Source organism: Amphiura filiformis, chromosome 4 (genome assembly GCF_039555335.1).
Source record: "Amphiura filiformis chromosome 4, Afil_fr2py, whole genome shotgun sequence".
Classification (NCBI taxonomy): domain Eukaryota; kingdom Metazoa; phylum Echinodermata; class Ophiuroidea; order Amphilepidida; family Amphiuridae; genus Amphiura; species Amphiura filiformis.
Window position 1 is genome coordinate 65432271 of NC_092631.1, and position 144179 is coordinate 65576449.

A 144179-nucleotide genomic window follows, 5' to 3' on the forward strand; every position below is an offset into this window, starting at 1 on the left:
GTCCAATTACCACTTAGTCCAATTACCACTTGGTCCAATTGCCAGTTGGTCCAAAACTCATGTAGCGTAATTCTTTTATGTAAGTTACAGCTTTTGATTAAACTGAAAGAAAACATAACTTTACATGTATGTGTCTTCATAATATTTGCATGAATCTCATCTTAATGCTACATTTAAAGGGACTAGTCAAGATATATGCCAGGGGTTGAACAAAAACCAAACCATCATTTTATATGTTTTAATTTCATATCAACAAGTGCGGTAAAAAGTGAACATTGAAATATAATGATCAGTAATAATAGACATCACAAAATGTTTTAAAGTTTAGCCTGCAGAAAACAAATGCATCACCTGTTAGCTCCCCAAAAATATACTTGATTGTTGTCATCTGACTGATAATAAACGTAAGAAACAAACAAACACACAAACAACAACAAAACATTACTTTGCAAAAGTTTACCGACCCTAAATTTACAATTCTGATTTCTTTCTTTATTCCTCAACCTCGAAATTATGTTTTACTAGTGCACATTTATTTGTTACCATTTTGGATCAATTCTGGGTAAGCTTGCAATATAAAGGACCAACACTTACAAAAAGGGGGAAAATAAAAAAGTATAACAAGGTTATTGACAAACCATGCCTGTCACAGAGCGGTGTTAGGGGTTAGAGTTCAAGGTAAGGGCTGGGTTAGAGTTAGAGGTTAGAGGTTAGGGTTACAGTTAAGGTTAGACTTAGGGTTAGATTCAGTGGTTAGGGTTAGAGTCCTGGATTAGGGTTAGGGCAAGAGTTAGGGTAAGGGTTAGAGTTTGGAATTAGTGTTATAGGAGGTAGGGTTAGATTTAGGGGTCAGGGATTATGGTTAGAATTAAGGTCAGTGAATTAAAAGATAATTGGACCAAGTGGTAAACTATGTGGGGTTTGGACTAACAGGCAATTGGACCAAGTGGTAATTGGACTAAGTGGGTTTTGGACCAAGTGTTAATTGGACCAAGTGGCAATTGGACCAAGTGGCAATCGGACCAAGTGGTAATGGACTAAGTGGTAATTGGACAAGTGGCAATTGGACTAAGTGGCAATTGGACCAAGTGGTAATTGGACCAAGTGGTAATGGACCAACTGGGTTTTGGACCAACAGGCAATTGGACTAACAGGGAATTGGACCAAGTAGAAATGGACTAAGTACTAATGGACTAACTGGCAATGGATCAAATGGGTTTGGACCAAGTGGCGACATCCCTGAATTTAGTACATAACGTATTCACAACTTGGAATCAGACAAATTGGAGTTATAGGCTTATACATTTGGCCACTGAACGAAGGAGATATTGTGGATTACGCCACAAGTGCCCAGTCATCCCGAAAGAGGATTTATTTTGTTTGTGGTGATTATGTTGTAAGATAAGACCCCCGATTGCCTAGTCCTGGGTTGACTGGATGAATTTGTAGCTCGAAGGTGACACTTGATGTTACTTGGTATATACCCGTGAGTTTCTTTGTAGATGGTCGTCAAGCGTAATTTAGTCCTACGGTCCTGAAGAGGTTCCCACTCTAAATCAGCAAGGATTTTAGTGATACTGGACTCCCTGCTGTAATCACCAACAGTAAACCTGGCAGCTCTTTTTTGGATTCTTTCTACCTTATCCCCATCTGATTTGTGCTGTGGATCCCAGATCCAGGAGCCTCAAGCTTGGGTCTTATCAGGGACTTGTTGGCAATAGACTTAGTGATGTTGTTGCAGTAGTATATATTTCTCTTCAGCAAGCCCAGCATTTTATAGCCTTTGTAACATTTTGATTGATGTGAGTAGACCATTTCAAATTATTGCTAAGTTCAACACCGAGGTACGGGTGATGTTTCACCTCCTCAAGGATATGGTGACCCATCTTGTAATTCTTGGTAACTGGATTCCTCTTGTGAGTGACTCTCATACTGAAGCACTTGGAAGAACTAAAAGACATCTGCCAGTCTCTCTCCCACTTGACTAAAGCATCAAGGTCTTCAGTTTCTCGGAATCCTCGGTGCATTGTATTCTATTGTAGAGAATACAATCGTCCGCAACAAGTCTGACCTTTGAGTGGAATTTAGACGGCAAATCATTAATATGCCAAAAACAGTAGGGGTCCCAAGAGTGTACCTTGGAGAACCCCCGACGTAACACTAGCTCTGGTGGACGAAACTCCTTCCAAAACCACCTGTTGGTGACGACAAGTAAGGAAGGACTCAAGCCACTTCAATGTGTTGTTCCTGATTCCCATATGAAGACCTGAGCGCAAGAAGACCGTAAGTCCACTTGGCCCCTCAACATGTATACACTAAAGTTGCGTATAGTTTCGTATAGTTTGGTAATGTTTTATACATGTTCAGGGGTCAAAACAAATCTTTCGCAACCTTTCATGATGTTTTCACCCTGGAACATGTATTAAACATTATAAAACCCTAAGAAACTATACGTAACTTTAGTGTATACATGTTGAGGGGCCAAGTGGACTTACGGCCTTCTTGCGCTCAGGTCTTCATATGGTGAAGCTTCATCAAGAGTCGTGGTGTGTACGGCTTTTGAAGCACCGAGCTCTATAATCGGTGATCTCTCCAACTACACAGTCTGGGAGTCCATTTCAAAGGTGGACCGCACATGGACAAAAGGTCTGCCGGAAGAGAAGGTTCTCGAGACTGGCTCAATGAGTACATTGTTACGAGTCAGAAAGACCAAAACATTTTTTCCCAGTTCTCACATGAATGCACAACAACACACTGTTTGTATAAGTTAACAAAATGTGAAAGGAACTCACCGCTTAAGTTGGTTTTTGCGGAAAATCAATTTTAAACGTCTTATTTTCTCAAAAATGGAGTCATTTTCATTGTCCTCATAATATTAGCTTGCCAATGATATGATGTTGTCCGAACAATATATAATTATGACCTTTAAAGGGCAGGTCTATTGCAAAAACAACATCATATCATTGGCAAGCTAATATTATGAGGACAATGAAAATGACTCCTTTTTTGAGAAAATAAGACGTTTAAAATTGATATTCCGCAAAAAAACCAACTTAAGGGGGTACTACACCCCTGCCCAAATTTGTGCCTATTTTTGCAGTTTTCTTTAAAATTTTAGCGCATTGGGGACAAGTAAGATATGTATATTATAGGGGCAAGGACTACAACTACTGCACTGGAAATTTTATTTCAGCACAGACAACAGTTGTGGAGTTACAGTCAAAAATGAGGGAAACCCAATATTTGATCAATAAATCAATAACTACTAACTTTGAGTTGCTGAAATTTCAGTACAGTAGTTGTAGTCCTTGCCCCTATAATATACATATCTTATATTTGTCACCAATGTGCTATAATTTTTGAGAAAAATGCAAAAATATGCAAAAAATTGACCAGGGGTGTTGTACCCCCTTAAGCAGTGAGTTCCTTCGAACGAGACAGATTTAGCCTAGAAACAAGGTGACGTCATGAAATGAGATGTGCCCGCTTTGAGAAAAGGGACTATAAACGCTCTCAATGGACAGAACGTATACTGTTAATTTACTGTTACCAAATTAAGTATTACACATTTAATGGTTTTTAAACATATGGATAAAATCAGCCGCTTCTTTTTTATATAATTAGTAAATTGTGATATTACAATATTCATATGTATATCATTAATATCATGGAGAAATATTAGGCCTAAAAAATAAATACATAATTTGATCTGAGACTAGCATATAAACCCACATAAAGTCCACAAACTCATGTATCTGATTTCCCTGTATATTGCAATAGTTTCAGTCGGATGAAATAGTACAAAGCAAACGCATATTAACAATACTGTGTGAGCTTTGTTTCCGAAATGAGAACAATAGTCTGCATATTGTTATGCAGCATTGTTATGGTAAATGATAGTACAACTCATTGTTGTTAATGTCAAACTTGTCACTGTTGTTGTTCACAAAAAAAACCTCCAAATTAAGTATTACACATTTAATGGTTTTTAAACATATGGATAAAATCAGCCGCTTCTTTTTTATATAATTATTAGTAAATTGTGATATTACAATATTCATATGTATATCATTAATATCATGGAGAAATATTAGGCCTAAAAAATAAATACATAATTTGATCTGAGACTAGCATATAAACCCACATAAAGTCCACAAACTCATGTATCTGATTTCCCTGTATATTGCAATAGTTTCAGTCGGATGAAATAGTACAAAGCAAACGAATATTAACAATACTGTGTGAGCTTTGTTTCCGAAATTAGAACAATAGTCTGCATATTGTTATGCAGCATTGTTATGGTAAATGATAGTACAACTCATTGTTGTTAATGTCAAACTTGTCAAAGTGATTGTGAATGTATGATGAGAGCATGATATAGTGTCCGCTTCATTTACCTACGTCATCAGCCAAACCGGGGGAGAACACGTACGCTTCAAGCGGGGGAAGAACACGTACGAGGCTGAACTTTACCACACAATTTCTCCTTTTTCAGGAGAAATACGCATTAAAAAAATGTAATAATTATTCTCTTCGAATAGAGATAAACTTGTTTTTGCAATAGACCTGCCCTTTAAGGCAAGTTTGTTTGAGTGAAAATTGGTACAGAAAAAGGCATAGAAAAAAGTAGGTAAATGTATAAGAAGTCAGCATCCGAAAGTCTGCGTGGCACATCCCCGAACAAATTTTTGAAGACCCCCCCGGATTTAAAACTTGAGCTCAACTCCAAGCCGGAACTCCAAGTTTGATCTCTACCACTTTCATGATCGTGACATGGCAAAGACCATTCAGAAAGCATGTTTCTCATCCTCTCTGGACTAAAACCAAAATAGTTCAGCCTCAAGTCGTGGAGTCGCAGACAATTGCAAGCCTAGGGCCTACTGACATGTTTATGCCCGGGTCTAATGTGTAGACCTTCATTATTTTATGGTTGGGTAAGCTTTCTGGTTATCGCTATTTCCTTTAAACATGACCTACGAGGCCAACAATTTCCCACATAAAGCTAGCGTGGTTTTACACGGATGTTTTGATGGTTGATCAAACAATGAATCAACACATTTGTGGATAAATTACATATGACGATCATCATCATGATCATGCCAATGGTAGAGGTCAAACTTGGAGTCGTGTAAAAAGTTTTTAGCTAGTTCCATCCCATTTTTCATTTAAGGTGGTACTGCCCCTGTCCGGACGCGAGTGTATTTATTTTATTTAAAGGGGCTGTACAATATCTTTGTGTACACCACCAGGTTAGGAGGTTAATTACGTTTGAAAAGGTTTGAACTTTGAAGAGCTCAAATGTGTTGAGTTGTCACCTTCAGGACTCAGAAGTCTATTTTTAGTTATACATGTATGTTTGGTAAAGTTGGTAATATTGTGTTGTTGATTTTATATTCGGGGTGTCGCTTTTTAGTGGAGTTCAGATATGGTGAGTTGGCATGGTTCGGCCTATCGGAAGAGTTAAGTTTGGTAAAATTGCGGGATCGATGTTTGTACTTGGAACTTTGGAAGTAGGGAGGGTAATTTGGAGATGTTTAAACGTCATGAGTTGTTAACTTCAGGTGTATATTGGAAGAGTTATATGTTTAGTCAAAAAAAGTTGGGATATAGTGTTTTGTTGTTGAAATATGACTTTGTAAATACGCTGGTGCTGCCATCTCAACTACGATATAAATTATTTAATTTTATTCGGCTTTTCAGCCTCAATTAGGACCGTTCACAAACCTTTGTTAGGGGGTGCCTTATGCAAAATGGAGGCCCTTAAAAGTTTTGACCCTCCTGGGAGGCTGAAAACATTGACCACAAATTTTCCCAGGAAAATTGAGTTTCATGCTTTTCTATGGGGTTGAACCATAATTTTCAAAAGGGGCCCTGAAATTTTTGAGATCTGAAAAGGGGGCCCCGAAAAATGTTCCCGATGAAACATTTTTGCATCAGCCCCTCCCCCCTCAAGTGTTTGTGAACGGTGCCTTATATACCACATCAGCACACATATAGGCCTACTCCATTTTCTTATGTGATTTGAGATGGAATGACCCTAAAAAATAGGCTACCATGCCAAACATTTCATTCAATCAATCAAGTCAATAGTCTAAATATGTATCATGTAATTCATGTTTTACATTTTCAAAATTCGACTATATATGGCATAGTCTACCTCACACCCGGCGTACTAAAATATACCGTGTTCACTCCTCGATCTCGTTTGGTTACAATAATTGTAGCGTTGAGGACTATCAAAGCCCCGGGGTGGGTACATCGATAAAAGGGGGTCTTTTGGAGCTGCGAACAAGTAAAATGGGGGCTTTTGGAGATGCAAACAGTCCAAATCAAGGGTCTTTCTTGGCTTTCTGGTTGAAAATCGCCTGAAAACCCCCTTTTAGAGTTGAAATTATCAAAATGAAGGGTCTCTTCGTCAAATATAGGGGGTCTTTCGGAGCTGCGAAATACAAAAGGGGGTCTTTCCGGGGAGCATACCCGTATGGTCATTTGTGTTGAGTGCCCCCCGGATCAAAGCAGACGCAGAAGCAAACTCCCGCAACCTGTATCACCTTAAGAAATAAAGTTATAGAAGGAAGATTTTAGCACACATAGGAACATCGGTAGCCCTCGTAGAGGTCGTTTGCACATCACTTCGACGAAAAAAATGAAAAGTAAGGATTTATATTCTCCTTGACATGTGACATAGAGACCCTGTGCACACATGTGCAAATAAATAAAAGCAGATGTAATCAAATTTGAACTAAGCTGGGGCTCATTGGTAATTATTTCCCCAACGGTATCATTTACCATCAGACCAGAGCGCCCAAGCCTAATCCTCTCGAAGTCTGTTTTCACCATCTGCAATGTTGGAGATATAGGGAATATCTGCCTAAGGATATAGGGCCCCTGTTCAGCGCCCTGGTTTTCCCCTTAACTTTAGAGGTGAAAATTGCGGAATTATAACTCAAGACCGAGGGTGAAAAACCCGAAATACCAAACCAAACGGTTTGGTTGCAATATCGGAAACAACAGGAAAATCAGCGGTATCTTTGTGGCATCAAGACAGCTGAATAAAGGGGCTCGGTTGGTAGCTTTTTAAGGCCACGCGAGTTGCTCGCCTTGAAGATACCAACAATATTGACACGTCGGCAGTTTCTTGAAATAAATCTGGGACGATCTCGGAAAAATCAGACGACAAAATGAAACTCTTGATATTATTACTAGTGGTTGCCTTTACAGCCTACGTAGTTTATGCAAGACCAAAACCAGTTAATATAGATGATGAGGTAAGTTACATCTGTAACAAAGTAGCGTATAGAAAAGAACAAATAATTTGAATTGGGAGTTTTGAAACAAGTTACAAAATTCTCTCCCAGCCGTCCACGTGGTATGTATTCAGGCACCTGTTTTATGGGTTGAGAATATTTCTTGTACTATTACATGGTATTAAATAGTAACATTTGCTGGCAGCAAAGATTTATTAAGTTTAAAAGCATAGTAAATCTGGGTAAACCAGCGCTTTTCATTTGGGTAGAGTCGGTTTAAATAGTTTAGACAGGTTTCAGTCTGATAAAAGTGGGGTCACCGTTCTGCAAAGACGGTTCTGTTATAAATGTCAGCTAAAAATGTGATCGTGGCTTTTGCCTGCAGCATTGATCCATTAGAAACTTAATAATGGTATATTTTGACGAGCTATTTAGCTGGTATAAAAAGTGACTTTTTAATATAATGAACAACTCGTGAAGTTTGCATCAAGTGCATTGTAATGAACTGCCGGTGCAAATGCACTCCTGGAACGGTATCATGAATGATATATGAAACATTTTCTGCAGTCATCATTCGTTGTCATGGTTTTAGCCAGAGTTTTAATATGTCGTGATTTTTAAAAATAAGTTATAAACATTTATTTATACATGATTTACCGTATACCGACAAGTGACTCATTTCGGAATGCGATTATGAATTTTGAAGAAAAAAAAGTTTCCACAGGCTTCGTTGGGATTCGAACCAGTGATTCGAAACTTCCTTCTATTATACGCGTCTAGCGCTAATAGTAATACCGTTCGGCCACGGTGGCAGTTGAGTGGAGGAGTGTAATGATAAATGATAAATCTCATAATGCCATCTTTAGCCTTTTGTTTAATAAAAAAAGACGCGTTTTGTAAAGATAGATTTAATAGCCGTTTTATGCATAAAGAGCACGAACGTTTGGGAAAGGTTTCAAACAAATAAGGCCAAGTAAAATAAAAAACACGTTTCACGTCCGGGTTTTTGAAAAAAAGGAGGAAGAGGGGGCTTTTTATTTTTTATTTTTTATCGCAAAATCGGTGTAAATACCCATAATTTGAGCTGTTTTAGCGGAGGCCTCTTTTTATTTGTTGTTCTGAGAGATAGGCCCCCTCTAACTATCACAAAATCTTATAAAAGTATTTCTTGTATATTAGCAAGGCTATAGAAAGCATCTCTACTTCCTAGACATATTTTTAAAAAAATTAAAACAAAAAAAAAAAAAATAAAAATAAAAATGAAGAAACCTCAAAAAAGGAAGCGGGAGGGGACGTGAAACATGTTTTATTTTTTATTTGGCCTAATAAAGACACTGATGTGATGATGAAATTGCGTAAGTCGGGAAATATCTGCGTCGCAATGTTTTGTTTTGGTTTTAGGAATTTGACCTTAAAATTTACGACTTCATGACATTATCATTCGAAATCAACAAAAGATATTTCAACAGTATATGGCATCATTCTTTCTCTAGAATATTTCATACATGTATGTGAAATAGCTTCAACAATGGTTCGCTGCATAATGATAAAAATAGCCTTGACCTAAAAAAGGGCGAGAGGTACCATATTTACGGATTCAGGCTAAATTTAAAATTGATATAAAACGTTTGTTTTTTGATCGATACAAAAATTAATTTTTGTCATATGTGACCGTACAGCACGAATGAGCCGTAAATGTCCTCAATTGTATTCTGAGTTACAGTGTAAAATGGGCATGAAGGTCATATTCATAGGTACCTCAATTTGGTGCTACGTGTACCTCATTTAATGAGATACACGTAGCACCAAATTGAAATACCTATGAATATGACCTTCATGCCCATTTTACACTGTAACTCAGAATACAATTGAGGACATTACAACTCATTCGTGCTGTACGGTCACATATAAAGAAATTGTGTCTGGCGTGAATTACACTACAGTTTTTATTCTTAGGGCTCTTTGACTTCTTCAAATGATTTTTTTAATGATAGAGTGAATCCCCTGGCCCTCTATAATTACGCACAAAAGATCGAGTCCCCTTAAGAAAGTACTTTACCCTAGAGAAAAGTGATAATCAAACTGTGGTTGGGTTTGTTGGTGTATCAATTCATCTGAATAAACTGGTTATATAATGTAAGGAAGTGTAAAAATTATCGCGCATATCCTGGACAACTTTACCAGTATAAACAATGTATAGGCCTTTTTCGAATTTTCGTCCCATGTTTGGATAATGTCATGTTTTCAGTAAGAGCAATCTTGAACTAGTACGGGGACTGTTTTTTTTTAAAGTACAGCTGCGGAAATTAAAATTGTCATTTAATATGGCTCTGTGGATAAATTCCTGTTTTTGTAAATGTCTAAAAAATTGCCTCCAACATCAATACTCGCGATTTTGTCTACATGGGTCATTGCGTGTCAGATCACAGATGGATCCGTCTGTACCATGATCATGATCATCAGTTATGCCGTGACAGATTTTGTTGAAATCCATGGAAGCAACTTCTACTAAAAAGTGAAATAATTATTGCAAATGTTCACGATTTAAATATTGATCAAGTATTCCTTAAAAAATTGCAGGCCTACACACTACTAATACGGGGTCAAATGCACCGACTAAAAATAAATTGACCCCGTTTCATTGCAACCACTTTTTTAGGGCAAAATTCATAATTTTACACTGGGGTAAAATTCATAATTTTACACTATAGGGTAAAATAATTTTGGGGTAAAATTCATAATTCACCCACCCTCTTCAACGTTTCGGGTGTCGTAGTCGGTCACGTATTAATGCCCCCCTTGCCCTCCCATATTAAAACTCTTCCGCAGTCTGTGGGGAAATAACGGTAAAAATACGAATCCTATGTGCCTATATAGCAAACAGGTCGTGAACCTTTAGGTACATGATGCTATTTTAATGAGAACTAAATCGTTGTAAAATGTATAGAGCCTACATGTACCAGCTGTAAAAGTTTAGAAGCTTACATGTAGAGGGGCTATTGGGAATATATTTCATCATTTATTTATAGAAAATAAGGGGAAAGGTCATAATAGGGTCACAACTTAGGGTCACATTCAGGCACCTTGTCTAGCAGTATTACAATTCGACATTTAAAAGTCCAAACTATTCAAAAGCTCTTCCCAACCGCCTCACTTCACTGGTGAGCCACGCGTCTGGAGGGCGTGGGGAACCCCCAGTACTCAGTAGTACATATCTTTCCATCAGTTTCCCTAAAAACAAAACAAAACAAAACAAATATATATTTTTCCCGGCAATTTTAAGACAATTTCATGATTTTGCCCTCCCCAATTTACCCCGGCAATCCACTGCCCCGATCAAAATTTCTGGTGCCGCCACAGTGCGACGCTTCATCAAAGTTACGAAAATTTGAGAAAATTAATGTCCAGTGATCATATAAAAGATATTTTTTTAAATAACCCTATCTTAATATATTGCAAAAATTTGACATCAGCTAATATTTTATAACAATGAAATCATGAAGCATTCTATCGCAAATTTTGCCTCGCATTCTGAATTGACTAGATAATAATATTGCTGATGAGTTACTTTTTTTCGATTGCGAAACGAAACCATGTTCACAACTTGTCCTCATTTTCTTATTGGCCGCCTGCAATGATTTAAAGACATACCTTGTCTCAAGTTCATAATCAGGAAAAAGTTCAAATATATTACCCAAAATACTCCCTCAGGAGAAGAGGAGAGAGGAAGAACGATCCCACAATTCCTTGCGAATATTTTGCACATTGCTTATTGGAACCACCGTGATTGGAGCATAATCTCACTCTATACAGTGCTCTAGCATCTTATGTTTTGTTTACATGATGGCATAATGTCTATGCAGATTGATGGCATCGTATCGTGATGATGTTCCATAATTAGGCCTATTCGACGAATAATCGACTTTCAACACGAATTCGTTTATGTGCGTCATGTCATAACGAATGTGTTTGTGACGAAAAACATTTTGCCATGATCACGGGCTTACGAATGTTTGTTGACGAACGAAAAGAGTTTCGCCGTCGGATGTTTGCGGGGATGTTTGAGGAGGGAAGTATAGTTGTCATCATCAAACCTTCGTTTATGTTTATGCAGCAGGCCTTTAAAATATAATTGACTTGGAACAGATTGAGTTACAACCAACGTTGAAAGCAGGCCATCATTCGACATCGAACAAAAAGTCTGAATTGGCACAGATGATTAAAACACTGTTTAGTTTATTTGTTTATTTGTCTATTATGAACGTTGCTTGGTGGAATAATTTTTACTACAGTCTATGTTATTTTATAATGTTACGGTCCAATATAAAAGGATCTTCTAAGCTGCTGTCTTGCCAGGCATTGTGGGTATTCTCTTTTCAGATTCATGTGGGTACACCAACCTCCTTGCTGATCTGATATACATAGCATAAAACCAGACCCTGCATAAAACTATGAACCGCAAAAGCCTTGAACTTCGTTATTTATGTATTTCAAATTTATGAATGAAGTTACATTTCAATGCATTTTTTATTCATAATGTCAACCTTAATTTATTAATTCAGACCTGCAACTCCATTAATAAACCAGGGTCCAGGGAATTAAACCAAGCAGCTCAAAACCCACTCCACCAGGCCAACCGAGTAAAACTTAAATTAAAGAGGGCAGCGATGAACTTTAAAACGTTGAACTTAATTAAGTATAGGCCTACTAGTAACTGTAGAGACAATTAAGATAGGTGATCTCCGAAAAGTTTTTCGATAAATAATATTAATTTCTCAAATAGTAAAAATCGCAGTTTAACAGATGAAAGCCATTTTATCGGGGATAACTATTGTATCATTGTGATACATCTGACAACAATAATTATTTGTTGCGGTGTCCCAAGTTCATTTAGGCTCACGCTCTTCTTTAGGCCTACAGATCGCTTGGAATTCCATGTAGGTGTGATTTGTTTTCAAACATTTTACACGAAAACCGAAAGTGTTGGTATAGTGGACTATCGCAATCGCAGGATGGGGTTGTTGTAAGAAGTTGCATTTTTGCCAATGTTCTTGCTATAACTAGAAGAACAGGGTACACCCCGGGGTACACATGGTACGATAATACTTTTAATTTTCCAGCATGTATTTCTGTGTTTTTTCTGTATAGACCTATATATTAGGGGCCTACTGTATTTTCTTTCTGTAGGCTTTATATTTACCCGGTCGGCCCCGATACTCGAGGCAGCATACAGCACAAGTCGCGATGCTTTGGTTGAATGGAGCCTGCAGTATAATGAAATTTCCGGAAAATTTATAGGAAATGGGCATATAAATTGGCCCACTTTGGCTTATATAATGATCTCTCGGTGTGTGTTCGTTTTGTGTTTGTTTGTTTACGGTATGTTTTACTTTGAATTTGATCTTGAATATGGTTGTGTAATGAGCATTGCAATGAAGCTGATATAAATAGGGCCTGGGTATCCCGCCTATATGTTACCCCAAAGGTTAAAAGGCACCCTGTCAAAATCATGCTGTTTAGAAAATTTGTATGAAATGCAATCCCAAATGTAACTTTTGATCTCAACCTGCAGTATATCATTTAATTTTAGAGTGCAGCGAGACATTGGCAAATCTTCCAACAACAAAATGATCTACGTGTAGGCCTATTCTAGTCCCGGTTCCAGTGGTTTTGATACAAAATAATTTGTTGTCTTTATTATAATTGTGGCGGGAGACGAGTCCCGCTCACCTTGCAAATGTCACTACTAGTAATAGTAATAATACAGGGTGTCCCAAAAAAAAGAGGCCCCTCTTTGCGCCCTCTTTTTCTCCTATTTCTGAAAAGTTGATCAAATATATTTTGGTATGTAAAGAAACCTTGAGTCGTTAGCTTAAATAAACCAAAACAATTATATCAATCGGCTCACAACTTTTGAAGATATGCTCTTTTAAAGAAATGTACCCGTTTTCACTCTGTCCACGGAGAAGGTTTCGCTACTTCAAAGATTGAAAAGGAGTACACATACCATGCATGAATATCAAACATTCCTCAATGATAACTTTATAAATAAAATAACTTTATTTATGGAATGGGCTTTAACGGTGGGTTTATGGGCAATGGATTTTGTAAATAGTGTCATTAATTTGTGGGTAAAATAGATGCCGAATGGGACTTCTTTTGCTTTACTTGCAATTACTTATTTTTTCTTGGTTATTTATGCCTTTTTGTTTTATTATGTTTCTTACTTTCTTACTTTGTTGTTTCTTGCTTTCTTTTTTTTATTTACAACATACGGTAAGTCATTTCTTTTTTTAGGATAAAAGGTAGCCCTAAAAGGCTGCTTGGTTTGTCTTTATTCTTCTGAAGTGAGTTTACTGTGCTGCTCTGCCCTCTACCTGGTTGCCTCCTTGGCGAATACAGGTTTCAGCCCTGGTCCTCATTGCATCAATTGCGTTGCGTACCATCACTTACAACAATACAAAAACACTCTTTTATATCATTACACAGGTTTCCTTATACTGAATACGAATACTGCAACTTTTTCAAATCTTGGGTTGTATTGTACGCTGTGACGTCAAGACAATTGCTACAAATGAGGAGTCAAAATGTGCAGAAATAAATTCTGCTTCCAACCCATTTTACAGATTTGTAAAGGACCCCAAATAGGAATATTGACCCGGGTCTTAAGAGGAGTGTCACCCCGGTGAGGAAAATATTTTTTATTACATTCTTCAGTTTTTCCTCTTTCATTTGACATTACTCAGGGGGTCATACCTTCTTGGCATTTCGAGATATGAAAAGGACCCAAAATAGGAATATTGACCCGGATCTTATGAGGAGTGTCACCCCCAGTGATTTCAAATGATTAGGAGAAATCTATTCCAGAGTATGTAAATTAAATGGAACAGCCATTTCAGAGGAAGTATGTCAATTACTAGTAAATGGAACAGCTATTTTGGGGGCCAATATTTCAGAGGGAGTATGTAAATTAAATGGAACAGCCAATGGCCAATGGGTATGTAATTTAACTGGAACAGCCTAATTGATATCAATATCAATATTGACGTCACAGATTCGATTTGTCACATGATCGTCAAACCTGTATCTCTCTTATTCACAATGAAGCTATGCAATTTGATAGATTGCAATTACAATGCAATTTGATTTGGGGAAAGCTATTCCAGAGGGTATGTAAATTAAATGGAACAGCCATTTTCAGAGGGAGTATGTAAATTAAATGGAACAGCTATTTTGGGGCCATTATTTCAGAGGGAGTATGTAAATTAAATGGAACAGCCAAAATGTCAATTATCGATATCAATATTAACGTCACAGATTCGATTTGTCACGTGATCGTCAAACCTGTATTAGAAGGTGTCAGTTCTGCAGCAACAAAAACTATTGCAAAAACAACATCATATCATTGGCAAGCTAATATTATAAGGACAATGAAAATGACTCTTTTTTGTCTCGCCTGAACTTTGTTCAGGATGGGAGTTACTGTCTGTTCAATTAGCTTAGATTCTTGAATTTTTAAGATATTTGAAATAAAAATCCCTTTAAAAGGGAATACCCAGGCCGCACAGAGGTCACATGAAGGCACAACCCCCCCCCCCCCGGACTGCCCCACCTTGGCTCCACATAGCTGCAAAGAGGTAGGCAGTGTATGGCATGCAGTAAGCCTATATAAAACACAGGTCTTCTGATCAGTCAAGAAAGTGGTGATTCAACCAAAGAACTAGTACTCCACAACTGAGCTATGATTGCTGAATGCTGAATAAGTATATAAGAACTACCTGTATGCTACTACTACAAGTACTAGCCATACTGGTAGGCCTACTTGTAGCCCTCTGACTGCAGTCAGAGAACATCAATCCCCATTATGCCAATATGTTTGTATATAAATGCATATGAATGCATGTGGTGTTACTATGCTATATAGAACATTTGGCTCAGAGGTCACAGCTAGGATATCAATTTAAAGTAAATGATTTGGTACATGAAGATCAATCAAAACTAATTATGAACTTGAGACGGCCAGATTTAGTGACCTTCTCTGTCAAATATTGCACAGATTCTCATGTTGAGTATCTGTGATTTTTGTGAGTGAGAATGTTTCACTGGCAAATGCTTAATCAATGCTTAATTATTTTGATAAAAGTAGGCCTATATCAAACAGTCTAAGTGGAATAACTTGCATGATGGGAGCAGGAGGATTTTTTACAATTACTTTAGTGTCCGATTATAATAGCAGACTTTAATAGTAGTAGTTTAATGGTTCCTTCTAATTCAGTCTGTGATGAGAACAACAATGCAATTCAAATCATAGATGTTTAAGAAGTGTGACCTCAGACCAGCCAGCCAGCTAGCCAAGTTCATGAATTAGTGGCCATGGCCATTCACCAGTCAACTTTCATATTGCAACATCATCCCTATATGTCACAAAATAACTTCATAGGCTACAGAACAGCTGTACGAATAATTGTCATGGGGACTTGAATGAGGTTAATATTCCATCCATTCCCTGGGTAAAGTCAAGCACTACTGAATATAGTTTTATGAATTTTGTCATGGGGAGTGAGGTTAGTTTTTAGTAGCCTGCAGATCCATTAGATACTCTGCATTATCCTGTAAAATAATTTTAATGAGGACGAAGCAAATGCATTTGGCTACTTCGTTTCAAAGTAGCCAATTTGGGTTCAAAGGACAAGGTCTAAACTGAATGTAATATCACCAGGCTGAAGCCTGGGTGAAAAAATACAAAATTGCGGTCAAAGTCATCAAAGAAAAGTGTTAGCACAGCCTTAGACCTAACGTGATTTATACTTTTCAAATTCTAAAGTTCAATTTAAAACCCCATTTCTTTTCAATTTTGGTCTTTTCCCGCGATATTTTCAAAACAAGCCGTAGAACGTCGGGTACCATAAACTTTTTTGAATCAATCCATTTAGAGCAATGGGGACGGACGATATGTCACAATGCGCTGAGATAGTATTTATTCGACCATCCGCATCAAGAATTGTTCAGCAAAATAGCTATGTCAGTAGGCCTATTTCAGATTTGTGTTGAAATCCTACTGTTGAAACATTACCTTATTATTTATGAACTACATGTAAGTTTTCTAAAATAGACCCAGCTTATATTAATACATGCCTTGCGTATTTATTTATTTATTTATTTATTTATTTATTTATTTATTTATTTATTTATTTATTTATTTATTTATTTATTTATTTACTTATTTATTTATTTATTTATTTATTTATTTATTTATTTACTTTGCGAATTTATTTTATGAATGGATCTGAGAAGGTGTAGGCATTTAGGCCTATTATAAAACTACACATTTATTTTCAATTAGTTATTTCGTTTTGTTTGTTGAATACAAACTATGAGAAGGACAAAAGAACTTTTGTGCAAGAAAATATTATTCAAAATAATCAGGTTACAGAAAGCAATTTTTGAAAAGTCACTGTATCTGAAAATGTCAAGCGAATGCTGATATTCTTGGGAAGGAATGATGGTATTAAACAAAACTCAATTTACATTGTAAACCAGTTGAAATAAGATGGAAAAAAAATGTTTAGGAAAAAATAATGCTCAGAATAATGGTGTGTGTGTGTCCGTCCGGAGCTGTATCTGAGGAACCGTAAGACCTACGGGGACGCTACTTGGTGGGAGGAAGGATATCCAAGTTTGCTCCGTAACCGTATGTTTTCGGGGAAAATATGCAAATTAACATAGCTAATTTGCATAATTTATGCGAAAATCAGCGTAAATTGATAGCGGAGTTTGTGGACAGACTATCTCGAGATCCGCCGGGCCCATGGTAACGAACCCTGGTGGCAAGAATGATACACACCTGCTGATCACCTGATTAGTTTTTTGGCGAAAAGTATGCGCATTTAGTTTAATTTGCATAATTTATGCGGAACGCTTATATTACAAATATGGTTGGAAATCTGAAGAAATCCGCCTTGTGGAGCTGTATCTGGGGATCCGTAACCGTAAGAACCCTAAGCGCTATGATGATGAAACTTGGTAGGGGGTAGCATGACCAGAGGGTCTCGACCTGATGCGATTTTCAGCGCAAAATATGGTAATGAAGTACCTAATTTGCATAATTTATGCATAATATGCAAAAACCTATTTTCTCGGAGACTAGGGGTCGCACGCACAGTGTCGACACCCAGTGTTATAAATATAAACTTAATACTCCGTTGGTGAGCAACGGGCGATTGGTATTTCACCGAACGCAAGAAAAGGAGACCTTTATCTGATTGGCTAGAAATCGATCACTTGATCGCTCAGTGGTGTAGTACAAACTCAAAATGGAGACATGTATTCAATTCGATTGAAATCGATATTCTATTATTGACGCAGATAAGAAAGTCGATAATGTACATTGTATTATAGATACAGCACCTGGATCTTACACGGGTTCCTTAGTATATAATTCATTTCTCAAACAGTTGAATATATCACAATTTTGACTTTTGATTTCAAAATCTTTACTTATAAAATGCAGTAAAATATATCCACAGCAAACAGCAAGGCCCCGCTAATTAGTGTATTGCTTTTCGAGTTAGTGTATTGGAAATAAAACCTGCGTTTTACCTGACAACAAATCGAATTTTCTATAATGGCAACACCATATGTGGTACTGATTATGCGCAAATCGTAGATTAGAAACTCTGCGGCAGCCTCTGTGGTATCTCATATCATGTAAATGGTATGCTTAGCCCGAGTCGCTCGGCCTATCTCGAACAAAATCGCCATGCGTAGCTTTTGAAAAACGAGAGCATTCGCCGTACTATCACGGCAATTTTTGACACGAAGATATAGGGATGATGACGCTGTGGCACGTTCTTCAAACTTGGTGGGTGGGTGCATCTTGAACCCAGACAGAACAAGGTCCCGAGGTCATCCAGGGGTCATCTGAGGTCAAATTACTAAAAACTGTTGTATGGGCACGAAACCTGGTGGGTGTAGTCAACATTTAGAACCAAATTTTCGGAAGGTCATTTCGGGGTCATCCGAGGTCACCTAGGGGTAATCTGAGGTCAAATTACTAAAACTGTCGTATGGGCATGAAACTTGGTGGATACAGTCAACATTTAGAGCCAAATTTTTGGAAGGTTATTTCGGGGTCATCCAAGGTCACCCAGGGGTCATTTGAGGTCAAATTACTAAAAACTGTCGTATGGGCATGAAACTTGGTGGGTATAGTCAACATTTAGAGTCAAATTTTTGGAAGGTCATTTTGGTGTCATCCGAGGTCACCCAGGGGTCATCTGAGGTCAAATTACTAAAAACTGTCATATGGGCATGAAACTTGGTGGGTACAGTCAACATTTGGAGTCAAATTTTCGGAAAGTCATTTCAGAGTCATCCAAGGTCATCCAGGGGTCATCTGAGGTCAAGTTACAAAAAACTGTCATATGGGCATGAAACTTGGTGGGTACAGTCAACATTTGGAGTCAAATTTTCGGAAAGTCATTTCAGAGTCATCCAAGGTCTGAGGCCAAATTACTAAAACTTGTCATATGGGCATGAAACTAGGTGGGTACAGTCAACATTTAGAGTCACATTTTCGGAAGGTCATTTTGGGGTCATCCGGGGTCAAATTACTAAAAACTGTCGTACGGGCATGAAACTTGGTGGGTACAGTCAACATTTAGAGTAAAATATTTGGAAGGTCATTTTGGTGTCATCCGAGGTCACCCAGGGGTCATCTGAGGTCAAATTACTAAAAACTGTCATATGGGCATGAAACTTAATTGGTGGGTACCCAGATAACATGGCGATATTGGTCCAATGGTGGCCCAATGTATGTTACATAATGGCCCAACATTACACCAATATCATTTGCTCATGGGCCCAAGATTGGTCCAAAATTGGGCTTGGGCCAATGTTGGCCCCAGCTTGGCCCAAACCTTGTCACAGACATTGAACCAACATTGGGCCGGTACCTATTTGTTATTGGCAAACAATTGGCTGCCAATGTTTTAAAAATATGTAATTTTAGTATTGGGCCAATATTATTAGGCCAACTCTGTCTCGTTCGAAGGAACTCACCGCTTAAGTTGGTTTTTGCGGAATATCAATTTTAAACGTCTTATTTTCTCAAAAAAGGAGTCATTTTCATTGTCCTCATAATATTAGCTTGCCAATGATACGATGTTGTTTTTGTAATAGACCTGCCCTTTAACACTCTGAACGCTGGTCACAGCTTCTTTTGTTATGCATAGTCGCGCAAAAAGTCGATCGATACATGGTGAAATCAGCATAATTCAGAAATACACCTTTTTGCTTTGAAATTAATTTTCTCGGTCAAATATAAAGCAATAATTTTTTCCCTTCATAATGTCAGTTAAAAACATAGTGCTTGGATATACATTAAAAAAAATCCTGGTGTTAAAATTAGGCATGAAATTGTGTCTTTTACTGTAAGATTTTTGATTTTTATAGACCTTAATTTCGCCCGCGAGCTTTTTGCGGAATTCATGTTTTAGCGTTTCAAACTAATATAATTCGCTAAAGAAGGATATTTCCCACCTCTGTATGGCACATCGGGTGGGTCTATATATTATAGTTTTGTCAGAATGCCGTTTTGATTTCACCTTTTTCCACTTGCGACTCCCAAAATGTCCAACCAGTGCTTCATTTCTAATATAACCAGCAGAAATAATCGAAATTTTAATTGTGGCTTACAAAATCATCCATCCATGGGTACATTCGCGAGTTGATTTTGACAAAATTGGTAGTCAGAATTGAAAAATAGTGCAATCAAAACCGAAATTCTGACAAAACTATGACATATAGCCCACTATGATGTGCTTTAGAAAGTTGGGAAATATTTTTCGTCAGCGAATTATGTTACTTTGAAAAGCAAAAACGTTAACCCCAGAAAAAGCTCGCGGGGCAAAATGAAGCCTGTGAAAATCGAAAATCTTACACTAGAAGCCTAAATTTCACACCTAAGTTTAACACCAGGGTTTGAAAAAAATATACAGTACCAAGCATTATAGTTTTCTTCTGACTTTTACCGAAGAAATGAAAATTATTGCTTTTCATTTGACCGAGAAAATTAATTATTGCGTGAAAAGGTGTAACTAAAAATTGTGCTTATTTCAACACCGAATTCGATCGTTTCAAGCGTTTGTTACACGATTGTAATGTACTTTAGTCAATAAAGATACTCTGCAAAAATCAAGACTTTAAGGTGCTGTAGTTTTGTCAAAATCCGAAATTTCGAATAAAACGATGGGACCGGCGTTTTATTATTACGATGGAAATATTAGTCAAACACGAATGCACAGTACGTACACGGCGTGCGGGATACACATACACACCCCCGAGGATCGTACCGTATTACAACCGAGGGAGTAACATGCATGGGCGCTAGTAGTAAATTCCAATTTTCTATGCTTTACCTCACTTGTTCGGCTCAAAATTAAAAGGGGACATATCTGACAGTAGGCCTAAAAGCTAACATTTTATGGAAAATAAATACTAATCTATTTTTACAGAAATGTTATAATATGGCTTTAAGTGACTGAGTGGGCCTTGTTGAACAATAGGCATCGACTGACTAGCGTTCAGCCTGTTAACGGCACCGTGCAGGATCGAGTTTATGTGCAAAAATATAGGCCTATAGTCTACATGTACATAATGGTTTATGTAGGTGTGGAAATTGAACCATTGCCAAGGAAGAAATTGATGTTCCAGACTACCAGACCATATTTACCGACTATTTTTTAAATGTTATTTATTAGGCTATTAATTTGTGGAATAATATCAACATTTTGAATTATATGATCTCCATAGATACTGGCAAAGAAATAGGCCATGGGAAATGTAAAAAACTTCATCTAGACACGAGAAAAGTGCAACCACCTGGGGATCTAGATCATACAAATTACAATGCTACAATAAGTACAGTCATCATGGTCTAAGCTGGCATATGCAATAAACAGATATAAAGATCAAAGTGGAAAGATAGAACCTTTATTTTCATTAGCTGTAAATACCGTGATGCGAACAAGCGACACATCCTGTTTACGTCCAGTCTATCAGACGGCCCAAATTTCAAACACGAAACTGCTGTATATCATGTGTTTGTATGTAACACATCCCCACCACACGCGCACCCACCCCGCACCCCACTCACAACATAAGGCTCTACAATAACCACCCAAACGCACCCTTCCAGCCTTCCTGTACTACCCACCCCAACACATAGGCCTAGGCCTACGAGCACCGTTTCACAACACCCATTATTAGGGGCTGTGCAATAATTATGAGCCCTGGGGAGGGTAAAATTGGGGGGCAAGAAATTTTGGCGAGCCGAAAGGGGGGCAAGCAATTTTTGGCCATCCGAGAGGGGGGGCAAGCGATTTTGGCACACATTCGTGGGGCGCCTTTTATATAAAACGCTCTAAAAAGGCTTAGGAAAACAGTACGGAAACGCTTAATATGCAAATTTTCCTGCTCGCTGCGCTCGCAACATATATCTAGACCATTTAAGGTTTGAAAATTGGGATCCCAAAAATTTGGCATGTGTAAAGGGGGGGGGCAAAGATTTATTGGCGGGCCGAGAGGGGGGGGGGGCAAGCGATTTTTGGCAGGCTGAGAGGGGGGCAAGAGATTTATTGCACAGCCCCTTAAGGCAGTTCAAAATATCCATGGTTCACCAGGGTTGGGAAAGACAACCTTAGAGCCATAATTGTATTGTCATCAGCTATATTTGCGTGACTGAATATAACATTCATCCATTTTATTGTATTATGCTCTAATTTCCAGGGGATTGAGGCAATACTCAACCGTGCGCGTAGGCAGACACCACACACTAAAAAAGATCATGACGCCTTGATAAAGAGACTCAACAATGAAGTAAAACAGCTAGGAATTGACTGTAAGTTGAATACTTAAGGGATCTGGAATGAGCGTTTTGAGCGTTTCGACAGTATTTTTTGTGGGACATGAGAGCACATCAGACATATCGAATTGCATTCTGAATACGAAGAATGTCTTTCTGATATCAAATAATTTTCATTTTTGAAATTACGATATAATACAAATTTCATGACAAATTAAAATGCGATATTTTTCACATTTTTAATATATAACAGTCCTCGAAGTAAATTTGATCAATAAATAATGAAAAGCCGACGATCAATTGAAAATTTTGACCTTTCATATTGAAGATAAAAAAAAATGGATTTTTTTTCCCTAAAAGACCTAATTTTTTTTGGTGTTTTGGGAAAAAAAATCAATATCTTCAATGAGGAAGGGTAAAATTTTCAATTGATCGTCGGCTTTTCATCCCACCTACATAACCTTAAAGTATAAATCATTAGATTTCATCAATATTTCGAGTACTGTTAAATATCAAAAATATCAATTTTTAATCATTTGCCATAAAATGTGTATTACATTGCGAATTTCAAAAAAACCAAAATTATTTGATTTCAGAAGGACAATCTTCGTATTCAGAATGCAATTCGATATGTCTGATGTGCTCTAATATCCCACAATAAATACTGTCCAAACGTTCATACCCCACCCCTTAAATGTTCCATTAGAATTTTTTTACAACAATTGCTGTTTGCCTTAATTTGGTGTCATATCTTCTTATATAAGAACGTTGAAGTAGAAGCTGGTGATCAAACTCAGACGAGAAATGAAGCAATACCAGGAATATTTAATGAATTCTTGCAAAAAATAACTAAATTAATTTGTAACCATTATTATAACAACTTCAAACATGCTATTGCACAGGGTGTATCAAAATGATTGGTACCTATCAGCTTTAGTGTCTAATGACGCACGTGTGTCTTCCCAATTCAAAGCTATTCAACATTAGATAAGCTTAAAAAACTACAATTTATAGGTTTATAAGGTGGACGTGATATGCTGCATTTTGATGTGGCAGTCTTGGCCAAACTCATTGGATATTTATATGGGTACCAATCATTTTGATACATCCTGTAATTAATGACCTCATCATTAACATTGAGGTGTCAAAATGCGCAGAAATAAATTCTGCTTCCAACGCATTTTACAGATTTGTAATACAATCGCCCGTTTTTTAATAATGGCCATTATTTAAGGGGGGTTAGTTACTTTTTTTTTAGATGTTTACATACCTTTTCTGAGCTTATCGAGCCTTGCCTTCGTTTACAGTTTGTGAAGGTGATTACACGAAAGGTCTCCAATGTTTTGAGGAAGATGTGTGCGTAGGATGGGAAGAGGTTTGTGATGGTACACAAGTATGTGGGGTCGAAAAGAGAGATGACTGCATAAACAGCACCAAAGGCAATGACGCAGCTCCCAACGCTGCATCAGAACGAGAGAATTGTGATGGCGATGAACATTATCTTTGGTGCCCGTTGAAAACCTACGTCCCAACACGTAAGTCGATATAGTATAGCGTTTGTATTCTTAGTTCAATTTTTGTCCACATACTCGTAAGCAGAAGTGATCAAGTGCCGAGACAAGCACATCAGCAGCAAAATGCAAATAGACACAACGATTATGTACGTAATTGTCTATGGACATTATCAATATGGGGTGAAATACTCGAGAGGCCAGTATAATTATTGGGTGACATGTGACACAAAATATAGGAAATTCTATTTTCAGAGAATAAAATGTAAAACAACATTATTACAGAAACGATGATGCTCTGCAAGCGAATGCATGCACTGTGGTTCGAATAGCCTTTGCAATATCACTTCCATTATAATTTTTGAACTTAGATTATTTACTCGTTTTTTTTTTGTTTTTGGGTTTTTTTTACCAGGATGTGGCGAGGATTTGACCATAGAGGCTGGTGGCGCTACATTTATAAATTATTTATACTACGACAATGGAATGGATTGTTTTTGGACGGTGAAAGCCGCCGAGGGACAAGAAATTGTTGTCAACTTTAGACAATTTGCATCAGAACCGCAGTACGACTCTTTAAGTTTAGGAACGGGTATGAAGGAAGAACCTGAAAATCCTGGACAATATATTATATATAAACATAGCGGAGCAGAAGTCCCGGATCCTGCAGAATTTAAAGTTGAAAGTAATGAGATTTGGGTAAGATTTACATCGGATGACTGGGATAGGAAATCAGGATTTTCATTGGAAGTGACCGATGCATCTGCAAAAGGTGAGGCTATGCAAGAGAAAGATTTACTTTTAAGGAAAAAAAAACAAAAAACAAATAAAACACGTTGTTTGATTGTCCTCATCCAACCGACCCTCTTCTTGAAACTTTGTGAAATTTGGTTTTTGTTTACCTGAACAAAAGAATACCGACTCTAGTTTTGGAAATTCGACAATAAATAAGTGATATGAGGCTTAATAATGATACCTGCGTCTTGACTCTGGAAAACAATCTTTTTTAAAAACCTCATTTTGCATTTTTTAAGCCACCTCGGGAGCCACCTATACAGGATCTCATTTTGCATTTAGGTTTTTATTGCGTTGCAAAGTAGCAAAACTTTCTTTATATATGGCCCAATTCGTGCCTGGAAAAGGGCCCAGGGCCCCAAAAAATGTTGACTCTTTCTGGGACCTTAAATTGTAATGGCAAATATTTTCTGTCAAATATGTGCGCGAAGCGCACATCACGAGCGCGTAGCGCGAAGTCCCCACGGCTGGGGTCCAGGGCCCGCCTTAGGGCCCTGGAAGCCAAAGGTATTTTGATGCTCTCTGGTGCGATCTGGGCCTAGTTTTGGACCATTTTTGGAAATGTTTAGGACTTTAAATTTCAAAACACATTAACACATATAGCATAAAATGACCTGCTATTGATAAAAATTGTGTGAAAATATGTAATGTTGCACCTTTAAATGGGTACCTTTTGTATTATTACAGTATGATATGAGTATAGTATTAGTATCAAAGAATACGAAGATGCTACACCTTAATCACCCATCTTCTTGTCACATTACAATGAAAATAATAAATCATACTACAACAAAACTATTTATCATTTGCATCTGATTTCTTCATGAGTTTCTGCAAAATTCGGCAGCCATGCCAGCCATACCAATGCATACAGGCCCGGTCCCATCGTTGAATATTGTTGAATACGGCCAGTTTGAAAGTTGTTATTTGATGGAATCAAGTTCAGTAATATCCAGAAAATGATAGATAAATAAATGAAATCATTCACTCACCTTGGTATGTGATCAATCATTCGATCCGTGACAATATAATATGACACTGACAGCCAAGGGTAGCGCTAGGTCCAAAAGCTCGGGGGTCCCAAGGGACCCCCGAGCTAACAGAAAATGCAAAAATGGGGGTCCCTAAAGAAATATCGGGGTCCCAATGACTATTCATAATTGTCTAGCCAATTCAATCTATTTGTGTAATACCATACTTTTTTTTTTTTTGGGGGGCAGGGGTTTATTAAATATTATTGTATTTTTTTGTTTTTTCTTTCATTCTTTTTTCTTTCTTTACTTTTCTTTTCTTTTCTTTTCTTTCTTTCTTTTTTTTTCTTTCTTTTTTTCTTTCTTTTTTTTTCTTTCTTTTTTTTTTTTTTTTTTTTTTCTTTTTTTCTTTTTTTTTTTTTTTCTTTTTTTCTTTTTTTTTTTTTTTTTTTTTTTTTCTTTTTTTTTTTTTTTTCTTCTTTTTTTTTTTTTTTTTTTCCTTTTATTTTTTTATTTCAATCAAATTAGTATAATTACCTAATATTTACCGCCCGCCACTGGCTGCCCAATAATACTTTTTATACTGCCCTCTATTTTCTGTAGTTACCAGTAAACATACAATGGCTGCCAGAGATCTCGCCGTATTTTCGCGATATCACAGCTGTTTTGCTGTCAAAATTTTCACTCATAAAGCAGTATTACTGTGCATAATATTAATTATTGAAGTAAATAAGGCCATAATTTGGTATTTCAGGGTTCAGTTGCTTCGAAAATGATGTGCATAATGCAAGTTGAGGAAACTTTTGAGCCTAGTTTTATGAAACCTGGATATAGAAAACAACATGTGGGAATTTTTGTTGCGTACGACGGGACGCAATAACTCACTGCTTTTGCAATATTTATGCGTGAGATTTTGGTGGGTCCGGGGCCTAGCGCGACCCTTGCTGACAGCATGCCTTCCGGCTGTGTTTACGTTTGCTTCGCTTCAGGGCGCACACCACTAAATAATCGCCCCATTGAAATACGTGTGAAAACACCAGTTTTATTTGCTCGTTTTGAGGCCTTTTCGGCACGTTCTGAGAAATTTAAGGATAACCAGTCGATTGCAAATCGATGAAAGTTTAACATATGTTTCAATGTATGGGTAGTCTTCCGTCTCGTGTTCCCGGTAGGAGCCGCTAAACAGCGCCCTCACTGTTTTTGACATGCTCTCATGACTGTAAACCCGTTTCTGCCCATTTTTAATACGCGGACCTATTTTCTCGATAATTATAAAATGCGACTTTTTAGTGATTCAAATTCATGCACAGGCTTTACACTTTTATTTAAGCTATAATTTGCTACTCTTTCTGATTATTAGTCCAAAGAGCAGCCCATTATACCTCAAAAACTTTCTGTATTTTACCGGAACTCAGTAGGGTTGCACAAATGGCGCATTGATTTAGTGGTGTGCTCCCTTCAAGGGTTTCTGATGTTCATAAAATTTAATTCTTTTATCTTTTTCTTGAAATATAAAATGTTTTGAGTAAAACGCTCGAAACAGAATTGCTCTGTGACATTCACTTCAAGAGAAATGCCCTTTCAAAGTTACATGGTGGATTCCGAAAATAGGCAAATTTTCAACATTTTGACCATTCATGCTTACTCTTCTATATTTGCATTAAATTCCAATTCTCTAGATAGTTTTTGACCTTCCATCTGATGAAATTCGGTTTTAAATGAGAGTAAATCACGTTTCACAATTGCATGGGTCTACTGTTAATGATTTATAACAATCACCCCACCCCCCCCGCCCATATAAAACCAAGATTTGGCAGCTTTAAAAGGTACGCACCGATTTGTCACCTTAAGCCTAAATTGCTTAAAATCCAAGAAATCTTGTTTTAACACAATTTGTGGCAATTTCTTGAACTTTGAAGGCCTCTGGCGGAATAATCTTAGCGCGACGTGCATCTAAAATGCATTAAATATATTCACTAACATATAAACTATCTATTTAAATCGAAAAAACGGCAATTTAATCAAAAGCCATTTCAATTTTGGCTGAATCTCTGAAAAGCACGGTTTTACTCCTAGGCCCTTCGAAGGGCGCACACCACTAAATAATCGCCCCATTGAAATACGTGTGAAAACACCAGTTTTATTTGCTCGTTTTGAGGCCTTTTCGGCACGTTCTGAGAAATTTAAGGATAACCAGTCGATTGCAAATCGATGAAAGTTTAACATATGTTTCAATGTATGGGTAGTCTTCCGTCTCGTGTTCCCGGTAGGAGCCGCTAAACAGCGCCCTCACTGTTTTTGACATGCTCTCATGACTGTAAACCCGTTTCTGCCCATTTTTAATACGCGGACCTATTTTCTCGATAATTATAAAATGCGACTTTTTAGTGATTCAAATTCATGCACAGGCTTTACACTTTTATTTAAGCTATAATTTGCTACTCTTTCTGATTATTAGTCCAAAGAGCAGCCCATTATACCTCAAAAACTTTCTGTATTTTACCGGAACTCAGTAGGGTTGCACAAATGGCGCATTGATTTAGTGGTGTGCTCCCTTCAAGGGTTTCTGATGTTCATAAAATTTAATTCTTTTATCTTTTTCTTGAAATATAAAATGTTTTGAGTAAAACGCTCGAAACAGAATTGCTCTGTGACATTCACTTCAAGAGAAATGCCCTTTCAAAGTTACATGGTGGATTCCGAAAATAGGCAAATTTTCAACATTTTGACCATTCATGCTTACTCTTCTATATTTGCATTAAATTCCAATTCTCTAGATAGTTTTTGACCTTCCATCTGATGAAATTCGGTTTTAAATGAGAGTAAATCACGTTTCACAATTGCATGGGTCTACTGTTAATGATTTATAACAATCACCCCCCCGCCCATATAAAACCAAGATTTGGCAGCTTTAAAAGGTACGCACCGATTTGTCACCTTAAGCCTAAATTGCTTAAAATCCAAGAAATCTTGTTTTAACACAATTTGTGGCAATTTCTTGAACTTTGAAGGCCTCTGGGGAATAATCTTAGCGCGACGTGCATCTAAAATGCATTAAATATATTCACTAACATATAAACTATCTATTTAAATCGAAAAACGGCAATTTAATCAAAAGCCATTTCAATTTTGGCTGAATCTCTGAAAAGCACGGTTTTACTCCTAGGCCCTTCGAAGGGTTTCTGATGTTCATAAAATTTAATTCTTTTATCTTTTTCTTGAAATATAAAATGTTTTGAGTAAAACGCTCGAAACAGAATTGCTCTGTGACATTCACTTCAAGAGAAATGCCCTTTCAAAGTTACATGGTGGATTCCGAAAATAGGCAAATTTTCAACATTTTGACCATTCATGCTTACTCTTCTATATTTGCATTAAATTCCAATTCTCTAGATAGTTTTTTGACCTTCCATCTGATGAAATTCGGTTTTAAATGAGAGTAAATCACGTTTCACAATTGCATGGGTCTACTGTTAATGATTTATAACAATCACCCCACCCCCCCGCCCATATAAAACCAAGATTTGGCAGCTTTAAAAGGTACGCACCGATTTGTCACCTTAAGCCTAAATTGCTTAAAATCCAAGAAATCTTGTTTTAACACAATTTGTGGCAATTTCTTGAACTTTGAAGGCCTCTGGGGAATAATCTTAGCGCGACGTGCATCTAAAATGCATTAAATATATTCACTAACATATAAACTATCTATTTAAATCGAAAAAACGGCAATTTAATCAAAAGCCATTTCAATTTTGGCTGAATCTCTGAAAAGCACGGTTTTACTCCTAGGCCCTTCGAAGGGCGCACACCACTAAATAATCGCCCCATTGAAATACGTGTGAAAACACCAGTTTTATTTGCTCGTTTTGAGGCCTTTTCGGCACGTTCTGAGAAATTTAAGGATAACCAGTCGATTGCAAATCGATGAAAGTTTAACATATGTTTCAATGTATGGGTAGTCTTCCGTCCTAGGCCCTTCGAAGGGCGCACACCACTAAATAATCGCCCCATTGAAATACGTGTGAAAACACCAGTTTTATTTGCTCGTTTTGAGGCCTTTTCGGCACGTTCTGAGAAATTTAAGGATAACCAGTCGATTGCAAATCGATGAAAGTTTAACATATGTTTCAATGTATGGGTAGTCTTCCGTCTCGTGTTCCCGGTAGGAGCCGCTAAACAGCGCCCTCACTGTTTTTGACATGCTCTCACGACTGTAAACCCGTTTCTGCCCATTTTTAATACGCGGACCTATTTTCTCGATAATTATAAAATGCGACTTTTTAGTGATTCAAATTCATGCACAGGCTTTACACTTTTATTTAAGCTATAATTTGCTACTCTTTCTGATTATTAGTCCAAAGAGCAGCCCATTATACCTCAAAAACTTTCTGTATTTTACCGGAACTCAGTAGGGTTGCACAAATGGCGCATTGATTTAGTGGTGTGCCCCTTCAAGGGTTTCTGATGTTCATAAAATTTAATTCTTTTATCTTTTTCTTGAAATATAAAATGTTTTGAGTAAAACGCTCGAAACAGAATTGCTCTGTGACATTCACTTCAAGAGAAATGCCCTTTCAAAGTTACATGGTGGATTCCGAAAATAGGCAAATTTTCAACATTTTGACCATTCATGCTTACTCTTCTATATTTGCATTAAATTCCAATTCTCTAGATAGTTTTTGACCTTCCATCTGGTGAAATTCGGTTTTAAATGAGAGTAAATCACGTTTCACAATTGCATGGGTCTACTGTTAATGATTTATAACAATCCCCCCCGCCCATATAAAACCAAGATTTGGCAGCTTTAAAAGGTACGCACCGATTTGTCACCTTAAGCCTAAATTGCTTAAAATCCAAGAAATCTTGTTTTAACACAATTTGTGGCAATTTCTTGAACTTTGAAGGCCTCTGGGGAATAATCTTAGCGCGACGTGCATCTAAAATGCATTAAATATATTCACTAACATATAAACTATCTATTTAAATCGAAAAACGGCAATTTAATCAAAAGCCATTTCAATTTTGGCTGAATCTCTGAAAAGCACGGTTTTACTCCTAGGCCCTTCGAAGGGTTTCTGATGTTCATAAAATTTAATTCTTTTATCTTTTTCTTGAAATATAAAATGTTTTGAGTAAAACGCTCGAAACAGAATTGCTCTGTGACATTCACTTCAAGAGAAATGCCCTTTCAAAGTTACATGGTGGATTCCGAAAATAGGCAAATTTTCAACATTTTGACCATTCATGCTTACTCTTCTATATTTGCATTAAATTCCAATTCTCTAGATAGTTTTTGACCTTCCATCTGATGAAATTCGGTTTTAAATGAGAGTAAATCACGTTTCACAATTGCATGGGTCTACTGTTAATGATTTATAACAATCACCCCCCCCGCCCATATAAAACCAAGATTTGGCAGCTTTAAAAGGTACGCACCGATTTGTCACCTTAAGCCTAAATTGCTTAAAATCCAAGAAATCTTGTTTTAACACAATTTGTGGCAATTTCTTGAACTTTGAAGGCCTCTGGCGGAATAATCTTAGCGCGACGTGCATCTAAAATGCATTAAATATATTCACTAACATATAAACTATCTATTTAAAAAAAAAAACGGCAATTTAATCAAAAGCCATTTCAATTTTGGCTGAATCTCTGAAAAGCACGGTTTTACTCCTAGGCCCTTCAAGGGTTTCTGATGTTCATAAAATTTAATTCTTTTATCTTTTTCTTGAAATATAAAATGTTTTGAGTAAAACGCTCGAAACAGAATTGCTCTGTGACATTCACTTCAAGAGAAATGCCCTTTCAAAGTTACATGGTGGATTCCGAAAATAGGCAAATTTTCAACATTTTGACCATTCATGCTTACTCTTCTATATTTGCATTAAATTCCAATTCTCTAGATAGTTTTTGACCTTCCATCTGATGAAATTCGGTTTTAAATGAGAGTAAATCACGTTTCACAATTGCATGGGTCTACTGTTAATGATTTATAACAATCACCCCCCCGCCCATATAAAACCAAGATTTGGCAGCTTTAAAAGGTACGCACCGATTTGTCACCTTAAGCCTAAATTGCTTAAAATCCAAGAACTCTTGTTTTAACACAATTTGTGGCAATTTCTTGAACTTTGAAGGCCTCTGGGGAATAATCTTAGCGCGACGTGCATCTAAAATGCATTAAATATATTCACTAACATATAAACTATCTATTTAAATCGAAAAAACGGCAATTTAATCAAAAGCCATTTCAATTTTGGCTGAATCTCTGAAAAGCACGGTTTTACTCCTAGGCCCTTCGAAGGGCGCACACCACTAAATAATCGCCCCATTGAAATACGTGTGAAAACACCAGTTTTATTTGCTCGTTTTGAGGCCTTTTCGGCACGTTCTGAGAAATTTAAGGATAACCAGTCGATTGCAAATCGATGAAAGTTTAACATATGTTTCAATGTATGGGTAGTCTTCCGTCTCGTGTTCCCGGTAGGAGCCGCTAAACAGCGCCCTCACTGTTTTTGACATGCTCTCATGACTGTAAACCCGTTTCTGCCCATTTTTAATACGCGGACCTATTTTCTCGATAATTATAAAAATGCGACTTTTTAGTGATTCAAATTCATGCACAGGCTTTACACTTTTATTTAAGCTATAATTTGCTACTCTTTCTGATTATTAGTCCAAAGAGCAGCCCATTATACCTCAAAAACTTTCTGTATTTTACCGGAACTCAGTAGGGTTGCACAAATGGCGCATTGATTTAGTGGTGTGCCCCTTCAAGGGTTTCTGATGTTCATAAAATTTAATTCTTTTATCTTTTTCTTGAAATATAAAATGTTTTGAGTAAAACGCTCGAAACAGAATTGCTCTGTGACATTCACTTCAAGAGAAATGCCCTTTCAAAGTTACATGGTGGATTCCGAAAATAGGCAAATTTTCAACATTTTGACCATTCATGCTTACTCTTCTATATTTGCATTAAATTCCAATTTCTAGATAGTTTTTGACCTTCCATCTGATGAAATTCGGTTTTAAATGAGAGTAAATCACGTTTCACAATTGCATGGGTCTACTGTTAATGATTTATAACAATCACCCCCCGCCCATATAAAACCAAGATTTGGCAGCTTTAAAAGGTACGCACCGATTTGTCACCTTAAGCCTAAATTGCTTAAAATCCAAGAAATCTTGTTTTAACACAATTTGTGGCAATTTCTTGAACTTTGAAGGCCTCTGGGGAATAATCTTAGCGCGACGTGCATCTAAAATGCATTAAATATATTCACTAACATATAAACTATCAATTTAAAAAGAAAAAACGGCAATTTAATCAAAAGCCATTTCAATTTTGGCTGAATCTCTGAAAAGCACGGTTTTACTCCTAGGCCCTTCGAAGGGTTTCTGATGTTCATAAAATTTAATTCTTTTATCTTTTTCTTGAAATATAAAATGTTTTGAGTAAAACGCTCGAAACAGAATTGCTCTGTGACATTCACTTCAAGAGAAATGCCCTTTCAAAGTTACATGGTGGATTCCGAAAATAGGCAAATTTTCAACATTTTGACCATTCATGCTTACTCTTCTATATTTGCATTAAATTCCAATTCTCTAGATAGTTTTTGACCTTCCATCTGATGAAATTCGGTTTTAAATGAGAGTAAATCACGTTTCACAATTGCATGGGTCTACTGTTAATGATTTATAACAATCACCCCACCCCCCCGCCCATATAAAACCAAGATTTGGCAGCTTTAAAAGGTACGCACCGATTTGTCACCTTAAGCCTAAATTGCTTAAAATCCAAGAAATCTTGTTTTAACACAATTTGTGGCAATTTCTTGAACTTTGAAGGCCTCTGGGGAATAATCTTAGCGCGACGTGCATCTAAAATGCATTAAATATATTCACTAACATATAAACTATCTATTTAAATCGTAAACACGGCAATTTAATCAAAAGCCATTTCAATTTTGGCTGAATCTCTGAAAAGCACGGTTTTACTCCTAGGCCCTTCGAAGGGCGCACACCACTAAATAATCGCCCCATTGAAATACGTGTGAAAACACCAGTTTTATTTGCTCGTTTTGAGGCCTTTTCGGCACGTTCTGAGAAATTTAAGGATAACCAGTCGATTGCAAATCGATGAAAGTTTAACATATGTTTCAATGTATGGGTAGTCTTCCGTCCTAGGCCCTTCGAAGGCGCACACCACTAAATAATCGCCCCATTGAAATACGTGTGAAAACACCAGTTTTATTTGCTCGTTTTGAGGCCTTTTCGGCACGTTCTGAGAAATTTAAGGATAACCAGTCGATTGCAAATCGATGAAAGTTTAACATATGTTTCAATGTATGGGTAGTCTTCCGTCTCGTGTTCCCGGTAGGAGCCGCTAAACAGCGCCCTCACTGTTTTTGACATGCTCTCATGACTGTAAACCCGTTTCTGCCCATTTTTTAATACGCGGACCTATTTTCTCGATAATTATAAAATGCGACTTTTTAGTGATTCAAATTCATGCACAGGCTTTACACTTTTATTTAAGCTATAATTTGCTACTCTTTCTGATTATTAGTCCAAAGAGCAGCCCATTATACCTCAAAAACTTTCTGTATTTTACCGGAACTCAGTAGGGTTGCACAAATGGCGCATTGATTTAGTGGTGTGCCCCTTCAAGGGTTTCTGATGTTCATAAAATTTAATTCTTTTATCTTTTTCTTGAAATATAAAATGTTTTGAGTAAAACGCTCGAAACAGAATTGCTCTGTGACATTCACTTCAAGAGAAATGCCCTTTCAAAGTTACATGGTGGATTCCGAAAATAGGCAAATTTTCAACATTTTGACCATTCATGCTTACTCTTCTATATTTGCATTAAATTCCAATTCTCTAGATAGTTTTTGACCTTCCATCTGGATGAAATTCGGTTTTAAATGAGAGTAAATCACGTTTCACAATTGCATGGGTCTACTGTTAATGATTTATAACAATCACCCCCCCCGCCCATATAAAACCAAGATTTGGCAGCTTTAAAAGGTACGCACCGATTTGTCACCTTAAGCCTAAATTGCTTAAAATCCAAGAAATCTTGTTTTAACACAATTTGTGGCAATTTCTTGAACTTTGAAGGCCTCTGGGGAATAATCTTAGCGCGACGTGCATCTAAAATGCATTAAATATATTCACTAACATATAAACTATCTATTTAAATCGAAAAAACGGCAATTTAATCAAAAGCCATTTCAATTTTGGCTGAATCTCTGAAAAGCACGGTTTTACTCCTAGGCCCTTCGAAGGGTTTCTGATGTTCATAAAATTTAATTCTTTTATCTTTTTCTTGAAATATAAAATGTTTTGAGTAAAACGCTCGAAACAGAATTGCTCTGTGACATTCACTTCAAGAGAAATGCCCTTTCAAAGTTACATGGTGGATTCCGAAAATAGGCAAATTTTCAACATTTTGACCATTCATGCTTACTCTTCTATATTTGCATTAAATTCCAATTCTCTAGATAGTTTTTGACCTTCCATCTGATGAAATTCGGTTTTAAATGAGAGTAAATCACGTTTCACAATTGCATGGGTCTACTGTTAATGATTTATAACAATCACCCCCCCGCCCATATAAAACCAAGATTTGGCAGCTTTAAAAGGTACGCACCGATTTGTCACCTTAAGCCTAAATTGCTTAAAATCCAAGAAATCTTGTTTTAACACAATTTGTGGCAATTTCTTGAACTTTGAAGGCCTCTGGCGGAATAATCTTAGCGCGACGTGCATCTAAAATGCATTAAATATATTCACTAACATATAAACTATCTATTTAAATCGAAAAACGGCAATTTAATCAAAAGCCATTTCAATTTTGGCTGAATCTCTGAAAAGCACGGTTTTACTCCTAGGCCCTTCAAGGGTTTCTGATGTTCATAAAATTTAATTCTTTTATCTTTTTCTTGAAATATAAAATGTTTTGAGTAAAACGCTCGAAACAGAATTGCTCTGTGACATTCACTTCAAGAGAAATGCCCTTTCAAAGTTACATGGTGGATTCCGAAAATAGGCAAATTTTCAACATTTTGACCATTCATGCTTACTCTTCTATATTTGCATTAAATTCCAATTCTCTAGATAGTTTTTGACCTTCCATCTGATGAAATTCGGTTTTAAATGAGAGTAAATCACGTTTCACAATTGCATGGGTCTACTGTTAATGATTTATAACAATCACCCCCCCCGCCCATATAAAACCAAGATTTGGCAGCTTTAAAAGGTACGCACCGATTTGTCCCCCTAAGCCCAAATTTCTTAAAATCCAAGAAATCTTGTTTTAACACAATTTGTGGCAATTTCTTGAACTTTGAAGGCCTCTGGGGAATAATCTTAGCGCGACGTGCATCTAAAATGCATTAAATATATTCACTAACATATAAACTATCTATTTAAATCGAAAAAACGGCAATTTAATCAAAAGCCATTTCAATTTTGGCTGAATCTCTGAAAAGCACGGTTTTACTCCTAGGCCCTTCGAAGGGCGCACACCACTAAATAATCGCCCCATTGAAATACGTGTGAAAACACCAGTTTTATTTGCTCGTTTTGAGGCCTTTTCGGCACGTTCTGAGAAATTTAAGGATAACCAGTCGATTGCAAATCGATGAAAGTTTAACATATGTTTCAATGTATGGGTAGTCTTCCGTCTCGTGTTCCCGGTAGGAGCCGCTAAACAGCGCCCTCACTGTTTTTGACATGCTCTCATGACTGTAAACCCGTTTCTGCCCATTTTTAATACGCGGACCTATTTTCTCGATAATTATAAAAATGCGACTTTTTAGTGATTCAAATTCATGCACAGGCTTTACACTTTTATTTAAGCTATAATTTGCTACTCTTTCTGATTATTAGTCCAAAGAGCAGCCCATTATACCTCAAAAACTTTCTGTATTTTACCGGAACTCAGTAGGGTTGCACAAATGGCGCATTGATTTAGTGGTGTACTCCCTTCAAGGGTTTCTGATGTTCATAAAATTTAATTCTTTTATCTTTTTCTTGAAATATAAAATGTTTTGAGTAAAACGCTCGAAACAGAATTGCTCTGTGACATTCACTTCAAGAGAAATGCCCTTTCAAAGTTACATGGTGGATTCCGAAAATAGGCAAATTTTCAACATTTTGACCATTCATGCTTACTCTTCTATATTTGCATTAAATTCCAATTCTCTAGATAGTTTTTGACCTTCCATCTGATGAAATTCGGTTTTAAATGAGAGTAAATCACGTTTCACAATTGCATGGGTCTACTGTTAATGATTTATAACAATCACCCCACCCCCCGCCCATATAAAACCAAGATTTGGCAGCTTTAAAAGGTACGCACCGATTTGTCACCTTAAGCCTAAATTGCTTAAAATCCAAGAAATCTTGTTTTAACACAATTTGTGGCAATTTCTTGAACTTTGAAGGCCTCTGGGGGAATAATCTTAGCGCGACGTGCATCTAAAATGCATTAAATATATTCACTAACATATAAACTATCTATTTAAATCGAAAAAACTGCAATTTAATCAAAAGCCATTTCAATTTTGGCTGAATCTCTGAAAAGCACGGTTTTACTCCTAGGCCCTTCGAAGGGCGCACACCACTAAATAATCGCCCCATTGAAATACGTGTGAAAACACCAGTTTTATTTGCTCGTTTTGAGGCCTTTTCGGCACGTTCTGAGAAATTTAAGGATAACCAGTCGATTGCAAATCGATGAAAGTTGGCTGAATATGTTTCAATGTATGGGTAGTCTTCCGTCCTAGGCCCTTCGAAGGGCGCACACCACTAAATAATCGCCCCATTGAAATACGTGTGAAAACACCAGTTTTATTTGCTCGTTTTGAGGCCTTTTCGGCACGTTCTGAGAAATTTAAGGATAACCAGTCGATTGCAAATCGATGAAAGTTTAACATATGTTTCAATGTATGGGTAGTCTTCCGTCTCGTGTTCCCGGTAGGAGCCGCTAAACAGCGCCCTCACTGTTTTTGACATGCTCTCATGACTGTAAACCCGTTTCTGCCCATTTTTTAATACGCGGACCTATTTTCTCGATAATTATAAAAATGCGACTTTTTTAGTGATTCAAATTCATGCACAGGCTTTACACTTTTATTTAAGCTATAATTTGCTACTCTTTCTGATTATTAGTCCAAAGAGCAGCCCATTATACCTCAAAAACTTTCTGTATTTTACCGGAACTCAGTAGGGTTGCACAAATGGCGCATTGATTTAGTGGTGTGCCCCTTCAAGGGTTTCTGATGTTCATAAAATTTAATTCTTTTATCTTTTTCTTGAAATATAAAATGTTTTGAGTAAAACGCTCGAAACAGAATTGCTCTGTGACATTCACTTCAAGAGAAATGCCCTTTCAAAGTTACATGGTGGATTCCGAAAATAGGCAAATTTTCAACATTTTGACCATTCATGCTTACTCTTCTATATTTGCATTAAATTCCAATTCTCTAGATAGTTTTTGACCTTCCATCTGGTGAAATTCGGTTTTAAATGAGAGTAAATCACGTTTCACAATTGCATGGGTCTACTGTTAATGATTTATAACAATCACCCCCCCCGCCCATATAAAACCAAGATTTGGCAGCTTTAAAAGGTACGCACCGATTTGTCACCTTAAGCCTAAATTGCTTAAAATCCAAGAAATCTTGTTTTAACACAATTTGTGGCAATTTCTTGAACTTTGAAGGCCTCTGGGGAATAATCTTAGCGCGACGTGCATCTAAAATGCATTCAATATATTCACTAACATATAAACTATCTATTTAAATCGAAAAACGGCAATTTAATCAAAAGCCATTTCAATTTTGGCTGAATCTCTGAAAAGCACGGTTTTACTCCTAGGCCCTTCGAAGGGTTTCTGATGTTCATAAAATTTAATTCTTTTATCTTTTTCTTGAAATATAAAATGTTTTGAGTAAAACGCTCGAAACAGAATTGCTCTGTGACATTCACTTCAAGAGAAATGCCCTTTCAAAGTTACATGGTGGATTCCGAAAATAGGCAAATTTTCAACATTTTGACCATTCATGCTTACTCTTCTATATTTGCATTAAATTCCAATTCTCTAGATAGTTTTTGACCTTCCATCTGATGAAATTCGGTTTTAAATGAGAGTAAATCACGTTTCACAATTGCATGGGTCTACTGTTAATGATTTATAACAATCACCCCCCCGCCCATATAAAACCAAGATTTGGCAGCTTTAAAAGGTACGCACCGATTTGTCACCTTAAGCCTAAATTGCTTAAAATCCAAGAAATCTTGTTTTAACACAATTTGTGGCAATTTCTTGAACTTTGAAGGCCTCTGGCGGAATAATCTTAGCGCGACGTGCATCTAAAATGCATTAAATATATTCACTAACATATAAACTATCTATTTAAATCGAAAAAACGGCAATTTAATCAAAAGCCATTTCAATTTTGGCTGAATCTCTGAAAAGCACGGTTTTACTCCTAGGCCCTTCAAGGGTTTCTGATGTTCATAAAATTTAATTCTTTTATCTTTTCTTGAAATATAAAATGTTTTGAGTAAAACGCTCGAAACAGAATTGCTCTGTGACATTCACTTCAAGAGAAATGCCCTTTCAAAGTTACATGGTGGATTCCGAAAATAGGCAAATTTTCAACATTTTGACCATTCATGCTTACTCTTCTATATTTGCATTAAATTCCAATTCTCTAGATAGTTTTTGACCTTCCATCTGATGAAATTCGGTTTTAAATGAGAGTAAATCACGTTTCACAATTGCATGGGTCTACTGTTAATGATTTATAACAATCACCCCCCCCGCCCATATAAAACCAAGATTTGGCAGCTTTAAAAGGTACGCACCGATTTGTCACCTTAAGCCTAAATTGCTTAAAATCCAAGAAATCTTGTTTTAACACAATTTGTGGCAATTTCTTAAACTTAGAAGGCCTCTGGGGAATAATCTTAGCGCGACGTGCATCTAAAATGCATTAAATATATTCACTAACATATAAACTATCTATTTAAATCGAAAAAACGGCAATTTAATCAAAAGCCATTTCAATTTTGGCTGAATCTCTGAAAAGCACGGTTTTACTCCTAGGCCCTTCGAAGGGCGCACACCACTAAATAATCGCCCCATTGAAATACGTGTGAAAACACCAGTTTTATTTGCTCGTTTTGAGGCCTTTTCGGCACGTTCTGAGAAATTTAAGGATAACCAGTCGATTGCAAATCGATGAAAGTTTAACATATGTTTCAATGTATGGGTAGTCTTCCGTCTCGTGTTCCCGGTAGGAGCCGCTAAACAGCGCCCTCACTGTTTTTGACATGCTCTCATGACTGTAAACCCGTTTCTGCCCATTTTTTAATCCGCGGACCTATTTTCTCGATAATTATAAAAATGCGACTTTTTTAGTTATTCAAATTCATGCACAGGTTTTACACTTTTATTTAAGCTATAATTTGCTACTCTTTCTGATTATTAGTCCAAAGAGCAGCCCATTATACCTCAAAAACTTTCTGTATTTTACCGGAACTCAGTAGGGTTGCACAAATGGCGCATTGATTTAGTGGTGTGCCCCTTCAAGGGTTTCTGATGTTCATAAAATTTAATTCTTTTATCTTTTTCTTGAAATATAAAATGTTTTGAGTAAAACGCTCGAAACAGAATTGCTCTGTGACATTCACTTCAAGAGAAATGCCCTTTCAAAGTTACATGGTGGATTCCGAAAATAGGCAAATTTTCAACATTTTGACCATTCATGCTTACTCTTCTATATTTGCATTAAATTCCAATTCTCTAGATAGTTTTTGACCTTCCATCTGATGAAATTCGGTTTTAAATGAGAGTAAATCACGTTTCACAATTGCATGGGTCTACTGTTAATGATTTATAACAATCACCCCCCCGCCCATATAAAACCAAGATTTGGCAGCTTTAAAAGGTACGCACCGATTTGTCACCTTAAGCCTAAATTGCTTAAAATCCAAGAAATCTTGTTTTAACACAATTTGTGGCAATTTCTTGAACTTTGAAGGCCTCTGGGGAATAATCTTAGCGCGACGTGCATCTAAAATGCATTAAATATATTCACTAACATATAAACTATCTATTTAAATCGAAAAAACGGCAATTTAATCAAAAGCCATTTCAATTTTGGCTGAATCTCTGAAAAGCACGGTTTTACTCCTAGGCTCTTCGAAGGGCGCACACCACTAAATAATCGCCCCATTGAAATACGTGTGAAAACACCAGTTTTATTTGCTCGTTTTGAGGCCTTTTCGGCACGTTCTGAGAAATTTAAGGATAACCAGTCGATTGCAAATCGATGAAAGTTTAACATATGTTTCAATGTATGGGTAGTCTTCCGTCTCGTGTTCCCGGTAGGAGCCGCTAAACAGCGCCCTCACTGTTTTTGACATGCTCTCATGACTGTAAACCCGTTTCTGCCCATTTTTAATACGCGGACCTATTTTCTCGATAATTATAAAAATGCGACTTTTTTAGTGTTTCAAATTCATGCACAGGCTTTTACACTTTTATTTAAGCTATAATTTGCTACTCTTTCTGATTATTAGTCCAAAGAGCAGCCCATTATACCTCAAAAACTTTCTGTATTTTACCGGAACTCAGTAGGGTTGCACAAATGGCGCATTGATTTAGTGGTGTGCCCCTTCAAGGGTTTCTGATGTTCATAAAATTTAATTCTTTTATCTTTTTTTTGTAATATAAAATGTTTTGAGTAAAACGCTCGAAACAGAATTGCTCTGTGACATTCACTTCAAGAGAAATGCCCTTTCAAAGTTACATGGTGGATTCCGAAAATAGGCAAATTTTCAACATTTTGACCATTCATGCTTACTCTTCTATATTTGCATTAAATTCCAATTCTCTAGATAGTTTTTGACCTTCCATCTGATGAAATTCGGTTTTAAATGAGAGTAAATCACGTTTCACAATTGCATGGGTCTACTGTTAATGATTTATAACAATCACCCCCCCGCCCATATAAAACCAAGATTTGGCAGCTTTAAAAGGTACGCACCGATTTGTCACCTTAAGCCTAAATTGCTTAAAATCCAAGAAATCTTGTTTTAACACAATTTGTGGCAATTTCTTGAACTTTGAAGGCCTCTGGGGAATAATCTTAGCGCGACGTGCATCTAAAATGCATTAAATATATTCACTAACATATAAACTATCTATTTAAATCGAAAAAACGGCAATTTAATCAAAAGCCATTTCAATTTTGGCTGAATCTCTGAAAAGCACGGTTTTACTCCTAGGCCCTTCGAAGGGCGCACACCACTAAATAATCGCCCCATTGAAATACGTGTGAAAACACCAGTTTTATTTGCTCGTTTTGAGGCCTTTTCGGCACGTTCTGAAGGATAACCAGTCGATTGCAAATCGATGAAAGTTTAACATATGTTTCAATGTATGGGTAGTCTTCCGTCCTAGGCCCTTCGAAGGGCGCACACCACTAAATAATCGCCCCATTGAAATACGTGTGAAAACACCAGTTTTATTTGCTCGTTTTGAGGCCTTTTCGGCACGTTCTGAGAAATTTAAGGATAACCAGTCGATTGCAAATCGATGAAAGTTTAACATATGTTTCAATGTATGGGTAGTCTTCCGTCTCGTGTTCCCGGTAGGAGCCGCTAAACAGCGCCCTCACTGTTTTTGACATGCTCTCATGACTGTAAACCCGTTTCTGCCCATTTTTAATACGCGGACCTATTTTCTCGATAATTATAAAATGCGACTTTTTAGTGATTCAAATTCATGCACAGGCTTTACACTTTTATTTAAGCTATAATTTGCTACTCCTTCTGAGGATTAGTCCAAAGAGCAGCCCATTATACCTCAAAAACTTTCTGTATTTTACCTGAACTCAGTAGGGTTGCACAAATGGCGCATTGATTTAGTGGTGTGCCCCTTCAAGGGTTTCTGATGTTCATAAAATTTAATTCTTTTTATCTTTTTCTTGAAATATAAAATGTTTTGAGTAAAACGCTCGAAACAGAATTGCTCTGTGACATTCACTTCAAGAGAAATGCCCTTTCAAAGTTACATGGTGGATTCCGAAAATAGGCAAATTTTCAACATTTTGACCATTCATGCTTACTCTTCTATATTTGCATTAAATTCCAATTCTCTAGATAGTTTTTGACCTTCCATCTGGTGAAATTCGGTTTTAAATGAGAGTAAATCACGTTTCACAATTGCATGGGTCTACTGTTAATGATTTATAACAATCACCCCCCGCCCATATAAAACCAAGATTTGGCAGCTTTAAAAGGTACGCACCGATTTGTCACCTTAAGCCTAAATTGCTTAAAATCCAAGAAATCTGGTGTTAACACAATTTGTGGCAATTTCTTGAACTTTGAAGGCCTCTGGGGAATAATCTTAGCGCGACGTGCATCTAAAATGCATTAAATATATTCACTAACATATAAACTATCTATTTAAATCGAAAAACGGCAATTTAATCAAAAGCCATTTCAATTTTGGCTGAATCTCTGAAAAGCACGGTTTTACTCCTAGGCCCTTCGAAGGGTTTCTGATGTTCATAAAATTTAATTCTTTTTATCTTTTTCTTGAAATATAAAATGTTTTGAGTAAAACGCTCGAAACAGAATTGCTCTGTGACATTCACTTCAAGAGAAATGCCCTTTCAAAGTTACATGGTGGATTCCGAAAATAGGCAAATTTTCAACATTTTGACCATTCATGCTTACTCTTCTATATTTGCATTAAATTCCAATTCTCTAGATAGTTTTTGACCTTCCATCTGATGAAATTCGGTTTTAAATGAGAGTAAATCACGTTTCACAATTGCATGGGTCTACTGTTAATGATTTATAACAACCCCCCCCCCCCCCCCCCGCCCATATAAAACCAAGATTTGGCAGCTTTAAAAGGTACGCACCGATTTGTCACCTTAAATTTGCAAATTGCTTAAAATCCAAGAAATCTTGTTTTAACACAATTTGTGGCAATTTCTTGAACTTTGAAGGCCTCTGGCGGAATAATCTTAGCGCGACGTGCATCTAAAATGCATTAAATATATTCACTAACATATAAACTATCTATTTAAATCGAAAAACGGCAATTTAATCAAAAGCCATTTCAATTTTGGCTGAATCTCTGAAAAGCACGGTTTTACTCCTAGGCCCTTCAAGGGTTTCTGATGTTCATAAAATTTAATTCTTTTATCTTTTTCTTGAAATATAAAATGTTTTGAGTAAAACGCTCGAAACAGAATTGCTCTGTGACATTCACTTCAAGAGAAATGCCCTTTCAAAGTTACATGGTGGATTCCGAAAATAGGCAAATTTTCAACATTTTGACCATTCATGCTTACTCTTCTATATTTGCATTAAATTCCAATTCTCTAGATAGTTTTTGACCTTCCATCTGATGAAATTCGGTTTTAAATGAGAGTAAATCACGTTTCACAATTGCATGGGTCTACTGTTAATGATTTATAACAATCACCCCCCCGCCCATATAAAACCAAGATTTGGCAGCTTTAAAAGGTACGCACCGATTTGTCACCTTAAGCCTAAATTGCTTAAAATCCAAGAAATCTTGTTTTAACACAATTTGTGGCAATTTCTTGAACTTTGAAGAGATCTGGGGGAATAATCTTAGCGCGACGTGCATCTAAAATGCATTAAATATATTCACTAACATATAAACTATCTATTTAAATCGAAAAAACGGCAATTTAATCAAAAGCCATTTCAATTTTGGCTGAATCTCTGAAAAGCACGGTTTTACTCCTAGGCCCTTCGAAGGGCGCACACCACTAAATAATCGCCCCATTGAAATACGTGTGAAAACACCAGTTTTATTTGCTCGTTTTGAGGCCTTTTCGGCACGTTCTGAGAAATTTAAGGATAACCAGTCGATTGCAAATCGATGAAAGTTTAACATATGTTTCAATGTATGGGTAGTCTTCCGTCTCGTGTTCCCGGTAGGAGCCGCTAAACATCGCCCTCACTGTTTTTGACATGCTCTCATGACTGTAAACCCGTTTCTGCCCATTTTTAATACGCGGACCTATTTTCTCGATAATTATAAAATGCGACTTTTTAGTGATTCAAATTCATGCACAGGCTTTACACTTTTATTTAAGCTATAATTTGCTACTCTTTCTGATTATTAGTCCAAAGAGCAGCCCATTACACCTCCAAAACTTTCTGTATTTTACCGGAACTCAGTAGGGTTGCACAAATGGCGCATTGATTTAGTGGTGTGCCCCTTCAAGGGTTTCTGATGTTCATAAAATTTAATTCTTTTATCTTTTTCTTGAAATATAAAATGTTTTGAGTAAAACGCTCGAAACAGAATTGCTCTGTGACATTCACTTCAAGAGAAATGCCCTTTCAAAGTTACATGGTGGATTCGAAAATAGGCAAATTTTCAACATTTTGACCATTCATGCTTACTCTTCTATATTTGCATTAAATTCCAATTCTCTAGATAGTTTTTGACCTTCCATCTGGTGAAATTCGGTTTTAAATGAGAGTAAATCACGTTTCACAATTGCATGGGTCTACTGTTAATGATTTATAACAATCACCCCCCCCCGCCCATATAAAACCAAGATTTGGCAGCTTTAAAAGGTACGCACCGATTTGTCACCTTAAGCCTAAATTGCTTAAAATCCAAGAAATCTTGTTTTAACACAATTTGTGGCAATTTCTTGAACTTTGAAGGCCTCTGGGGAATAATCTTAGCGCGACGTGCTTCTAAAATGCATTAAATATATTCACTAACATATAAACTATCTATTTAAATCGAAAAAACGGCAATTTAATCAAAAGCCATTTCAATTTTGGCTGAATCTCTGAAAAGCACGGTTTTACTCCTAGGCCCTTCGAAGGGTTTCTGATGTTCATAAAATTTAATTATTTTATCTTTTCTTGAAATATAAAATGTTTTGAGTAAAACGCTCGAAACAGAATTGCTCTGTGACATTCACTTCAAGAGAAATGCCCTTTCAAAGTTACATGGTGGATTCCGAAAATAGGCAAATTTTCAACATTTTGACCATTCATGCTTACTCTTCTATATTTGCATTAAATTCCAATTCTCTAGATAGTTTTTGACCTTCCATCTGATGAAATTCGGTTTTAAATGAGAGTAAATCACGTTTCACAATTGCATGGGTCTACTGTTAATGATTTATAACAATCACCCCCCCGCCCATATAAAACCAAGATTTGGCAGCTTTAAAAGGTACGCACCGATTTGTCACCTTAAGCCTAAATTGCTTAAAATCCAAGAAATCTTGTTTTAACACAATTTGTGGCAATTTCTTGAACTTTGAAGGCCTCTGGCGGAATAATCTTAGCGCGACGTGCATCTAAAATGCATTAAATATATTCACTAACATATAAACTATCTATTTAAATCGAAAAAACGGCAATTTAATCAAAAGCCATTTCAATTTTGGCTGAATCTCTGAAAAGCACGGTTTTACTCCTAGGCCCTTCAAGGGTTTCTGATGTTCATAAAATTTAATTCTTTTTTATCTTTTTCTTGAAATATAAAATGTTTTGAGTAAAACGCTCGAAACAGAATTGCTCTGTGACATTCACTTCAAGAGAAATGCCCTTTCAAAGTTACATGGTGGATTCCGAAAATAGGCAAATTTTCAACATTTTGACCATTCATGCTTACTCTTCTATATTTGCATTAAATTCCAATTCTCTAGATAGTTTTTGACCTTCCATCTGATGAAATTCGGTTTTAAATGAGAGTAAATCACGTTTCACAATTGCATGGGTCTACTGTTAATGATTTATAACAATCACCCCCCCCCCGCCCATATAAAACCAAGATTTGGCAGCTTTAAAAGGTACGCACCGATTTGTCACCTTAAGCCTAAATTGCTTAAAATCCAAGAAATCTTGTTTTAACACAATTTGTGGCAATTTCTTGAACTTTGAAGGCCTCTGGGGAATAATCTTAGCGCGACGTGCATCTAAAATGCATTAAATATATTCACTAACATATAAACTATCTATTTAAATCGAAAAAACGGCAATTTAATCAAAAGCCATTTCAATTTTGGCTGAATCTCTGAAAAGCACGGTTTTACTCCTAGGCCCTTCGAAGGGCGCACACCACTAAATAATCGCCCCATTGAAATACGTGTGAAAACACCAGTTTTATTTGCTCGTTTTGAGGCCTTTTCGGCACGTTCTGAGAAATTTAAGGATAACCAGTCGATTGCAAATCGATGAAAGTTTAACATATGTTTCAATGTATGGGTAGTCTTCCGTCTCGTGTTCCCGGTAGGAGCCGCTAAACAGCGCCCTCACTGTTTTTGACATGCTCTCATGACTGTAAACCCGTTTCTGCCCATTTTTAATACGCGGACCTATTTTCTCGATAATTATAAAATGCGACTTTTTAGTGATTCAAATTCATGCACAGGCTTTACACTGTTATTTATGCTCTCATTCGCTACTCTTTCTGATTGTTAGTCCTATTAGCAACAAAAAAAAAAAAAAAAACTTTCTGTATTTTACCGGAACTCAGTAGGGTTGCACAAATGGCGCATTGATTTAGTGGTGTGCCCCCTTCAAGGGTTTCTGATGTTCATAAAATTTAATTCTTTTATCTTTTTATTGAAATATAAAATGTTTTGAGTAAAACGCTCGAAACAGAATTGCTCTGTGACATTCACTTCAAGAGAAATGCCCTTTCAAAGTTACATGGTGGATTCCGAAAATAGGCAAATTTTCAACATTTTGACCATTCATGCTTACTCTTCTATATTTGCATTAAATTCCAATTCTCTAGATAGTTTTTGACCTTCCATCTGATGAAATTCGGTTTTAAATGAGAGTAAATCACGTTTCACAATTGCATGGGTCTACTGTTAATGATTTATAACAATCACCCCCCGCCCATATAAAACCAAGATTTGGCAGCTTTAAAAGGTACGCACCGATTTGTCACCTTAAGCCTAAATTGCTTAAAATCCAAGAAATCTTGTTTTAACACAATTTGTGGCAATTTCTTGAACTTTGAAGGCCTCTGGGGAATAATCTTAGCGCGACGTGCATCTAAAATGCATTAAATATATTCACTAACATATAAACTATCTATTTAAATCGAAAAAACGGCAATTTAATCAAAAGCCATTTCAATTTTGGCTGAATCTCTGAAAAACACGGTTTTACTCCTAGGCCCTTCGAAGGGCGCACACCACTAAATAATCGCCCCATTGAAATACGTGTGAAAACACCAGTTTTATTTGCTCGTTTTGAGGCCTTTTCGGCACGTTCTGAGAAATTTAAGGATAACCAGTCGATTGCAAATCGATGAAAGTTTAACATATGTTTCAATGTATGGGTAGTCTTCCGTCTCGTGTTCCCGGTAGGAGCCGCTAAACAGCGCCCTCACTGTTTTTGACATGCTCTCATGACTGTAAACCCGTTTCTGCCCATTTTTTAATACGCGGACCTATTTTCTCGATAATTATAAAATGCGACTTTTTAGTGATTCAAATTCATGCACAGGCTTTACACTTTTATTTAAGCTATAATTTGCTACTCTTTCTGATTATTAGTCCAAAGAGCAGCCCATTATACCTCAAAAACTTTCTGTATTTTACCGGAACTCAGTAGGGTTGCACAAATGGCGCATTGATTGAGTGGTGTGCCCCCGTCAAGGGTTTCTGATGTTCATAAAATTTAATTTTTTATCTTTTTCTTGAAATATAAAATGTTTTGAGTAAAACGCTCGAAACAGAATTGCTCTGTGACATTCACTTCAAGAGAAATGCCCTTTCAAAGTTACATGGTGGATTCCGAAAATAGGCAAATTTTCAACATTTTGACCATTCATGCTTACTCTTCTATATTTGCATTAAATTCCAATTCTCTAGATAGTTTTTGACCTTCCATCTGGTGAAATTCGGTTTTAAATGAGAGTAAATCACGTTTCACAATTGCATGGGTCTACTGTTAATGATTTATAACAATCACCCCCCCGCCCATATAAAACCAAGATTTGGCAGCTTTAAAAGGTACGCACCGATTTGTCACCTTAAGCCTAAATTGCTTAAAATCCAAGAAATCTTGTTTTAACACAATTTGTGGCAATTTCTTGAACTTTGAAGGCCTCTGGGGAATAATCTTAGCGCGACGTGCATCTAAAATGCATTAAATATATTCACTAACATGTAAACTATCTAAAAAAAAAAAAAAAACGGCAATTTAATCAAAAGCCATTTCAATTTTGGCTGAATCTCTGAAAAGCACGGTTTTACTCCTAGGCCCTTCGAAGGGTTTCTGATGTTCATAAAATTTAATTCTTTTATCTTTTTTTTGATATATAAAATGTTTTGAGTAAAACGCTCGAAACAGAATTGCTCTGTGACATTCACTTCAAGAGAAATGCCCTTTCAAAGTTACATGGTGGATTCCGAAAATAGGCAAATTTTCAACATTTTGACCATTCATGCTTACTCTTCTATATTTGCATTAAATTCCAATTCTCTAGATAGTTTTTGACTTTCCATCTGATGAAATTCGGTTTTAAATGAGAGTAAATCACGTTTCACAATTGCATGGGTCTACTGTTAATGATTTATAACAATCACCCCCCGCCCATATAAAACCAAGATTTGGCAGCTTTAAAAGGTACGCACCGATTTGTCACCTAGCCTAAATTGCTTAAAATCCAAGAAATCTTGTTTTAACACAATTTGTGGCAATTTCTTGAACTTTGAAGGCCTCTGGGGAATAATCTTAGCGCGACGTGCATCTAAAATGCATTAAATATATTCACTAACATATAAACTATCTATTAAAAAAAGAAAAAACGGCAATTTAATCAAAAGCCATTTCAATTTTGGCTGAATCTCTGAAAAGCACGGTTTTACTCCTAGGCCCTTCAAGGGTTTCTGATGTTCATAAAATTTAATTCTTTTATCTTTTTCTTGAAATATAAAATGTTTTGAGTAAAACGCTCGAAACAGAATTGCTCTGTGACATTCACTTCAAGAGAAATGCCCTTTCAAAGTTACATGGTGGATTCCGAAAATAGGCAAATTTTCAACATTTTGACCATTCATGCTTACTCTTCTATATTTGCATTAAATTCCAATTCTCTAGATAGTTTTTGACCTTCCATCTGATGAAATTCGGTTTTAAATGAGAGTAAATCACGTTTCACAATTGCATGGGTCTACTGTTAATGATTTATAACAATCACCCCCCCCCGCCCATATAAAACCAAGATTTGGCAGCTTTAAAAGGTACGCACCGATTTGTCACCTTAAGCCTAAATTGCTTAAAATCCAAGAAATCTTGTTTTAACACAATTTGTGGCAATTTCTTGAACTTTGAAGGCCTCTGGGGAATAATCTTAGCGCGACGTGCATCTAAAATGCATTAAATATATTCACTAACATATAAACTATCTATTTAAATCGAAAAACGGCAATTTAATCAAAAGCCATTTCAATTTTGGCTGAATCTCTGAAAAGCACGGTTTTACTCCTAGGCCCTTCGAAGGGCGCACACCACTAAATAATCGCCCCATTGAAATACGTGTGAAAACACCAGTTTTATTTGCTCGTTTTGAGGCCTTTTCGGCACGTTCTGAGAAATTTAAGGATAACCAGTCGATTGCAAATCGATGAAAGTTTAACATATGTTTCAATGTATGGGTAGTCTTCCGTCTCGTGTTCCCGGTAGGAGCCGCTAAACAGCGCCCTCACTGTTTTTGACATGCTCTCATGACTGTAAACCCGTTTCTGCCCATTTTTAATACGCGGACCTATTTTCTCGATAATTATAAAATGCGACTTTTTAGTGATTCAAATTCATGCACAGGCTTTACACTTTTATTTAAGCTATAATTTGCTACTCTTTCTGATTATTAGTCCAAAGAGCAGCCCATTATACCTCAAAAACTTTCTGTATTTTACCGGAACTCAGTAGGGTTGCACAAATGGCGCATTGATTTAGTGGTGTGCCCCCTTCAAGGGTTTCTGATGTTCATAAAATTTAATTCTTTTATCTTTTTCTTGAAATATAAAATGTTTTGAGTAAAACGCTCGAAACAGAATTGCTCTGTGACATTCACTTCAAGAGAAATGCCCTTTCAAAGTTACATGGTGGATTCCGAAAATAGGCAAATTTTCAACATTTTGACCATTCATGCTTACTCTTCTATATTTGCATTAAATTCCAATTCTCTAGATAGTTTTTGACCTTCCATCTGATGAAATTCGGTTTTAAATGAGAGTAAATCACGTTTCACAATTGCATGGGTCTACTGTTAATGATTTATAACAATCACCCCCCCCCCGCCCATATAAAACCAAGATTTGGCAGCTTTAAAAGGTACGCACCGATTTGTCACCTTAAGCCTAAATTGCTTAAAATCCAAGAAATCTTGTTTTAACACAATTTGTGGCAATTTCTTGAACTTTGAAGGCGTCTGGGGGAATAATCTTAGCGCGACGTGCATCTAAAATGCATTAAATATATTCACTAACATATAAACTATCTATTTAAATCGAAAAACGGCAATTTAATCAAAAGCCATTTCAATTTTGGCTGAATCTCTGAAAAGCACGGTTTTACTCCTAGGCCCTTCGAAGGGCGCACACCACTAAATAATCGCCCCATTGAAATACGTGTGAAAACACCAGTTTTATTTGCTCGTTTTGAGGCCTTTTCGGCACGTTCTGAGAAATTTAAGGATAACCAGTCGATTGCAAATCGATGAAAGTTTAACATATGTTTCAATGTATGGGTAGTCTTCCGTCTCGTGTTCCCGGTAGGAGCCGCTAAACAGCGCCCTCTCTGTTTTTGACATGCTCTCATGACTGTAAACCCGTTTCTGCCCATTTTTTAATACGCGGACCTATTTTCTCGATAATTATAAAAATGCGACTTTTTTAGTGATTCAAATTCATGCACAGGCTTTACACTTTTATTTAAGCTATAATTTGCTACTCTTTCTGATTATTAGTCCAAAGAGCAGCCCATTATACCTCAAAAACTTTCTGTATTTTACCGGAACTCAGTAGGGTTGCACAAATGGCGCATTGATTTAGTGGTGTGCCCCCTTCAAGGGTTTCTGATGTTCATAAAATTTAATTCTTTTATCTTTTTCTTGAAATATAAAATGTTTTGAGTAAAACGCTCGAAACAGAATTGCTCTGTGACATTCACTTCAAGAGAAATGCCCTTTCAAAGTTACATGGTGGATTCCGAAAATAGGCAAATTTTCAACATTTTGACCATTCATGCTTACTCTTCTATATTTGCATTAAATTCCAATTCTCTAGATAGTTTTTGACCTTCCATCTTATGAAATTCGGTTTTAAATGAGAGTAAATCACGTTTCACAATTGCATGGGTCTACTGTTAATGATTTATAACAATCACCCCCCCGCCCATATAAAACCAAGATTTGGCAGCTTTAAAAGGTACGCACCGATTTGTCACCTTAAGCTAAATTGCTTAAAATCCAAGAAATCTTGTTTTAACACAAATTGTGGCTATTTCTTGAACTTTGAAGGCCTCTGGGGAATAATCTTAGCGCGACGTGCATCTAAAATGCATTAAATATATTCACTAACATATAAACTATCTATTTAAATCGAAAAAACGGCAATTTAATCAAAAGCCATTTCAATTTTGGCTGAATCTCTGAAAAGCACGGTTTTACTCCTAGGCCCTTCGAAGGGTTTCTGATGTTCATAAAATTTAATGCTTTTATCTTTTTCTTGAAATATAAAATGTTTTGAGTAAAACGCTCGAAACAGAATTGCTCTGTGACATTCACTTCAAGAGAAATGCCCTTTCAAAGTTACATGGTGGATTACGAAAATAGGCAAATTTTAAACATTTTGACCATTCATGCTTACTCTTCTATATTTGCATTAAATTCCAATTCTCTAGATAGTTTTTTGACCTTCCATCTGATGAAATTCGGTTTTAAATGAGAGTAAATCACGTTTCACAATTGCATGGGTCTACTGTTAATGATTTATAACAATCACCCCCCCCCGCCCATATAAAACCAAGATTTGGCAGCTTTAAAAGGTACGCACCGATTTGTCACCTTAAGCCTAAATTGCTTAAAATCCAAGAAATCTTGTTTTAACACAATTTGTGGCAATTTCTTGAACTTTGAAGGCCTCTGGCGGAATAATCTTAGCGCGACGTGCATCTAAAATGCATTAAATATATTCACTAACATATAAACTATCTATTTAAATCGAAAAAACGGCAATTTAATCAAAAGCCATTTCAATTTTGGCTGAATCTCTGAAAAGCACGGTTTTACTCCTAGGCCCTTCAAGGGTTTCTGATGTTCATAAAATTTAATTCTTTTATCTTTTCTTGAAATATAAACTGTTTTGAGTAAAACGCTCGAAACAGAATTGCTCTGTGACATTCACTTCAAGAGAAATGCCCTTTCAAAGTTACATGGTGGATTCCGAAAATAGGCAAATTTTCAACATTTTGACCATTCATGCTTACTCTTCTATATTTGCATTAAATTCCAATTCTCTAGATAGTTTTTGACCTTCCATCTGATGAAATTCGGTTTTAAATGAGAGTAAATCACGTTTCACAATTGCATGGGTCTACTGTTAATGATTTATAACAATCACCCCCCCGCCCATATAAAACCAAGATTTGGCAGCTTTAAAAGGTACGCACCGATTTGTCACCTTAAGCCTAAATTGCTTAAAATCCAAGAAATCTTGTTTTAACACAATTTGTGGCAATTTCTTGAACTTTGAAGGCCTCTGGGGAATAATCTTAGCGCGACGTGCATCTAAAATGCATTAAATATATTCACTAACATATAAACTATCTATTTAAATCGAAAAACGGCAATTTAATCAAAAGCCATTTCAATTTTGGCTGAATCTCTGAAAAGCACGGTTTTACTCCTAGGCCCTTCGAAGGGCGCACACCACTAAATAATCGCCCCATTGAAATACGTGTGAAAACACCAGTTTTATTTGCTCGTTTTGAGGCCTTTTCGGCACGTTCTGAGAAATTTAAGGATAACCAGTCGATTGCAAATCGATGAAAGTTTAACATATGTTTCAATGTATGGGTAGTCTTCCGTCTCGTGTTCCCGGTAGGAGCCGCTAAACAGCGCCCTCACTGTTTTTGACATGCTCTCATGACTGTAAACCCGTTTCTGCCCATTTTTTAATACGCGGACCTATTTTCTCGATAATTATAAAATGCGACTTTTTAGTGATTCAAATTCATGCACTGTCTTAACCCTTTTATTTAAGCTATAATTTGCTACTCTTTCTGATTATTAGTCCAAAGAGCAGCCCATTATACCTCAAAAACTTTCTGTATTTTACCGGAACTCAGTAGGGTTGCACAAATGGCGCATTGATTTAGTGGTGTGCCCCTTCAAGGGTTTCTGATGTTCATAAAATTTAATTCTTTTATCTTTTTCTTGAAATATAAAATGTTTTGAGTAAAACGCTCGAAACAGAATTGCTCTGTGACATTCACTTCAAGAGAAATGCCCTTTCAAAGTTACATGGTGGATTCCGAAAATAGGCAAATTTTCAACATTTTGACCATTCATGCTTACTCTTCTATATTTGCATTAAATTCCAATTCTCTAGATAGTTTTTGACCTTCCATCTGATGAAATTCGGTTTTAAATGAGAGTAAATCACGTTTCACAATTGCATGGGTCTACTGTTAATGATTTATAACAATCACCCCCCCGCCCATATAAAACCAAGATTTGGCAGCTTTAAAAGGTACGCACCGATTTGTCACCTTAAGCCTAAATTGCTTAAAATCCAAGAAATCTTGTTTTAACACAATTTGTGGCAATTTCTTGAACTTTGAAGGCCTCTGGGGAATAATCTTAGCGCGACGTGCATCTAAAATGCATTAAATATATTCACTAACATATAAACTATCTATTTAAATCGAAAAACGGCAATTTAATCAAAAGCCATTTCAATTTTGGCTGAATCTCTGAAAAGCACGGTTTTACTCCTAGGCCCTTCGAAGGGCGCACACCACTAAATAATCGCCCCATTGAAATACGTGTGAAAACACCAGTTTTATTTGCTCGTTTTGAGGCCTTTTCGGCACGTTCTGAGAAATTTAAGGATAACCAGTCGATTGCAAATCGATGAAAGTTTAACATATGTTTCAATGTATGGGTAGTCTTCCGTCTCGTGTTCCCGGTAGGAGCCGCTAAACAGCGCCCTCACTGTTTTTTTTTTTTTCTTATGACTGTAAACCCGTTTCTGCCCACTTTTTAATACGCGGACCTATTTTCTCGATAATTATAAAAATGCGACTTTTTAGTGATTCAAATTCATGCACAGGCTTTACACTTTTATTTAAGCTATAATTTGCTACTCTTTCTGATTATTAGTCCAAAGAGCAGCCCATTATACCTCAAAAACTTTCTGTATTTTACCGGAACTCAGTAGGGTTGCACAAATGGCGCATTGATTTAGTGGTGTGCCCCTTCAAGGGTTTCTGATGTTCATAAAATTTAATTCTTTTATCTTTTTCTTGAAATATAAAATGTTTTGAGTAAAACGCTCGAAACAGAATTGCTCTGTGACATTCACTTCAAGAGAAATGCCCTTTCAAAGTTACATGGTGGATTCCGAAAATAGGCAAATTTTCAACATTTTGACCATTCATGCTTACTCTTCTATATTTGCATTAAATTCCAATTCTCTAGATAGTTTTTGACCTTCCATCTGGTGAAATTCGGTTTTAAATGAGAGTAAATCACGTTTCACAATTGCATGGGTCTACTGTTAATGATTTATAACAATCACCCCCCCGCCCATATAAAACCAAGATTTGGCAGCTTTAAAAGGTACGCACCGATTTGTCACCTTAAGCCTAAATTGCTTAAAATCCAAGAAATCTTGTTTTAACACAATTTGTGGCAATTTCTTGAACTTTGAAGGCCTCTGGGGAATAATCTTAGCGCGACGTGCATCTAAAATGCATTAAATATATTCACTAACATATAAACTATCTATTTAAATCGAAAAAACGGCAATTTAATCAAAAGCCATTTCAATTTTGGCTGAATCTCTGAAAAGCACGGTTTTACTCCTAGGCCCTTCGAAGGGTTTCTGATGTTCATAAAATTTAATTCTTTTATCTTTTTTCTTGAAATATAAAATGTTTTGAGTAAAACGCTCGAAACAGAATTGCTCTGTGACATTCACTTCAAGAGAAATGCCCTTTCAAAGTTACATGGTGGATTCCGAAAATAGGCAAATTTTCAACATTTTGACCATTCATGCTTACTCTTCTATATTTGCATTAAATTCCAATTCTCTAGATAGTTTTTGACCTTCCATCTGATGAAATTCGGTTTTAAATGAGAGTAAATCACGTTTCACAATTGCATGGGTCTACTGTTAATGATTTATAACAATCACCCCCCGCCCATATAAAACCAAGATTTGGCAGCTTTAAAAGGTACGCACCGATTTGTCACCTTAAGCCTAAATTGCTTAAAATCCAAGAAATCTTGTTTTAACACAATTTGTGGCAATTTCTTGAACTTTGAAGGTCTCTGGGGGGAATAATCTTAGCGCGACGTGCATCTAAAATGCATTAAATATATTCACTAACATATAAACTATCTATTTAAATCGAAAAAACGGCAATTTAATCAAAAGCCATTTCAATTTTGGCTGAATCTCTGAAAAGCACGGTTTTACTCCTAGGCCCTTCAAGGGTTTCTGATGTTCATAAAATTTAATTCTTTTATCTTTTTCTTGAAATATAAAATGTTTTGAGTAAAACGCTCGAAACAGAATTGCTCTGTGACATTCACTTCAAGAGAAATGCCCTTTCAAAGTTACATGGTGGATTCCGAAAATAGGCAAATTTTCAACATTTTGACCATTCATGCTTACTCTTCTATATTTGCATTAAATTCCAATTCTCTAGATAGTTTTTGACCTTCCATCTGATGAAATTCGGTTTTAAATGAGAGTAAATCACGTTTCACAATTGCATGGGTCTACTGTTAATGATTTATAACAATCACCCCCCCGCCCATATAAAACCAAGATTTGGCAGCTTTAAAAGGTACGCACCGATTTGTCACCTTAAGCCTAAATTGCTTAAAATCCAAGAAATCTTGTTTTAACACAATTTGTGGCAATTTCTTGAACTTTGAAGGCCTCTGGGGAATAATCTTAGCGCGACGTGCATCTAAAATGCATTAAATATATTCACTAACATATAAACTATCTATTTAAATAGAAAAAACGGCAATTTAATCAAAAGCCATTTCAATTTTGGCTGAATCTCTGAAAAGCACGGTTTTACTCCTAGGCCCTTCGAAGGGCGCACACCACTAAATAATCGCCCCATTGAAATACGTGTGAAAACACCAGTTTTATTTGCTCGTTTTGAGGCCTTTTCGGCACGTTCTGAGAAATTTAAGGATAACCAGTCGATTGCAAATCGATGAAAGTTTAACATATGTTTCAATGTATGGGTAGTCTTCCGTCTCGTGTTCCCGGTAGGAGCCGCTAAACAGCGCCCTCACTGTTTTTGACATGCTCTCATGACTGTAAACCCGTTTCTGCCCATTTTTAATACGCGGACCTATTTTCTCGATAATTATAAAATGCGACTTTTTTAGTGATTCAAATTCATGCACAGGCTTTACACTTTTATTTAAGCTATAATTTGCTACTCTTTCTGATTATTAGTCCAAAGAGCAGCCCATTATACCTCAAAAACTTTCTGTATTTTACCGGAACTCAGTAGGGTTGCACAAATGGCGCATTGATTTAGTGGTGTGCCCCTTCAAGGGTTTCTGATGTTCATAAAATTTAATTCTTTTATCTTTTTCTTGAAATATAAAATGTTTTGAGTAAAACGCTCGAAACAGAATTGCTCTGTGACATTCACTTCAAGAGAAATGCCCTTTCAAAGTTACATGGTGGATTCCGAAAATAGGCAAATTTTCAACATTTTGACCATTCATGCTTACTCTTCTATATTTGCATTAAATTCCAATTCTCTAGATAGTTTTTGACCTTCCATCTGATGAAATTCGGTTTTAAATGAGAGTAAATCACGTTTCACAATTGCATGGGTCTACTGTTAATGATTTATAACAATCACCCCCCCGCCCATATAAAACCAAGATTTGGCAGCTTTAAAAGGTACGCACCGATTTGTCACCTTAAGCCTAAATTGCTTAAAATCCAAGACAGCTTGTTGTAACACAATTTGTGGCAATTTCTTGAACTTTGAAGGCCTCTGGGGAATAATCTTAGCGCGACGTGCATCTAAAATGCATTAAATATATTCACTAACATATAAACTATCTATTTAAATCGAAAAAACGGCAATTTAATCAAAAGCCATTTCAATTTTGGCTGAATCTCTGAAAAGCACGGTTTTACTCCTAGGCCCTTCGAAGGGCGCACACCACTAAATAATCGCCCCATTGAAATACGTGTGAAAACACCAGTTTTATTTGCTCGTTTTGAGGCCTTTTCGGCACGTTCTGAGAAATTTAAGGATAACCAGTCGATTGCAAATCGATGAAAGTTTAACATATGTTTCAATGTATGGGTAGTCTTCCGTCTCGTGTTCCCGGTAGGAGCCGCTAAACAGCGCCCTCACTGTTTTTGACATGCTCTCATGACTGTAAACCCGTTTCTGCCCATTTTTTAATACGCGGACCTATTTTCTCGATAATTATAAAATGCGACTTTTTAGTGATTCAAATTCATGCACAGGCTTTACACTTTTATTTAAGCTATAATTTGCTACTCTTTCTGATTATTAGTCCAAAGAGCAGCCCATTATACCTCAAAAACTTTCTGTATTTTACCGGAACTCAGTAGGGTTGCACAAATGGCGCATTGATTTAGTGGTGTGCTCCCTTCAAGGGTTTCTGATGTTCATAAAATTTAATTCTTTTATCTTTTTCTTGAAATATAAAATGTTTTGAGTAAAACGCTCGAAACAGAATTGCTCTGTGACATTCACTTCAAGAGAAATGCCCTTTCAAAGTTACATGGTGGATTCCGAAAATAGGCAAATTTTCAACATTTTGACCATTCATGCTTACTCTTCTATATTTGCATTAAATTCCAATTCTCTAGATAGTTTTTGACCTTCCATCGGATGAAATTCGGTTTTAAATGAGAGTAAATCACGTTTCACAATTGCATGGGTCTACTGTTAATGATTTATAACAATCACCCCCCCCGCCCATATAAAACCAAGATTTGGCAGCTTTAAAAGGTACGCACCGATTTGTCACCTTAAGCCTAAATTGCTTAAAATCCAAGAAATCTTGTTTTAACACAATTTGTGGCAATTTCTTGAACTTTGAAGGCCTCTGGGGAATAATCTTAGCGCGACGTGCATCTAAAACGAATTAAATATATTCACTAACATATAAACTATCTATTTAAATCGAAAAACGGCAATTTAATCAAAAGCCATTTCAATTTTGGCTGAATCTCTGAAAAGCACGGTTTTACTCCTAGGCCCTTCGAAGGGTTTCTGATGTTCATAAAATTTAATTCTTTTATCTTTTTCTTGAAATATAAAATGTTTTGAGTAAAACGCTCGAAACAGAATTGCTCTGTGACATTCACTTCAAGAGAAATGCCCTTTCAAAGTTACATGGTGGATTCCGAAAATAGGCAAATTTTCAACATTTTGACCATTCATGCTTACTCTTCTATATTTGCATTAAATTCCAATTCTCTAGATAGTTTTTTGACCTTCCATCTGATGAAATTCGGTTTTAAATGAGAGTAAATCACGTTTCACAATTGCATGGGTCTACTGTTAATGATTTATAACAATCACCCCCCCCGCCCCCTATAAAACCAAGATTTGGCAGCTTTAAAAGGTACGCACCGATTTGTCACCTTAAGCCTAAATTGCTTAAAATCCAAGAAATCTTGTTTTAACACAATTTGTGGCAATTTCTTGAACTTTGAAGGCCTCTGGCGGAATAATCTTAGCGCGACGTGCATCTAAAATGCATTAAATATATTCACTAACATATAAACTATCTATTTAAATCGAAAAAACGGCAATTTAATCAAAAGCCATTTCAATTTTGGCTGAATCTCTGAAAAGCACGGTTTTACTCCTAGGCCCTTCAAGGGTTTCTGATGTTCATAAAATTTAATTCTTTTATCTTTTTCTTGAAATATAAAATGTTTTGAGTAAAACGCTCGAAACAGAATTGCTCTGTGACATTCACTTCAAGAGAAATGCCCTTTCAAAGTTACATGGTGGATTCCGAAAATAGGCAAATTTTCAACATTTTGACCATTCATGCTTACTCTTCTATATTTGCATTAAATTCCAATTCTCTAGATAGTTTTTGACCTTCCATCTGATGAAATTCGGTTTTAAATGAGAGTAAATCACGTTTCACAATTGCATGGGTCTACTGTTAATGATTTATAACAATCACCCCCCCGCCCATATAAAACCAAGATTTGGCAGCTTTAAAAGGTACGCACCGATTTGTCACCTTAAGCCTAAATTGCTTAAAATCCAAGAAATCTTGTTTTAACACAATTTGTGGCAATTTCTTGAACTTTGAAGGCCGCTGGGGGAATAATCTTAGCGCGACGTGCATCTAAAATGCATTAAATATATTCACTAACATATAAACTATCTATTTAAATCGAAAAAACGGCAATTTAATCAAAAGCCATTTCAATTTTGGCTGAATCTCTGAAAAGCACGGTTTTACTCCTAGGCCCTTCGAAGGGCGCACACCACTAAATAATCGCCCCATTGAAATACGTGTGAAAACACCAGTTTTATTTGCTCGTTTTGAGGCCTTTTCGGCACGTTCTGAGAAATTTAAGGATAACCAGTCGATTGCAAATCGATGAAAGTTTAACATATGTTTCAATGTATGGGTAGTCTTCCGTCTCGTGTTCCCGGTAGGAGCCGCTAAACAGCGCCCTCACTGTTTTTGACATGCTCTCATGACTGTAAACCCGTTTCTGCCCATTTTTTAATACGCGGACCTATTTTCTCGCTAATTATAAAAAATGCGACTTTTTTAGTGATTCAAATTCATGCACAAGCTTTACACTTTTATTTAAGCTATAATTTGCTACTCTTTCTGATTATTAGTCCAAAGAGCAGCCCATTATACCTCAAAACTTTCTGTATTTTACCGGAACTCAGTAGGGTTGCACAAATGGCGCATTGATTTAGTGGTGTGCCCCTTCAAGGGTTTCTGATGTTCATAAAATTTAATTCTTTTATCTTTTTCTTGAAATATAAAATGTTTTGAGTAAAACGCTCGAAACAGAATTGCTCTGTGACATTCACTTCAAGAGAAATGCCCTTTCAAAGTTACATGGTGGATTCCGAAAATAGGCAAATTTTCAACATTTTGACCATTCATGCTTACTCTTCTATATTTGCATTAAATTCCAATTCTCTAGATAGTTTTTGACCTTCCATCTGGTGAAATTCGGTTTTAAATGAGAGTAAATCACGTTTCACAATTGCATGGGTCTACTGTTAATGATTTATAACAATCACCCCCCGCCCATATAAAACCAAGATTTGGCAGCTTTAAAAGGTACGCACCGATTTGTCACCTTAAGCCTAAATTGCTTAAAATCCAAGAAATCTTGTTTTAACACAATTTGTGGCAATTTCTTGAACTTTGAAGGCCTCTGGGGAATAATCTTAGCGCGACGTGCATCTAAAATGCATTAAATATATTCACTAACATATAAACTATCTATTTAAATCGAAAAAACGGCAATTTAATCAAAAGCCATTTCAATTTTGGCTGAATCTCTGAAAAGCACGGTTTTACTCCTAGGCCCTTCGAAGGGTTTCTGATGTTCATAAAATTTAATTCTTTTATCTTTTTCTTGAAATATAAAATGTTTTGAGTAAAACGCTCGAAACAGAATTGCTCTGTGACATTCACTTCAAGAGAAATGCCCTTTCAAAGTTACATGGTGGATTCGAAAATAGGCAAATTTTCAACATTTTGACCATTCATGCTTACTCTTCTATATTTGCATTAAATTCCAATTCTCTAGATAGTTTTTGACCTTCCATCTGATGAAATTCGGTTTTAAATGAGAGTAAATCACGTTTCACAATTGCATGGGTCTACTGTTAATGATTTATAACAATCACCCCCCCGCCCATATAAAACCAAGATTTGGCAGCTTTAAAAGGTACGCACCGATTTGTCACCTTAAGCCTAAATTGCTTAAAATCCAAGAAATCTTGTTTTAACACAATTTGTGGCAATTTCTTGAACTTTGAAGGCCTCTGGCGGAATAATCTTAGCGCGACGTGCATCTAAAATGCATTAAATATATTCACTAACATATAAACTATCTATTTAAATCGAAAAAACGGCAATTTAATCAAAAGCCATTTCAATTTTGGCTGAATCTCTGAAAAGCACGGTTTTACTCCTAGGCCCTTCAAGGGTTTCTGATGTTCATAAAATTTAATTCTTTTATCTTTTTCTTGAAATATAAAATGTTTTGAGTAAAACGCTCGAAACAGAATTGCTCTGTGACATTCACTTCAAGAGAAATGCCCTTTCAAAGTTACATGGTGGATTCCGAAAATAGGCAAATTTTCAACATTTTGACCATTCATGCTTACTCTTCTATATTTGCATTAAATTCCAATTCTCTAGATAGTTTTTGACCTTCCATCTGATGAAATTCGGTTTTAAATGAGAGTAAATCACGTTTCACAATTGCATGGGTCTACTGTTAATGATTTATAACAATCACCCCCCCGCCCATATAAAACCAAGATTTGGCAGCTTTAAAAGGTACGCACCGATTTGTCACCTTAAGCCTAAATTGCTTAAAATCCAAGAAATCTTGTTTTAACACAATTTGTGGCAATTTCTTGAACTTTGAAGGCCTCTGGGGAATAATCTTAGCGCGACGTGCATCTAAAATGCATTAAATATATTCACTAACATATAAACTATCTATTTAAATCAAAAAAACGGCAATTTAATCAAAAGCCATTTCAATTTTGGCTGAATCTCTGAAAAGCACGGTTTTACTCCTAGGCCCTTCGAAGGGCGCACACCACTAAATAATCGCCCCATTGAAATACGTGTGAAAACACCAGTTTTATTTGCTCGTTTTGAGGCCTTTTCGGCACGTTCTGAGAAATTTAAGGATAACCAGTCGATTGCAAATCGATGAAAGTTTAACATATGTTTCAATGTATGGGTAGTCTTCCGTCTCGTGTTCCCGGTAGGAGCCGCTAAACACCGCACTCAGTGTTGTTGACAGGCACTCATAACAGTAAACCCGTTGCTGCCCATTTTTTAATCCGCGAACATATAATCTCGATAATTATAAAAATGCGACTTTTTTTGTGATTCAAATTCATGCACAGTTTTTATACTTTTATTTAAGCTATAATTTGCTACTCTTTCTGATTATTAGTCCAAAGAGCAGCCCATTATACCTCAAAAACTTTCTGTATTTTACCGGAACTCAGTAGGGTTGCACAAATGGCGCATTGATTTAGTGGTGTGCCCCCTTCACGAGTCAGCATTGCCTCGTTCGTAAAATAGCTTGACAATAAAACCCTTTTTTTTCAAAAAGGACTTAAAAGTTGATACTAAGGCAGAAACAAAATGAGAAATATTTCTTGATGCTGGGAATACCATTTTCATACGAAACTCATACCAAACAATAATTAAATTAAGCAAGATAATTATGTCTAAAAATAGCGTGTTGGGTGTCTGTCATTTAATACTGGTCTCTTCCGCATGCATCGTATTGTGTCAATCCGGGTACTTGGAGCACGTGGGCGAAGTAGGCTCACAAAGACTGTACAAAAGACTAACGTTGTCCTTGCAGAATTTTAATGAGCACCGAGTCGCTGACGACGGCCACGACGCACTGAGTTTATTTTATGGATAATAATGACTGAAATTGAACATGGAGATAGGGAACGGGAAGGGGAAAATGGACAAAGAGGCATATAATAAGGTGGAAAACAATAAATAATAAATCTTGAAGTTGAGTTTGAGAGTTTGAAACTTACAATTTTTGCGATTTTTTTTTTTTTTTTTTTTTTATTTTTTTTTTTTTTATTGGCTTAAAAATTTTTCTGCAGCTGTTAATTTCTTTCTGGGACCGCCGGTCCCGCGGTCCCGTGGATTTTGTGGGCCTGGAAAAGGCTATCCCTCTTACAACCTATCGACAGGTCTGATTTCTATAATGAGGTGTCACCGGGTTTGCAAGAGATAATAATACCAAATCTAAACACCATGAAATTCACCACATCACGACCAAGCACACATTGGGCGCCCCATTCCTTTTTTAAAGGAATTTTTTATTAAGCCACCTACAAAAACAAATGTGGCTATAACTACGAAGAAAATTGTATTCAAGATGCCTTATCACTAAAGTAAACAAATTACACAGCCATTTGCTCTTGCTAGCTTTTGTCAGGGTCAGGGATATTTATGAACACCAATATTATACAGGTTTATACACATGGGTTATTACAAGAGTCAATAAACATTCAATTAACTAGTATAGATAATGGACTTAGTTTTGTGCAATGTAGTTATATTGAACTTTTTCTGAAGTAAATCGCCTTCTAATACAGATGATATGTTTACTTTGTGATTAGGCCTGTCCACGACCTGCTAGTTTTGATTAACCAATCAGTTATGTGTATTGTCAGCATGTGATAGCTATAAGCCAATTGCAAACATGTTTATAAAAAAGGCTAAAAATTCCTACACTAAACAGACTCTTTGTCAGGTTTAAGGGCTAAATAGCAAGTTGTCATGTGGGGCAAGATTAGATAAAGGCATACAAACTAGGGTATGAGATATTAGGAATTATTTCCTAGCCTCTTAACCACAGGGTTGGTGGGCTATATAGCTATTCAAGACACAGGATATGTAAGGGATAAACGGTGCATATGAGATGTGGGCCCAGCAAACACAAAACGTTGTCGACATCATTCGCAAAAGGTTATAAAAGGTTGTCAGAAAACGTTTAAATGTCGGGTTATATAAAGAGTATATTAAGAGTATAAAACGTTTTCATAACCTTAAAAAACATTTTTTGATTATCTACTGCTCAGCAAACAAAAATGTTTTACAGAAAACGTTAAAATGTCGGGTTATATAAAGGGTATAAAAACGTTTTAATAACATTCCAAAAACATTCTTGAAAACAAAACGTTCTAAACAGAATGTTATTTTGGGGTTGAAAAATATTTTGCGAAAAATGTTTGCCCAAAATATTTTCAATAACGTTTTAAAAACGTTTTCATGACCTTTATATAACCCGACATTTAAATGTTATTAAAAGGTTTTGAAAAAAAAAACATTTTAAGAACATTTCTGTGTTCAAATATTTTAACGTAATGTTATTTAAGTATTGACACAATATTTGGCAAAAATGTTTGCAAAAATAGTTTACAATAACATTTTTTGAAAAAATTTAAAAATATTGTTGTAGTTTTCATACAAAACGTTTAAAACGTTATCATGACCTTTATATAACCCGACATTTTAATGTTATTAAAACGTTTTTACCTAAACCAAAAGCCAAAATATAACTTATTTAAAATGTTTTTAAAACGTTTTTGTGTTTGCTGGGGGGGGGGGCGGCAAGTGGCATCATTTCACTGCCGTAAAAAAACCTTCTTAACCTGAAATGAGACAGAACGAGATCCGAGAGCGATACCATACGTAGAGGCATCATGCCACACGCAACACGCATTTATAAAATAACGTATGCCGATCCGTTTTTCTTATTCAGACGTCGGCTATATACCAGGGGGTAGGGCTGTAAGTTTTTTTGGCGAAAAACAAAAACTTCGGCGGTTCGGCGGCGAAATAAAAATTGCGTAGACCTCAACTTGCAGCCCTCTCGCTTGCTATAGCCATGCTGGGGGGTATAACAACTATTGTAATGTGCCTTGATTACCACATAGTTAGACATGTTCATTATAACATCAATGTGTGTGTGGTTTCTTTTTCAGATCCTGGTGTTACGCGGGAGAGTCCTTTCAACGTTGAGAAAAATCAAAGTAAGATTGTTTTATTATACATTCAATGTAAAAAACAATATCCAAATCGTATATTATAAATCGGGAATTCAACCTATAAGCGGTCACTTAACCCTACCGCCTTCATGCAAGTCATCCCAATGTGGGTCGGGCTTGACAAGCGTAAATAGAGCCGTCCTCACTGTAGAGGGACATAATATGAAAAACGGTGGCCAGGGGCGTAGCCAGCTTTCTTGGTCAGGGGGGGGCAAAAAAAAAAATTTCAGGGGCACAGCTGAAAAAAATTGCAGTTGCAACATGAAATTTTTGTTTTTAGAGAGACTGTACATGTTTTCGAGCTTCCAAAAAAGGCTTTATTGGGGCGATATGCGCGCAACAAATTTTGAATTTGACACTATTTTTGCCCATGATCGAGACGAAATTTGCTTTATTGTGACAATGTGTATTTTACACTATTTTGGCCCATGATCGGGGTGAATTTTGATGAAAAAGGGGCCCCTTGCCCTTTTTCTTTTCCTTTGCCCTTTGAATTTAAACTTGCTGTATTGGCTTTCCGTCACTTCGATGGCACGTTACCACCATATACCTGTCATCTGCGCTTCGTACTATACTTCAAACTTCCCGCTCCCTTCGATCATGCTCTGAAAAATTACTCAAAACTCCTCGGGTTAACCTTAAATCAGCCGGTGAACGCTCATTTCATTTTGCTGCTCCAATTCAATATATGGATTAACTAATGCAGTCAATGATTTGTTGGATATGAGAGCGCACATTCCATATTTGGACGAAACTTTCTTAAATTAACAAACTTCATTGTATGGATTTACTAATCTAGAAAAGGATTTGTTGAATATGAGAGCGCACAATCCATATATTTGGGCGAAACTTTCATTATAATTATGGATTTATTAATCTAGTCGGGGTGTGACAACTTAACTGTTTATGAGGGTGCACTTGTAATCTCTCCCTAAACCAACCGATTGAATGCAGTTATATTTAAAGTGATAAAGTTTTACATAATGACATTAAATATCAAAATAGGCAAAAAACACTTTTGGAATAATAAGTTGATTCCTTGAATATTATTTATCTTTCAGCATGTGGTGGAGAACTACAACTTGAAGCAGACGAAGAGAAGATCATTACCTCTCCAGGGTTCCCCCAATACTACCCTAACTATTTTGAGTGTGTATGGACCGTCACTGTTCCCAAGGGCCGACATGTTGGGGTTGGATTTGAGTATTTCAGCTTAGAAAAAGGCGCTGATTTTCTGGAAATTGGTGATGGCTCAAGCCCAGGAGATGATACAGTTGATAAACTTACAGGAAACACGGTGTGTAGACGTACAGTTAGCGTAACTTGCAAGTGTGCTGTTTTAGTTTGAATATTTGAATTGAGTGGTGTATTAACTTTTCTAAATGCAAGGGAACAAAAGCATAGACACCACGTACTTCGCACTGCATATATCTGTCCCGGTAATTTGTTTTTATGACGAATCAAAATTATTTGATATCAGAAGGACATTCCTCGTATTCAGAATGCAATTCTATATGTCTGGAGTACTCTCAGCTTCCTCAAAAATACTGTGCAAACGTAGGGAGGTATTATCATAGCATAATCCCACATTGTGGTTAATTCATCCCAAAATATTCGTCCATGGATTCAGATTATTGAGTTCTTGAAGCAAAGAAAAGACCGTCTACCAATATGACCAAGTTGCTAACTACTCTTCCATACTGTGAAGCGGTGCCTGATCTAATGACCGTGTGTGCTCAAATATTGAGGAATTAATAAACCCACACTCACAGGGAAGATATAGGTTCAATACGTGAGAACACACGGCCAGGCTGGTTGTACTGGGTTATATTTTCCCCATGTGCAGAATTTTTCCTGGAAGAGGAAATAGCGAAATACATAGCAATGCATAATTATGGAAATATTAATGTGATTAGTGGATTCCTTGACTCATTTCCTATAAGATCAACGTATTACCCTTAACATGATAAAATATGGTCTGAGGGCTCCGGCTAGCTCCTTAACCTATCAAGTGCATAAGTCGTAGAGATTGATTTGTAAAACAGCTAGCCCTGCAAATTAGATAACATCGCCCTCAATGGTCTGTACAATATATATACCTTTTGTACAAACGAGCGGCTGAGTATGATTCGTCACTATGGCAAAACTCACAACGAATACCTGTCCTTATTTTCCCGCGTGCAGATTCCTACCTCAGCCGTAACAACATCTTCCAATAAGGCATGGCTCAGGTTTACAAGTGATGTTGCTAACAATCGTTTAGGATTCAAAGCGAAAGTACGAGACCAACCGCATAACAGTAAGTAGTTTTGCCCGCCAATGGTAATTACTCAAATAAAACGTCAAATTAAGCTCTTTTTCTGCTTCAAGTATAGCATGAAAATATGTTTTATACACACTGGACAGATGTAATGTAGCTTTGAATTCGAGCAGACAATGCAGCAGAAAATATACGGAGTAAGATATAATACTCATAATGTAACGGGAAAATATGAGAATATTTTATAAGTATATCTAATTTCTTTGGTCAACCCAATAATTGAATTCTTGATTGATTGATTGATTGATTGATTGATTGATTAGGTTGTGGTGGCGACATAGAGGTTCCTCGCGACGGTTCTATCATCATTGCATCGCCACTCTTCCCGGATCTTGGATACAGAATTAATATGGATTGTGTTTGGACTATACAGGGTGATCCAGAACGTGGCTTAACGGTTGTGTTTAAGGTAATACATTGTTCAATCATTATTCATTACTTTCTTTTGGTATGATCTGACAATGCTGTATTTAATGATCACCCAACCCGCACAAATAATCTGTTGCCTAAACGTAAATAACTAATTAATATGATGATGAGTGTCTTACTCGCATTTTGTTATAGAAGCAACAGATCAAATAATTGTGTTCGTTAATTTATAGCCAGAGGATGATTTAAGCACTTCCCACCACGCCACTGTGTTGACTCAGAGGATGATTTAAGGACGCCCCATCATGCACTGCAAACGTGTTATCACTAGAGTTTCAACTGCCACTTTACTTTTCAAATCCCATTGAATTCTGTGCAAAAGATGTTGTTTAAGAATTGTGCGTGTGTTAGTATTGCTTGGTCGATTTCAGAATAAAAGTGATGTATGCATAAACGATAATTCACACCTTCTGTAGGTAACATAAAATGTGAAATCGACTAGCATTTTGAATGCGTTTTATTGTAAATATATCAGTCCAAATTCAAATTTAACCATGCCCGTCAATGCAATGTGCGAGCAGTGGTGTCATGTTCACTCACACAGCTGTGCTAACCGCTTCTTTGTCAGTGCTGGGAAGAGGGGAGTGTGCTACAAGATATGAGTGATGCTAACATCGTCACAATCTACAACATGTACAAGAACACAGGAGATCGCTGTGACTGCAACATCTACCGGGGCATCTCATTGCTTAGCATAGTCGGGAAGCTGTTTACTCGCGTTTACAAAAGCTGGCTGACAGAATATATCCAGAGTCACAGTGCGGGTTCCGCTCCAAGAGATCAACAATTGACATGATCTTCTCGCTACGGCCGGCAACTGCAAGAAAAATGCAGAGAGCAGCAACAACCCCTTTACCTGGCATTCATTGACTTGACTAAAGCCTTTGATCTTGTTAGCAGGGACTGTCTATTCAAGATGCTTCCTCTGATTGGCTGTCCACCCAAACTACTCAACATAATTCGTTCTTTCCATGATGGGATGATGAGTACTGTCCAGTTTGATGGCTAAATGTCTGAAAAATTTGTCAAAAGTGGAGTAAAGCAAGGCCGCGTACTCGCACGTCATCCACAGAGGGAGTGTACCTTCATTCACGATCTGACGGTAAACTCTTTAACATTGCACGCCTGAAGCCCAAGACCAAAATAAGGGAAGTGCTGATTAGAGACATGCTATTCGCTGATGATGCTGCGATAGCTGCCCACTCTGAAGTTAAGCTACAGAAACTGATGGATCATTTCGCATCAGCCTGCGACCTCTTCAGCCTACCCATAAGTCTGAAGAAGATTCAAGTTATGGGATAGGGCACTATAGCGCCACCATCAATCTACATCAGTGATCAGCAACTTGAGGTGGTTCACCAATTCACCTATCTAGGTTCTACTACCACAGACAATCTATTTCTGGATGCTGAGCTCAACAAAAGGATCGGCAAGGCGGCCTCTGCTCTCTCCAGGTTATCTAAGAAAGTATGGGAGAACAAGCAGCTCACCAATACAACAAAGATGGCCGTCTACAAGACATGTGTAATCAGCACGCTCTTCTATGGTAGTGAATCATGGACGACCTACTCTCCACAAGAACGGAAGCTGCAAGTATTTCACTTGAGATGTCTACGCCTCATTCTTGGAATCTCCTAGAAAGACAAGGTCACAAACAATGAAGTCATGTCTAAGGCGGGTATCCCATCAATGTATACGCTACTACGTCAACGTCGCCTTCGATATCTAGCACATGTGAGTCGAATGGAAGATAGTCGCATTCCCAAGGATCTCCTCTACGGAGAGCTGTCTCAGGACACAGAAGAAAGGGCCGACCGCAACTCCGTTTCAAGGATTCTGTAAGCGTGACTTGAAAGCACTTGACATGAACTGGGTCACCTGGGAATCTACTGCTAGTGACAGAAAAACTGGGAAGCAACATCTCTGATGGCCTGAAAAGGGAGGAAGACCTCATCCAGAAAGCTGCTGATGATAAACGAGCAGTGCGCAAAGCCAGTCAGTGTGAAACATTCAAAACAACCCTACCAGATGCACCAGTCTTCAGATGCCAGGTCTGCAACAAAATATGCAAGTATATCGCATTGGTCTATTCAGCCACACAAGACGATGCTTTTCAACCATCTCAGACGGCGCCACTCCATAGTCTGCGAAGACTGACGGATGCCAACAACAGTTAACAGTTTGGGCCAGAGCCATTTCGTTTTGCCTCCTAAAATGGAGTGTGTATACATCTGGTTTGTCATTTGTGTACTGTCAATGACACATAACCACATTAATGGGCTTTCAATCAGGTCTTCGATCACTTATCACCCATTCTTCCAAGCACATTCTTTACTTGATAATTTCCAGATTTTACCTGGCTCCCTAACATTGTCATTTTTACAGGAGTTCCAAACAGAACCCAGATTCGACACAATGAGTGCCGGATTCGGTCCCATTCCAGCGCGTGATGGAAGTAACTATGTGATCTCTGGACACAGTGGCAAGCAACTTCCCGATCCTTACGAATTTACAACCAGCACCAACACAGCCTGGGTATATTTCAAGACTGACAATGAAAAAATCGATCGTGGCTTCAAATTGGAAGTTTATGACAGTGCTGTTAAAGGTATATTACTTAGTACGAAACTCATGATCGGTGAAGCGACGGATTGGTGAGCAACGGCCTCATTGGTGTAGTCCAAAATGATTTTATATTATTTGCACATCCGAAGTGTGGTTGTTGCACAGATGTAAATTTTCAGAGCCAGGTAGTTTAAAAGGACCGGTCATTGATCTCTGGTCAGTAATATGCAAGGGTACGGTTAGCCTTGTTCAAGGCCTTCTAAGATTTCCTCCCATCCCTCATGACCATTTTCGGGCTCGCCAAGTCAGTGAGGGCCACAGATTACGGCTACTAAATGACCGTGCGTACGTTGAAAAATCGAGCTCGGACTGAGATTACGAACCCACGGGCTCGTAGGTTCAATCCGAATTCCGTCGTTCATCTTACGCGTGATTATAGGTAGCCGCAGTCTGGCCCTCATGGGCTTGGCGAGCCCGAAGTAGCGATAGGATTCAAATGCTGCATGAGGGAGGAAATTAGAGGGCCTTGAACAAGGCTAGGGTACGGTCCAATAGTCTTCTTCTCTGATATAATATACAAATATTGACTGCTATGAGGGCATGGTTAAAATTATAGGCCCAAGGTGATCTCAAAACCATGACTATGCCCCGAGGCGTAGCCGAGGGCATAGTCATGGTTTTGAGATCACCGAGGGCCTATAATATTAACCATGTCCCGAATAAAGCAGTCAATATTTGTTTTATATACCGAATTAATATAGATTTTTGTCATCTGATTGGTTAAAAGGCCTATTTTATTGTTCATAGGCCATGGTAAAATTTCCAAAGAAAGTTTTTCGTTATGAACCGATCGCGTCACCGCAACTGGCAGGACTCGCGTTGGCGCCACGTGCGTAATGCGCCGATGATGTGAAAATGACTATTCCCGGGGAATAGTCTTTTTGAAAGACTATATTGCCCGGGGAATAGTTCAGTTTTTACGTAATTCTTAAAAAGGAGGGCATAGCTAATGCAATGACTGCACTTTTAACCAATCAGATGACAGGAATCTATATATGAGGTATATAAAAGCAATTATGTATCTTCTTTTTTTTTTTCGTTTTTGTCATAATCTTAGAATGCATATTCGAATCGTAAAGGAGATATCCGAAAGGTTCCTTGATTATCTTACTATAATTCACCAGAATCTGTACGTCTGTTTGTCTGTACATCTGTTTGTCTGTACATCTGTACGTCTGTCCGCCTCTTTTCTCGGAGACTGGGGGTCGCGCGTTCCTCAAACTTGGTGGGTGGGTGCAGCTTGGTATTCGCCACTTGCACGGTTCCGCCATTATGCACTATGTGCGGGAGAGCCTCGAACTGGCAGCATACATGAATGGGAATTGAACCAGTCATATAACATTCTGTGTAAGGTTACGTAATTCTTCCTTTCATGTATGCTGCCAGTTCGAGGCTCTCCCCGCATATAGTGCATAATGGCGGAACCGTGCAAGTGGCGAATGAGGAAGAACGAGTTTATATTGGTTAGTGGGTCAAGGTCACCCAAGGTCATCCAGGGGTCAAATTGGTCAAATTAGTAAAAACTGTTTTTCTCGGAGACTGGGGGTCGCACGTTCCTCAAACTTGACGGGTGGGTGCGTCTTGACCCGGGACAGAACAAGTTTGTATTGGTTAGTGGGTCAAGGTCACCAGAGGTCATCTAGGGGTCAAATTAGTAAAAACTGTCATATGGGCATGAAACTTGGTGGGTAGGTGCATCTTGACCTAGGACAGAACAGGTTTGTATTGATTAGTGGGTCAAGGTCACCCAGGGGTCATCTGAGGTCAAATTAGTAAAAACTGTTTTCCGCCTATTTTCTCGGAGACTAGGGGTCGCACGTTCCTCAAACTTGGTGGATGGGTACATCTGGGCCTCAGACAGAACAAGTTTGTTTCGGTTAGTGGGCCAAGATCACCCGAGGTCATCCAGGGGTAATCTGAGGTCAAATTAGTAAAAACTATTGTATGGCCATGAAACTTGGTGGGTACAGTCAACTTTTATAGTCAAATTTTTGGAAGGTCATTTTGGGGTCATCCAGGGTCACCCAGGGGTCATCTGAGGTCAAATTAGTAAAAAATGTCGCATGCGCATGACACTTGGTGGGTACAGTCACAAATTTTGGAAGGTCATTTTGGGGTAATTCAAGGTCAAATTACTAAAAACTGTCATATGGGCATGAAACGTGGTGGGTACAGTCAACATTTAGAGCCAAATTTTGGAAGGCCATTTCGAGGTCACAAGGGGTCATCTGAGGTCAAATTAGTAAAAACTGTCCTATGGGCATAAAACTTGGTGAGTACAGTCACCATCAGCCAGGTAATCGCGACAGCCGAGAACCGCCAAATACGGGTAACCGCCTAGTCTATATAATAATACGCTATTCTCTGTCTGTTTGTCTGTGACTGCTAATGTGAGGCCACCGTAGGTCATACGGGGCTCAAACTTGGTGGGTGGGTGCAGCTTGGTATGAGGAAGAACGAGTTTATATTTTTTAAGGTCAAAGGTCAAGGACGGGGTTAAGTTCAATTGAAGTCTAATTTCAAATACTTTAAATGGCAAATCTAGCCATGCCATTGTGTTGACCTTGGACTATCAAACAAAAGTTTCCACGGTGACCTTTTCGTCAGACCAACGGTTAAGAGGTCAAAGGTCAAGAAAGGTAAACATTTCAAACTGCCCCTATGAAGCTCAAACTTGGTGGGTGGATGGACCTTGGACTAACAAACAAAAATTTCCACGGTGACCTTTTCATCATACCTACGGTTAAGAGGTCATAGGTCAAGAAAGGTAACAAATTCAAATTGCTCCTATGGAGCTCAAACTTGGTGGGTGGGTGGACCTTGGACTAACAAACAAAAGTTTCCACGGTGACCTTTTCGTCATATCTACGGTTAAGAGGTCATAGGTCAAGAAAGATAAAAATTTCAAATTGCCCCTATGGAGCTCAAACTTGGTGGGTGGGTGGACCTTGGACAAACAAACAAAAGTTTCCACGGTGACCTTTTCGTCATACCTACGGTTAAGAGGTCATAGGTCAAGAAATGTCAAAATTTTCAATTGTCCCTATGGATCTCAAACTTGGTAGGTGGGTGGACCCTGGACTAACAAACAAAAGTTTCCACAGTGACCTTTTCGTCAGCCCTATGGTTAAGAGGTCATAGGTCAAAAAACAAAGATTTCAAATTGCTCATGCAGCTCAAACTTGGTCGGTGGGTGTAACTTTGGCCAAGGAAGCCCAGGTTTGAGATCTGCAAAAGCCAATAACTATGACAGCCGAGAACCGCGAAATACGGGTAACCGCCTAGTATCATATAATTCTTGTTGCATGCATGTAGATGTATTGTATGTACAGCACGGATCTTGTTCATGTGTTAGGACTACTGGATTGATGAAGTAACGATATGTTCTAATGTTCTTCTTCTCTGATATTAAGAATGAGTATCTTTTTCTCCGTTTTTGCCATAATCTAGAATCAAACACGACCGTCGCAACACAGGTACCACTTGAGATAGATTATGGTAAGTGAAATATAGTTTATGTTTAGGCTAGCAGTAGCAGGCATATACTAGTATGTTCATTTTAGTATATGGCAACGCACATCCTAAAAACTATACTTTTTTAATCACCAGCCTACTATTGACCCGCACGATATTCAGGGCTTTCTTTCTACTATTTGAAAATCAAGATTGGGAACGGATTTCAGCCCACTACTCACATTCCAACATTATACTCTCAAATTATTTTGTGTAAAATAATAAGTGAAATTTGGTTCTAGTCCCTTTGTTCAACCGTATTCAAATAATTCAAAATGATGAACTTTACATTTCCCGATTATTCTGTCTACAGACTGTGGAGATCGGCTTAGTGTAGACCCTACGACCGGTAAGATCGTAATCCAATCCCCAGGATACCCAGGTAGATATCGGCCACTCCTAGACTGCACATGGACTGTTGACTTCAATATGAGGCTGATATTACAACCAAGTTTGAAACTTTTTACACTGAAACGGGCCGTGATGTACTCAGGTGAATATAGTAAATACAGGGCCGTCGCCAAAAACGGGTGGTGGTGGTTGGGTGGGGTGCGACACCCCTGACGATCTCTTAAAAAGGAAAAAAGAGATAAATGAAGAAAGAAAAGGAGAGAGAAAGGAGAGAGAGGGGGGTGGAGGGAAGGGAGAGAGAGAGGGATAAAAACTACATTCAGTTCGTAATATAGGCTCTGTCGTAATATAGGCCCTATAGGGCCGGTATATGGGGCATATGATGTTGACCAGGTGTGATGTGGACGAAGAACTAATGATTTTGCAAGATCGACAAAATATGTTCGCACTGCGCATCCCATCACCCGGCACCCCTCCGCACCGCGCCCTTCATCAGCACCATCATGACCATAGAGATTAGGGCATTTAGGGGTAGATCCCAGGGGTGGGGGTGGGGGATAAATCCATACATTGATAGAGGGATGGGTCATACAATCACCTCCATGTTGACACCTGTATGTGGGTTTCTAACCAAATTAACCTCATATTTGGCCACAAACCTAAAAAGTGCTAATTTTTGCTTGGCGCTGAAGTCGCGCAATTTATTCCACTTTTGTACCATTGGCCTACTTCACCAGTATAGCTTCAATATAACGGTAATTTTGTTCGGCGCTTGGCTGATTTGTACCATAAACTGATTTTGTCACCAAAAGGTGATGGATTCGCTGTATTAAAGAAATATTTTCAACCCTCCCCCCCCCCTAGTCCGGCTGCCAAACTCAATTTTGCCACAGAAGGTTGTTTTGGTGTCCATAGTTTTGTTTTTGATGGATATTGCCTCTCAAGACCTCCCAACTTCAAAAATAAGTTTACTGGAACTCTATCAGCATTGAGCATTTTGAGATATGGTGGGTCAAAGTTCACACAGAGGTCAAAATGCAAATTGCTCAAATGCTGTTGAAAAGTCCACCAAATTATTCCTTTTGTCACGGCGATCCAGAAAAAGTATACTTTACCTATCTGTGACATACCCTTCTGGAGTTATAAGCAAAAGGTCAAAGGTCACGATTTGTCCTCCACAGGGGTCAAAACCTGAAAAATGCTCCGAACTTCACCAAAATAGTCTCAAATTGTTCATCATAGAAAATCCATGCAAAAAATAATAGTTTGTATTGTGTATGATGCTTCCTTACATGGGTAACCATGGTAACATATAGCAAAAAGAGCCAGGTCTATATGATTCAATGGACATTGACATTTGACACCATGTTACCATAGTAACGAAACATCCTAGCTGTGGCAAACTACCCCGGTATTCTGAAGACGAAAAGTTTGAGACTATTTTCATACAAATCGGAGTATTTTTTAGCTTTTGACCCTGTGGAGGTCAAATGATGACCTTTGACCTTTTTGCTTATAACTCCAGAAGGGAATGACTCAGATAGGTAAAAGTATACTTTTTCTGGATCGCCATGACAAGAGGAATAATTTGGAGAACTTTTTAACAGCATTTGAATAACTTGAATTTTGACCTCTATGTGAACTTTGACCCGCCATATATCAAAATGCTCAATGCTGACAGAAAAATAATGTTTGCAAGTGAAGTAACTAAATGAAAGGGTGGGTGTAATATAGTCATAACCCTCACCCTTTTTTCGGTGCACTTGTTACTGGTTTCGAATCAATTGCAGTTAAATCATATAGATTGGACAACTTCTTAATCCATTTTTATACAAAGTAATCATTATACATTGTACTTATTAAAATAATGTGTAATTTTTGCACCAATATGAACTTATTCGCATGATTACAGCTGTGTTATGTTCCCTGTTTTTCTTCACAAAAGAAATGTGGGTTAGCACTATATTGCCACTGACTTTAAACCTGGGGTCCTAGATTATCTATGAACAACAATTTTGATCTGGAATCATTGAGAACGTGTTTCTTACATCAACAACGACTAGATTCGATATTTTTTTCAAAGAAATATCCATCTCATAAGCAGTTCTAGAAACTAGTGTGGAATTCTTGGGGCAAAAAGTCCTAACCCACAAATTTACAAGTGACCGCCTAGCAAACACAAAAACGTTTTAAAAACGTTTTAAAGAAGTTATATTTTGCCTTTATATAAAGGTCATGATAACGTTTTTAAACGTTTTGTATGAAAACACACTACAACAATATTATTAAATGTTTTCAAAAAATGTTATTGTAAACTATTTTTGCAAACATTTTTGCCAAATATTTTGTCAATACTTTAAAATAACATTACGTTAAACTATTTGAACCCAGCAAACACAGAAATGTTCTTAAAATGGTTTTTTTTTCATTTTAATAACATTTAAATGTCGGGTTAAATATAAAGGTCATGAAACCGTTTTTAAAACGTTATTGCAAATATTTTGGGCAAACATTTTTCGCAAAATATTTTATCAACCCCAAAATAACATTCTGTTTAGAATGTTTTGTATCAAGTTTTCAAGAATGTTTTTGGAATGTTATCAAAACGTTTTTATACCCTTATAACCCAACATTTAAACGTTTTCTGTAAAACATTTTTGTTTGCTGAGCAGTAGATTATCAAAAATGGTTATGAACCCCGTTTTATACTCTTAATATACCCTTTATAACCCGACATTTAAACGTTTTCTGACAACCTTTTATAACCTTTTGCGAATGATGTCGAAAACGTTTTGTGTTTGCTAGGCGGTTTGTGTGTAAAAATTGTACGAATGATTTCAACAAAACAGTTAGTCTGTTGAAAAACTCCTATACTTTATGCTTGTAGTTGTATACTTTACTTTATGGAAATTCTCATGTTGGTCAAAACACAACTTATCGCGAAACCAGTAACATGTGTTTTAGGTGGGTTAGGACTTTATTACACCCACCCCTTCAAATGTTAATTATAATTTGAATAATGTTATTTGTCTCCTTCTATTGTGGTACCATAATTGACAAAAAAAATATTATTTTAACTTAGTATCGGTACAGGAAAGGACCCGGATGACAAGGAGTCTGTAGTACTTGATATGTATGGCGGCACTATTATCCCAGCTGCCATGAGACTTAACCGAACACGTCATTTATGGCTGCGTTTCCTTACTGATTTCGTTAACGAAAGATCAGGATGGAGTTTAATACTAGCTACCGTACCAAATAGCAGTAAGTGTCGTGTCTACTACCAAGTTCTTTTTTATTTGGAGAGGAAATGGTCTGCAATAAATAACCAACTCCCTCAAAAACAAAAAAAACAAAAAACAAAAAACTACAATCCCGGACATAAATAGTTCGAACACTTAGTGTCAAAGTAGGACTGTTTGAAACCGTATTTCTGTTTATACTTGACATATAAAAATTTCGCTTTCTTTGGTGTGAAGTCTGAACCATTTCATACTACTACAACCATCCCCCTGTCCCACCAATCAATGTTGGATGTTTGTAGGGGTTCATGACCAACTAACAACATTGATCGGGGGGATGGGGGCATATTTGAAGTACCCATGTTAAAGTGTTCGAACAATTATGACAGGGATTGTAGTTAATCGCAATTTTAATAAATGAAAGTGGAAACCATATATCCAAATGGCTCGAGAGAATTAGCTACATGTAAAAGTTTCTAAGTTACGAAGTATTTCGACCTTCATAGTACTGATTGCATAATACCACCATCTTTCCTGCAGGATGCGGAGGTTTCTTCACTGTTCCACTCAATGGTACCTTGGTCTTATCGACTCCTGGATACCCCGGATATTACCCTCCAGGTTTAACATGCCGTTACACCATCAACGGACCTGATGACCACCGTCTACGAGTATCAATTCCTGAATTCTACACTGCAAGATTAGATGATGAGCTTAGCATTGGGGAAGGTAAGATATCTAGTATAAAGGCGAGATTCCCTTTTAGATACAAACGCAATTGTATCAGACGGAAGGATCAGACTTGGTATCCTAGGCAGACTATTATGATAAACTATTTCTTAAGTCTTAAGCACAGTATTTTGGTGGAGCCTGAAAACACATCAGACACACCAAATTGCATTCTGAATACAAGGAATGTCCTAAAAATGTAGGTCTTTTGCGGACAAAAATGTTCATCTTCAATATATGAAAGGTCAAAATTTTCTTATGGTGGACGGCTTTTCATCCCAGTTACATACTCTTTAAGAGCATATCATTAGATTTATAAACTTTACTTTGAGGACTGGTAAATTTCAAAAATGTCATTTTTTAATAATTTGTCATAAAAATTGTATTATATCGCGCATTTCAAAAAATCGAAATTATTTGATATCAGAAGAATATTCCTCGTATTCGGAATGCAATTTGGTACGTTTGACGTGCTCTCAAGTCCCACAAAAATACACTTCAAACGTCGCTATCCGAGCCCTTAAGTCAGACCAAAAATACCTTCATTACTCTCGTCAAATTGGATTTACACTCCGTCTGTTTGTTATTTGCAATATTATTATATGACATGCTCCGCGTCAAAGGTCTCCGATTTCCTCCAATATCATAAACAGAAGTGCTTTACATGATCGGAAAAAGTACTCAAGAAAATGAATTTGAACAATTTTGAAAATTAGTCAGAAAGTCGTTATTCGCTTTACAACGACCCGGATTCTATCATCATGTTTCTATGAAAACTGGAATGCCATCTGCTCCATACAAATGTATGCTAATGGTTCGCAACTAATTCAATGTATTTTCTCAGGTTGTCGTGAGAGGGATCCTGATTCCATTTTTGTAGTAGATAGACATAGTGGAATCGGACCACCCAATCCAAGCATTTATCTACCAAGAAGCAGTGCAGTATGGATGTCCTTCAAAGTCAGAGGCTTAGGAAATCGTTATAAGGGATGGCTAGCTACCTTTACTGATGCTAAGATCAAGGCCGGTAAGTTTAATATGATACGCGCACACAACTGTATAAAGCCTATAAATTATAATTATGTTTCTTTTTAAATTATTACTAAAAATGCTAATATATGAAAATTATAAGGCTAAAACGGGAAATCTTTGTCTTCTGTAAAAGAAACTCCTTAAAACGCTGCCAACATTTCATGTGAACTTGTTTTATATATTTTTAGACGCAAGACTGGATGATATGGGAATGCCGATACGCTGTCAAGATATTGGCCCAACTGAACCCCCTCCGCCTTCAACTCCAACACCACCACCAACTGATGAAGGCGGCAGTGGATGGTTTCCATACTGGTATGATCTACTAGACAATGAAGGCAGCGGTCAAAGAGCAGAAGATGGTATCAAAGTCAACGATTATCCCGATTTCTTGTAATCTCATGGAATCATCCAAAGGTATATTGCACTCATTTTTGCACCCAATTCAGTGGCGTACCGTGGCCGCCCCAACCCCGGGGGGCTGAAGAAGAAACAATTTTGCCGCCCCTTCCGTAACAGCCCGAAAAGGTTGACCCAATTTTTTCACGGTCGTTTGAAAAGTGAAGAGCAAAAAAAAAAAGAAAAAAAAAAAAAAAAAAAGAAAAGGATTTTAGGCACTAGCGCCCTAAAAGCAACCTTTTTTTCAAAATTTTTTTGATGCTTTTTCAATTTTTTGAGCCCTTTTTTCTTTGCTAATTCGTTTTGCCGCCCCATTCGTTTTTGCCGCCCCTGTTTTTGCCGTCCCTTCTTCTTCCGCCGCCTTCGTTTTTGCCGCCTCTACTTTGACCTCGGGGCTGGCGCCCAAAGCCCCCCAAAAAAATACGCGTAGCATGCAATTGCACAATTAAACAAACCCAAATATATCCAAATTCAAAACCAGCAGCCTGTAACTGATTTAAGACCCCGTTCGTTGAAATCGGTTGAGAATAAAGAAACGGTGATCGGGTGATCGAAAATTCTAAGGAAGGAACGAAATCAAAAGTTGCATTTTAATGTTCCAAGTTACATTTTAATGTTTCTTGTTCGAGAACGCAAAGTCAATAAAGCAATCTGCCACTTTTGAATTTGCATCTTTCATAGGATTTTGGATCACTCGTCTTTATTTCTTAACTGATTTCTACGAATGATGTCTTAAATCTGAGCTGAAAAAGATGCAGCTATTTGCTGCTAGTACGTACTAATTATAACATATCTGTCTTTGTTTAGGATATACAAAGGTGAAATTAACTGACACCTTAATTCTTTTCTGTCTGTAATTTCATCTCATTACTTTGTTTTATTCGTCTTAATATTCTGGCTTCTTTTTAAATTTCCTTAAAATTCTGGAGTATATTCGTGTTTTTTAAACCACTATGCAACTTAATTACCATGTAAACATGATATCTGAGTTGGTGTATCTCTCTTTATTACATCAACGTTAGTTTGATCTATTGTTATTCACCAATGCTCATGTATGATAATGTTGAGGTTAAAACCTGAATTCATGTTTTATTGTTACCCAAGTTTATGCAATTTTACTTATTTTCAGCCCGTTTGTTAGGCTTTTGGGCATTTTTTACAATGTTCAACTTTTTAAAGAATAAGTTTATTCTCATGCCCGACTAATTATTCAATGATTCAAAATACAATAATAATGATTTACTTAGCGCGACCCAAGCAATGACGTGTTTCTCGTGATACACATTTCTTCTTGTCAAACCCAAAAGTTGTTAGTGACCTGACATTTTTGACCATCTTCATGATCTTGGGCGATGGCCATCTTCAGTGATATTTGTCGATCCAACTTCTTGGCCATTGCTGGCGCCCAAGATGGTCGCAACTGCCAGGTCATACTTTTGGATCTGACAAGATGGAATGTAGCATATTTATCATGAGTTAAAGACGTATTTGTTTTAAAGGAAGTAAGTAGCTTTAGCTGTTATATCTTATTTGATTTTAAGGCATTTGTCTGGATACTTTATAATCGTGAACTGTTTTCCTTTTTTTCACCAGATTTCGGGAGCGAACGGAACATTCCAGATGGTATATTTTGTATTACGTCATTTCCCTTGAATTTCTATCAGCATTTATTGCATTGAAATAGACGTTAACACTCAATTTGATTTTCTGAATTAGTTTTTTTTACTGTATATTTCAAACAAATTCAAAAATATGTATTACATTGCTGAGGAAAGGATCAGAATCAAGTGTTTATTTATTTCGTTTTAATTCACTTTAAAGCAGAAGCTGCTTGCCATAATAAACACAAGAAATCTTTGAAATATAATAAAGGTCAATAATACATAGTTGTATAGAGTAAAACAACCGTAATAAAATACGGTATATATCATTATTGATTCATATCAGTAGATGGACAGAAACAATGTTAAGAGTTAAAATACAAACGAATAAATAGCATTAAGGAACACAACGAGCAATCCTTTTGTCGAAGCGGTATGTGTATTTTCCACATAGTTTTGTGTACTATAATTTATGTAGGCCTGTAACTCTACTTGTAAAATATGTTACTTACATGCAATATTTTGCAAAAAAATACAACAATGACCAAAGTTCAACTTCGGAATCGATGGATATGGATATTACATGTAAAAGATGATGTTGGATATAATTGCTCGTTTTATATAACTCGGTGACCGGCTATTGTATTCTATCCATTCAACAGATACATTACTGTTACCATTATGTTCTATGTCCATGATAACCATGAGGTTTGCAGAAATAAAAAATATGGTATAGCCTATTGTCAGTGCGGATGAATAATTCCATAGAATATTAAATTCAAATAAATATGCTTCCTGCACTTTTGTAATATATTTTGTTGCATATTATTATTGTTAAACCCCAGAAAGGCTATTTGTACCGGACCATTTCTAAACTCATTTATAAGACAAAGTGGTAGTTCATGGGCTAGTTATGAACAAGTCCGTCAATGCGTATACACTCTAAATTACAAGGATTTAAAAATTGTAATTAGGGACCAATCAGTTCTAGATTTAAAATTAATCTTATAGATTTGAATTTTAAAGACTTGATTTTAAATTTTTAAGATTTAATTTTAAATCTGTAAGATTTAATTTTAAATCTAATACTTGATTGGTCCCTATAATCAAAATCCTTTAGGATTTATTTTAAATCCTTGAAATTTAGAGTGTAGGAATTTAACACGATGTATAGACCCAGTGCTCCAATATAAGTTGTCTAATATAATGCGCTTGATAATTCGTACAGCCTTGCGGGTACAAATATTAACACCAGAAATGTTAAAATACACATTAAAAAGATCGTTCTATTGGAAGCAGTTTATATAGTTTAGAAGTGGTCCTAACATGCTTGGTATAGTAACACATTGAAGTTGTACATGTTTTGAAAATGAAAATCTACATGTGATACCATATTATAAAATTATGCATAATTATTTTCTTACATATTTACGTGTCAAATTTGTAAGATTCGCATAAAATGTATTTCATTTCTTCCCCATTCTTATATTGATAATCCTTACTTATGTAAACAAAATATATAGTCTCCTCCTGATGGTATACTGCCAAAGTATACGCTTACAAGGAATGTAAACTTAAACATATAGTAATTCTTTAAAAAGAAAACTGCGAAGCTTGCCCATTTTTTGTTCTGTGCTATTGTTGCTGATTTTGTTCTATTGACCCCCCCCCAAGAAAATTATATCGATGACGATTATTGTAAAAATGTTTTGTGTGTGGATTTTAAGATATTTTGCATCAAACGGTTTCTGGATTTATTTCATAACTATATACTAGTGCTGGCTACTCATTCGGAATCCAGTAGCTGTTTAGTCGAGTAACAATTGTACAAATTTACACAAGATAGTAAGCAATGTTGCTACGATTTCCATTGATTTCCCCCACTATTAGTATGAGTGTTTGATATAGATGTAAACATAACAATGATTGGTGCTAATAAAGTGTGTCGACTGTATATAAACCTTTACACGTGTTTTGTGTTTTTAGTCGGTTTTGTGTATTAATTCATTAATATGAAAAAAAATCAATATAGGCCTATTTATTTATTAACTAAATAATTTAATTACTTGATTTAATTTAAATAATAATTAATTCATTATCAATTTATTAACTAATGAAATAAGTACTTGATTAACAATTTGTAATAAACGAGCGACCGGGTAACGGTAAAATAACTCTGCTATCAACATTGCATGGCTGGCATCGCGGGATGCGGTAATCCGTTATGCAAATCAATGGGAATTCACTGATACGTGTATTCAACGCTGCACGGAGATACCGAAAAGTTAGTCGCGTTGGAAATAATTATGTGCTTTTTTGAAGGATCTAGCGGCATGTTCACGTAAAAGCTGGCAACTAAATACTTTTAGTTAATTCGGGTATGCTGAATTTAAATATTTTGTCTGCCAAGCTGTATTCGAACCCCGTGACCCTAAAAAAAGATGCCCAAAAAAATGAAATTTGCTCCAAATTCACTCAAACACATGTCAAATTATTCGTCCGGCCTAAGGCTGCGATCACATAGAAGTACTACTAGTAATATGAACTCAGCCTGATCGAATGAGCGTATTTCGTATAGCGAATACTTATATGTGATCGCAGCCTTAGGATCACAAAAATATATCATACTTGCGCATAGGACATTATACTTATTAAAGTAAATTATGAGGCTCAACATGTTCAAGATCAATTTGCATGTTGTACAGGGGTGAAAAATTCAAGTTGCTCCGATTTTCGTAAAAATGGAGGCAAACTGTTCCTCAATTCAAAGGATTCAGGAAAAAAATAGTTTCTACTATCTATGATATGAAGTTCATCTTTTAACTCTTTGCTATGTAACATATTAAATAGACATCGGACAAGTATCAACACTGGGTATTCAATATTATATGAATGGTTCAATCACAGCCCGGAATCACAGACGGCATCTGTGCTTCAATTCGCGCAATGAACTGGATTTAAATTGAGGTGCGATTTGTAAAAAAAAAGTCAATAAACATAATTCATAAACCATGTAAACAGAGGGGTCGATTTTCAACATTCATTAAAATATCAGTGATTTGAAAAGTGGTAGTCGATTTATCACGCAATTGTGGCCCTCAAAAATTAAATTCTGTGACGTGAAAGTTCTCCCCATCCTACGAAACCGTTCAAGTGGGGACGTCCCCACTGTTTGTGGGCCCAAAAGAGATAAACAGAGCCAAATACGCTTGTACCGTTGCCACCAGTCTATAGAGGGCCCCTACTTCCATTTGGCGTTCAAAATATCTCTCCCGATATGTGTTTCCTTTAAAAAGTGAGATAAAAATAAAGTGGGGGCGTGTGTTGTGGGGGTGGGGTCATAGTGGGGTCAAATTATTCTCGTCCCCACATTTTATTTCACTTTCATATCTCCTACATCTTGCATTTGTACTCTCTCACTCGCTGACAGGATAACAACCGTAGTAGGGGGGACCCCTACTATAGTCCCCACATTGCAGTCCCTCCTATAATGCATTTATGAAGCTCGCCGTAAAAGTGGGGACATCGCCTATGTCCCCACTTTTCATTTTAGTCCCCACTTTGACGGTGAAAATCCTACGAAAGTCCCCACTTTAACGGTTCGGTAAGACCTTGCAGACATACCCTGTATGTAATGTGAGTAACCAAAACTTTCCTCTCTTTCATACATGAAGCAGGCCTCCATTACTCATAATCAAGTACAAGACCTGAAGTATTGACATTAGCAGATGACTTCAAGTGCTTCATGTTCAAGAGAGAGGATAGGTGTTGGTTACTAACGTTGTGCGTTATGCGTCCCGAAACCATGGGATGGTCCACACTGGTTTGCTCACTACAGTGTGGTCCAAACACAACTTGACCCAATTTCAGAGGGTGGTTGCTCGAATTGTGGAAGAGCTTTTCATGATATTGTTATATCACATCCTTAGCCTTAGCTAGCCAAAATTTTGTCTCGAAAATAAATACATGTAGGCCTATGTAAATTTTATCACTTACTCTCTGTTCAATTAGCTTAGATTCTTGAATTTTTAAGATATTTGAAAAAATAAAAGATTGTGGTCAAAGTCATCAAAGAAAAGTGTTAGCACAGCCTTAGACCTAACGTGATTTATACTTTTCAAATTCTGAAGTTCAATTTAAAACCCCATTTCTTTTCAATTTTGGTCTTTTCCCGCGATATTTTTATAAAAAGCCGTAGAACGTCGGGTACCATAAACTTTTTGGAATCAATCCATTTAGAGCAATGGGGACGAATGTCACAATGCGCAGAGATGGTATTTATTCGACCATCCGCATCAGGAAGTATTGTCCAGCAAAATATTTGCCAGTATGCCTAATTTGTGTTGAAACCCTACTGTCGAAACATTACGTTATTATTTATGGGAACTAAGGTTTTCTAAAATAGGCCCAGCTTATATAAATACATTCCTTGTGTATTTATTTATTTATTTATTTATTTATTTATTTATTTATTTATTTATTTATTTATTTATTTATTTATTTATTTATTTATTTATTTATTTATTTATTTATTTATTTATTTATTTATTTATTTATTGTGCGAATGGGTCTGAGAATGGGTCTGAGAAGGTGTAGGCCTATTAAAGAACTACTCATTTATTTTCAATTTGTTATTTCGTTTTGTTTGTTGAATACAAACTGAAAAAACTGTGAAACAAAAGAACTTTTATACGAGAAAATATTACTAGTATATTTAAAACAATCAGGTTACAGAAAACATTTCTTGTAAAGTTACTGTATCTGAAAATGTCAAGCGAATGCTGATATTCTTGGGAAGGAATGGTGGTATTAAACAAAACTCAATTTACATTGTAAACCAGTTGAAATGAGAACGAAATCCATAATTTTAATGTCCTTGTTTAGGAAAAAATAATGCTCAGAATAATGTTATGCATAAAACGTACTCGCGCCATATAATTTCGTGTAACAAAAACCGGTAGACCATCATCACCTATAGAACCTGTCCAATAACCGGAACGGTATAACAATTGAAATGGCAGGACAGATTGGTGGACAGATTGTTTTGCTAAATTGGATAGGGTCTATGCCCTAAGTTGAGAATGGACCGTCCCACTCGATTTGTAAAAAGGTCGCGAACCCTTTCGGTGGACCCAAGTAACTGCCCAAAATGAGGCAAAATTGAAAAGAAATGGGGTTTTAAATTGAACTTGGGAGTTTGAAAAGTATACATCACGTTAGGTCTAAGGCTGTGCTAACACTTTTCTTTGATGACTTTGGCCACAAGTTTTTATTTTTTCAAATATCTTAAAAATTCAAGAATCTAAGCTAATTGAACAGACAGTAGTAGTGTAGGTGCGGTGGTTAGTAAATTTTGGTGGGCAAAGTAGTCTGGGTCCCAGCCGATTTGTGCTCCCTTGTCACTAAAGAAATTTTTGTTTAGTGACGGAAGGAGCACAAATCGGCTGACCGAGACCAAGACATTTAGTTTTGATTTTATCTCACTTAACTAGTGAGAATGATTGTAACAGACCAATCTGTCGCTTTTGAAGGGAAGAACAGGTACTTGACCAAAAATTCAAACCCTCTTCATCGACGACTGGAGTACAACATCACTGGAACATTTTTTAGCCCCCCCGATATTCACATTTGAAGAACGTTGTTGGAGCGTGTCTACTTATGTGCAGTAACTTTCATCACTTGTTCCGGTGAACTTTTGTATTCACATTGATCCTACTGTTTTTGCAAGTTTATCACATCGGGGGCCTTGGAATTAGTTGTTTTGGCTATCAAACTTTACCTACACCTGTTTTTGTCCCTCTCTGCATACCATCTATTTTGTACAATAACCCAAAAAAAATTAAGGTACATGCTGTACCATTTATGTTCACCCCCTGTATATCCTAAACAAAGACAAATATGTCATAATTGGAAAAATAAGTCAATAGCTGTGTCTTTTAGCTCAAATTTAAGACCTCATTGAAATTGAGAAATAAAGAAATAAAGACGACATCCAAAAATCCAAGGCAGATGCCAATTTTAAAGTTGCAGTTAGCTCCATTGCAAGCGAACTAACGCCGTATAAGAGAACTAACGTCATGCTTCCATTGATTATCACGTTAAAACTAGCGTTATATGCTTTCATTGATTAGAACACAAAATTGCAACTTATGATTTCGTTTCTTCCTCAGGCTTTAGATCACCGTTTCTTTAATTCTCAACCAATTTCAACAAATAAGGTCTTAAATCATAGCTAAAAAGTACAGGTAGTATGTATAGATGTATAGACGAATCCAATTTCACACATTCCTACTCCTCAATGGCAGCCATAGCCGCGACGGGGACCCAGGTATCTCACCTAAGATGTGAAATGATGCAGCCTTGGAAGGGTATTTTAAACTGCATTCTATCACCCGTGTTACACGTAGACAAAAGAATGATGACAGTTTACAACACAAAAGAAGCTAACATCAAATTTTAAGCAGGTTTAATCCACCCAATTGGGCACTCACAACACCTGTTTGGTGCATGCGGGGAACCAAATATGGCCGATCAAATCCTGACCATGACTTACATTTATGGTTTACATAATGAAATTAACCAATCAAAAATGTATGACATTTCTTGGCAAGGATGGCAAACAAATAAGACTGGGAGCTCACACCACTGCCCTTGCATCCTGCAGGATTAACCCAACCCAATTTTTCTAGGTATAGATGTCTCAAAGCACATTCAAAATGGTTTGTTTTGGGAACCTCTAAGGAACCTAAATAAGTTGATTTGGTTTAGTCCTGGGGATGCAAAGACGATGGTCCTACATGGCAAATATTTCCTAGAAGATCAGTACCAGTTTAAATCGGTTAAGACACATTTGTGACACGTTGTACAACAGGCATACATGACGCATAGCAAACCAAATAGTTGGTTTAAATGCTAATTTAATCAGCAAAATAGTTACATGTTAACAAAATGATAATTAATACAATACAGAATAGTAAGGTCTGTACTGCATCTTTGCAACTCAAATATTAGTTCCCAATTTGCAATACTTTGCAAGTTTAATCAGATGTCATGACATAATATTACACATGGTCAACTGTATCAGTAACAGCTTTATATTTTGACAGGTTTTTACTTCATATGGTCATTTATTTCTCATAGTGCTCTTTTTATACTTTTTCTGAGAAATAACCCTTGAGACTCAAACAATTGAAGAGAGCTCTAGAACAGCTGCCCGTTTTATGTCATTGTCACCAGCGGCACCAGGAATTTTTTCGGGGGGCTGGGGGGAGGGAGGGGGGTAAAGTGAATTTCAGGAGAGGGGCAAAATTGACCAATTTTGAGCAAAATTGCCACAAAAAGTGGGAATTTATGTAATTTTAGGGGTTTGCATCAAAAGTGGGGGGGGCATGATAATACCACATTATTTACCACCCCCCTATACAACCTGTGAATGCCTTGCGCAAGGTGCCAAGTGTGAACAGCAGCATAGTGGCAAAAACGGTTTTGCATTGCACACTATTCCATCTATATAAGGAAGTCTACTATAGAAGAGTGGACCTCTGATGTTGTTTCACATAAGGTAATAATATAGCAATTGTCTATGGAAGACCACATAAAATGTTTTCAAAGCCCTACTAGTAAATTTTTTTTTGTTTTAGTTTGGTGATATTATATGAAACTTGTAGCACCTGTAAGCAAGTTTGATAACATTTTAGGTATTACATGTATTTGCTTTCAATTTTGGGATCTTTTGCCCTGCTTTTTTTAAATCTCGAACAACAGAAGGCATACCAAATGTAAACACATGTTAACTTGTCTATATAATAATCAGCAGTTTACTACAATCGTGGGTTCACCACTATCCTCTGTATTCGCCCATTGCACAGTTCTGACACATGCAAGCAGGGCCTAAAACTGGCAATATACATGAAAGAATGAATTTGAAACTTGACACAATGTTATATGACTGGTTCAATTCCCATTCATGTATGCTGCCAGAAATACTCTCCTCGCATATGACGGAACCTTGCAATGGGTGATCTGTATAATTGAATCGTGGAAACAAGGACTTGACCAATTATTATATATTATACATATTGTTCTCACCCCAGTTTTTGTGCGATGTATTTGTTACATAGTTTGACACTGAACACTGACATACTTATGGGTATATGTTTGACATCACTTGGCTATTACAAGTTATTATTAGGCAATAATTATGTCCATTAGTCCTTGTGGTCTGCAAAAGAGATTCAAACTTGAAACACATCTTCAAACTCGAGCTTCAAAGCTTGAGCCTTGTAACTTTTCCAGCTTCATATGTTTCTTTGCTTTGTCTAATCTTGACACTTTTGACTACTGACACAAACTGTAACATACTACACACTGATCATTATGGTAACTTGCTCAAATTTCTCCTTTGTAAAGCCAATCATCGCTACATGTTTTAAACTTGGGGAGTCATGTGAGTCAGTGACGTTGGTGAGCATATCATTGGGCCCCCGTTTCAAATCATGACTGTTCGCTCAAAGCACTGGTGTATACATGTATACGTTTATATCTATACTGCATATAAGTGCTTGAACAGCTGCCTCATCGTGTTGACATCATTTAGTCTTGTGAAGTCAGTAACATCAAGGCCTTGAGGCAGCTAATGCGCATGTTGTCTGCTTAGTGTCAGAAGTGGGTAAGTGAAATAGCTGCCATGTGTTCAATGAGTACAATATACTGTGTGGAAATTGGCAAATGTTCTCAGGGCAGCTATTTGCACTTACCCACTTCTGTGACTACCTACTGCCAGAAGTGTGCAAGGTGACATAGCTGCCATGTGTTTGATGAGTACAATATACTGTGTAATTGGCAAATGTTCACAGAGCTATTTGCACTTACCCACTTCTGGCATTAAGCAGTCAATGTCAATGTGCATCTATGTGGGCGTCATTAAATGCACGTCTGTACAACAGCACTTGAAGTAAATGTTTGCAATATGAAACTATGCACAATAAAATTTGCTTTAACTCACTGAATACACACAAAATGGCACTACAGTCATTCAGGTTGGATTCATATCTAAAAAAAATAAGTTTTGAAATTATTTCCACACTAGAAGCTTTGTACACATTACAGAAAATAATTATAGTAAGAATTTGCATCCTCAATTTTTTTTTAAAGATTCTTAATTTTGCAGTTTCAATAATTGTGCATTACATTTGTAATCAATTTTTCAACTTAATCCTTGCATTATGTGTAGCACCACATCACATAGCTGGTGTCACTGCATCATCCATGTACAAGAGGTTGTACACAATTTTCTTGAGGCTTCCCAACAAAATAATGTAATGAACCGCTGTTTCGATCCCTCTATATTTGGGAGCCACAGGGAATTTCGTAAAGTATGGTGGATCTGCAATCCTGTACGTGCTGTTACAGCTCACCCATCAATCCATTTAATATTATGAAGCATGAAATCCACATAGGTGCATTGCGCCATTTGATGGTGGGAATGACCCTAAGGTGTTTTCAATACTATTCATGATATAAGACATCCATAATGCCCACTTTTTCCAAGTTCACCTCTTAACTTCTAGTGCAGATTCTCCTTTAATACAAAGGAAAGAAAATAAACACTGGGCTGGTTGGTGAACTTCCTGTGTCCTGAGCTGATTTACTTATCATTTTACACTGGAGATCAATATTACACTTTAGCACTTGCAATGACATCATCAAACAGGTGTATGTTTGTTCTGGGGAATACCCTGATATCATAGTGTAATTACTGATGACCTAATCTTACAACAAAAATATATTCCAACTTTCATTTTGCACAGGCAAATCAATGCCACAAAATGTCCTCATGCACAAGTTTGAAGTTGTGAAGAAGAGTAAGACATCCATTCAAATATGTGCAGCAAGGATACCTCTATATGAAAGACAGAGATAAAAAGACAAGTTTGCATCTGAAATTCTGACTAGACAGAAAATGCCGTACTGCGCAGGTCGGCAACCAATCACAGCGCGCCTTTGCCCTGACTTTAGACGCGATTTAGTCTTTTTATCTCTGTCTTTCATTAAAGTGGAAGCAACTTGCTGGAAAGTGCATGATGGGTACATAGCAAAGGATTATACATCACAGAAGAGAAAATATACAGACCATCCACCAACAGGCAAAGTCCCCATGCTCTGTATGCTGAGAATTCCCGCATATTCATGAGGTCCGATCATTCCATCGTGCATGTCTAACAAATCATGCCAGTGTTGCATGCCTTCGCTTTACGCGATAAGAGCGTTTTGTGTCTTTGCGTTTACACAAAAGGCCGTAAAAATATGCAGTAATGTATGTGCATAGCAGTTACACATGTCACACTTCATGGAAGGATTGGCCCTCATTAACAGATGATGCTGGGGCTTCATTGGTACATACACTTCATAGTGTAAGGTTAAGGTAGACAATGACACCATCAGTTTTGAACCTGCGCCCTTCTCATCATGGTGCAAAAATGAGTTACAAAGTGTGTATGAAGTTACAGAATGTTGCAATTCTGGCCAGAACATTCAAAAGTTGAAGACCTGTTGTTGTGTTTGAAGTGATCAAAAAGTTACATTTTGACCACTGGTTTACTGCTCATTTGCCCAAAGGTAAGTAATAAATAATATATTCAAACGGCCTATTAAAGATATTTAATCTTCATAGATAAAGGTTTTTAACTAAATTACTTACAAAAAAATAACCAAATTTTCTCTGTCTTTCATTTCAAATTCACAGCTTGTTCAAAATAAAACCATCTATATTACAACCCAATTTTGCCTTGCCTTAGCAATGAACTTGCAATATTTGTGGAGAGATATACAAGTTGTAGTGGTTCCTGTACTTCTTCCAGGCAGTAACTACTTCAAGCACCAGTGTTGCCCCATTATACCAATGTGATTTCTGCGGTAGTGTTGGTCTCAATTATGACACTTTTAATTTAATTACACCATTATAATATATGGCCTAATTGATCCAAATCCCGCTCTGTGGGCTTGTTTACTTGAGTCACTGCAACATACTTAATGTGGTTTCCACTGACAACTGCAACTGGAGACCACATCCCCATTACTGCCTCAAGAAAGTAACGAAACACTTCCATCATCAGGGTTGCCAAACCATGATTTGGTAGCCCAATTGGGTAATTTTGAAGATTTTTCCCATGACTTTTGACAATTTCCTGTCCCATAGAAACCAATGGTTAAGAAATAATTTGGGCGACTTTTTCAACATTGGCTCCGCGACTTCGATAGTTTCCTGCCCCATAGAAACCAATGGTAAAGAGAAAAATTGGGCGACTTTTCAATTATTTGACCCGCGATTCGAGCTGAAATCTTTTGGCAACCCTGTTCATCATCATCTTTCCTGACTCACACTCTTACAAAAGTCGTTCATTCTTTATGTATCCTATGCATTCACATCCAGAATACCACCTCATAACATTTTTCTGGTAATTATACAACTTGCTCACATGAAAACACACAAGCTGTTTACCAGATACATTGCAATGTTTTCTTTTCTGCGTGTATGCTTATTTACAAAAACAGAATAAGTAGGGATGATTAATGTTTGCACAGATGTATAATAACATGTTTTTGTATGGAACAGCTAGTACTCCTTGCAAATCTGGCCTCGTATCTTGCACACCAGCCCATGTCTGTCTGTCAGTCGCTCTATAAAACCACTGTACATACTGCATGCTGTACAATAGATTAATTCAACATTCCTAATATACAATTAATCTTTTCTAGTTGAGTTAGTTTAACTGGTATCCATGAAGGAATCTGAGCTGGTTAGTGTTGAGTCTTTCTGGATGCCATCAAACATGGCCGACATCTCTGGTGTAGAGCGAATCTGTGCAATGAACTCATTCAGTAGTGGGTTCTTGTCTGTAAAAGAAAATAATATATCATAAATATGATAATTGCTATAAGGAATGAACACTTAAAACCATCTGTCAACAAAAAATTCTGGAGACATGTAATAAGCCTTAAATGTGATGGCACAGGCGTTGCTACACTTCAGGTTGATGGCAAATGGCAAAAATTGTCGGTTTTTTTTCTTCTCCGTTTTGTATAGCCATGTTGATTTCAACTGGTGCCTTTAATCACCTCAACTAAATATTGCTTTCATGCAACTTTGTTGAGTAATTTTGTAGAAGTAGATGAACAGGAGACAACTCACCAATACAGTAACTTTCCTAATAAATTCATTAGATGTGAATTGGTGAACCTAAACTACTCTTCATAATTCTTTCCTATTGTTACACCATTTTAGAGTTCTACAAGTTCTAACCTGTAAATAAGACTTCTTCTGATTGGGTCATTAATAATTTGTACAGATGGAACATGTGTACAAAGTGCAAGGTGACATCTGTTTTCTTTATTCCAATAAGCATATAATTATGCACATAATTTTCAAATTTGACCACCGAGGCAGTGAATTATCGATATCGATTGCAAACTCCTGATTCTATCTAGATTGCAAATGTACAGGTGAGGAGTGCTCTAGGCTACGGTATTCCACCCAGAAGATGCCTCCTCCACCTAGCACAAAATAACAGGACAAAATTGACCAAAAGTTGTTATGTGCCCTTTTCTTTGGCACACTTTTTGCACACATTTGTCCTGGCAAAGTATTTTATTTAAGTAGTAGGTCAAGGGAACAATTTAGAAATCTTGCCCGCCTTGATACAGAGGCCCCGGTATGCCCCTGATTCAACCCAAGATATTTTTTTGTGATTGCTATGGCAGAGGTACAGGCCAGTTATATTTTGACAAGTAAACATTATTGTAGTTTATTTACAAACAGTATGGGTAAGTAATTAAAAATCAAATACAGAATACAAGTGAAACCCTAGAAACTGAGGTAAAGAATGTCTTGGGATTACAAATCTGAGAGAAACTCACCACTGTCTGGTATGGAGAGAAGTGAATTGACTGCTCTCATAGCTGATCTCTTTAGCTCATCTTGTTTCTCATATTCTTGTTTCACAGAGTTGGCCTTCACTTTGGTTGTGCAGGTGGTACGCAGGGGTTCAATCAACCTATCTAGACCTGGTGACAAACACAAAATGAATTCATTGCATTTCTGAACAAGATAAACTTACCGTTACCCGATTGGTCGAGACCAAACAATTTCAATCAAAGAAGACAGACTGCTTACAGCTCTGTAATATTTTGGCTTATCACACATGACGACTTATTATAATCATTTTGTAAAATAATATTGTATTTTTGGATGAGAATCAAAAGATAATGGGTCATTCCACGTCAACATATAGTGCCAGCACTATCCTCTCAGAATTTCTCTAATTTTCCTGCAATGTTGCTCTTGTTATTTTTTACAGTGTTTAACTATCAGGGCAACATTTCATTGAAGAAAATCTAGGAGGGTCAAAAAATGTGCGTAAATTTTGGTTGATTTGGTACAGAATGCTTCTGATTGATGTTTCTGCAGTTTTGGGCTCCTAATAGCATCAAACAAGCATGTACTTAAAAGCATGTTAAAGCATGGCATACCATATTGCCTTGCACAAGTGACATGCAAACACATTGGAGTTTACCTTATCCAGATTACTTCACTGGTCTGAACACAAGTGAAATGATAAGATTGCCATCTATGATGTGAACATTGCAATTTGCCTTGGGATGCAGTTGCTATTCGCATGGTTCCTAATTGCATCATATCCAATATATATTGTTAAATACAGTGTATTTTCTGATGATGTTACTATTAAAGAATGGTTTCAACTGTGACTTTTTAAAATAATTAATGTAATAGGAGACCAGCAATGTCAACAAATAGTTTCATGACAACTTACGTTGAAGAATTGCAGGAGGACACAGAGTAGACAGCCTAACCAGCATTAGATACGTCAGCATCTGAAATAAATTCAAACAAAAATGTGTATTTATGAATGCTTCAATATATTCATGTCCAATTGATTGGAAACTGACACTCATGGCAACAACCAAGAAAAAAAAATATCCAGAAGTTGGGAAATCCAGACAGAATCTTGTCCAGTGCGACACTGATGCAATGCTTTTTGTTTATTTTTGTCTTCCATGTCTTTCAGTATAAGAAGTTGTAGTGCAAGTGTGATAAAAAGGTAAAAGTCACAGGCCAAAGTATCATCTCTTTTTTTCTTGGCATTTAGGCCAGATTTACTACCCTGAATTAATTTGCTAGAGGGATCACCTCTCCTCCAACACAACATGTCTGTTTACCTTCCAAGCTCTATATGTGGATACCAATTTATACACCTGGCATGAAAAACAATAGAAGTAAAGTGCCTAGTCTAAGTGCACAACACAATGGCACCACAGGCTGGGGTTCGAACCCGCAACCTTCCGATTACAAGTCAGAGCCCATAACTCTGCAAAACCATACCTTGTAAAGCCAGATTTTCACATTAGAAATCGAGATACAAAGTTAACACCAATGCTTACCTTGACATCATAGTGATCTTTAAGACCATCTTCTAAATGATTGAGGAACTCAAATATGTCCAATCTATCTAAACATGAGTCCAGTAAGGTGTACATACATTCAAAGGCAGCCTAGAGAAAAACAAAAGTACATAATGTGTCATAATGTAAAATTATACAAAAATATTTCAAATATACTGCCATTTATAATACATTCCACATTGATTTGAAGTAACCTGTATTTTTGTACAGGTTACCTTTTCAATTGAAGGGTTCATAAACTTCACACTGAGCAGTAGTTTTGCTGGTGTGGAGTGGTCAAATTTAATTCATTCCTGCTTTAGGTATTATGGCCACGGTCCTGATGATGCAATATAATATGGTATCTATTATAAAATCAATTGAAGTATTATATTATTCAGCTTCTAATGTGTATGTGGATACATGTGGATACATGTGGAGTTGAGAGCAAAACTGAATTTGATGACAATACTACATGAAAAATTATTGTTTATCATATTGGTTGTAAATGGGTTTGGTGTCTAACACTCATTTGGTCATTCCACATAATCATAGATGTCTTGTAGCTCATAAATCAAGTTGGCATAGTTTTATTTGGCCAGTTAAATACTCAAAATCCTTTTCAACTGTTTAAAGAAAATAATACATATAGTACTGAAGTAAATTAGTTCTGAATCAATAATAATAGCTTACCTTCCTGATATCCAAACCATCATCTACTGTGTGCTTAAACGGACCCATTTCAACTTCTCTGATCAAATCTTTCTGTTAATTATAAAACAATGAAAAGTACATGGAAGTTATGGATGCACAGTATTGCACACAAAGGATTGCATTTTGTTTTTGGTGAGAACAATTATGACTTATCAATATCATATGGAAATGCACTAGACAATGTGAAGCAGAAAAATATATCTTTTGTTTAGAATCTGACATAAAGTCGATGATCACAGTGACTCAAATCATTCCAGACCATTTGCAGGATAAATACTGTGTATTACACAGTTTAAATCAACGGAAGCCCTAATCAACCTACCTTAAGTGTTGCAGCCAGGATGAGCTCCCCAAGTTTTGTACGGGTAGACTAGGAAATTTCCAGTTAACTAATTTTTTTTCATGAGAACAGAAATTGACACTGAGGGGGCTTGAATTCATAACATGTTACACCAGAGTAGAGCACCTCAACAAGTGAACTAACTGGAGTGCTATAAAACCATTATCATCTATGGCAGGTTTAAACAATGTTTTTCAGACTCTTACCCTAACTTTAGTTTCATTGTATAGATGTGGTAGGATTGCATCTAAGAGATCTCTGACTAGTGATGGTTTGTTGTGTGCTGCAGAGTTGAAGGTAACCAATGAGACACGCCGTACATTCAGGTCTGGATCTTTCATAGTCTCCAAGAACTCTTGGATGCACAACTTGAGCAGTGGATCAATTGGTTGAGGCTGTAACAAAAGGTAGTTAATATCAACATTAGTTCTAAGCAAAGCGGTGAACACAGGTCACTGCAAGGAAAAAATCATTCTTCTCTCTCTTTCTTAACATTGAAGGAAATCCAGTTGAGTTTTGAAGCTGTTTTATATATATATATATATGAGTTAACTAAAATCTCAATAATATTCTCCTTTGATCGCTCATCTCTATTTTGAATCCCAGCCTTTTCATATGGGCCAATCCAATGATTGCACCAGTGTTTTATCATTTTTTATAACTCTTAATTGAACAATTTTGATGGTAACCAAAAAGAAGAAGTGGGATCTTCACAGAAGTCTTATTTTAACCACACCTGTAACCTGGGGGTAGATCTCTAAAATCTACAAGGAGGTCTACTTTCCAGAATACTAATAAATGACCATCCGCTACAAAGGGGACATAATGTCAGCAGAGCAAGTTTTGAGATATGGTACAATAGAAAATTTTCCAACAAATTATTTTTTTACTCATTTTCAATCAAGCAATAGGAACATGTAATACATCATTGTAGAGCTGATTTTCAGGAGCATTTGCCTGTTCAATAACTCCAAAGTGAAAGCGCCAACATTACAGCCCATTTGTGGTTGATGGTCACATATTCAGTATGTGTGCAAAAACGTCTCAATTTCAAAGCAACATTTATCAAAACCCAAGTGTTATGTAAAATGCCAATGAGTCACATTGTGTTAGTGTCAAAAGCTTTAAAAAATATGATTCTATGATAGTAACCATACCTGATCTGATATGGTGAACTTGACTGCTGTAACAACGGTGCTCCTTGTGTAGTGTGAATCTGACTGCAAACAATCCTTGAGTTTTGGTAGGAGTGACTCTGGATCAATAAGAGTTAGTTTACCCAGGCACTCTGCTACTACATTTCTAGTTCCTTCCTCGGGACATTCACAGTGTTTAAATAACATGGACCTGTAAATAACATGTAGCATTATGAAAATGTATCTTATAGAAGTATCTTTCTTTTCTTGTATTACTTTGTTTAAAACATTCTTGTTAAAAAAATATACAAGCTTTAATGCTATGAGAGAATAACTTCTACTAAAATAAATAATGGAGATGACAAAAATACTAATTTGAAAACCAGATTTTCACTTTTATCAAACTTTCTTCACAATCAAGTAGTTTCAAATCATAACTACATTCCATCAAACTTTAGGATGATCGCTCTTTCCTCATGTATTGGAAAATTATACCACCAAATCATTTCCAATAGACTTGAAAATTTCATCGTGGACAATAAAATTGTAAATCCTCAGATCCAAAAAGCATTCTTAAAAGGCAAAAATGGTTGTATTGAGCACAACCAAGTAGTGCATGAAATAATTCGCCATGCTAAGAGTAAAAATCATACTGTTCATTTTACTTGGTTCGACCTGGAAGATGCATTTGGTTCCGCTCCACATGATCTTATCGAGTATTCTTTCAATAGATGCAATGTTCCTAATGAAGTCAAAAGTACATCCTCAATTTGTATGCCAACATATCTGGTAAGATTACAACCAAGCAATGGTCTTCCGTTAACTTTCAGTTTAAACGGGCCATCTTCCAGGGCTACCCACTCTCACCAATCATTTTCATTATGTGTTTTGATCCCATAATTTCTTGAATCTGAGATGAGCCACGGATATGATATCGACGGCACTAAAGTTATTACCACTCCTTTTGCAGATGATTTCTGCCTCATCACTGGCAATAAGCACACTCACCAGCGTTTGATATCCAAAATCAACTCGCTTACTGCCACGATGGGTCTGAAACTCAAACCTGCAAAATGTCGTTCTTTGTCACTTGTCCGTGGCTCGTCATCCGATTTGCTTTATCAGTTGGGTGAGACTGCTATACCTTCAGTCAAAACTGAATCCCATAAATTTTTAGGGTCTCTTATCACTTTTAATAACAAAGAATCTGATATTTACGATTATGTCAGACAGATGTTGACATCGGGCCTAGACAACATCAAAAACTCCCCCATTCGTGCTGAATATAAAATTCGCATTTATGTGCAATATTTGCTTCCATCCTTGAGGTACCATCTTACTGTGAACGACATGTGCGCAACCCATCTTGAAAAGCTGGATGCCCTTGCCAACAGGTATTTAAAGACATTTTTGGTATTCCCCACCCTGGCACCATGGCTTTCGCTCACATGCCAAAAGGTTTAGACATCAAATCTATCTCGGATTTGTACCGTGAAGCTCATTTAACAGCGCACATCTCTTCTAGAGTTTAAGGGGGTCCCCTTGTCAACTACTGTCTTGACACTCGTCTCAATAGGGAACAATCCTGGACTAGGAAAAAATCAATAACTCATGAAAGTGAATCGGTTTTTAAAATTGTAAATAAATCTGTTGACACTCCTCTCAAAACTATTAAAAAAAATGCTAAAACCTATTTGAAAGATAAAGTTCAAAAAATGTAGCACTCCCATGTTAAAACTCTCCTTGTTCAAGGGCGATTTTTCGATCTTCTTGCTCTAGAAACAACATGTCACCATTGGAAGAGCATTATTTACAATCTTCCCCACGGTGTCCTAAAATTTTTGGGCAATGCCCTTGGTGACACAATGAATAATAAGACCAATCTCAAACGATGGGGCAAAGCAGCATCTGATAAATGCAGAACTTGCGGGAACCGTGAGACCCTCCACCACGTGCTTAACCATTGCAAAACTTCCCTTGAACAAGGTCGGTTCACATGGAGACACAACAACATTCTCAATTATATTGTCAAAACCATTAAATTGGGCTTTATTAATGATGTTAGTGCTCCCCAAATTGTGTCCGACTTGGTAACCAGAGCAACTAACATTCCACCCCCCACAACAATTCCTTTTGAATGTTCAACTACAAACCTGGTTCCTGACATTTGTCTTTTTTTGGAAAAACATTAAAAAATTAGTCATCATTGAGCTCACTGTCCCTTTTGAATTCAACGTTGCTAAAGCTCATGTTCGAAAGTGCAATAAATATGCCCCCTGCCCCCTGGTCGCTGACATTGAAGACTCTGGTTACGGGTTAGTCTTATTTGTTTAGAAGTAGGTTCAAGAGGATATATTACACCAGACAATATTCATCGCTTAAAAGAAATCTTGAAACTGTGCAATAACCCGACATCCTTCAAAATATTCAGGGATAATCTTTCAAAACTGGCAATTGTTTCATCTTTCAGTATTTTACATTCAAAACAAGAGCCTTCCTGGATTTGTCCACCGTTTTTAGAAATTTAATATTTTTATATTGTTAATCTGGGTGTCTGGTCTGTTTTTAGGCTGCTCTTTTTACTCTTCTGATTGTAATTTTATATTATGCCTTTTTATACAATGTTTTATAACATGTCTTGTATTTGTGTGTGTTTATACTTATGTCTTGCGTGCCACCATCAACATGGGGCACTGATCTAGACTTGTATATTTTTGTTTTCCTTTTTAATGAATAAAAGTGATGTAAGATTGAGGATTTCATTTGAATGGTCACAGCTGTATGTGATCTTATTTGACAGGGTAAAATGTGGGCAGGTGAAAATACTGATCAAACCATTGGAAATATCAACCAATCAGGAGGAGTATGATACACTTCCGTGCCACACAGTGTACATTGGATTTCATCAAGCTGTTTTCGTTCATATGAAATTCTTGATGTAAAAAATCATTGATATTTTCAAGCTGTTTTCATTCATATGAAATTCTTGATGTAAAAAATCATTGATATTTTCAAATGCACAGATTCAAAGGAATAAGAGGTTGAAGAGGTACTTTTCTGTTTTCTGAATTATCTACAAAGATGAAGCTGTCGCAAAATGAACTCATTATTCCAAATATGCATAGGCATTATGTAAATTTCAGCAGATCATTACAACCAATAATTATATAATTACATTTAGGTTGGTAAAAAGCAAGTTTAAAAACTTACCATATGTTTGCTACAAATGGTTTAAGATGTTCCACTGATGATGCATTTATGCTTTGACTTGTAATTATCTGAAATTTAAATTACAGAATTATAAAATATTGACCGATAAGTATCTTTATCATAAACTTCAAATACATCTTTTAAATGGGTGTCCTTAGTTAATTATCAATAAACTGCTTATGGCAAGCTAAAATCATTTTGCAGGTTATGTATGGCGCAATAATATTGCTTCGATAATAGTTTTCCTTCTTAATTCTACAGATCAATTTAGGTAATATTATTAAGATGTCCAATTATCCCATAACAAATGGACAGTCATTTTACCTGTGTACAATATCAACTATTGCCAATATACCAGATCAAAAATGATACATACTGTAATTAAGCACTACCAATTAACTAATTAAGCAAACCAAATGTGGCTGCCCTCCAAGCAGCTCTCAAATATACAGTAAATCCTCATTATAACGAAATCTGATACAAGAAAAACCCTGTTATAAAGAAGTATTTTTCCAGAACCAAGATGCAAAATTCTTTTGTTATTTATTGTTTTTACAACCCTGATATAACGAAATTTGGATATAAAGAACTAATTTCTCTGTCCCTGACAACTTCGTTATGAGTTTCCACTGTACAGTAAACATAGCAAAACAAGGTGTTGGCCCTCAAACACAGATCTTTGATATTTGTTTGCCCTCTATGGCCTTCAGCAAATATAATTGAGAACACCTGCACTACATGCTTTTAAAGTACACCAATCAGGTAAAAAAAGAACTCACAGGTGACATAAAGAGCAGGTTGCAACTTCAATTGTACTTTTAGAGAGTCAAAGTTTAATTTATCTGTACACTATTTTCCCAATCCGTTTTATAAAGACTTACTTCTTTTAGTGAATGCAGTAGCAGGTACTGCCTTTTAGGTTGTGTTTCTATCTCATTCAATACAAATGGTAAGTACTGTGGCAGATTACCTACACTCACACTACCTGTAATTATTGATTGAATACAAACAAAATCACAATGTTAAGTTGATTATCTGTAAAGTAATCAGGCAAAATTAGCAAGATGGAGCAGACTGAATCCAGGAGGGTGAGAGTTCATAAGGCCAAAAAAAATAAATTGTTGTGTTGCCCTCCCAAGCCTAAAATCTGGTAGTACAGCCGGCTGGATTTAAAAAAAAAATTTTTATCAACTCAACCATTCATACCTACTGTTTCACAGTAACATGAGTGAAGAGAGACAAATGCATATTTATTATTTTTCTACCCATGAATATTTTATTGAAGTAAATAATATGAGGGCCCTTCACAATTAATTCTTAGCTTACTGTTAACGATTATTAATTATTAATTAAATTTGTACTATTTTCTTCAGTTTGAAATGAGTGGTCACAGCCCAATATCAGCGGTACATTTTGGCACTGCAAATTTAATAGGCCTATTGCAATTATGCTTGATTTTATACATTGATGATAATGCAGGTGTGTTACTTGTTAGTTCAGCATCATACACAAGAAGATCAAATTAAGAATTTTAAAGTAACAAATTAATGTAATTAAAATATCATTTAACAGAGAAAATGGCAAATAAAAATCAAATAATTAAATATTTTGCCATTCTCAATTTTTATGCGGGTGGGAAACAGTGAAGGGCCTTAAACATCCATGTTGTTGGGATTCAATGAGTCAATCCTACTATCCACATAAGGGTTGTTTTACAATCAGGGTACACAGATTGTCTCACTGGGGGTGAAAAATGAAGTGTCTAGTTTTTCCTCAATTTATTTGTTTTTGTGTTGTAGATGGGTCAAATAGGAAATCTGTAAAATTTTTAGGCGTCAAGTGTTCAGAGTTTCAAGTTATGCCAGAAACATGTTTTTGATACACATGTTTCTGTATACCCCATTTTTCGGAGAGGACACATTTTGACGGAAACCTGACGTCCAACTTTCAAACATGTGATACATGGAAACTAAGTGTAAGTGGACTAAGTGTTTATTATGAGTTTGTAGGATATATATAAGTGTTTTTCAAGAAAATATAATTTTAGTCTTGGGTCATATGGATTACGAGCTTGTATTCGGAGAGGACATTTTTTGACGGAATTTTCAACATAAATTTGAAGAAATGGTATAATTAATGAAACAGTCGCAATCTTACGTGGTTCTCAATTTTGAACAATCATGTTTCATACATTACTTCTGAACTGTCAAAATATGTTTTTATGTTATTGCTGGCAGTGATATATCATTTGCAAAGTTCACAAAGGTCAAATGAGACGGCTATTTTGTCCCAAAATCATACAGAAATGTATATTTTCATCATTTGCTAAGCATTTCAAACAAGTTCTTTGTGGCTGTAGGTAGAACTAATAGGGGCCAATAATTAGGCATGGCAACTTTTAATCACAAGTTAATCTAATATTTGAAACAGGGCACAATATGGTGCTCAGCCCAAATGTACCCTGATTGTAAAACAACCCATAAAGTGCTGGCTTGGGGCACAATCTTTTTAGTGAATGTGAGGGATCCAGAAATAGGCTTGGGGTATGATGAAAAAATCATTTAAAAAATTGAAAAAACAAAACAAACCAATTTTGAAAAAAAAAAAACCCAGGCCTAGATTTCCGTGATTTATATGACTTTTTTTTTTTGGCCTAAGGGCAATATCGGGGACCTCAGGTCACAGTCATGGGAGAACATGATATACCACCAACAGCCATTTTGTTTATTGTAAAAAATGGTTCCTTTTCCAACTACTTTGTGTCAGACGGTCTGTGGCTATCGACTGCACATGGCATTGGGTTGTGTTTGTGGTTGACACTACACAAGAAAGTATATGTATGCATGACTTAGATGTGAACTTAGAACTTTTAACCTGCTCATTGTGTTTTTGAGTGCAAATGATTGAGCAAATGTTGTTGTTATGTTCTAAAATATGTGTCAACTTTTAGGCACACGATCATGGTCACTGCTCTCTAAGCCTGTCATAAATATCACACATAAGTTTGTCAGTTGATAGTGCCAGTCTATTGTAGTAGTATAATGCTCTTTGCCAAGTCATCATTTGAAAACAAATCTTACACAATACATACCTAAAGCAAATGAGGCTGCTGATTTGACCTCTTCACTTGTTGCTGAGAAGGAATCTACTATTACTTTCTGTAACTCTGCATGACCACTCAAATCTCTGAAAGCAAAAAGGACAGTAAACAAATTTTATGACCAATGCAGTCACATCAATAATTCGTAAACGAGAGCGATGCAGAATGGGAAAGCAGTCCTATGTGAAGTTGATGGGAAAAACCCTAGATGAAATGTAATATCAATTCTTAAAATACCGGACACAAATTAATGAAGTGGATAGTTATGATTCATTGTTTAGTACAAAAAGAACTACTTGACAGCACCGAGCGTTTATCTTCATTTACATCAAGTACAGTACATCCCTCATAAATCAAATATTGCTGCACCTTGAATAAATTAACATTGTGAGGCTAACAAATATGCAAGTGAGAGTAAATAAACAAACAAGATGATATAAACTGTACTTACACATGTCTTCCAATTTCTCCCAGTGACAATAAAGCAAACAATTGGATAGAATCTGTTGACTTGGGATTCTGTGGGAACAAGAGGAACAACAGGAAAATACTATCATATATAATGATAATTTATTGATGAAAAAAGGGAGATGCAGTATTTAGGAATGAGCAAGTCCTGTTAAAAGTGACCCAACTACTGCTTAATCAAAATTTTCATATTAAACAAGGCTGAACTTTTGCAAGTGTATTTTTAGAGTTTTAAATGAAAATAATCTAACACAATTTACTTTGAGACAATATATGATAAATACCTTGACATCATTGACAAACTGGTTGACGACTCCTGAACCTTCCCCTGCACATGAGATAGTAAGGGCTGCTACACACTTAGCAATGGAGTGAAATGCCTGCAACAGGGACAAATATTGACACATAAATAAATCACAGAGCATCTTTTATTTAACTTTGCCCCATTTTCAAGGAATTTAATTGTATTCATCAGAACTCGGAGACAAATATTCTTTGACGAAAGTAGTAACAAGTATGGTTAGTAAAAGCAGGACCTGAATTTTTTTTTTTTTTAAAAGAAACAATTTCATCAGAATTTTTGACAATGAATTCTATGATTCCAATGGTCCACTGCAGAATCTATCTTTGCCCCCCCCCTTCCCAAAGATAACACTGGTATTTCCCATCACCCCTTGCACATGACATGAAATTGAAGCTGCTAAAAGAAATACAAATGTTTTACCTGTCGATGAACGGCAAACAGTGATGTTGGTGGTTGTGTGGTCTCACTAGGTGAATATACGGGTGTTGTGAGAAGCTGAAGCAGATCCTTGAAGCCCATTTTAGGGGTGTTAGTGGCTACAATGGCCTGGAAGAACTCAAGCATAGCATTCAGAGCACCACCTATAAAGCACATATGAACAGGTGGGGTGGTCAGATTTATGATTCAATTTTTTACAGTTAGCTTACAGCTGAACAGAATCAAGGATGAATAATCATACTCTTAGTTTCACATATTTGGTCTAGAAGAAGCCATATCAGGCTTCGGTGATAGTAAAACAAATCAATTATCATAATTAACAAAAATTTAATTGAGACAATCAATTCTTTACCAACAGTGTTCAATTTCAAGTGTGTAAATTGTGAATCTATTTGCACAATGAATTTATGAAAATTGTCCATTAAACGTTGCTGATACTGACAAATGTGAATTTGAGATATAGGCCAAAAACAACAGATTAAAAACAGGATAAGAGACATTTCTAATTTCAGAATCAATTATACATATGTAGCTTACGTACACTCATTTACTTTGAACAGAATTTGGTATGGTCCCATTAACAGCCCCAACTCATCATGGTCTTTTATACAAAACCTTCCTTGTTCACACAAACTCTCCTTTTTACTGCAAGTATAGTCAGTCAATCAAGTAATTTACCCCTCCTCATCTTTCCATTAAATGTTATCAGAATCCATATGTTCACCAGCTGGACCCCAAAATTTAACTTCTTATGTAGCAAAGAGCCAATGGATCCTTCCTGTACCCCCCAGTTTTAGAGAATAGTGCTACCTTCATGTTTATATCTTCCATTACCTTGTAACAGAGGTGATCTGATGAGCACCAGGACTTCATGTAAGATTTCATCATATAGTTTCATGGTACTGCCAGGGTGGACACGACACAGCGAGCTCAGGAGGTGAAGGGTCAACTGGGAGATATGAAGGTCACTTTCGTTGATAAGGGGTGGGACCTCAGCCATGATGCCATCAATCATGGGCATTGTCAGCAGAGACCCTGTCAACACAAGCAAAAAAATATGATTTAGTCATCAGATAGTTGAGGTGATTTTAAAGCAATAGGTCCTCAATAGAACAATGCTGTGCATTTTTGCAGTTAGAATCTGCTCTCTCTCTGAACACCTAAACTCAATCAATCAGAATTAGGCTAGATTTGGCTGCTATTGTGGTTCTTCAGTACAACTGCAAACAAGAGAGTATTCTAGCATTCTATAGGAGCTTAACATGCACCCAGCAAACTAGAATTCAGAATGAGTGTTTGTTTATGTTCCATATGTACAGCGCTGTGGCAATAACATGCACTAGGCACTAAGTCTCTGCAATTTATTGAAAGGTACACCATTTTGGCCATCATGCATGCCAATACAATATGGCAGATTTACCATAGCATTACACATAGGGCTTAACCTCTTTGGCATAGATATAAATTGCAAGCTCATACCTGACAACGGTCAATTCCAGTTAAAATCCATACACCTCTATGTGTGGAAGATTACGGTCATGTCTTTCATAGGGGGTGTATGGATTTTAACTGGATCAGCCTAACATAAATCAGTTGACTTACCATAGTTTTTGACTAAGATATCTAGAGCACCTAGAGTAGATAACTTGAGTGCTCGGTGATTCTTGCGTAGAAACGCTGCCAAGATTGGTAGACCTTTAACCTGATAAGAAGAATTACAAAGGGGGGAAATGGAAAAGATGCATTGGTTGATCTATTTTGGACATTAACTATAGATAGTTTGTTAAAAAAGTTGTTTTCCATGAAGTACAGTCAGCACATACAAGTATTTGACCACTTTCATGATGCAAAAACAAAAAAACAAACATAAACTGAATCAAGTGGGCTTAAGGGGGTACTACACCCCTCGATAAATTTGTGTCTATTTTTGCATTTTTCTCAAAAACTAATAACACAGTGGTAACAAATGTTATGTATATTATAGGGGCAAGGAATCCAATTACTACACTGGAATTTCAGTAAACCAAGACAAGCGGTTCGTTATTTATGATAAGAAATAAGGTACCGCTAGGATGTACCTCATTTACTATCATATATACTGAACCGCTTGTCTTGAGTCACTGAAATTTCAGTGTAGTAATTGGATTCCTTGCCCCAATAATATACATAACTTTTGTTACCAGTGTGTTATTATTTTTTAGAAAAATGCAAAATAGTCACAATTTACCACAGGTGTAGTACCCCTTAAAACTAAAAAACAACAAAACAAATACGGTGAACAACATGAACAAGAACAACAAAATAATAATATGAACTCACCAGTATAGATGAGAGGTCAATCTGTAGCGGTGACCCAGCGATCATCGTCAGCGCTTTTACGGTCGTCAGTCGTGTAATCTCATTCTTCAATCTATCCAGGAATATGGGTAAACACATATTCAGCTCCGACTTGAGGTGGTCGCCTAAGTTGCAGATCAGTTGACCCCTGACACAACATACAGATAAAGGATTATGGATATTAAATGAGATTTCTCAGCGAAAAAAGATCTCAAAAAACTTGAAACGAAGATTTTTCATATTTGTAGGTTAGGCAAACTATGTCTCACTGAAAGTGAAAATATTGAGCACCCACTAATTGCTTTTAATTGCTTTCTGGGGGCTTCCTCATCAGTAGCTTCTAAATTATTTTTTTGTCTCTGCTATTAATGCCCAGTTATGCCATGTCGTAAAAAAATTGTAGAATAAGGTGAAGATGATTATGTAAACTAGGGTTCATTCCATTGGTTTCATGTATGCACTTGTATAGAATTTACAAATCCAGTAAAACTTAATTAAAACCACTTACATGCACGAAATGGCCCTTTCCTTGACTTCTTGATCAATATCAGCAGCCTTGAGTCGCATCAGGGTACAGCTGTACAGATCCATGACATAGGTGCTGAAATCAAAGTCTGTGGAGACATCTAGAGGGCGTATCACTCTCACGATAGTTTGGGTAACCAACAGGGCTTCTGATGTGATCTTGTAGAATGGATCTCCTACTGCTGATACTACAGGCTGTTCGATGGAAAAGAGTATCACATCAATGCAATATATGAATCGTTGTACAAATCTGGAATGTTATTTGCATGGCTCTTCTAACACCACAGTTAGGCAAAAATAAAATTGTTTGCTTCCCACAGACTACTTATGACAGATGGGTCGGTCGGAATTTTATCTCCCTTTTACTTCAAATACACACAATGTCTGTGCTAATTTGCTGGTATTCAGTTTATATACAAGTCAATTAATACACAAAATACAAAATAAATGCAGAAGCAGATGTGCTGAACCATCGCATACCGTAAACCCCCGACTACAAGCATATATAGTATTTTTTATGAAAGCTAAATTAATTCGAAGCAAGCGTAAATATACCAATACAATAGATTGGTCTTAAAATAATACTTGTTTGTATTTGCTTGGATCCGTAATTTATTTGCTCAAACTCCATAATGGCGCCTGGATTAATGTAGCTTTCATCAGAAGCACTCTATATGCTTGTAGACAGGGTTTTACGGTATACGGCCGTGACATCAAATGTGTGCACAGAATCTTGTGCAAAATAATATGCACTGGATGGTTAGCAATATGCTTAATTTATAAAAGGAACTCTGCAAAATATTATAGTGTGGATAATCTTGTTGAAAGACAGGTGCTGTTTATCTTTAGAAGAATGGACTTCTCTTACTCTAATTGATGTGCACATCATGTTAATGAGCGAAATAGGTTGGGGCATTTTGTTCCCTTTGTCACACTTCATGCGTGCAATGCAGCTTGGCGCATAATCGGCCAATCAGATTACCAGTCTGCTGTTATGATTGTCATCTGATTGAATCAGCCAATCAGGCCCCATTGTGTTTATCCTGTGTATGCTCTCTGAAGTAAAAAAGGGTCATTCTTTTCTGCATGTGAATCACTGAATTGCACTGTAAATCTTTGTGAAAGTTGACACTTACTGGTACAATGACTGGCATATGAGGATGGAAATCCTGTGGACTATGATTGATCATCAGACAGTTGAGAAATGACAATGTGTCTATCTTCATGTTGGAGCTGCTGTTCTTATCCCTGTATAAAGAAGCAATGAATATAATAAAGTCAGAACCTGTGATTGGTTAGTTAGCGGTATCTTCTTCGGAGAAAAGCAAAAGCAAAAAATAACGAACAATGTCTGTATGGAAAAAGCAACTTTTATAGGCATTGGTAACATGGTGACTTCAGGAAAGAGTTCCTTATTACAAAGACCTCACTTTTGAGAAAGTTTGTATGTTTGAAGATATTTTGGAATTATGGTATTTGACCTTGGGACTGAGTGGACTTTCAAATCCTTGAAAGTACTTATTAAAAAGAGGTTTATTTAATCAATAATTGACAGTTGAACTATGATAATCCCTATTCAATCATGTGTAAGGCAGGAAACTAATTAGCACATTGCTCAGACTAGCAATATGGCACAAATATCAAGGTATCATTTACAAAATTATCCATATCTTGAAAAGTATTGATGCTTTGTACATAATTTTGGTACCACTTTGAAGTTTATTGTCCCGTGCTTACATTTCTATTCAACTCATGAAATGTCAAAAATGCGACTTGTTCCTGGTTTTGTCGGAACGGGTCACATATAAGATTATAGGTGCATGTCACATGCCAAAAACACCTGCCACACACTAAGAGGAAAAATATAAATGCTTGAAAATGAATACATATTAAAAACATTGATCACTTGAAAAATAAATAATACCGCTTTCATAGAAAAAAAGTTTCTTACCCAAGTGAGAATTGAATGCCAGGTACCATAGCTGGGATGTGGTCTGCCAAAGCCCCTGGGGCTACATTGATGAGTTCTGTTAGCAGAGTGAAGCAACCTTGTCTGGTTTTAATACTCTTCTCCTTCATTTGTTTATGTAGAGCTTTCACTATATCACCCACTTGAAGTCTCAACATTGCAATAGGACTGGGAAAAAGAAACAAAGACACAATACATTTACTGTCAATATCTGAGAATTGCTTGTGTGGATACTTAACCCTTTATCAGCTTATATGTGACATGATCTGGTCCATGGAGGCCAAAGGCGGCAAATTTGAAATTGAGATAATGGCAAAAATATGGAGTAAAAAACAATAAAATACCTAATGTTTCTACAAGGTAATAATAATAGCAACTCAGTTTTCAAAATGCCTCCTTTGGCCCCCATGGCACAGATCGTGTCACATATAGCACTAACTGCATAAGTACAGAAATGGAGTCCTGATTTGCACAAATAGAATCACTTCATGATGGCACATCATTTGCTGAATAGGCCATCTAGTATCATGTTACCCCATTTCTTTTCACATGACCAAGTGAAAAAGGACCTTGCCAAGAACGGAATTCAGGTTTCAAATCAAATTTGTCATTTCTAACTGATACTCTCTATCTTGGTAATATTTAAGAAGTTCTTGATGGTGATATGTTTTGTATTTAGTTTTACAGTGTATCCATGCAACTCACCCTTCTTCATCCTCCATTGCATCAGGATCAAAGAATCCAAGATTGATTGGTTTTGTTTGTCTCAGTAATGTCACATAGGCATGGAAAATATCAGATTTCACATTCTCTTCTCTTTCTGCAGGATAAAAATAACAATTCAGCACTGGAAATTACTCACAGACTGACATACTAAAGGGAGAGGGGGATATGGAGAGAGACAGCCATATACAAACACACACACATGCATCTTTTTAAGGACACATCCATTCTAGATTATGTTCCCCTATGCTATGATATACTACAGATTACTTATATTATAAGTATTTTTTGTGTGTAAAATCCTTGGACTGCAGGTATAAGTGTTCCAAAAACAGGTGTGCTTTGAAGTGTACATCCTCGAACGTGCAATAAAACCAATGCATACCAACACACACCTACCTTCAGTCCTTCACAGTGTCACAAATACACATCCATACATGTTTTCAGTAGCAAATTTATGGAAACTTTACAGGAATATGCAAGTGTTAGACTGCATATTCAGTAGTTAATGACATACCATGCACCCACACATACACTCACACACATGTAACATGCATCACACATGTATATAACATGCATGACCTCTACTGACCTTTGAACCTTGCAATGAGAGCTGGTGAGACAGTACGATAGAACTCACTGAGCATGTCATGACGTGAACCTACTATAGCATCAAGGCACTTGGCTGCTGCACGACGGACCTTCCATGACATATCATCATCATCACTGTATTCATCATCAGTCTCCCTATTAGTCAGGTAAACAATAAATACAAACATCGATCAACAAAATACATATCAAGAGCATACAAACTCTGATTGAACAAGAGTTTCTTCAGTCAATATTTATTGAAGCAGCATGTTTTAGTTTACATTTTTCTTCCCTGAACTTTTTACAACTTTTATTTTTTGTTCAGTTTCCTTGTTTTACTTTTCTTTAGCTCTCATGTTTCAGTTCTTTTGATTCTTTCAGTATTTTGCATGCTGTTGTCATGGATTAAACAGGCATTGGTCCTCAAGGATCCTGATCTGATCCTGTTGGAAAACTAATACGGGACAACTCAAACATAAAATCATATATTTTTTCCTGAGTCATAGTGGATAAACAGGTTCCATATATTATCAGTCAAATATTAAACCCATCTTATCTTCTATGACACAATTAGAGAATCACCGAGTTGTTTTACGCCAAAATAATGATGTCGCCCATGTTATATGAGATGATAGATGCATGACAGCAGCTAAACACAATACCTTTATTATCATTCTTAAACACTTCACTTCAAATTACATATCATATGTATACCAAATTTTAATCAAAAATTAAATCCTACATTTTACAAGGAATTACCTAGGGCTTAAAATCGATCAGTCTGTTGTTGCTATGCACCTTTGATTGGTTCAAATATTGAGTACTCGTATTTCGTTAACGCGCACATGCTGAACCATGTTACACCGTATCACATCACACAGCTTAGAACCAATAAGATTAAAGGACCGTTCTCAAGTGTTTCTATCATAGTCTCTAAATGCTTGACAAATGTAATGGGTTTACAGCAGTATGTTGTTGACTTGCATTGAAACTAGTGGTTACCACTTACTCTTGCTCCTCATCATCCTCATCAGCATCCATGGCATCATCATCTTCATCACTGTCATAATTGTAGTTGGGATCATAGCAAATGTACTGAAGACACAACTGAATGATCTGCCAACAAAAGCATTCATAAATAAAGTTGTATTAAAGGCATTATCGCTCTTGATTATATTTTGAGAGCGTGCAGAGCGTAAACACGGAAGTGGGGCTCTGATTGGCTGAGTCAATCGTTTGACAATCATAGCAACAGACCGATAATCTGATTGGCCGATTGTGCATCAAATCGTTGGTCGGCACAGATCGGCGCCCTTGAAGTGAACACAAAGCTCCACGTATGTCACTCATTAACAGGGTGCTCGCGTCAATCTGAGCACAGGACTGCCGTTCTTCTCTGAAACCCAGTGTAATATTATCAAGCTTAATCTGAACAGGTTTGATGTGATAGCCCAGTGTTTGTCTTCATTACTATTTGTGTACATCCATATCAAAAGGATAGACTTGTCGGGCTGCAACATGCGTCTCTTTTTTAAATGATAGCTAGGAATAAATACCAGACTCATCTCAAGTGGAGGTCACTTCAAATTGTCCCCAAGTCACATGGTTTAGGAATACATAGAACATTCCTTAACCAGGTGACTTGGGGATGATTTAAAGTGACCTTCACTTGAGATGAGTCTGGTATTTATTCCAAGCTATTACGTGAAATGAGACACATATAGCAGCCGACAAGTGCATCCTTTGATGTGGATGGACACATTTCTTATTTTGTGTTTTGGAGAGATTGGTGTTTGGTGCTAAAATCATTTAAAATCAGCTCTTTTTACCACAATTGATTGATTTTGACTGAAAGTTTTTGAAAATATTTTCAAAATATCAAATCTTTGCCAGATTTTTCAAGCTTTTGGTGATATTGTACGGCCAATTTAGCCTCCAAAAATGAAGAAAAAATCCTAATTGACCTACCCATCTTGAAAAGTCTGTCCTCCCATTAAACAGGATTTTTTTTTGTCTCCTTACATCTTATTTTTTTTCTTCTTCAAAATTGTAAAGTTCCTCATGAACTGCCAAACCACTGCTTAACTTGTGAAACTGTGAAATCTTTTTCTTGATTAGTATTAAATTGTCAACTGCTATCTAAATTATATGGGATGGTATACATTCCAACTCTTACATGTAGATATTGATGTAAGTAGCCCATCACATGAAGTGTAATTGCTACAAGTGGATGGGCAGGTTGTGCCTGACACACAAGTTCAAATTGTATATTGCAATACATACATACCTCCATAACATGCTGCGATACTTCCTTTGGACATCTTCTGACAAATGATTCAAATGCCTACAGAAAACAAAAAGTCTCAATGTGAAATAATACACATTGGTGTCTCTTCATTGAATTTCATGGGTATGGTTAAGGTGGTACTACACCCCTTGATAAATTTGTGACTATTTTTGCATTTATCTCAAAAAATAATAACACACTGGTAACAAAAAGTTATGTATATTATAGGGGCAAGGAATCCAGTTACTACACAGGAATTTCAGTGACTCAAGACAAGCGATAATTTGTTTACCTGAATACAGTACTCCCTCAGTTCATCATCTTCATCTATTTTGGCAAACTTGACAATGAGTGGGATAATCCTCTCCAGGTGCTCTCCTACTCGATGACCAGCTTGCCGACTGAAATCAAGCAACACAACATCAAGGGGATTAATACTGGGAGTCAGGGATTGTGTGTCCAATAAAATTAACATACCAAGGGTGACACCATACACAGACACATCCCTAAACATGTTTGCTGTACAAATTGTGTGCCAATGAATATATAGTACATCAATCGATCATAAGATATATTTCTATTTATCCAATGATAAATTACCATAACAATGGTCACAGACTGACACAGGTACTCACTAACACATTTCCCATACAAATTGTTTGCCAATGTATATATACTGTGTCTTGTCTCAAGTTGAGAGTAATGCCATGTTGGATTTTGTAGTGGCAGACTCGAATCAGTGCGTTTACGTGATTGCGTCGCCAGCGTACTGACAAATCGTCCTTTCTAAGTGTGTGTATACGCCCCGCGGGTTTAGGTTAGCGTGTACGATTTGAATCTGCCACTACAAAATCCAACATGGCGTGACTCTCAACTTGAGACGAGACACAGTATATTTCATTAACCCACCATGGATATTTGCTGTTATATTTTGTGCATTTTATCACAATGATGAAATAAAATAGTACACGATAACCAGGGATGTGAATGGTATTCGACTACCTGCCAATAGACCATTTTGAAAATATCTGAAAGTCTTTGAAATTGAAACCAAATATGTTATGCCGATATCGCAGTTCAATACGTACATTGATTACAAGATTCTGGGCATGAACTGATCCTTTTTACACAATAATAAGAATGAGTGGACCAGCCAGTCATTGCCAATGCGAAAGGACCTTGCTGAGAACTATAATACTGTTGCACACAAACACACGCTATATTACCTGATTGCACCGATACACTGTATGTAAGTCCTTGTGGTAGATGAGTTAGAGTTGGCTGACAGCTCTGTCAACAAGTAATCCATTAAATCACTGAAAAGCTTGGGGCTACTGCTCATAACCAAGTGTCCTGCAAGGAGAAATAGGATATCATCATGTCAACATAGCCAATTCATACTATAATAGGAGACTGAATTCAAAAATACTAGTTCTAACATTACCTGTCAATCAAACTCAGAAAAGATTTGTTTACAATTTGTCCTGACAATTGAATTTCTAAACGCAACAGTAAAACAGTATGCCCTATGGTTAATTTTGCTCTTTCAAACATAAAAAACCTTTCCAAACTTAGGTCTTAATAATTGGAAACTTGCTTTCCTGAAGTCACCATGTCTACAAGAGATGACCATAAATGGAATAGGAATCAAAGATCACAGTGAAGATGCTGTCTAGATGCATGAGCGAAACAGCTGCCTCAACGCGTTGATGTCACTGCCCCATCAGGGTGAAAAATGGTATGATCACCATTCTGATGACCCTCTTTGCTAACAACCAAGCCCGTAACCACACCCACATCTACAAAAATGTCAACTTCTTTTCAAGGTAGCAATATTCAAACATACCAAACCCAAGAAGGTTCAAATTGGAAAGAGAGAGATTATCACTTTTCCATTCATTTTGAAATAATTATCCTGCAGGTATTTTTCAAAATTGATCACATCACGTCCATGAGCAGCTTTGTAGTGTACAAGTAACAGTACCCACCCGTAAACATCACATATGCAAATACTACTTGCTATATATCAATTCATGCCCCCTGTCAAACAATTATGATTCATACACCAAGTTCAAAATGTACAATGACAACACATAAACTTTACCTAATGCAATGATAGCCCTCTTCCTAACTGCCATCCTTGGGCTGCTCAGCTGTGGTAGCAATGCTGTTTGTATGGCTGAATGAAAACTCACTAACAGACCTGCAACACAAATATTTGTGACAAAAGATAAATACAAATTTCATGGTTTGAATTTTATCACACCACACAGTGCAGAATCAATCTTGATATTTGCCGAAGTAATTTTGCAGGAATCGTTTGATTCTTACAAATTATGTACAGTGTAGCTCTAGAAAATTTCTGGAAGTTTATAATTCTTCCTAGTTAATAGAAAAACCACTTGCAAAATTCAAACAAGCATTGTAAATGACTAAATCGACCATATTTTCTATGTATGTTACCCTGTTTGTACAACTGAATAAAATCTAGCTGAAAAACCTGTGAAGCTTTTTTATCATTTTTTGACCTGTTCTGGTCATGGTTTTTCATTTTTTTTCTTTCTACATATATTGTAGCAAATCACATTATGATTTTGATCAAATTACTTCAGCTAACAGAACCACAAACTTTTAACACCATAATGAAAAAAATTTGATCTCATGGAACAGAAAAAGAAAACTGGTAAAATTTGATGATTGAAAAAGAAACAAACTGAAAAACCTACCACCAAATCGACTGAGGAGATCTCCCAGGATATCCAAGGCTTCCAGCTTCACAGACACATCTTCTTGCTACAGGCGAAACAGAATATAAAACTTGTAAATATACAAAAAACATAAATACCAACCTTTGCATGTAATTTATTCTTTCCCTCAAGAAGGCCAAGGAAGAAAACAATTTCAACATTGACTAGGATTTGAACCTGGGACCTCTGGGTATCTAGATGAGCCTTTTAAAAACTGAGCTATCAACTGGCTTCAAAGCATTATAGTATGGGTCCAAGGTTCCAAATCATATCTGTCCCGCTTCTCTAGCATTAATGAGAAATAGTATTTTATCAATTTTAGTCAATCAATTAAAGAAAACATTGCGACTGAGAGTTATTAATAAGTACTTGAGGTTAATGATATGCACATAATTTATTATTTCCATCAATTAATAAAATTTCATCTTGGTCAAGGATTTGAGCCTGGACCCCCTGATTATCTGGACCAGCGCTCTAACCAAATGAGCTATCAAGGAAGCCAATGGCATCGAAGCGTTATAGTACAAACCTTTGTTCTTCAAGGAGTTGAGTTAAAAGACATTTGAACTGGATCAGTATTGAAACTGGGTTTTTTCCATACCTTTGCTATAGCATTTGTTAGCCTTCCTGTGATACTCTTACATATGTTGGCCGCTAGAGGGCTTGATGCAGGAGGAAGCTCATTGATCACTGTCTTTAAACCTAAAAGAACAAATTTAAATATATCACAAATGAACTGCATTATTCATCATGGAACTGTTAGATAAATATCAAGGACTCAATGCAACATTGTCTTATATTTATTAGCTCCCTTGGGTAATGTTAATCAAAAGCATGATTGCATTTTATACATAACATTACACAGGGGAGCTAACAGAGATAAGGCAGGATAGTGCTGCACTGAGCCCTTTGATAATTATGTTAAATAAAACAGGAATTATTCATACTTCACTTTTAAATAAAAAGTTTATTCAGATATTACATTTAGAAATTCCCAAGTAACGTAACTGACCAAATGTGGCAATCAAAATTACAGAAATGCCCATATTACTGCCTACTACAAGAGTGTTACATAAAAAAGATAAGAATCTGAACCATATTATACAACGCAAACTTATAAAATGTTTAATTGCAAATAGCAAAATAAAACTATTTGCATGCACTACAATTTTATGAATTCTTCTCAGTTGCAAAATGTGTGCTTTATGGCATGCAATCAATTCATTGGGACAAAACTATACAGTACATGGAAGTCTGTCCAACTCATGATGATGATTAGTATTAATTCTAGGTGACAGGCCTTACCGATACTGGAGATGTCTCGCAACTGTTCCTTGTCAGATAGCATATTGTTACACAGTGTATCCACAATGGTTTCCACTTGGTATTCCTTTACTTTTGACACCAGAGGACCAAGGCTATAAACAAAATGGGAAAGATTTGGTATTAAAATTAAACCTAAACACCTAAATCCTTTACAAAATGTACTGGAAGGCTTTATTAGGAACTGATAGCGCATTTTACATAAAATCAAGGTGCATAGTGCAGTGAATGACAAGAACATACAAAGCAATGAACAAAGCACAAAATTGAACAAATTTTAATCTTTACCAAGAGCAGCCAGTGTACATAAACGTTGAAAAAAAACAAACCCCAAATCAGTGCATCTGGCCGGATTAGAACCGGTGACCTTCATATTACAAAGCACGATGCTCTAGCTAATTGAGCCACAGAGGTACACTGGAGAAGAGCGGAAGATGTTAATCAATAGATATTAGGTTCAAATGGTGTTCATCGCATTCCTAGCAGAAGGCATCAGAACTGCATAGGGATGAATATTATACTTAGTTCTCTGGGTTGATAGGATGAACAAATTTTAATCTTTACCCAGAGCAACCAGCGCACATAAACATTGAAAAGAAAAAACTTGCACCCTGTTTTTTTAGGGTTAGAGTTCGGATTAGGGTTATACTTGTGCGCAGGGTATACCAGAATTATTCGCTAAGTTTATGTACTTACCACTTGACAGCAAGATTTTGCACCTCTCCATTTTTATCTTCCAGCAGTTTCAGTAACATCCTCACAACCTACAATCAAATAATAAATAATAAAATAAATTATGTAAATAGCCCAAGAGAATCAAGTTGTTCATATGCTTGGGATGAACACACCATCCAATACATGCCATAAGGTATCATACACAAGGGCTCAAAATATGCTTTATTTTTAATTACGAGGGATATACTTTGATCAGATTTTATGAAACATAGCCTTCATGGGTACTACATCTTTTAATTTAGTGAACCACCATGGAATATTAATGCAGGTAAAAGAACCTTTCATTCACGTGCTGCTAAATTGTGGAATAGCCTTCCATCTGATAGTAGATGTAATTTTAAGTCAATGAGTATTGCTCAATTTAAGCAGATATTTTTGATAAAACCTGTGTAATCTGTTTTTTTCAGCTGAATTTTTATATGTTTTCCCATCTGTTCACAATTTCATGTACCATTTATAATTACTATTTGTATTTTCTGATTTATTACTGTATATATGCTTCTTGTTCACATGTAAATGCAGGGCCTCCTTGGAAATCAGTGTTTGACATTGAAGGAGCTACCCTGGGTAAAGAAAGTTCAAATAAATAAATAAATAAATAAAATTTAGTTGCTATGAAGAAGGCAATCACTTGAGTACCAAAATTTCAACTCGGTGTCATGCACATATTGTGTATGGTCTGGTAAATCCAACAGAAAGGAGTATAATGCCAACTGCAGAAGGACCTCAAACAGTATGAAGATATTAATTAGATATGAATACAATGTCATCAATGCAATGTAATTCTGAAATGTTTCCTTCAGATTGACAGAAAGTTAAATCCAAAACCATTTTTAAACACACTGTAAGCATTGCCAAGATATTAATAGGGATGTCCACTGTCAACACATTTGCTGCTAGAACAGTTTCCATCTCACTGTGTGTGTGCACTCATCAATGTATTGTCTATGCAAACACAGCTCCAGGCACTAAGTCCCACACTCACCCACCCATGTATAATTGTCTTAGATGCCAACTGTTACTACTACTGATTGATAATTACCTTGCGTTCACTGTCATCATCCAGCTTGATTGAATCTTTCTGCAGTTCAGTCATAAGGTCATTTGTGGCCATGAACCGAAAATCCTTGTCACTGGATGTCATCTGTAGGGAAGCAATGTGAGCGAGTCTGTTAGTTTAAAAAGGAAGTGTACCGCAATCACAACATTATATCTTACTAGATTTCGCGGTTCTCGGGTTGGGTGGTTCTTGTGACTATCTCAAATTACCCAACACCTGTTACCCATATAGGCCTACTTGCCCTGACTACTAATAGTAATAGGCCTCTGCACATGTGCCGTTTTGGAATCCGATGAGATGCACCTGCATGATTAACCACACTGTAATGCTTTCCGATGCTCGCTTTGGCGTCCGTCGGTATACTCCGCGCGACTACGCGATACACACATGAGCACACGTTAGCGAGCAGCGCGCACACGCCGATAGTCTTGCGCGGACAGAGGGACGGACACGCCATTATATGCACCTGCATGATTAACCACACTGTGATGCTCGCACTGCGTCCGTCGGTATACTCTGTGCACTACGCAATGCGCACCGCGAAAGCACGCGTTAGCGAAGCAGCAGCACGCCGATTATAGCAGCGGACAGAGGGACGGACGGACACGCCATGATTAGTATTATGATGTTAGAATAATAATTATTTATCAAGCACGAATAGCGCGAATCACATGGTTTTATTTTAAACAAACTCATGTTGACCAAAAACAAATAAAAACAGCCAGCTCTCAACACACAATATTCAAAATTCCTGCACCAAAATTGTCTAGAGAGCAATGACGTCCCAATTATACAATGAAGGCTGAAGACAAATGAGCAGAAATAACCATGATGTGGCCCATGTGGACAGTCATGATACTGATAGTGTATAGACCCTCCCTCGGGTCCATGGAGAACGACTGGTAATGTAGATTACATAGCATTAAAAATCAACCCAATACATGGACCCTCCCAGTCTGTAAGCAATTTGACTTCCAGTTCCCACAAAATGCTGGGAGTTCACTTTTACGGATTTGGAGTCACGCAATCTTTCTATATACCACGTCCATGTTTTCACTACATTAACGTTTGTGTAAGCGACTAAAACATGTAAAACAACGATATTGTATCCGACCAATCAACGCAGCTTGGCAGCGCGGGGATATTTGAAAAGGCTTCCCTAGCTAAATAATGTGCAAACATTCAAACCGCACGCGATAATATACGCAATGGACAATAGGCCTAAGTCCGAGTCGAGTGGTTGCCTTTTATTATTGCGCGTACCATGGCCTATCAGACGCGTGCCACTTGAGCTCAATACTTCTCAGTTGTTGACAAGCAATGACAAGTGTCCCATCCGATCTTGCGTCACATCCCATGCATAGCTTTGTGCTACCATATTTGAATTGAAAATGGGCGGGGCTTTTGTAATTGACATCAGAATCACGGGCTTCGTTGAGCGAATATTTGGAAGTGAAATCTCTAACACTTCGGAACAGTCTCGGCGTGGGGAGCGGTCACTGAATTTTAGCGTTCAATATAGGAGGTGTGATCAGGTGTAGTGGCATCAATTTGAGCTAATTTGTGTAGAGAGAGGAATTGGTTTTGGGCTGTGTATTTAGAATCGGGGGGTGAAGGACTATGGCATATTTTGGTAGGCCATTATGTAATTATGTATCGTTCCATTATCCAGGCCGGACCGAACCGAGACTGTGGGACAGTCTAATAGTGTAGTGCTTTTCAGTAGCCTGTTAGTACAAAGTCGCATGGAAAGAAAACATATCTTGGGGCCCGATTTAGTAGCTTGGGCCCAGTTCAGGCCCCAACTTATTAACTTGGGCCCGAGATAGTACCTTGGGCCCACGCCTTAGTAGCTTGGGCCCCGACTTAGTAATTAGGGACCAGCTTACTAAGTTGGACCTTGAGTTACAAATGTAGTCGGTGCCCCAAATTACTAAGTTGGGGCCCTGTGTTACTAAGCCGGGGCCTAAAGCTACTAAGTCAGGGCCCTGAATCTCCTGAGATTATGTTTTTCTTTCCATGCCACTTCTGGGGCTCCATAACAACCTGGACATTGCAGTGCTAAAAAGAATGATTCCATGAAATTTGAATGTTTGTTTTATTGTTTGTTTTATTTCTTCTTTTGCCTGGGTTACTCATTCAGTGGATGTTTTAAGGTACCGGTATCCTCTGTTCTTCCATGAGGCCCATGGAGGCCTCATTTGATTTTGAATTATGCATAGAACTATGTTGAAATTCAGTAAGGCCAATGGAACTCGATTATTAGTTTCCGATTGGATGTTTGGAAAAAAGGACGAGGTCGCTATTTCATTATTCATTATTCGGTCTCTTTTCATTATCCATTATGTCAACAAAATCAATCATTTTATGAACAGCTTTCTCCAACTTTAGGTGCCCCACCAGTACCAAAGTATATATCGTTGATGAAAGACCATTTCAAAACGGGTATTAATGCTTAGATCATCATTACAGACATTTTGCACCAGATTGAGAAAAGATTTTATTTTTTTAAATAAAAATGAAAAGAAATTTGCAATTTTTGTAATCACCAGAAACACGATGAGGTAATCCGTAAATTTCCATTATTTACCACATCCTCTACCCCTACAACTAAGAAAAACTGCTGATTATGATCAGCAGGGTATATCAGACATTTTGAGAGTTTCAATTTTGATTAGTTCCATCTCAATTTTCAGATAATTGACTTTTTAATAAAAATAATGAAAGTTTTGGTCAAATTGAAAAGATGATGCGGGAGGTCAATAGGAAACTAACAATCGAGTTCCATTAGCCTAACCAATGTTCATTGTATCTGATCCAATTATGCACTTACTTGTGAACGTTTCAGCAAACACTGTTGCCTTTGTCAACACTTGATGAGGAATGACTGCATACATTTTTGATTGAATTATAATATTACTAATTTGGTACCGTATATAATTATACAGAGAGTAAACTTGTACAATTCAGCTTCAAGTAGGGGCAACTAGGAGACTACAGAAGAAAATCAAGTGTGAACAATATGCTTCAAACTAAGGCTGGCATTTTCGGGCGGGCATACGGGTCGGGTAATAGTAATACCCTTTTTGAAATCAGTAATAGAGTATGACATGAATACAAATTATCTATTTTCATATTAAAAATACAAAATATCTTGAAAAAATTTTTTAGGTCAACCATGAATGATCCTAGCATTTAGGTTTAGGTCCACCGACACTACAAAACCGAAAAAATAAAAACTTATTTTTTTTTTTTGTTGCATTTTTTTTGTTGCAATTTCGGGTATCCGGTTACCCGCCCGAAAAATGTGCCGGGTACCCGGGTACAAAATTACCCTAAAACGCCAGGCCTACTTCAAACCTTAAATTGGAACACTTTGGAGCAAAGACGTGAAAATCAACGCATCAAATGCTTTTCACAAAATAATACATGGTGGATTTGAGCTTGATTTGAATAGATACACCACCAAGAAAGTTGACAGACCAAGACAGACGCACAACCAACAATACCAGAGCAACTCCAATTTCATCACAACAAGCCAGTTCGCTAGTACATCATTTTTCCCCTAACAATTTCTACCAATTACCCCAATCGACTAGACTGTAGACATCAAAACAACTGAACCCTTTAAGCAAGCTATTTCAGAAGTGGATCAGACCTCCACGACAACCAGAAGTAAACATTAACATCCCGCACCATTGTTTATCCAGCACGCTTTTTGGAATTCCGAAAATCTGTAAAAAGGGTGGGGGTTAAAATTTTGCTGTATAAAGATTGGGTTTCTAAAAAGCGTGGGAGCAATATATTAAGAGTGTGGGTAAAGCTACCAATTGAAAAAAAAATTATAATAAAGTAATTTGACGATCTCTTCAAAAACATTCATATTTTATTTGTAAATTTTGAATGAAAATTGCGGAAATTAAGTTGCTGATCAATGTTTTCAACTCGTAAATGACTAAACGTCACCCATAGTAGAATCGACGAGCCATGAATTTTATGAATGGCGATGATTTAATAGTCATTCTCGACATCTCTACACAGCTGCTTGCCTTTGGTAGGTATGTTCATAAAATTTTGAAGTTCAATATTTTTAGCTGAAAGTTCTTTCATTTGAAAGAGAATCAAATTACCTAAACAATAAGGGGTCAATCATGTTTCTAGTGCATATACTTTTGAAGTTACAGACAAAAATAGTGTCACCAAATTGTCCAAAATTTTGTGTGTGAAATTGTGACAGCAGGCACATGTACAATGTACACTACTGTATGTGACCCCAGATGACCTCCTATTCTTTACTGTAAGAAAGCTGTTTTGGATGGTCTTGATTTACACACAAATTGCTTTTGCGCTTTAACGAGCGTCCACTTGGTGGAACATAGATTGCACTATGTGATAGCTTATGAATCCATTATTGGGCTATTCCAGATGTATTCCGCACCCCCCCTATGGAAGACATTAAAAAAAATACAATTCCAGCTGGAATTGAGATGTGTCTAGAATTCCAGCAGTCATTTTTAGCAAAGATTCCGGCTGTAGGGTATGGAAGACATTGAGATTAGGTGAAATTCCGGCTGCTAAAATAAACGAAAAAACAAAGAGTGGGGATTGTGAAAGGCCATGATGTGCCTATGGAAGACATTCACATTTCTTAATATTCCGGCTGGAAAATGGTCAAAAATGCTCCAATTCCAGCAGAATCTTCACTTATGATCACCATCTCGATTAACCTATGAAAGACATTTACTTGAATTCTGGCTGGAAACAAAAAATGTTCTCATTCCAGCTGGAATCCTATGGAAGACATTTACATTTACGTGAATTCCGCTGGCCATATTACCACAATTCGCAGTGTCTTCCATGGGTTTTTCCTGACATGTGAATTCCGGCTGTCAATTTAGCCCCGAATTCCGGAAGTGTCTTCCATAGGGGGGGTGCGGAATACATCTGGAATAGCCCATTATGCCAGTACCAACATAAGTCAACATCACTTAGGTTTTGGTTGTCAAAATTAATTTTCAGTAATTTTTTCCATTGAGCCCCACAGTAAAGCCATTTTTGGACCGTACAGGCACATTCCACTTCCCTATGGACGAATAGCGCCACCTATAGTGTGTGATGTGAGCCTGGCTACCTTTGGCCCACTCGCTCCACACTAGAAGTGGAGCGAGTGGAACCACAGCGGCTGTGTAGAGACTGATGTAAGTATCGGAAACTCAGAACCGATTCAGGATGTCAGCCAACCTTAATTAACACATTTGTTAATCAACCAAATTCGCCTAGAACACAATACATATTTTACATAGAAATTTAAAAGAACAGGTAGATCAAGGAAACCTACATATGTTTTCTATACTTTAGTTTGACCCAAATATATTATTTTTTATGGTGATGAGACAATCGCACATGGAATTTTAGAGGGATTTTGATAGCAGTTCCATTAAAAAAAGCTGCTATCATATGAGACTAAGATCTAGAAACACCCCCCGAAATGCCGTGTTGGGAAATTTTGCCAGCAGAATCTTTTTGATGAAAGTCAATCTTTGACAAGATATTAGCTGTAACTTTGCTACGGAAAATGCTATGACAAAAAGATTTTCAGTTTTGTCTTTCTTTACTCAAGGGCTTTAATTTGATATATAAAATGATGCAGTTTGATGGCAAATTTGAATTCACCTGGCATACCTATTTATTGGCTGCATGTTAATTTTGGAAACAGGACACCTCGCCCACACGCAACTTCGCCTACACGGCATCTCGCCTACGTGCCATCTCGCCCCCTATGCAATGCAATGCATTGCAATGGTGGTTGCGGATGTATCCAGGTATTAAAAGCGATCGATGTGACCGGAAGGGTCGTATGTTCCTGTGTTGGTAGCAGACTGAACGATCAAGGATTCGTTCCAATGAATGCACGGGAATATTCAACAAAGGGGTGTGTGTGTGTGGGGGGGGGGGATGTGTGTGTGTTTTATAAATTGAGGCCCCAACCGTCCGCGTTCCGGTGTAGATTATGTTCGGTTTTAACACACCGTGCTGATGTGATTATAACAATATTTTTAAATAGTTTAATATGTGTATGCATTTTTTCAACATGCATTTTTAATAATTTGATAACTTCGTGTTAAAGTGTGTTATACGTGAATTTTTATGAAGATAATTATAAAGAAAAATATGGCAGTCTTAATTTTCTTAATACCATTGATTATTAAAACTTTCAGCCTACTTTTAATAACTTGATAACGTGATAAAGTGTTTAAAATAAATTTTTGGCCATTTTCAGCGAGCAGGGCCTGTGCTGTGCGTTTCGCCCCGTTTACCCCGCGGGTATTTGCTGCCGACGATTGCTTGACAAGTCCCCTGCGTGCCTGCACACCGCCAGCCAAACCACATGGCCCGGAAATGGAATATACTGGATACGTTGCGTGCTACGGTCACAGTGCCATTGATTTACCCATGCCATACCCGGCGATTTCGCGGAAGTCTTTACTTGCCAGCGTGTTGGAGGACGGGTAGTGTGAAAAAAAAAAAAATTGTAATTGCAGGCCGTGTTAAAACATGTTTTGTGCTTGTAAGTCCATACCATGCACACGAAGACGAAGGAAAGCCATTGAATTATGATACAAAATCATAAGGGTAATGAAAGTTGATTCCAAGTTTTCCATCATCGGCATCACTTTTTTACATTATATTAGCTTATATTTTCACGAACAATAATTAATTTAATATGTCCGAAATTTAGGCCTTATAAATGTATTTTTATGTTAAATCCTTAGGCCTATGTATTTTATTTTTACAGGTATGTTTTCATGAACAAAAGAATCAATTAGGCCCTATTATATGTGTTATTTTATTTTACAAATTATGTTTACTTACTTCATATAAGTTCATACTTTTTAGTGTTAAATTAATTATGGTCAGTATGGCCTAATAATTTATATAATATGGCCAAAAAAAGCGCTTGCGAGTTTTGTGTAGGCCTATTTTTATTTAATTAACTGAATCATTCATTTTACCGGCTCAAACTCACTTAAAATAAAGTTTCAGATGTTCAAAACTTTTAAAACTTGCAGTCCTATAAAAGATATTAAATCAGAGAAGATCTTCTTTGACATAGCCTAATGAAACAATTAAGGGAAAAAATATTTGCCAAATTTTTCAAAGACAAATGTGCACAACTAGCAAAACAAACGCCAGCAGCATGCAGCTTTGAGATATTTTGTGGGGTGCTGTGCAGTGACTTATGCCCCATTTCGGCACCGCGTGTTAACGGCGGATATTAGCTACCACTTACACGGCTGAACGCCGGGTGTGATTATGTTCAATCAATGGTACCATGGCGTGATCCAAGCATAAAAATGCCAGAATACACCGATGTACCTTCCTTGACAAGGCCGGGCCCCGCGCGCGGCCCGCATGCCATACACACTGATGTACGGTCGATTGCTTGACAAATCCCGGGTCAAGTATGCTCTCAGTTTGATTAAGACCCCGAGAATTATACGGGCCATGTTTTGTGCTTGCGACGTAGGCCTATCGGAGGCACGCGAAGAAGAAAAAGTTGCAAACTGGTTAATACTAAATACGATTTCGGTAAAATTTTAATTTGGGGTTATTCTTTGTCAAATATTATTAGTATTAACGTGCTCCCTTATAGGCCTACACATCCAAAGACCCATCATTTTCCTATTGTTTTCACGCAAAAGGCCAGCTCCCAAGACGATTTTGTGGAAAAGTCCTAAGTTTTAGAATATGGCCCAGAAAGAACTCTTTTGGGGGGGTCTTCCCTCGAAAGGCCTCATTTGTTAGCAACTGCCCTCGAAAGACCTCTCATCCTACTCCTATTTATTGCACAATTTTGCCCCCGAAATACCTTATGACCGCAAATATTATTATACTAGCGGGGACCCGGGTCTCCTACGAGTTTTACTTAATTTTAGACAAGAGGAAACTGACGCTGAATTTCTGTTAGGCCTATATAAAAAACATAATGAATTTGATTCCAATGTATACTCAGTGGACATGTTAAAACATTACAATGCCAAAAAATCAGCATGATCAGGGTTGAAACGTATTATGTAATACGATCAAAGGCCTACGCTATATGGTTTTATCTCTTGGTCCCAGCTCTTGACAGTTCAGTTTCGGCACACTAAATTAATATTAGGAGAAACTTATGAAATAAGGGGAAGGATTCGACTTTGAGCTTGTCACCAAGAAATTTAAGAAAGAAGGACTCCGGGAAGGCCCGAATAGACTTTGAGCATTGGTTATCAAAAGGCCCTTCTATCATGAGACGACCATCTATATACATGTTGCGTAGAGAAACGTAACACTTGCAGCTGTAAATGCGTAGGTCTTTTAGTTTTAGCTTAGGCCTATAGTCTTTCACATGTCATTTCAGTACACCCATTATAATCATTTTTTTCTCTTTCCCGTCCAATTATGCTTGTTTTGTACTCCGTCGGTAATCACATGGTTCAAACTATAAACAAATACCGTATTAGATTGTTAAACCCGGTTTCCTCCTTCAGGCATAAGGCCAAAGTTTTTCTTTCCTTATATCCTTAATTTTTCTTTATTCAATCCTGTTCTTTCTTGAGGCCTAGGCCTAATTTTGTTTCCCTTTGATACGTTATTGTATTGTCAATGGTCATGTCATATACATAAATAATTCAAACTTTCTGACTTTGGTTTGAGCTGAGACTAAAATACCTAAAGCCTAACTTGCATTTGAATCAAATAAATATAATAGGATACATGCTAAATACTTGAAGCCAAAGCAATTAAGTATAACGAGTCAGATCATGCTGACGGTGTTTATGCTACATCATAAGCGCAGGTGCTCCTTTGTTAAAAGGGAAATCCCTGATGAGGAACGGTCAAAGAGTAGTTCTTGCCAGTCAAGAAAGATAAACTGTGAAAGTCCACTAACCGCCCCACCCGAAAAGGAACTTTCACCAGTTCGTCTTCATGGTCTTTCTTACGCCATGTGATATACTAGTAGTGATCATATATTCTGAGCTAAGCATAGTTTGGTAACTATAAAGAAAAAAAGGTCATACTCGTCCGACTGTCAAAAAGCTTAGATGGTTAAATAATAGCGGAAATTGCATGAGTACGACACTCATAGAATACTAGCTTAAACATATAAATCATCATTATCAGTTTGTTTTATAAAGTTTCAACACCCGTATAAATTATACGACATGCATGAATAAAGTGCACACAACATAGGCCTACGTATCTTCCAAATCTAGGTTTATCGAAGATTTGGAAGTTATATGAAGTGGTCCTTTTGTTTATTATTATTCATTTTGCATTTATATTAAACAGGACAAAAGACAAATAACTTGAGTAAAAAAAGATAAAAAGAATAAAAAACAGCATACACAACACAAATACAAAAGCATCTCTAACATTATAATATATGACTAGTAAAATATTATGCATATTTTAAAATTCGTTTTATACTTTGTTTGTCCGTGGGCACACGAGAAAGACAATAATATGTTATATTTTATATGTAATTACTAATTTTCTTTGTTGTTACATTATTTTCTTACACAAAACATTCCCATTTCATACGAAGTGGTCCTTTAATAATGTGTGATTTGCATAAAAAATAGCTTCCTATTTAAATGAGTATTCACTGATAGCTCTTATATATTAGCTCGTACTGATCGCATTATCCCCTTTTAATTTCGAGCCAAAAAAATGAGGTAAAACGAAGAAAATTGCTATTTCATTCCAGCGCCTACAATCTGTGTATTAGCTCACGATCATATTATTATCGGGCGGAGCTAAAGGAAAATTATAAAAGACCAACTTGGGCCCAAACCATACCGATCAGATAGGGCCTACCACGAGTCAGACTCAGTCAGATGCCAACAACAACCCACCAGGAACCACGGAAATCCATCCAAAAGTGGCAATATAATAAGAAGAAGTTAAGAACACATGCAGTAAAACATAAAATCAGACCAAATAAAAGAGCCGAATAAAAGTAAAACAAAATTGTGCGGACTAAAAATATTTTTTTTTAGTATAAATAAGTAGAACCACATAACAAAACAATAAACATAACACATAAAAAAAAGAACAAAAACAAACATAAAAATAGAACAAAAAGGCCTAAATCTAAAAGAAAGCAAGACCAAAGAAAAGCATACGAAAAAAAAAAATTAAAAAAAAACAAAAAAATAGAAAAAAAAAAATAGGACAAAAAAAAAGCCCAACCCCAAACATGTCAGAAAACAATACCAAATAAACAAAATCAAAAGGAAACAGTACAAAATACAGACAGACATAACATTAATTGATATACAGACAAAATAAAACAAACAAAAACGCATAAAATACAAAAAAACAATACGATCGTATCAAATTAGTATATAGTAGGCTACAAAACATTACAAAATAAAGAAGAGGATAACCAAACCAAAACGAGCCAAAATATAACTAGAAACGTAACAAAAACAAGCAAAAAGCCATCCCAAACAAAGAAATTATTCACCAAACAAAGAAAAGCATAAACAACAATACACAATGTACGCTAATTAAATGAAAAAACTAAATTGAAAATATATAACCAAAAACCCACTCAGGCAAAGCTCTAATAAATCCAAACGAAGAAAAACAAATAAACATTAAACAACATAACAAATTATAGCAACTATAATTAAATTAGGCAATTCTTGGCCAAACTGGAACATGCGCGTTGCGTCCATGTAGTGTACTATGCGTATACGCAGTGTAAAATGCGTGTATACTTTCTTCTGTACAGCGCTATATTCAAGCGTGTGTTTATCGCGGAGCCACTAGCGTTCACAGTGTTCCAGTTTGGCCAAGAATTACTTCATTTGATTATAAGCAAGAACCAAGAACAACAACAAAGCCAAACACTAAAAAAACATTACGAAATATAAAAGAAGAATATTACAAATTACCCAATAAAGAAAACATGCAAAAGTCCAAAAGACTATTTAAAAAACGGTACCGTTGGAAACGTAGGCCTATTAAATGTTGATGCACTATACTTTCCTTATTTCGGAAACGCAATACTGAGCTACTATTCTAATTGCCGCTATAGCTAAATTAGGTGAGGGGGAAATACTTCTCAACTTCAATTCACCACAGACTCAAGACTACAACAGGACGTGGTCACTATATTCTCGTCCATTCAATGGGGGCGATTTAATGAATACATCATTGATCAGTACTGTACGATCTGAATACACACACATCATGTGCGCATCGATCGTATACATCCACAATGCCATTGCGTTGCATTGCCATAATAGCTAATTAGGGGCGAGATGGCACGAGGCGAAATGGCGTGTAGGCGAAGTGCATTGTGGGCGAAGTGTCCTGTATTCGTTAATTTTGTTATTGCAGTTTTGGCTTTGCACTCAAATTTATGATGAATATCCCTGATAATCACATAGCCCATGTATGCGAACTGTGACTTTGGTGTGGAAACATTAAAATTTAAGACAAACATCATGTATTACAGTAAACAAAGCTGGGAGAGGATACATTTCCAATTCATGACTTGACATTTCAGTGTATCAAGCGCCGAATTCTGCAGGGTTGGTGGATTTCCGTGAAATTCCAGTCGACCTTGAATCGATTCTTACCTTTTCCAGTAGGTTGGAAATGTGATACGAAACGCTCGCCATGATGAATAGTTTCGGATTTTTCTGAACTTCAGTAAAATTGTTGAAATTCAGATAAGGGTTTCAGGAATCTTCAGTAATTTGAGGTCTCACACAGAGGATTTTTCTCGGCATGCACAAAAATCATGGCCGAAACAATCTACGCCTGCGCAGAAATTCCACCGTTTAATTGTTGTTGGCTGAATGAAAACAACGGTTACTTGAGGAATAGTATGGAAGGCGGATTAACCCAAAAATTGTTTGATTTTAGAAGTTTTCATTCAGCTTAGCGTGCAATAATTATGTGTACCCCGGGGTGGTGACTGGTGCATTATAGGGGGGGAGATTTTTGGCAGGCCCCCAAAAAAAGGGGAGGGGCAAGCATTTTTGGCAGGTCGAAACGGGGAGGGGGGGGAAGAGTGGGGATGTTCTATACACTCTTCATGCTCTTGGAAAAGTATCGAACCCGTTTGTCCCGTATACACTACAGTGGACATTTTTTGACCAAAAAGCTTTAAAACATCCCTCGCACCCACTGGCTACGTGAACCTCAATAAAAATTCCTTTAAAAGGAATAGGGCGGGCAAATGAAAAATTGTCAAGAGAAATGAAAGAATAAGTAACTCTTCACAATTAAAAACAGGAAAATATGACACAACATCGATTTCCAATGGGGGGAATAACACAAAACGTATAAACAAAGTTAAAAGAGTTTTTAACTTTATACATTTATACGTGTTATTCCCCCATTGGAAATCGATGTTGTGTCATATTTTCCCTGTTTTTAATTGTGAAGAGTTACTCATTCTTTCATTTCTCTTGACAATTTTTCATTTGCCCGCCCTATTCCTTTTAAAGGAATTTTTATTGAGGTTCACGTAGCCAGTGGTTCCTTTTGGTTCCCTGCTGGTCAGTTGGAACAGATTTTCCCTGTTTTTATATTAACCCTTCACATCATAACAGAAGACGTTTTATGTTAACATTTTATATAAAACATTGTTATAAAACTTTGTAGATAATAGTTATTTAAAACATTTTCGTAATCATACCTAGATTTTTTTTATCATCAGATAGAAAGACTTCTGCTCATCTTCTCTGGTGAGACAACAGGGCTGGGGTATCTTTCCATATCAAAGTTTAAAAATCTGTCATATCAATTTCCTCAATATGTTGTTTTTTAACCTTGTAACTTTATTATGATTAACATAACTGTATTTCAAAGCGTCAAATTATATCATTATTTTGTCCCAACAAATATAATCCAGGGAATAAAATATTCATTCATATGTTTATTTATTTTATTCAACCTGGGCCATTTCTACTGGTGCACATGCATTCTAATAATTTGTCTATAATACCTTATACAAGCATCAGCAATCACAATTTGTCACAAGATTTGAAAAGTAAATAGCCTATGTACACACTGAACACAATGCACATACAAGCTGCAAAGTACATACGATGCTATTAATTTAGCCCAAAGGAAAACTAGCAAAACTGGTGAACTGGTACTGTTCAAATAAAAACATCTGCAAATCTTGCTGCAATTTCCAAATAGTATTTCTATTAGGCCTACTTAAATAATTATTTTTGTTATTTCTTTTAATACAAACACATTACTGCCTATGACGACTTTATCGTATTACTTACATATCAAAATCAAGTAATAATTACAAAACTCGCCGTAAACTATCACCTCTGTGGGTGTTTGGGTATAAAACCGGCACGAATATTTTCTCAACACTGCATGCGGCATGTGAAAAAGTAGGTCAATAGTCAGACAAATATAGGGCGGGTGCGGCAGGCCGAACCCGCCCAAAAAGACCCACAAAATGGCACCACAGGAGCTAGCCTACAGACTTTACATTAAAGCCAATATGATAGTGTTACATTTGCCGAGGAGGAATAGGAAAATTCTATTTTTACACGATTGTAATAGTATATTATACTCTATGATAGTAAGGCCTAAAAAAGAGTTTGATTGGTATAACCCAACCGACCCTAAAAATAGGCCCGACCCTAGACTTTTTGCAAAACTATTTTACAAAATAAATAGAATAAAAACAAAAAGTTCTAAGGCCTTTAGGCCTATCATACGCAATTTACATCTTAAAATTTGTGTACAATTTTTTTTTAAAATGCCGACCCGCCTACCCTAATTTTTTTACGCCAATCAAACACAAATTTTTTAGGCCTAAACCAGATAAATATAGAGTAAGGAAAACACAAGCATTTTAGCTACGATAGTGAAAACATAGTCTTCAGGACTTGAACTGAGACTGCGGTAGACCAGGGGTTTCCCTTGGGTAGACATGATCTTGGACATCGCCGGATCTTGGATCAAGAACTGAGACCATCAAAGGAATCTCATCAGAAAGTCAGCCAATCAAGATTTCCAGGCTTAGCTAAGTAACCATAGTAAAAGTAAATCTGTGTAGTAATCGTAAGTTTGATTATTGTATGATTTTGTTTTATAATTTGATTGATAGCCATTAATAAATAATCATAGGTTATCATAAACAATGTGTTTGCGTGTTTGGTGTTAAGTGAACTCTGTAGCAGTTGATTTTGGCCTGGGTCATTTTAGTGACCATAACGAATTGGGGGCTCGTCCGGGATACACACTGAAAATGAAAGAGCTAGAAATTCAATTAGAAATGAAAAAAATTGCAATTAGATCAACAAAAGTTAGAAATGTAAGAAAAATCACGGCAAAAAAAGATGGCATTTGAGCAGGCGTTTGAAGAAAAGGAAAAACTAGCAAAATTGGAACTTGAGAAACAAAAGATGGCGCTGGAACAGTAAACACCAAGGATTGGGTATAGAAGAAAAGGAAAAGTTGTAAAATTGAAAATCGAAGAAAAGGACAAACAAGCAAAGATTCAAATAGAAGCACATTTGAAAGAAAAAGAAATCGAGGCAAAATATAAATTTGTACAAGAGAAATTTGACAAACTTGGGGAAAAAAAATACTCATCAAATTTCTCCTCAAAGTCAGGTTTTGATGTTACAAAATATGTCAAGCTTGTGCCTAAATTCCAAGAAAAAGGGTAGATAAGTATTTTCAACACTTTGAAAAGATTGCCACAAATTTGAAATGGCCTATAAAGAGCAATGATTTTGAAGAAGTAAACAGGCGGCCCTAAAAGCCTACGAACTGGTACCTAAAGCACATAGACAAAATATTAGAGGTTCAAGAAAGCAAGCAGACCAAACTCCACGAGAGCCACGAGAAGCAGTTCTTGTACTTTTTCCAATTCCAGGGCACCCATTGCAGGCTAGATATTCTGGCCCATATGTAGTAGAGTCAAAACTGGGTGAAGTATAGATTATATCATTAAGACTTCTAGTAGACGCGCAAAGAGTATAATGTCACTGACAGTTCAAAACTAGTCTGTTCAGTACGTTGCACATGCTGAAGTATTAACACGAGTGAAGATACCAACTCTGGCATCATGAATGACCAGAGTGATGATAAAGAATATAATGTCAAGTTAGAAATCTCACATATTCTTGGAAAATTAAATGAAAAGTTAGGTCAGCTTTCGGAGCATCAACAAAGTCAAATTGGAAATTTGATCAGAGATTTTGAAAATATCTTTCCTGATACTCAACGAATGCTGCGTTCCATGATATAGATATTGGTGGCACAAAACCAATTCAAAATGGAGCATCTCAAGAAAGAGATTCAATATATTATGTTAGACAATGATATTATTGAACCAGGTGACAGTGAACGGAGTTCAATATATTTCCTTTTCCCCAAGCCAGACAGTTCATACAGGCTCGTGGCAGTCACAAGATCTGCAAATTTGCAAATTTGCATTCAAAGACCGATTTATACCCTATTCCGATAATTGATGATTGCATTGACAAAATCGGAAATGCAAAATTTGTAAGTTTGATATTTTGAAAGGGTAGGCCTACTGGCAGGTTTCACTCACTCACAGGGCGTGTCAAAGAGATTTCCGCATTCTGTACACCATTTTGGTCTTTACTAGAACAAGGGTATGCCATTTAGTTTTAAAAAATACGCCAGCAACCTTTCAAAGAAAGGTAAACCAAATCGCAGCTGACATAGATGGTGTCGAGGCTTATGTTGATGATTTGATTGTTTACAGTCAAACTTGGGAACAACACATGGGGAAGCTCCGTCATTTGTTTCAGAAACTGTCTGAAGCAAATTTGGAAGTGCATTTGGTAAAAAGTGAGTCAGGTCAGACCCATCAAAGCCAAAGTTGAGGCTATTGAGCAATATCCACCGCGTAGAACCGAACGATTTCTGGGTATGGCTGGATTCTAGTATTAAACAATCATACATAATGTAAACCACTACATTAGAATGATCATGATTGCCACAGGATGAAATGGTGGCGCTATTACAGTAACCATCTATACAGATTAATGATTCTGATTGGCTAGTAGTGATGTAATGAGCTATATTTAGAAATGATGTAATGTGCTGTAATATATAAGGCCTGGGGAATAATCAAACAACAGCCACAGTGTATAGTTGTAACAGAGAACTCTGTTAAACTTTTAGCCAGTGGTACAAAATGTACCATAATCGGGTGAAGTCTTCAAACTCGCAGTTCTTGTGTGTTGGAGAGAAGAAAGTACGCCAAAGGCGGTAGTGAACTGTGGTATTTTGCTGGACTAACATAGTGTGTTATCTGACTGTCAAGTGGAACAGATAGCTTGCTCAAGTGCTCTCCGAGAGAGGAGCTTACGGTCAACATAGAAGACCATTTGTGACCGTACACCACGAATGAGCCGTAAATGTCCTCAATTGTATTCTGAGTTACAGTGTAAAATGGGCATGAAGGTCGTATTCATAGGTACCTCAATTTGGTGCTACGTGTACCTCATTTAATGAGATACACGTAGCACCAAATTGAAATACCTATGAATATGACCTTCATGCCCATTTTACACTGTAACTCAGAATACAATTGAGGACATTTACGCTCTCACATTCGTGGTGTACGGTCACATTTGGAAAACACTAGCATAGCAGCTAGGATAGAGAAAACATAATCTTCATGACTTGGACAGAGACTGTGGTAGTCCAGGGGTTTCCCTTGGGTAGACAGGATCTTGGACATTGCTGGATCATGGATCAAGAACTGAGACCATCAACGGAATCTCATCAGAAAGTCAGCCAATTAAGATCGCCAGGCTTAGCTAAGCAACCATAGTAAAAGGAAATAGGTGTATAGTTTAATGCTTGTATGATTTTGTATCGTGATTTGATTGATAGCCATACTGCCCTTATCATAATCATAAACAGTGTATTTGTGATTTGCGTGTTTGGTGTTAAGTGAACTCGACAGGTTTCAGGTGTAAATGACATTGGTCTCAAAATTGTCCATAAAACTATGGGGATAATATAATTATGAACCCGTCATCTTATTTTTTTTTTCGGTATTTATTTTTATCAGCCCATTGAAATCCAAAATTTTCTTGTTCTTCGCGCGCAATATGTTTGTGGGGAATATTGTGCCCACAGATACGGGCTGACAATGTTCTCAAGTTTAATTACATGTAGTATGATGTAGTATTTTGGTACCTCATAGTTCTTTCGATCTGCTCATGGAAATTCATTATTAGCCTATCAAACGAGAACATTATTAAGGATTGTAATTATTACCAAATTATTGGTAAAGAGTTTGATGCTTTATAATAACCCAGTCTGAAAACTTGCACAAAAGATTTCCTCTGTCATTGTTACCCGGCATTGTCACGCTTACAAAAATATACCTATGCAATACATTAATAAACCACGCTTTCAAACTCATTCAGATCGTTCTGTTTCCAAAACAAATAGAAAAGCAAGTCATTGATTGATACAGGAAAGTCCAACCACGAAGGAAATTAAAAATAAACAGGTCAAAATTCGCCAATTATTGCGTAAACAGACCATGCGAAGAAAATAGACTTAAAAGGAGGAAAATATATACTTAATTAACAATCCAAAAAGTTATTGTGCACGGACATTATACAGCAGAAAGGGAAAATATGAAAACTTGATGCTGTTATGTCTACATTTTCATTTACGACGCTCATAATTTACCATAAAAAACGTTTTCATTATTTTATGTGAGGTATCGAGATGTCGATTTTATGGCAAGCAATGCTGATATTAAACGTGGTTTATTGTTGTAAATTGTTGTGTTGTTTCCATCGAATTAGCAATCGTGACTCAATAGATATAGAGTGCGTGTCCAACCTCAAGAAAAAAGAAATATTAAAAATAGTAGGACCGATTTCTTGCATTTACACTGGTATGTCATAGGAAAGCCTGATTGTTGCTCAAAATAATACTTCATATCTCATCTCATTTGATCAGCTACAAAGTTACAGTTATTCTATGGAAAAAAAGAGCTACGGTTTAAAAAGAATATCGTGTCACTTGATTGCATAACAGTTTTACTTTCGTGATAATCAAAATATCAGGATAAATCAATTTTAAGTGCTACCAATTAATGAAGATTGATTAATAAAAATGTGTAAAAAAATTTCATTGGAAACATTGCTTTAAGGTTATAAATGATAATGCAAATAATACACGCAAACTTTGGAAAACACTGCATGCTCATGGTGGTCTTGGTAAAAAAAGTAAAAGTATTATTGTAAATGATAATGAGAGTGAGAGTATTGATCGTGCAAATCAGATCAATGATCATTTTTGTTCAATTGGACACAAAGTTATCGATGCAAATAGTATGAATAGTACCAATCACGACTGTGACTTGATGAGTAACAACCTTGGATCAATTGGTAGTAATGTATTTAGATTCACAGAAATCACAGAAAGTTATGTGCTGAAGGAGTTGAAATCAATTTCCATATGTAAATCAACTGGTATGGATAATATCCCAGCAAATCTTCTCAAAGTTGCTGCTGCATATATTTCTAATTCACTAACGCACATATGCAATGTTTCTCTAAAGAAAGGTAAAGTACCAAACGAGTGGAAGGAGGCTAGAGTTACTCCCATACATAAGGGTGGCGACAAGGATGACTTAAATAATTTCCGGCCAATTTCGGTACTTCCCATCATTTCAAAGATCCTGGAAAGATCAGTTCATGAACAATTGTACACTTATATACAGGAAAATAATATTCTTTCAAGTAATCAGTCCGGCTTCAGACCAAATCATTCAACACAAAGCACCCTTATTGATGTTGCAGATCACATACTGACTGGCATGGAAGAGAGAAAAGCTACTGGAATAGTGTTTCTCGACCTGCGGAAAGCCTTTGATACCGTCAACCACGATCTCTTGTTGAAAAAGCTCTATGGTATTGGCATTCGTGATATGGAGCTTACTTGGTTTACATCCTATTTAAAAGAGCGTACACAGGCTACCGCAATTGGAGGAACACTATCCGATCAAAAATGTATTACTATTGATGTCCCTCAAGGGACAATCTTGGGACCATTGTTATTTTCCATTTTTGTGAACGATTTGTCAAGTAATCTCACATGTAAGACTGTACTCTATGCTGATGATACAGCACTTATGTATTCAAGTAAATGTGCTGATGATATGTGCACTAAACTAAATGACAATTTAAATAATGTTGAAAAATGGTTAGAAAGAAATAAACTTTCTCTGAACGTTTCAAAAACTAAATACATGATATGTGGTACACAAAAGGGCATAGAAAAATGTGAAAATATAAATTTATCTATAAGTGGTAAGGACATTGAACGTGTTGACAATTTTAAGTATCTTGGGACATGGATTGATCCGTTGCTAAAGTGGGATGATCATGTTCACAATACCTGTAAAAAGATCTCTCAGCGTATTGGTCTAGTGAGTAGATTAAGAAAGTCTGTTCCACCTAAAGTTACCAAATTACTTGCCAATACACTCGTAATGCCGTTCTTTGATTATTGCAATCTTGTATAGAACAATTGCTCTAAGGATCTTAGTAACAAATTACAAGTTCTCCAAAATAGACTTGCGAGGTTAGTACTTAACGAAGGCCCAAGGGCACGTGTTTTGGATATGTATGATGTTCTGAAATGGAAAACTTTGAAAACCCGTTCTCATATCAATCTTATTAATCTTGTTCATAAATGCTTGACAGGGAATGCCCCAGATTACCTACGAACTAAATTTTCCTATGTTAACACCCACCACGCCTACGTAACAAAGTCAAGCTCAGGTCTATGTCTTTACCATAACAAGGTCTCGTCAGAAGCAGGAAAAAGAACTTTTCATTATCGAGGTGTTACAGCGTGGAATGAGATGCCACAACATTTAAGGTTAATAAATTACAACTCAAACTTGTTCAAACGGGCACTTCACAATAATTTCTGAACTTTTAATATTTTGTAAAATGTATATATGAAAAATGTAAATAATGCGCGAAAGTTTTACTTTATGACTTTTAAAGATTGATGTATTTTGATGTATGCTTATATATTTGAATGTTTGTGTTATTAATTATTTTACATAATATATGTTTTATGAGCCAGTGAATATGTAAATAACTAGCCAAGGTCTTTATGATTTTAATGACTTTAGATATTATTTTATGTATAAGTTGATGTATGTTTGGATGTTTTATGACGCAGAGAAATGTAAATAACTAGCCAAAGATTTTTACTTTATGACTTTAATGACTTTTGATATTTGATGTATTTGATATATGGTTCTATTTGGATGTTTGTATTTTTAATCATTCTAATATGTATAATTCTACCAATTACTATGTACTTTATATTTTATGACATGAAACAGGGCCCCTGTAATAGCAGATTTATCTGAAGGGTAACCCTGTATAAATATGGTTTTAATAAATAAATAAATAAATATTATGCTGCTATACGAAGTTACATAATTACAGGTATTCAGTTTATATTACGTCCAGTTATTGATTTTATGCAAAAATCAAATCTACCCACAGCACTAAGTATTTGAAATTAAAGAAATAATATCTTGTTTTGCCAAATAAAATATAGCTAATAGCTAAATCCTAATCCTTTAGTTAGACCGGTCATATTTTAATATTTTTGCGATTTGGTGGAAAATAGGCCAAAAAAAGAACTTCGCCGTTTCTTACAATTTTGTTGTGGTCACATTGAAAATCTTGATTATCCACAGACACTGAAATAAAGAAACCCCTCACACCAATTTTTGGACCTCTTGTCAGTCATTCAGAAAGAACGCATAATTTATTCGTGCAATGCTTTGAGAAAATTCATTGGAATCAGCCAGCTAATATTTATTGATTTATGGTCAACTTCTTCGCTCGCGGTAATTACCCGACCGAGCCTCCCAAACAACTACTTTGCGCCTATAAACCAAAGTTCCCTTAACAGGGAATGCACTATCTAACGATAGAGAAAATATAAAGACTCCATCTAACAATGGATAGAATATAAAGACTGCATCTAACGATGACAATATAAAAAGCCGCGGACTTACATATATCAAAAGAAATTAAATGGCTGACCCCTTTCTCATTTTCATATTTAGTCATCTTTAGATTACATGGTGGGCATCAGCAGAAACCAACGCCAAATCTTCTAGTAGGCAACTACCCACGCAGATTGGAAAGACTAAATGGAATTTATTAATGTAATATATGTATAATTATGTACATTAAATTAATCATTTTAGAAAAATGATCCAAAAAACTGTCCCAGATTCCTTGACACACATTGTCATGCTTTGAAAGTTTATGATATCGTATACATCACTCGGTTATGATGCCTACTCTAAATACAATAGGACAGCCTACCCTAGAATTAAACGCGATAACTAGCCGGCTGCGCAACCTCATAAAAACTTGATCACAATATTTCCTTTTTATATTTTGTTGAACAAGAAAAATCTGAGGGCATAGTATGTGGCCCCTGTCTAGCTACCCCATGCCAACCTAGTGTCGATTCCTTCCTTCCCGCTATACCCAACATTCATCAACCAAGATACCGCCCAAGACTGAAATGGCATAAATTTTAACAATTTTACTACTGCTTCTGAAGAAGAAGCAACTTAACCATACTATTTTACAACGAGATTTGAACATTTATAACTGCGCCACAGCATAAAAACGTGTTGCTGAATTAGAACTGAACCTGAAATGATCTATTCACGCACTCTCACACCTTAGTCATATTATTACGCACGGAAAGAACATCAGTATATTCTAACCCGAGGGCTCTCGACCAGTTATGTTTTCCTTTCTCCTTCCAGACTCAAAATGGCACAATTTAAAATTAATTTTACTAATGCTTCTGAGGCAGAAGCAAACTTCACCACACTATTTCACTGAGAATAATATTACAGCTGCGCAACAGAATAGTATTATAGAACATGTTGCTGAGATAGAAATTGAAGCTGAAGTGAACTACTCACACACGTACACCCATATAGTCATACTATTATGCAACACAAAGAACCGTGACATCCAACATATTCTGATTTCATTTCATTCTTAATTACATTTTGACTTAACGATGAAACCTTTATGTGATTTGTCTCACTCTTGCGTACTCATTTTTGACGCCCTGTCCACTATTTTGATCAATTTTAATCCGATCAACCCTGACATAAAGGGAGTGGTGGGTGGGAAAAATGTTACGCCCGCTCTGAACGGTTGACCGACAAAGAATGAATCCAAATATCGGCAACCCGTGCTGAGGTCCTGCCCGCGAAACTATCACGTGACTTCACTACGGAAGGCGATTCCAGCCACCGGGAAAATAGTGAAACTATCACGACTTCACTACGGAAGGCGATTTCAGCCGCCTGGATAATTGTGTTTTTATTCGACAAGCGAATTAAACTGCATTATAGTGTTAAGGTCACTAAACCAAAAACAAACACACTGTTTATTATATCAAACAACTTATGATTATTTATTAATTAGTGAAGTATGGTTGTCAATCAAATCACATTACAAAATTATACAAGAGTAAAATTACTACAAAGATTTTGCTAAGATTACTTATCTAAGCCTGGAGATCTTGATTGACTGGTGAGATTACTTTGATGGTCTCATTTCTTGATCCACGATCAGCCAATGTCCAAGATCGTGTCTACCCAAGGGTAAACCTCTGGTCTACCACAGTATCAGTCCAACTCCTGAAGACTATGTTTTCACTATCCTAGCGGCTATGATATAGCATCCAAATGGTCTTTTATGCTGACCGTAAGCCCCTCTGTCGGAGATTACTTGGGCAAATTATATGCCCCCACTTGACAGTCAAATAACATATTATGTTAGTTCAGCAAAATACCACAGTTCGTTGATGGAGATATTTCAGTCGGTAAAGTCGACAAGACAATCAAGCACTATTTGCTTTCACTACCACCTTTGGCGTATTTTCTTCTCTCCAACGCACAAGAACCGCGAACCAAAGTTTGATGACTTCACACAATTATGGTAACTTTTGTTTCCTGTTATCTGCTGCCAAAGGTATTTACTATTCAGGCTTTATACATAATTTGTAGAACATATTACATCATTTCTAAATATAGTTCATTACATCACCACAAGCCAATCATAATCATTTTCCTGTATAGATGGTTATAGTAACAGCGCCACCACTTAATCTTCCAGAAACTTCTAAATATGACTTTCTTGTTCACCTGATTCATTAGCATTTTCCATTGAATTTCTAATAATGTTCCATGTACAAACAAATAGAGATAAATATCAGAACAAGTGAAAACCAATGTCTGATGACATATATGTGGAATATATTGGGAGCACATATCAATAGACTAAGAGGTAGCTCATAGATTAACATTTTATGTTAATTTGATAATTGGTATTCTACTATGATGATAAACATGAAGGGGCTAGAACATTACCCTGCAAAACACCATCCACCATAGCAGCACTACTTCATTTGTTGTAGAACACTTTGATGGGTATACGAAAACCGTCTTAAAAGCATTTTTCCAAAATTGACCTTGACTTTCATTGCCAGTATACAAATATTAACTGTCTATGAGTGTAATGGTCGAAATATAATCACGAGGTGAAAGATGGATTGTTCCATTCCACGAGCCGGAACGGCGAGTGGGATGGAACAATACATCTTTCACCGAGTGATTATATTTCGACCATTATACGAATTTAAGACAGTTAATATTTGTTTTATATCACTCATGCATAAATTCTATTACTAAAATACTATTTAAGGTAGGAAATACATTTATTCATCAACATAAACACCATGTTTTATTGCGGTGACATACTTGACATTTTGGGGTCCACCCAACTAAATCGGCGAGTCCAAGAGT

At 36.7% G+C, this 144179-nt stretch overlaps 2 protein-coding genes across 2 annotated transcripts; one reads left to right on the forward strand and one right to left on the reverse strand.

The window, feature by feature from the left end:
- The first annotated feature begins 6727 nt into the window (after positions 1-6727).
- LOC140151207 (dorsal-ventral patterning tolloid-like protein 1) lies at positions 6728-78044 on the forward strand. The gene is made up of 12 exons (XM_072173465.1): positions 6728-7268; positions 22035-22146; positions 23418-23645; positions 24037-24393; positions 65486-65533; positions 66610-66845; positions 67733-67847; positions 68132-68277; positions 70683-70905; positions 74373-74420; positions 74749-74928; positions 77869-78044. The coding sequence occupies exons 1-12, from the start codon at positions 7182-7184 to the stop codon at positions 77907-77909; spliced, it is 1821 nt and encodes a 606-aa protein (XP_072029566.1). The 5' UTR covers positions 6728-7181; the 3' UTR covers positions 77910-78044.
- A 14995-nt stretch (positions 78045-93039) lies between these two features.
- Positions 93040-132066, reverse strand: LOC140151208 (cullin-associated NEDD8-dissociated protein 1-like). The gene is made up of 32 exons (XM_072173466.1): positions 131890-132066; positions 120236-120337; positions 119155-119222; positions 118441-118553; positions 117737-117837; positions 117115-117181; positions 116493-116591; positions 115615-115741; positions 114681-114789; positions 114389-114445; positions 113111-113217; positions 112103-112257; positions 111493-111607; positions 110770-110955; positions 109955-110066; positions 108802-109013; positions 108276-108441; positions 107559-107658; positions 106791-106991; positions 105939-106099; positions 105499-105594; positions 105198-105265; positions 104738-104832; positions 102528-102631; positions 101647-101714; positions 98458-98647; positions 97507-97695; positions 96940-97011; positions 96247-96357; positions 95619-95679; positions 94705-94851; positions 93040-93684 (listed from the first exon to the last, which is right to left on the reverse strand). The coding sequence occupies exons 1-32, from the start codon at positions 131929-131931 to the stop codon at positions 93557-93559; spliced, it is 3729 nt and encodes a 1242-aa protein (XP_072029567.1). The 5' UTR covers positions 131932-132066; the 3' UTR covers positions 93040-93556.
- Positions 132067-144179: the final 12113 nt, after the last annotated feature.

Excerpts from the sequence above, each read along its gene's own strand:
- LOC140151208 (XM_072173466.1), bottom strand. The coding sequence starts at position 131,931 with ATGGCGAGCGTTTCGTATCACATTTCCAACCTACTGGAAAAG. Across the intron at positions 114,790-115,614 it reads CAGTGTATCGGTGCAATCAG|TCGGCAAGCTGGTCATCGAG; the intron begins GTAATATAGCGT and ends GCTTGATTTCAG. Across the intron at positions 105,266-105,498 it reads AGTTTGTCAATGATGTCAAG|AATCCCAAGTCAACAGATTC; the intron begins GTATTTATCATA and ends TTGTTCCCACAG.
- LOC140151207 (XM_072173465.1), top strand. The coding sequence starts at position 7,182 with ATGAAACTCTTGATATTATTACTAGTGGTTGCCTTTACAGCCTACGTA. Across the intron at positions 7,269-22,034 it reads CAGTTAATATAGATGATGAG|GGGATTGAGGCAATACTCAA; the intron begins GTAAGTTACATC and ends TCTAATTTCCAG. Across the intron at positions 70,906-74,372 it reads TTATGACAGTGCTGTTAAAG|AATCAAACACGACCGTCGCA; the intron begins GTATATTACTTA and ends GCCATAATCTAG.